This window comes from Syngnathus typhle, linkage group LG19 (genome assembly GCF_033458585.1).
Source record: "Syngnathus typhle isolate RoL2023-S1 ecotype Sweden linkage group LG19, RoL_Styp_1.0, whole genome shotgun sequence".
Lineage (NCBI taxonomy): Eukaryota > Metazoa > Chordata > Actinopteri > Syngnathiformes > Syngnathidae > Syngnathus > Syngnathus typhle.
Genome location: NC_083756.1, coordinates 7425459 through 7564692, shown reverse-complemented (window position 1 = coordinate 7564692; position 139234 = coordinate 7425459). Strand labels below are relative to the sequence as shown.

General features: G+C 42.3%; 11 protein-coding genes and 1 long non-coding RNA gene across 18 annotated transcripts in view; 7 read left to right on the top strand and 5 right to left on the bottom strand.

Annotated features, from left to right (window-relative positions):
* Positions 1 to 48414, top strand: part of sema5a (sema domain, seven thrombospondin repeats (type 1 and type 1-like), transmembrane domain (TM) and short cytoplasmic domain, (semaphorin) 5A) — a 76211-nt gene extending 27797 nt beyond the window's left edge. The window contains exons 2-22 of the mRNA XM_061265994.1: positions 507 to 711; positions 7495 to 7594; positions 8984 to 9029; positions 13985 to 14047; positions 19533 to 19631; positions 21367 to 21580; positions 22297 to 22582; positions 23166 to 23301; positions 25079 to 25283; positions 26845 to 27052; positions 27737 to 27854; positions 29625 to 29818; positions 29886 to 30029; positions 31554 to 31701; positions 36241 to 36466; positions 41445 to 41654; positions 42501 to 42671; positions 42809 to 42964; positions 43746 to 43790; positions 44480 to 44691; positions 47387 to 48414. Coding sequence (XP_061121978.1) covers positions 570 to 711; positions 7495 to 7594; positions 8984 to 9029; positions 13985 to 14047; positions 19533 to 19631; positions 21367 to 21580; positions 22297 to 22582; positions 23166 to 23301; positions 25079 to 25283; positions 26845 to 27052; positions 27737 to 27854; positions 29625 to 29818; positions 29886 to 30029; positions 31554 to 31701; positions 36241 to 36466; positions 41445 to 41654; positions 42501 to 42671; positions 42809 to 42964; positions 43746 to 43790; positions 44480 to 44691; positions 47387 to 47506 — 3243 coding nt within the window. The 5' untranslated portion in view covers positions 507 to 569 and the 3' untranslated portion in view covers positions 47507 to 48414. The remainder of the gene's footprint in view (positions 1 to 506; positions 712 to 7494; positions 7595 to 8983; positions 9030 to 13984; positions 14048 to 19532; positions 19632 to 21366; positions 21581 to 22296; positions 22583 to 23165; positions 23302 to 25078; positions 25284 to 26844; positions 27053 to 27736; positions 27855 to 29624; positions 29819 to 29885; positions 30030 to 31553; positions 31702 to 36240; positions 36467 to 41444; positions 41655 to 42500; positions 42672 to 42808; positions 42965 to 43745; positions 43791 to 44479; positions 44692 to 47386) is intronic.
* Positions 16860 to 17708, bottom strand: LOC133143989 (caldesmon-like). The gene has a single exon (XM_061266326.1). The coding sequence runs from the start codon at positions 17706 to 17708 to the stop codon at positions 16860 to 16862; it is 849 nt and encodes a 282-aa protein (XP_061122310.1).
* Positions 48415 to 60970: 12556 nt separating the features above from the next.
* mtrr (5-methyltetrahydrofolate-homocysteine methyltransferase reductase) lies at positions 60971 to 76089 on the bottom strand. 3 transcript variants are annotated; one of them, XM_061265409.1, is made up of 15 exons: positions 75990 to 76089; positions 75517 to 75608; positions 75234 to 75387; positions 75042 to 75159; positions 74565 to 74943; positions 74384 to 74497; positions 74134 to 74290; positions 73918 to 74006; positions 73567 to 73747; positions 71412 to 71454; positions 69912 to 70092; positions 69291 to 69409; positions 64903 to 64995; positions 62820 to 63011; positions 60971 to 61868 (listed from the first exon to the last, which is right to left on the bottom strand). In XM_061265409.1, the coding sequence occupies exons 1-15, from the start codon at positions 76072 to 76074 to the stop codon at positions 61724 to 61726; spliced, it is 2142 nt and encodes a 713-aa protein (XP_061121393.1). In that variant the 5' UTR covers positions 76075 to 76089; the 3' UTR covers positions 60971 to 61723. The 3 variants fall into 3 exon arrangements, with proteins under 3 accessions (XP_061121393.1, XP_061121392.1, XP_061121394.1); XM_061265408.1 differs by having other exon boundaries at positions 75517 to 75661; positions 75990 to 76088; XM_061265410.1 differs by lacking the exon at positions 75990 to 76089 and adding an exon at positions 75750 to 75916 and having other exon boundaries at positions 75517 to 75661.
* A 190-nt stretch (positions 76090 to 76279) lies between these two features.
* On the top strand, positions 76280 to 79268 carry cct5 (chaperonin containing TCP1, subunit 5 (epsilon)). The gene is made up of 11 exons (XM_061265411.1): positions 76280 to 76523; positions 76896 to 76956; positions 77060 to 77224; positions 77301 to 77499; positions 77576 to 77768; positions 77836 to 77985; positions 78063 to 78182; positions 78272 to 78457; positions 78531 to 78668; positions 78741 to 78921; positions 78996 to 79268. The coding sequence occupies exons 1-11, from the start codon at positions 76419 to 76421 to the stop codon at positions 79121 to 79123; spliced, it is 1626 nt and encodes a 541-aa protein (XP_061121395.1). The 5' UTR covers positions 76280 to 76418; the 3' UTR covers positions 79124 to 79268.
* On the bottom strand, positions 79266 to 80789 carry cmbl (carboxymethylenebutenolidase homolog (Pseudomonas)). Of its 2 annotated transcripts, none has more exons than XM_061265414.1 (6): positions 80693 to 80789; positions 80354 to 80610; positions 80095 to 80202; positions 79793 to 79935; positions 79625 to 79716; positions 79266 to 79544 (listed from the first exon to the last, which is right to left on the bottom strand). In XM_061265414.1, exons 2-6 carry the CDS (start codon positions 80566 to 80568, stop codon positions 79365 to 79367), a joined length of 738 nt encoding a protein of 245 aa, XP_061121398.1. In that variant the 5' UTR covers positions 80569 to 80610; positions 80693 to 80789; the 3' UTR covers positions 79266 to 79364. The 2 variants fall into 2 exon arrangements, with proteins under 2 accessions (XP_061121398.1, XP_061121397.1); XM_061265413.1 differs by having other exon boundaries at positions 80354 to 80568.
* Positions 80790 to 81124: 335 nt separating this feature from the next.
* Positions 81125 to 88869, top strand: LOC133143490 (E3 ubiquitin-protein ligase MARCHF6-like). Its single transcript, XM_061265407.1, has 25 exons — positions 81125 to 81469; positions 81920 to 82019; positions 82701 to 82774; positions 82855 to 82998; positions 83068 to 83140; positions 83226 to 83394; positions 83462 to 83648; positions 83726 to 83787; positions 83865 to 83897; positions 84056 to 84107; positions 84284 to 84342; positions 84426 to 84506; positions 84592 to 84660; positions 84830 to 84904; positions 85612 to 85746; positions 85837 to 86057; positions 86146 to 86283; positions 86368 to 86584; positions 86861 to 86930; positions 87125 to 87306; positions 87418 to 87552; positions 87675 to 87764; positions 87887 to 88019; positions 88136 to 88271; positions 88374 to 88869. The coding sequence occupies exons 1-25, from the start codon at positions 81451 to 81453 to the stop codon at positions 88459 to 88461; spliced, it is 2742 nt and encodes a 913-aa protein (XP_061121391.1). The 5' UTR covers positions 81125 to 81450; the 3' UTR covers positions 88462 to 88869.
* A 483-nt stretch (positions 88870 to 89352) lies between these two features.
* Positions 89353 to 93924, top strand: LOC133143819 (palmitoyltransferase ZDHHC20-B-like). The gene is made up of 13 exons (XM_061266002.1): positions 89353 to 89513; positions 89909 to 89935; positions 90206 to 90300; positions 90393 to 90513; positions 90593 to 90662; positions 90741 to 90773; positions 90851 to 90971; positions 91360 to 91498; positions 91584 to 91710; positions 91797 to 91886; positions 91949 to 92055; positions 92137 to 92184; positions 92283 to 93924. The coding sequence occupies exons 1-12, from the start codon at positions 89396 to 89398 to the stop codon at positions 92178 to 92180; spliced, it is 1092 nt and encodes a 363-aa protein (XP_061121986.1). The 5' UTR covers positions 89353 to 89395; the 3' UTR covers positions 92181 to 92184; positions 92283 to 93924.
* Positions 93925 to 95080: 1156 nt separating this feature from the next.
* On the top strand, positions 95081 to 99401 carry slc51a (solute carrier family 51 member A). Its single transcript, XM_061265461.1, has 8 exons — positions 95081 to 95310; positions 96445 to 96596; positions 96680 to 96753; positions 96818 to 96976; positions 97398 to 97509; positions 98308 to 98454; positions 98529 to 98634; positions 98784 to 99401. Exons 1-8 carry the CDS (start codon positions 95235 to 95237, stop codon positions 98939 to 98941), a joined length of 984 nt encoding a protein of 327 aa, XP_061121445.1. The 5' UTR covers positions 95081 to 95234; the 3' UTR covers positions 98942 to 99401.
* Positions 99402 to 99539: 138 nt separating this feature from the next.
* On the top strand, positions 99540 to 106368 carry pdk3a (pyruvate dehydrogenase kinase, isozyme 3a). The gene is made up of 11 exons (XM_061265457.1): positions 99540 to 100525; positions 102221 to 102362; positions 102485 to 102556; positions 103153 to 103337; positions 103402 to 103491; positions 103585 to 103662; positions 103774 to 103850; positions 103943 to 104044; positions 104117 to 104224; positions 104302 to 104415; positions 105270 to 106368. The coding sequence occupies exons 1-11, from the start codon at positions 100423 to 100425 to the stop codon at positions 105417 to 105419; spliced, it is 1221 nt and encodes a 406-aa protein (XP_061121441.1). The 5' UTR covers positions 99540 to 100422; the 3' UTR covers positions 105420 to 106368.
* Positions 106369 to 106490: 122 nt separating this feature from the next.
* Positions 106491 to 138730, top strand: pola1 (polymerase (DNA directed), alpha 1). Of its 2 annotated transcripts, XM_061265456.1 has the most exons (39): positions 106491 to 106620; positions 107273 to 107450; positions 111534 to 111629; positions 112023 to 112150; positions 112224 to 112320; positions 112388 to 112465; positions 112546 to 112661; positions 112752 to 112814; positions 112891 to 112992; positions 113064 to 113196; positions 113276 to 113414; positions 113578 to 113750; positions 113816 to 113928; positions 114020 to 114133; positions 114198 to 114272; positions 114349 to 114487; positions 114575 to 114729; positions 114812 to 114896; positions 114970 to 115031; positions 115231 to 115320; positions 115395 to 115511; positions 115584 to 115759; positions 115844 to 115973; positions 116028 to 116141; positions 116207 to 116297; positions 116373 to 116497; positions 116579 to 116728; positions 116807 to 116929; positions 122094 to 122126; positions 122396 to 122488; positions 122594 to 122799; positions 122873 to 123005; positions 123091 to 123222; positions 123314 to 123488; positions 123582 to 123763; positions 126311 to 126442; positions 130037 to 130153; positions 133711 to 133807; positions 137852 to 138730. In XM_061265456.1, exons 3-39 carry the CDS (start codon positions 111581 to 111583, stop codon positions 137986 to 137988), a joined length of 4374 nt encoding a protein of 1457 aa, XP_061121440.1. In that variant the 5' UTR covers positions 106491 to 106620; positions 107273 to 107450; positions 111534 to 111580; the 3' UTR covers positions 137989 to 138730. The 2 variants fall into 2 exon arrangements, with proteins under 2 accessions (XP_061121440.1, XP_061121439.1); XM_061265455.1 differs by lacking the exon at positions 106491 to 106620 and having other exon boundaries at positions 106701 to 107450.
* pcyt1ba (phosphate cytidylyltransferase 1B, choline a) lies at positions 107444 to 111075 on the bottom strand. 3 transcript variants are annotated; one of them, XM_061265459.1, is made up of 8 exons: positions 109554 to 111075; positions 108940 to 109039; positions 108757 to 108873; positions 108511 to 108662; positions 108356 to 108434; positions 108142 to 108284; positions 107889 to 108077; positions 107444 to 107806 (listed from the first exon to the last, which is right to left on the bottom strand). In XM_061265459.1, exons 1-8 carry the CDS (start codon positions 109590 to 109592, stop codon positions 107582 to 107584), a joined length of 1044 nt encoding a protein of 347 aa, XP_061121443.1. In that variant the 5' UTR covers positions 109593 to 111075; the 3' UTR covers positions 107444 to 107581. The 3 variants fall into 3 exon arrangements, with proteins under 3 accessions (XP_061121443.1, XP_061121444.1, XP_061121442.1); XM_061265460.1 differs by having other exon boundaries at positions 108940 to 109010; positions 109088 to 111074; XM_061265458.1 differs by having other exon boundaries at positions 108940 to 111074.
* On the bottom strand, positions 116135 to 116863 carry LOC133143518 (uncharacterized). Its single transcript, XR_009710436.1, has 3 exons — positions 116723 to 116863; positions 116361 to 116472; positions 116135 to 116288 (listed from the first exon to the last, which is right to left on the bottom strand). It is a non-coding gene; the product is annotated as an uncharacterized LOC133143518 (long non-coding RNA).
* Positions 138731 to 139234: the final 504 nt, after the last annotated feature.

Sequence of the window (139234 nt, the reverse complement as noted above, 5' to 3'; positions counted from 1 at the left end):
TTCAATTGTTCAGCTTTATAAAAGCCTTCACTAGGAACATCGGCATTTAAGATATAAACTGCCAGAAATGTAGGAAGAATCTTTTACAAAGATAATAGTGCTTAAATCTGATTCAAAGTATTAGGAATAGTGTTTAGGACTAACGGATTAAATGAAAGAAAACAAACATGCACATGAATGATCGCCTCTCATCAGATAAGGCAAAGTGTGTCAGAGATAAAACAGGCACGTGCACTTTAACATTGGGTGCTTGACGTAATGCAAACGGTGTGATTTATAAGTGTCAGAGATCACCCAGGTGTATTTCTCAGCCCAATCCCACCACTCGTGCACCTCTTTCTGCTTTTGTGAAAGGATATATTTTTGCTGCTTTTTATCTCCCAAACGGAATCCAAAGTGATAGGTAGGATTATACGTTGCTCCGGTTGGGGAACGGTGTGATCTGATTAAATGTGAAAGTAACCCTCTTTCTAACCTAAATATGTCTTTTCCTTTTTGGTCTCTAGGTGTGTCTCGCCGATGCTCTTGGCCTCTGAGGAGGAGTGAGCCTAGCCCAGCACCCCCTCCCCATGGGGCGCCCTGTTAGCCAGCATGCACTGCTGCTACTGCAGTGCATGCTGCTGCTCGGAGGCGTGGGCGGGAGGAGAGGGCCGGTGTTGCTCCCCGAGTCACCGTGTCACAAGACAGAGCACCCTATCATCCCCCACTCGGGTAAGAAAGGATCATGTGACTTGAGTCTTATAACAAAAGTTATGTGGGCTATGTGTCCAATGATGTGAATAGGCAACAATCTGTGTGTGTGTGGGGAAGAGAAATAACAATACACGCTTTTTGTTTGACTGAGCAAATTCTAACGCACAAAAATGCATTCGTGAATGTCAGTCACTGCGCCTGGGAAAAATAAGCAACCGCAAAACAATTCAATTTTATTACACAGTATGATTATGTTTGTTAAATTAATCATCATTTCAGCTACAACTATTTTTTTTTATAACTAGAAGAAATATTTTGGACATACGACCACAATAATGTGAGTGTTTTCCCTCTGCAATCTTATTATTCACCACAATATTGTTGTGAATGCTTGTCTCCCAACCGCTAATTGCAAATGTCTGACCTCTTTGGTTAATTTATCCCCTTTTGAATCCCCCCCCCCCCCCCCCCCCTTTCCCTCCATATCTCCGATGACACAGGAGATGTATTTATGCTTCTGTTTATTACTTGCCTATGCAACTTTTGGAATGCATTAAATTTCACTCTCCTTTCCCCTTCATCTTTCATTACTACGAACAACAATACTGGAGCATATCCATTCCAATCAATGCGGCACTGTCTGCAGAGCATGGAGTAGCATTGAGCTGTTTTCGCCTCCGTAAGCTTCCCAGTCAGATGATCACATTGCATTTAGTCCTGGGAGAAATGGACTGGAAGGTTCAGCAACGTGCGCAGACATCTGCATGCACGCAAGGATGCTTCTTTGAGAAGTGGCTGCCCAACACTATACGCTTTCTGCATAAAGGACAGTTAATCAACTTTGCTCAATTATAGTGCTGTGATTATTTGCATGACATTGTAGGCACATCCTCTTCTTTTTATTTGAAAGTTCCAGGGAGAACCTTCTGGCTCAATGCATGCATGTTTTTGGAAAGTGGGAGGAAGTGCTGCCTCGAAAACTATATTCTGTCTTGCAAACAAACACTTTTGGGTTTAGCAACTGTCCATTTATCTCCAGGAAGGTCTCAAGTCCCATTGGGTGACGTTCGAGACCGTGATCACTACGAACGGCATGTCCCGATGACAAAAAGTGGAGCATGTGGGGCTCTTTTAAAAAGTTACCTCCAGATTTAGATGCCACATGGGTCTCTCCCAGGCTTCTTGGAGCTTTTATTTCAAGTCTTACAAGTGTAAGATGTTGAATTGTACGACGTGCGGTTAACGTGGTATTACCAGAAATGTGTCTGAGACCAAGAGATTCGAGGCCTGTCAGATATAGTAGTTGAAGTGTTCGCTCGAGGAAATGTCATTGTATAGTCTGAAGAACATCAATCTGGTATTCTGGGAATTTAGTGGCTTCTGCTCTCCAATAAGACACTATGTACAATTTGCAGTTGGACTAAAACATACATTTTTGGCTCCACTTGAAACTTTATACAAGGTGATTTGGTTTAATTGCATAGTCGGTCCGTTGTTTATTCTTAGATCCGTATTTTTACTGAAACCTCGCGACATTGTCAACGTAAAGCCATCGAGCGTTTTTCTGGGCGGCTATTCCCACCATCGGCTCTCGTCAGAACCTTTAAAAAGAATCACTTCATTTGCCTCCCAACGATTAATCTTTGCCTTTGCTTGCGTCGTGGGCCTGATGATAGCGTTTGCTCAGTTCAAACACATCTCCCGCTTCCAAGTCGCTAAGCATACAAAGCTTTTTCAGACCAAATTACAGCCTCTGGGGAAAAAAAAGCCTCGAGTCATAACAAAATATGCAGACGGGCACGGGTGATGAGAAACTTCTCGTTAAACCTATTATGCAGCTCTTGATGTGACTTGTTGTATGTTGTTTTTTTATTAACGACCGCACTTCCAGGGTGCCAAGGCTATCCGTAGGCTGGCTGTTGAGACTATTAAATATTCCAACGTGGAACACTAAAGCACAAGGTTGATCTCTCTGGTTGTGGTTGTGATGGTGCCAGAACACACTGATTATAGGGATCTATCTGATAGTTTGGGTTCAGTCACTTTTGTGACTCTAGATAAGAAGATTAATACCATGGCTGCCTGTACCCAAGTAAATGCATTGGCACGATTTGGAAATGAGCTGGCATCGATCTGTTCAAAGGTACAAATAAAAAAAAAAGTCTGCTTTATTGTCAATTCCTTCACATGCCAAGACACACAAAGAAATCGAAATTACGTTCCCACTATCCCACGGTGACAAGACATAGTACACGATATACACACAAGTAAACAACACAGAAAAATAAAAACAAGAAGGCACAAACAATGAATAAATAAGAATGATGAATAAATAATAAAAAAAACATAACACAATAAATAAGAGGAGCCAAAATGGAGCAAGTGTGCACACAGCAGACAGTCAGAATATAGCGCAAAAGTACAGGACGCTACGCAGAAAAGTTGTCACCTCAGTATGCATTTCACTCCAATTTTGCATGCTATATTATTTTTCTTGGTGTTTTATTGGCAACGTTTACCCAAAAGAGATAAGAGAAAAAAAACTACACTGCGAGTTACAAGATGTAAATGATTTGTAGCAATAAGGCATATACGCCTCCAGTCAAAATCGATTTTTTATTTTTTTATGACAAAGCGACCTTGGTTTATGAAATTGTGTTCACACGGTACCGTTGTAACTCATGCATACTCCAAAGTGCAACGTGCACTGTAGTAGTAAAATCATACCTACAATCAAGACTTGTATGAAAAAACACTTCATGGCCAATAAAATAAAAACGATAAAATAAAAGCAGGCACAACGGGAACTAAGTGCGTCTCATTGTGTGATGTGGCAACATATGCTTGCACCGTTGTCCGAATGAGCTCATTAAATGGTAACCTCAATGTCACAATTACAGACAGTGTAAGAAAAACCCCAGAAAACTATAAAATTGAAAAACAGAAAGCACGCTGGTCAATCTTTAAACCTACTCTATGCACCGAGAGAAAAGTGGGAAATGTTTCTCTCTCTTGGAGATTGCGGGCTGGATGTGGAAGGGTGTGCCTCACATGGGTCGTAGCCTACTGGTGACCGTGGTTTTGTAAACTTGGCACAACACTTGGCTGACAGAACTGCTACTGTGGTGCAAAGATGAGAAGACTCGTCTCAGGTTTTCCCCCCCTTCTTTATGGTGGTTTTTCAAATAGAGGGTTCTGAAAAGAAAATCCACTGTACGGCTCCATTCATAACATATATAGTGTTTATACAAAAGGTGTGCTCACCCTCAATGTAGCTTCAGCTGAGGTTAAGCTTAAATGCACCATATGGCCTGTCTTTTCATTGTTCAAGGTAAGACTGGAAAAGTAGCCTTATATGTGATATTGAATTGCGGCCCAAAGCCCTTTAAGACCCGCTATATTAATAAAGTCTTTTATTTAACAAGGATTCTTCAGTGTGTGTTTGAAAGGGGTTTAAAGGTTGTAAAGTGTGTTGTAAACAAGGCCATGGTCTCTGAGGAAGAGAGTTTATAGTTATATAGCTCAGACTGAAGTTCAAATTTCATCTTCTCTTCAACTGTGAGCAAAAGCAGGAAAAGCTTGCTATTGTTCTCACATGTCCTACTTGCTGACTTATGTGTCGTGCATACCTATTTTTAACATGTTAATTGTTTTTTTTTAATTAGTTGAGACTTCACAAGGCAAGGGAAATAAATAAATATTTTTTTTAATGTATGTTAGTCACTTATTTTCTTACATTGAGTTTGAATATTTCATCATACATTACTCTATGCCTCAGGCCCGAAACGTAGCCGCGGAAATAGGAGTGTCGGGATTTTTCCTTGTAAGATTTGCTTGTTTTTCTTGTTCGAAATAATCGGAAGGAACCTCAGTAAGCTCAAGGTCTTCAACGCCCTTTACTTTTCGATTTTTATGCGAGCGAGCAGGTGTTTATTTTTTCAACTTCACGTCTGAACGGTTTCCTCCGGTGGACTTGACTGAATAGTTGCAATTCTTCTCCCGCCCATTACCACAGAGCTGTACTTAGAGTGAATTGACTCTTCGTTTCTGTGCGAGCCTGCTGCCGCACTCTATTTGAACCACTCCCAGTAAAAAAAAAACCCAAAAAAAAACATCCACGCTTCAAAATTGGTTCCACATGCTACCATTGTTGTCACCCTGGCTGCACCAGGCTGTAATGTTGAGCTCTGCCAGATTGGCGTGGCCTCTGATGCCGAGTGCAAATATTTATCCTTCCTGCTTTTTTGTCAGCCGCTTCGCGTCGGAGTCGAGGAATAACAAATGGGATGTGAGCGATGGGGTGTTCTATTTTGAGGAGGAGGAAGACATAGGTTAAGGGGGATATAACGGAAACCCGTGCGAGGGGGAACGAGGGATATGCATGTATGTACTTTGGGCTCATGTTGGCGCTGTTTTTCAAATCCTCACCCCCAGTGATGGTGTGTCTGATCCCGTCTGTGATGGTACCATCATCTCATTTGCATCTATCTCACATCTACCCATGTAACAAACTAAGAAATCTAGGAACGTTATTTTTTAACGCTATTTATTAGCTGGGGGCTCGTCTCCTCGCTCCCTTTGCTACCGAGTTAACGATAAGGTTGATTTGTTTGGCTCTGTGCGGGATCATAAAAATCTCCCCAGGGTGGCCTTATAAAAGAGCTATTTCAACCCTGAGCAAGGCACATAAATATCATAATAGCACAAATTTCCATGACTGTTGTAAAACCAAACTGGGATCGGGTGACTGGATGAGACCATCGACATCAATTAATGTTTATGGTCCTTGGCCTTATCACAAAAGGCTATAAATCCCGAGTGTTGTTCAATTAGGACCTTTTGCCCCTGTTGCATACTTCAGCAAATTCATTTTTTTTCACACACACGGACAAACACACACACTCCCGCGGGAAGTGGTGGAGATTTACGAGGTTGGGTTCGCCAAGCCTGTCGTCCCTCAGGTGGTGTCACAGAAACATTTGTATGCCAAGGAGATAGGTCAAAATAAAAAGTCAGGTTTAAGGATTGGTGCTTCTCCATCCAGATAAAAGTAAATGGCGGATGTTCGGGTAAATTAAATGTTTCGGTGAAATTGACTGTGGAAATGTATCACGACAAGTGAAGTCCATAGTGTGTGTTTTTGGAAGAAAGCAAGGGAAAGTACGAGATGGAGTTTAGTCCCAGTACATGAGCTACGACGCGCAGGTGTTGTTTGGGCCGCTCTCGTTGTCTTTGTTTGGAATCGCTCGCAACTCCAGCATTTGTCACAGGAAGGCATTTTTGTTGCTGCTGGCTTTTGGTGCTATCAAGGGAACGCATGCTTTTATTCAAAATCTTGACAGGTGCGCCCGAAGAAGCCGACAACGCATTTCCCAGTATCTGTCATTTTGCTGTGTTTTAACCTTGACGGGGGGAAAAAAAAGTCCGTCTGTATGAATTTAGATTTCTGGGAATCCAAACTTGCTCGATTTCTGGCACATAGACCAAGAGCAACTTCAGATGCACTTACTCCCACCTAAGAGGATAATTGTTGTTGAAGACTACACTTACAGAAAAGAACATATTATTTTGCCGACAGTGTTTAGAGTTTGATGGGCTTGCCACTTAGATGGTATCATCCAAGTGGTACCCTTGGCATTGAACTTTGACAGCTTGTACTGTGGAAAAGAAAGAATTATATACCTTTTTTTTTTCTTTGAGACTGCGAGCAAAGGTTGCAAAGACTTAAATGACAAGAATTATGTATGATATTTAAAAGGCCATTTAACTATTAATGTCAGGCCTAATTGCAAAACTGACCCAAAATGGAGCAACTGATTATTTCCCGTCTTGATATTTGCGTCAAATTTCACATTGTTCAACTCGACTGCTGCGACATAAATATGATCGATTTTTGTTACAGCCCTAATACAATTGCGGCATGATGAGTTACGATGCACATGGATTGAACGTGAGATGAATGAAGGATTGAGTATTCTGTTAATCCTATCAAATACCCAGACAGCAGACAGGCTCTCCTCGTGGCAAGCAAACTCCCTGGACCCGTGATTCGATTGGGGAAAGGTTAATGGCTCGGGTGCAAGGACGCCAGGTTGATGTCATTTGCCTGTCTGCGGTGATGTCTGTGTGTTTAAACATGCGGCTCACCATTTGTAAAACTGGTGCAAAAAAAAAATGCATTATTTGCAATCAACTATAAAAGTAGTGTTTCATAATGCTAGCTCTTATACAAGGTTAGCTTGAAATATTGGGCCAATTATGGGTGGGGGGGCGACTTATATTCAGGAGCGACTTATATACATATATATGTTTTTTTTCACTTTCTTGGACATTTTATGGCTGGTGCGACTTATACTCCGGTGCGACTTATAGTCCGAAAATTACGGTCAGTTTTTTTTTTTTTTTACTGGTCCGAAATAACAACCTACTATCATTTCTTATTTTGCTACGGAGAATGATTGTCTTGGATGGAGACTATTTAGTCCATTCCTGGTCCAATTCCAATTGTGTGCACTTGAATAAACAGTGTATCAGTTGTCTGTGTGCATATGGCATCTTTCAAGTCTTCTTGTTCATTGTAATGCAAAATAAATGTGCCACTGCTGTTGTAAACACTTGGAATTGCAAAACAACATCTGTGAACATAAAAGAAGATGAAATTGTAAATCAAGGGTGACCCTTCGACTTGTTCTTTTGTTTTGTGTGCGTCTAGAGAAAAGTTACAATAAGACGGCTAATACATCTGTGTCTCGCCATCTTAACTCTGATTGGTTAACTAGCGTCCTTTGTTGCCATTGGCAGGGATGGAGCCGTGGATTTTCCGGTTCAAAGCAGAGGACACGGTGGATTATTCCCAGTTGACCTTTGATCCCAGCCAGAACGAACTGATTGTGGGTGCCAGGTAACTCAGACTTTTTTTTTCCTTTAGTGTCTTTTCTGCAATGTTTCACTTCTCCTTGTCATTGTGTTGTACTTTATTGCGCTTCACTGGCGCATTGCACGACACCGGCTTTTCTTCAAAAGGCCAAGAAAAATGACTTTTGCTGGATCCTTTTCCTCAAAGGTCTTTTGAGGGCATAATAAAAAGAAAAACAAAAGTTGTAATGTTAGGAAACTAAAGGTGCACAGCCTAATCATCAAGAAATATCACTAAAGACGTTATTCCTGAGGAATTTATATAACGTAAACCTAATACCTAATTTAAGATTCCCCATCTAGGCACTTTCTATTTTAGCTAAGATTGAGCTAATCCTGCGAGTGTGTGGGAGTAGGGCCACTCAGAAAAGTGATTCAATTCAGTCTTCGATCATCGCCAACTTCGACGTCTGCTGAGAGTCTAACTGTGAAGGTGTTGTGGTTGGGTGCATAGATGGAGGCAAGCTGCGTTAGACGTGGGTGATAATGGCGGGGACGAGGGATCGATGCAAATATCAATACGGTAAAAATCAGAGGCTGCACCGAGACATGCTTGATAGCTTCTCCTCAGGAAGATTGATAGATTTCGGTTTGTGTATAACGATGTGTGTGCGTGCACGGAGGGAGTGTGACGCCGCAGTGCATGCCAAAAAGTTCCAAGTGTGATATGAATGTTGACTTGGAATTCATTTATTGACACTTTGAAATGGAATTTAAACCAATTCCTCCTGGATGATGATTTGTAGGACATGTAGAATACAGACCATTTTAAAAAGCGGCATAGAGAAAATGAAAGTAGTTCTCAAGGGTCTCCTGCTGGCTATGCAGCCATCTTGATACATTGTGGGTCAATAAAAAAATGATTTCTTGCCAGAGCGATCGCTCCTGCAAAGCGATGATTGTCAATGAAATCATTTTGCCGTTTGCCGAAGCAAAAGGCTTTAGGCAAGGTGGCGCGGGAGATCCACGACAAAGTTTCAGAGAATATTTTTCCTTTTCATACATTCACACCACCGATGAAATAAAAGATTTGCAGTCACAAACTCTTCTCATCGTTTTTATTGTGTCGGGAGACGAGAGAAATGTTAGAAGGCAACCACCTCAATTTGTGTCTGGAAATAGGTTGTCTCCATTCAACTTGCTAAACGACTTTTCCAATCGAGGTTGAAATCTTCTGTTGCTGCAGTTGTTTGAGCGACTGAAATCAATGAAAGCAAAGGCGCATTTGAAACTCCAAGTCAAGCTGCCTTTTTAAATATGTTGACACGCTCAAAATAGTTTGCTTCTGAACTTCCTGAACTAGAAATCCCCCGTGGAATACTCCTCCATTTATATCTGGAATACCATACCTCACGTCATCCTCTTTTCCTTTTAGAAATCATCTCTTCAGGCTCAATCTCGAGGACCTAACACTGATCCAGGTGAGTGCAAATATTCCTCCGCCGTCTTACCTTCTAGCCCCGCCCCCTGGCTCCCAAGCAACACTTCTCATGCAGGATGAAGTAAGCTGAAACCACCCACAATTTAAAGCTGTCACGGTAAAAAAACAGCTTTGCATCTCACACGTCACAATGTCTGCACATCCTCTGGAGTGACAGCTTGTTTGCTTGTAAGCCTCTCACAAGGAAGGAAAAGAGTTGCTCGATTTTTTTTTTCTTTTTAAAGCACAAGTTGCTAAAATACAGTCGGACTAGGAATACGGGTGCCATGCAAATAGATGTTCTCAAAATATACAGACACATCACTTGTTATTTTATGGATCCACTGCAGTAATTGTATCGACAACCCTCAAAAGATTTGAACTCCATCCTCAGAACTGAACATGCAGTTCATAACATAATGTTGTTTAATATTAGTTTGAAATATTGCCCTTCAGTAGAAGAGTAGAAATGAGAAAATGCAGCGACTCTGAAAATAATCCACGTAGGTGTTGTGGTTTAATCCCTGTTCTTTGAGTTTGGAAGATGACACCAAACCGTATTTCAAAAACTAATTTCAACTGAACTTCGTTGAGAAATGTCGCACAGGCCAGGGAAGAATTATTTTCCCGAGAGGACAAATTTCCCTTTGTTCTTAATATACAAATCGTAATGGAAAATTGTATGAAGGAGCACTTTGATGCTGATCCAACTACAGCAAGTGTGTTCCACTGGCGGAGCTAGGATTTTTCTCCTGGGGGGGGGGGGGGGGGGGGGTTGGGGCAAGGATATCTCAAAATGTTTGTACAACCCCAAATAATTTTTCAAAGATGGGGGGGGTCGGAAAATACCCAAACATATTTCAGAAGGGTGTCAGTGTCCCCGCGGCCCTGCCTCTAGCTCCGCCCCTGCTTACTCCCCCTCCCAACTACAATTACTACTTCCTACATCTATCTCTTGGGGCATAATATAAACGTGAGGGGGCTGTAAAACAGTGTCAAGCCCCCAAGCAGTCAAAGTGTTGGTGCTTTGCTTAAGGCTACCTTGAGAACTAATATTTTTTCAACAGCCAGTATTCTAAGTCTTTTTGTGGCAATGTAACTTTTTCATGCCTAATTGAGCCTTGCATGTTCTCCTGCCCCCTGCAGAGCTAAACCTTTGAGGCTCCGCACTCTTCACATACAAACATTGATACATCCGAGGTTTGTTTGTTGTCGGTAGCAGCGAGAGTTCTTTGATGGGGAGACAGCCGCTGATGTTTGCCATTTAAAATCCCACAAGAACCAGTGGAGAGATTGAGGGGGAAAAAAAAGAAGAAGAAAAAAAAAAGAAGGCAACAGGGGATTGAGAATGGCTGAATAGAACAAAGAGGGACGAGTGGCAGCCATGTAAACACAAAGCTGCCTGGAAAGCAAAATGAGAAAAATGATGAAATGACATAGGAGGCAAGGCCAATTCTGGTGGAAAGGAGGGTGGTGTGAGACGCAAGAAAAAGCTCAGGCAGTCTCGATTGGATGCTCACGCATGCTTTGTGAAGCTCAACCTCCCTTCTTTAATCCGAGATTCAATGGGGGAGATTTCCACCGATCCTATCAATTAATCCCTCATTTCCAGACCACAAGACGTTCACTAAAAGTTAAGACGCCGTCAAACGTTTGTCTATGCTGGTCACACTCTGTGATGCAAGTGAATAAAATAAAATAAAAAAAAGCAGCTAACCCTGCTTTGCATTTGACTGGAGACGATTTTTCCATGTCAGGCAGAAGGCTGAGTGCAAGTGTGGAATTTTAAAGAGCAAAGATGCTCTTTTACCGTTGACACCTTGGGAAGTATTTTCTTTCCTTTTGTGTCTTCTAAAAAAATAATACTGTGCATGCATTGGGATTTGATTACCTCACTGGTTATACATTCATATAATATACATTTGTTTTGATGTTAGCGACTGCAATATTGTTTTTCTCACATTTCAAGAGGTGTTTGTGATCCTATGCACTTTTAAAAAAAAAAAAAAAAAGAAGGATGTGGGCTTGAATAGTAAACGCATGAAATTTTTCTTGCAGCTTTGAAACCTTTTGTAACTTTATGACAAAATCTATCATATGTGTATGTTGAGTCCTTTTTCAAACTGGAATGACTTCATGGAGGATTTAAGGGATACACTTCTCTGCCTGTTACACATATCAGCGCCAGACTCAAGAGATCCACTGAAACCAGAAACCATAATTTAAGTGTCAGCTACACTCGGTGGTCAGAAAATAGAGGGAAAGAAACACAAGATCGGGGACAGATACAGAATTCTAAACTGTAATATAGTCACCACACATCACTGTCTATTCAAAACGAAAAAAAAAAAAAATGTTAGACCTTGCTCTGGGAGTTCATCTTCCCTTTTCCTTTCATGGTTGGAGTTGACATATGCTTCTTTAGATGTTTTTATTCCCACAGCCTGTAGTGGCTTTTGTCTTCCTGTCAACCTCCACCCTCGTCCTCGCTTATCAGCGGAAAAACTGTCAAGAGCAAACAGCTTGTACTTTCTCCTTGCCCTACTTTATAACACCTTCAGGCCACGATAAAAGAATCGAACCAATTTAAGAGTTTTACGAATTCCACTCATTGGTCACAAAATTTAGTTGTCTTTTGCTCAAAGTCAGCAGGGGACATGCATTGGCTCATCGACCATACTAGACAAGAACTATCGAAAACGATCGGACCGGGATGGTACATTTGACTTCCCACACCCTTGCCAGGCAATTCATCACATCTCTTTTAACAATCAGTTCCTTTCAAAGGAAAATTGCTCAAGCAGGACATTTGCCTGAAGTGAACCTTCAGGCAGCCGTGGTACGTATTTAGATAATGCGCGGTGACATCCGTGTTAACATCTGGGACAGTGATAATGGCTTCCAACACAAAGGGGGGGTTGGGTCACTGACTTTGCCGTACTGCATTGTCTCTATATCACATCAATGTAGTAATTGAGGTAGGCAACACTACAGCAGTAATTCGATACTGCAAATTACACAGCGTAGAGTTTTCCGGCAATCTTCCACTTACGTGCCACCCGCTTCCCCATTTTTGGAGCTGATCCTGTATGTTGTGAATGAAAGCAGCCCATTTTGGTCACAATTGCACCCTTGGTTTAATAACACACTTTACACCTTTTTTAATGATAGCCCTGAAAGCCATAACTGAAGGGGGCTGAAAGAATGGAGCTGAGCTTTTTGAAAAATGAAAATAAAGTCCTCAAGCTTCATATTTAATTCTTTATCCAATTGAGAAATTTTGGGCCGTTTGCTGCTACTAAAAGCATGCAACATGGGCTTTTGGGAACGTTTTAAAGAAGATTGCCAGCTTGGCGCTGTCACAGATTTGACATTAGTGAGGTCTGACATTAAAAAAAAAAAAATCTACTCTGGACAGACAATTGCCAAACTAGTTTGAGTGGCACTTCAGACCTTATGTGATGTCAGTCAACCATTTTTTTTTTCCATAAATGAGATCACTCGAGCATCAAAAAAATGTCTGGAATATTAGTTATTCACTGAATCCAACCCAAATTCGCTGTCCAGCTTTCACTCACAGTGCAGCCAGACAAGCGGCAGCATGAGTTTTCTTTGCTCATAATAATGTCCTTTTTACAATTCAGCTCCTCACTCCTTGGCTAACTATTTCACTCAGCCCACAGTCTTACCCTCTATTCATCTCCCCCGTCCGTCTCAATGAGTATCTGCACGTCACTCACGGCTTGTTTGCAATCACAACTTAGTATAAGGTCAGACGAGATGCTCCTACGTGTTGATGAATCACGTCGAAAAACTGCGTAGTAGCGGCGCTTGAGCGACGCAAATATGTTTTTATTATCACGCTCTGCCGTGAGTTCACACCTCTCCCGATGTGCAGGGAAATCCCTGCTACTTCTGAATGTTCCATTTTGATGACTAAATCAATAATAATACATTTGCAGCGTGATTAAAAAGCTTTTTGTTTAGCTGCATTGAAATAATCTCAAGTGTTGTCGTCCTTTGATAAGGCCATTTTAATTATATAATAACAAAAGACGAAAGAAATTGCAGTATAATGATGATGCTTTGCTCTGAAAGCCCGAAATCTTATTCCGCTGGGACTTGGCTGAGCTGCTACTGTATGTGGTTCACAGATAGGATATCCAGTTTACGACTGGAATTTAAATTGACTAGGTCACAGTAAGAAAAGCTAGCTGACATTAATATGCAATGGGGTCTTTAAATAGAACCAGATTCTCTCACTTTTCAACTCCATTTAAGCTTTTTCCTCATGCTGACAATATGTATATGCAATTATTCATATGTGCATGGTTTGAAAATGGATGCATTTATAAAGATAGGAAGAGCGGTTCGAAAAGAAAAAATCAATTACTACACAATCACATACTTGGGTTCATCAATCATTTTGGGCTAGATGTTAATTTCTGCAGAGACACTATTGAGGATTTCTACCACTTGTCCACTTTGGATCTCTCAGTGCCAGCCAAGTTTTCTACTGACAAGTTTCCATCTATCACATGCAGTGGCGATGCCATCCTGAGGCAAACCCTTTTTTTCATGAATTAAGAAGTCGTATCAACGACTGCCGTTGTCGGCCTCGCATGTAAATCACCTTGACGTCCTCCTCCAATTGTGTTCTGCTTTGGAATCTTTTTTTATCTTTTATTGACCCCTGCTCACACATCAATGACATTGGCATTCTGCTCTACGCACTCTAGCTTCCACTTTAATTGGATTTTGTGTCTGTATCTAACGTATGTGTGTGTTCACGCGTGGGGCTGAGGGTGATGAGAGCATAATGACAAATTCATTCACCACTGGCCTCTGCTTTAAGTCACCCCGCCCACCAATCTGCTGATGCGGGTAGCGAAACACTGACATGATTTTCCCCATCATATTTTTCTGATTTTTTTTTTCTTTTCTTTCTTTCTGCAGGAAGCTGAGTGGCACTGTGATGAATTTACGAAGGGAGCTTGCTTCAGCCGAGGAAAGTCTGAGGTATGACGTGCGCGCATTTGAAGCATCACAAAGACAGCAGTTTATAAATGGAAAATATTTATATGATATATTTAAAAATATAAATGATCACTTATGTCATTATAGAGTTTCAGAACTTCTGGAGAGGGAACAAAATGTGTTTTCAGGTCTGATTTGTGTTTTCAAAACAACTGCTTTTGTTTTAATGACTTAAAAAAATGGTTTCAACTATGCTGGTATCAAACACAAATATACACTAACACAGATAAAAACACAACCTCATCCACTTGTAGAGGTAGTTCGAAGGTCACCCAATGTCAGGGATGGTGCAGTGCAAGCTAAGCGCAATAACAAACATTGTTAAATACTACTGAGCGTGTCAAACATTATTATTATTAAGAAATCATTGTTCAACATCATTTGTAAAAACCGTTTCACACTAAAAAAATATATCAACAATTGCCATATCTCAGTCCTAACTTGCATTGCACAACTATTTTGATTTTTATTCAGATTGTTTTCTTTTCTATTTCCTTCACTTCTCTTTGGTTATGACGAAAGATGGTGGAAAGCAAAGGGTCTGGAAAAGCTAGCGGTGGCTTTCATTCCAGATCTCCTCCTTCAGGTGTGTCCTTTACAGAGATTGGCGGTAACGGCGGGAAAGGATTTAGTATATCGTCCTGCTCTGTAGGTTTTTTAGTGGAGCAGTTTGTCCATCGGAGTAATTGCTCAAAAGTATCGTGTGTGCGGTATTGGTCTCTATTAGGCGGCGTTGCGTCGTCTTTGGTCTTCCTCCTAACGTACTTGCAGTATTTCTCCGGGATCCCGCAAGCCTTGAGTTCGTTTAATCTCTCCTCCTTACATTCCTCCAGCCACTGACTCTTCTGCTGAATCTTCTCCTTCATGTTGCCAAACTCATCGAGTCGATCCCTGCGCCGAGTTAACGCCGTCTGCTCGCGTTCCCTCACCTGCTCCTTGATCCTTTCCAAATGCACGTAAGCGTCCCTTATTCGCTTTTTCTCCCGTTCCTCATCCCTGCGTATGGCCTCCTGCGTACACTTGGCCACCCGGTCAAAGTCGGCCTTCTCTTTGGAAATCTCCACGGCCTCGCAGCGCTTTTTCCAAACCAGCTGCTTGTCGCGCTCGGCCTGGATTTTACTGTTCATAACCAACCTGTCGAGCCGTTTGATTTGACTGTACTTTTCGATATCGGCTTTTTCCCTCATTTCCTGATAGCGGTCGTAGGCAAGCCTTCTGGACAGCAACTCGTTCTCTGCCTCATGCTTGATGGCGAGAAGGTCCTTTTCGATGATCTGACGCTTCCTTTGCTCGCCAGCCTTTATGTCCTCTTTCTTTTTCATCGCCGCCTTTCTTAACGCTGCCAACTCCTTGTCAAGGATACTTGGGCCTTTGGCTTTCGCGAGAATCCGCTCATGCTCGGCCTGCGAAAGGCTGATTGTCTGCACGTAGAGCTCATCGCGTGGAACTCGGACATTGTATATAAAGCCTTGGTTGCAGATAACGATAGTCTTTTTTGGCTGCATTCGTATCAAAGGAACCCTCTGGTTGGACTCAACTCCATATTTAGCTTCATCAGGTTGAGCCAGCGGGTCCTTCATGCAGTAGCGACCCTGCCTGGCCAAAGATGAAGCCGCCACACTCATGATTCCTCGTTATTTGGTCCCGATGTAAAAAAAAAAAAAAAAGAAGAAAAAATATTCATGTAAAAACTCAGATATTGTCGCATCTGTTCTTACAAATACGATGTCAAGACAAAGACCCACATGTAAAAATTTACTACTTTAAAATAGAGGGGGTTGATGACATCACAAATTGAGAACAATCGCAACATCACTATGAAGTCACAGTTGGCTTTGTCACTGAGAGACCATAACATGACATCACAAGATCTGTTGGTCTTGCTGATCAATTCCAAAAAGATACATATCACATATGTACTCATTTTATTTGGTGATCTGGTGCCAACCGATTTCAACGATGCATCGAGAGATACGCAATTCCAGACGGGAGCACTTTTTCCTCGATATTATACCTGAAAAGTTCTCTTCAAACTGGCCGGCAACTCCTTACTGGACAACATTTCTCAGCGGCTTTGGTTGATGATAGCAACTCAGCGGAACCAAATATCCCAGAAAATGGATTTCCCATGGTAAGAAAATAAGCACTTTGTCACAATTATTCTTCCCTAAAGATTTTCTTTTGATCCAACACTCCTTAAACGAGTGAGGCGGGTTAAATGACCTTTGGCTAAAACCAAACTATGGCAGGGTTTTTACTGCCTGGACCCAGATTTGACACCGCTTTGGGAGAAGAAGTGTAGAGGATAGAAAAGAGACACTGCCAAGTGTTTTAGTTTGTTTTAGTACCACAGATAAGGTTAGGCACTTTGACAACAAAAAAGCCAGGTGATTGCATACAAATGCCATGTTTACTGCATCCAAACATGGAGCATTCATATCGACCTAGCACCAGCATAAAAAACAAGCGCGGAAGGGGTTCTTGGTTCATTTCATTGACCTAGCCTATTGTGGTGAACATTTGCAGTCAATAATTGTTTTTGTCATTTCTAATGACGCTAAGATCGACACCAAAGATTTAAGATTCGTTCAACAGTTTCCTGCCGATAATAGTCAGGTGAAACAAAATGTCATCAGAATACTTGACTCGGTTCTTTGGTCTTGTCACGAAAGACTGTTGTTAGAGTCTGATCAAACTGCCATTATGATAGCCATTGTTTACAAACTTCTAGTCATCCGTCAATGTCGGAACCACGTTTGGCAGTATATCCGTTTGACTCCATGTTGGTCAAAGATCATTGTGCATGGTACTGGAATTGTTTGGATTTTGCTCCAGCTTCTGCCGACTTCTTCTCAACATACTTGTAATATTTGTCCGGCATCCCAGAAGCTTTGAGATCGCTCAGCCTCTCCTGCTTGAGCTCATCGATGCATTTATTTTTGAGCTTAACATCGTCGGTCTCGTGTTTGGCCATGTTTATCCTCTCCCGACGTACGGTGGTGGCAGCGACCTCTTTTTCCCTTATCTGTTCTTTTAGTACCTCTAAATGGAGGAGCTGCTTCTCCTTCCGCTTCTTCTCCCTCTCCTCCACCTTGTTGAGGGAGTCCTGATGATACTTGAGCATCCGCTCAAACTCGGCCTTCTCTTTGGCAAGCTCGACTGCCTCGCAGTGTTTTTTCCACTCAAATTGGGTGTCCAGATCAGACTGGATCTTACAACGCTGAATACGGGTGTCCAGTTTTTGAATCTCACTGTCCTTCTCCATTTGGGCTTTACACCGCATGTGCTGATAACGTTCAAAGCGCTGCTTCTGAGATTGTAAGTCACTTTCTGCCTCCAGAGCAGAGCGACGGTCCTTCTCAATCATCTGCCGTTTCCTTTCTTCTGCAGCTTTAATGTCATAGATTTTCTTTTGGGAAACCTTTTCCTCCGCCTGTAAAGTCTTCTCCTTGGTTCTAGCGAGGATTCGGTCGTACTCAGAAGCCGAAAGACTTAATTGTTTTGCAGGTACTTCCTCACGTGGAACTCGGAGAGTACGAAGGTCTCCTCTGTGACAAATCAGAATTTGCTTTTGCGGCTCGTTTTGACGGGGAGGAATCGAAGGTTTCTTATCTGATTTGGAAGTTTTCTTTTTGTTGCTCATCCCAAATAGACTTCCATCCAGTACCAGCTTTTTCTCCTTGATATCGAGGAGCTGGAACCCACGCGCACAAACCTGAGCGTGACATGGGTCGCAGATGGACGGTGCAAAAAACACTGAATGCGCTCAGTCATATTGGAAGATGAACCCAACCATCTGTCACCTTTTTGATATTTTTCAGAATGTAACGAGAACACAAGTTGAAGTAGCATCAAAGTAAATGCTTGACCGTTCTTTTAACTGTCAGTGACATCATAGAGTTGTCATTGTGACATCATGTGTTGGCTCTGATCAATTTCCAGACACTTTTGCATCAGCAAGGACATCTTTTTTGCGTACCAAACAGCAAACGAGAACAAAATGACACAAAAAGTTCAACAAAGCATGCTCGTGCGTGTCAACCTATAGTTAACTTGACACGGTTTCCATCTTTCACAGTCAGGCAGAGGCTATCCATCCGGCAAGGGATCGTTTCCTTGAATTACAGTCCAATCCTACCGCAGTCCTTGAGAATCAAATTGTTTTCCTCACCTCCCCTGTGAGCAAAGACTCATGTGGTTTACACTAAGAATAGCAATAAAGGGCTTCCTTCTCCTGCTACTGACAAGCATTTTGTGGCTTATCTGGCAGAATAAACCACCGGTAAGCTATTGTTAAGACATAGCGCCTATGCTTTGAGTAAATTTCAAAGCGATTGTTTTTTCTCCTCTTTCTCTAATGCCCTTATCTGTTCTTCTATTAATATTTGATTCACTTTGACTCTAAGAATTGAGGTGACACGGCTTGATTGCTTTGTCTTTTAAAACAAAACAGCCTGGGTATTACAAATACAGTCACGGAACATTAGTGGAGGCGTTTTGGTAAACAAGACTGGAAAATATGAACGACGCCATGATTTAGTGTAGGACTGAGATGTTAGAAAGACTTAGAATTACATAAGCATAATATACATAGTGGAATGCTTTTAAATTAGCACAGCTATAGCCATAAAAGTGCAGCAGCACAGTAATAGAAGTGCAAAGTAGCAACTTCTCATCAAACATTCATTTACTGTACTTAGCGCATGTAAATGAGATATTTTCAGAGTCAACTTCCATCTTGACCTGAAGGATCTGATATCATTGGTGTGGCTATTTTCCCATAAGCATTGTCTCAGGCACGAGTAGCTTTTACAAGGTTTTCGATTGCTACATCGGCTCCCTCGACAATTCAAACCTTGCCAGAATTTACGTATCTGGGGGGCGAAAAAACAATCGCTGCACTCTTGACACGTGAACCGGTCACTGTTGTTCCATTTGTCGTGGGCTTGTTGATCGCAAGTAAAACTTTGCTGAAAGCCTGACGGCAAAGTTCACACCGGCAATCAATCATTTGATAAGTCAATCACACTGTCACCTTATTTCTCGCGAGGCTCTCGCTAAGTGCTTTGCTGCAGGCCTACGCCAAAGTCTGAATGGAAAGAGAGAGTCGAGAACAGAGTGGCAGTGTGTACTTAACCGTAGTGGAGAGCAAAGTGAATTGATTCGTGTAGGGAGGCAAAAAGCTGAGAAGAAACACGATTGAGTGAAGTATATCAAGCTACACTCAAGACAATTTTCGAAACTCTTGCCTTTACTGTGTTTTGTCGTTTTGCTACCTGATCCAGATGTGCTCATGTCCACTCGAGCGGCATTAGACTTGATCATATGATCGCAAGCCTCGACCATGTTCGAGAGTGGCCCTCCCGTGGTTTCAGGTGTTTCATTTAGTCTGCTCGTCAATAGGTAGACACCGGATCGGCTTCCAGCTGCTAACTAACCATCATCGGTTTTTGCTGTGTTTCCCCAGGAGGAGTGCCAGAACTACATCAGGGTGCTGCTTGTCAATGGAAACAGGCTGTTTACCTGCGGGACCAATGCTTTCACTCCTATCTGCACCAACCGAACGGTATGAAATGATTTCACTTGGATCCTGAGATTATGACCCAAACAGCAAAAGTACAGAGCAGCATTTTAAATGCGGCGCTATCTATCAAAGTCTACATCTCACAGCGGGATGCTTTCATGATTTAATATAGCCATGACACCTCTCACAGGGGATAACGTTCAAATGTCATGACATTATTATTGCGGTATATCATCAAACGCCGTATTAACCCACTGATGGATTGTTAACGCACAGTGGACATTAAAGTCACAAACGGATGTTGGTTGTGCACAAAAAGAAAGTTATCAGAGTTGACATTCTGTTTAATAGCAATCAAACTTTGACCTTTCCACTTCTGTTGAAAGATCTATAGAGGACGCAAGTCTCTAAAATACGCTGGGTTGTCTTGGCAACCCCTAAAGAATATCAAATAATGTTCTTTCAATGGTTAATTGATACTGCAAAAAATGCTAAAAACAGGTTTTAAGTCAAAATGAGCCAAAAAGCTATTTCTGGCTTTTCGAGACTGTCCATGTTGCACAGTTGCTGGCTGCACTATCCACTATCTTTAGATTTCTTTCTTCTGGGACGCACAGCTGATCAATCATTGCTCTTCCTTTAAGTGGCCCAAAACGGACTTGACCGTCCGGCCCACAGAAGCCGTCCGCTCAATAACAGGCTTTCATCTCAACTGCTCTGTTTTGTTGTGGCTTGGGCGGAGCAGACGTGGACAGAGCGAAGGCAAACTTGCAGTGATCCGAATCGGAAATTGGCTCACGAACTTGCCTTTTTCCGCTTGTTGAATAGAGTGCAGCAAACCCATTACATCTTTACAAAAAAATATATATGTGTGAGGCCAGAGAGGGAATTGAGTTGTGAATGGGTTAAGGCGAAGAGTCGAGGCAACGCTGGAGGACTTGAGCCGCCGGTACCGAGTTATACGTGCGGAACTTTTGAGTGATAGGAAAGTAATTGCATCCAGAATGGCTCCTCCGCTTCAAGGCTAACTTAAATGAACTTGCCCTAAGCTCGTTCGTTTGTATTGTGTTTACATGAAAACTTCAATCATACGTCTTAAAGCGACGCCATTTGTAAGTGTAGGTTGTCAAAGTTAAGTCAGGGTCAAACTGGATATATTGGTACTATATATATATACTTTATATATTGGTTCAAAAAGTCTTCCAAAGATCTGGTTGTTGATTTAAACTGACAAGCAGCTGCGTCGTATCACAAAACAAACAGAAAAACATTAAGGCTAAGTAGCCTTGGAATTAGCTGGCGTCTTATCACATCTTTTATTATATAATTCCACTTGGCAGCTGCTATATTTGTGAGTTTTATGCTGCTAATTAGTCCAAAGCTGCACTGTGATTATGTTTCTTTCCGTTTGTTTGTACAGTTCTTTGTAGTCGTATTTTCTGTTTGCGCTATGTAAACCAAACATAATGTAATGATTCTATTTTGTCGGCCTCATTTGCATACTGGCAAGGGAAAATGAAACATTAGCAGAGCTCGCTGGTTTGTATTTTAATGTTGCCCTTTGATATGTTGTCCTGTAATATCCTGCCAGCTTTCTTCAATGATTACTTAGAAATAAGAAATGCATCTCATTTGCAATTACATTGTTTCCTTTCAGTTCCCTCAGGACGCCTGTGTAAAAAAATATTTTCGTTTTCGCTTTGTTGTACGAATGATCTCAATGCCCCGTTTGTCTTCCTATTTTCCACCTGCTCACTGGTCCTTTTTTTTCTTTCAGCTCACCAATCTGACGGAAATCCACGATCAGATAAGCGGAATGGCACGGTGTCCTTACAATCCCCTCCACAACTCCACGGCACTTATCACATCCAGCGGCGAGCTTTACGCAGCAACGGCGATGGACTTCTCCGGGCGTGACCCCGCCATCTACCGCAGCCTGGGCGGCCTGCCACCGCTCCGTACTGCCCAGTACAACTCCAAGTGGCTTAATGGTAAGCAGGTGTAGCTTGAGAGATTATATAAAATTCCATATATGGACATTTTAGTTGCCATAAAAACTGGACGTTTTGGGATTTTTCACTTAAAGTTGGAGGTAGCCAGACTGTTGAAATGTTTTGAGAGTAAATTTGAGAGTTTAGGGTGTCTGGCTTAGGGGGAAGAGAAGTTTTATTTGGTCAGGCGGTCTTTAAGTCGCATTCCACATCCAAGCTAAATTGGAAAACCAAATTAGAAGTCGCCATGTGCTACTACTACGCGACAACCCCTGGGAAAACGGGTGCTTAATAACTAATTTTACAGCGTGTCGATTTATTTTTTTTTCCCCCCTCTACTCCGCCCTCTAAAGGTGCCGAGGAGAAGAAGGTTGAAGTGAGAAGGGAGGGACTGCTACACTTCCATTTAAAGATGAATTAAATCACTGCCAAGGAGAATAAAGTGTGCGGTTAGGATCTAATAATGTCATACATAAAAGATGAACGGTTGCTGGGGCGGTGTTGCTGGGGTTACGTGTTTCTGACAGGGGGGGAACTATTACGTTTCACCTCTTCGAGCCGTTTTTCATCTCAACCTTTAAGGATGAAAAATGAGTTTTCCTATTGGAATGCAAAGTCATTAATAACATTGCCTGTAGTTATTAATCCCCATCACCTGCTGTTTTGCCGTGTTGCACGCTCATACACAACCAATTTTTTCTCTTGTCCCGCCACAGAACCCAACTTTGTGTCATCCTACGATATCGGCAACTTCACCTACTTCTTCTTTCGGGAGTACGCGGTGGAGCACGATTGCGGTCGCACCGTCTTCTCCCGGGCCGGCCGCGTCTGTAAGAACGACATCGGCGGCCGCTTCCTCCTGGAGGATACGTGGACGACCTTCATGAAGGCTCGACTCAACTGTTCCCGGCCCGGTGAAATTCCCTTTAACTATAACGAACTGCAGGGCACCTTCTACCTGCCCGAGCTGGAGCTGCTCTACGGCATCTTTACTACCAATGTGTGAGTTTTGATCGTGTATTTGACCCAAATAGGTATTTGTTTGTAAGCATATATCCAAAACGGCAAAATGAAAGCAGGTTGGCTTTTTTAGTTGATACGGGAGATGCTTTAAAAAGGGGTTTGTTTATTTTATATTGCAATACGCTGACTAATCTATGTTGAATGGCTCCCAATTGCCGGAATCAAAGTCGTTCCCAAGGTATCGGAAACGATCCGCCTACTTTAATAAACAACCGCGTCAGATTCTGTAATTCACATGGGCCAACTCCTGAGTGGAGAATGAAAATCTTTTCTTCCGCTGTAGCGGAACGACGTTTGGACATGCAGAAAGCGACAGCTGGAAAAGTCCAAGCTGTATTTCACCGTGAGGATGTGTGCAGTTAATCAGACAAGCCAAACAGTTTAATTCTGCCCTGTCGTCGAATTTACGAGCCAATACCCGGCCATCATTTACAATGGAGTTGACCTTAGGGGTGTGTTTCATGTGTATTACTGGCTCACAGCAATGCTAAATACAGTTTAGCCGCCTTGCATCTCGTCCATCATCCCGTCTGTCCTCTCATCCCCCTTTCCTGATTTCCAGAAACAGCATCGCTGCCTCTGCTGTGTGTGCCTTCAATCTGAGTGCCATATCGCAGGTCTTCAACGGACCCTTCAAGTACCAGGAAAATTCCCGCTCGGCCTGGCTACCATACCCTAACCCCAACCCTGACTTCAAGGTAAGATTTACCAACAATTAGACACAACCAACCATATTTTGCACCCTGCCAACCAAGTTAAAATCGTTGACGTCTATAACCGTCAACGGCACTGAATGAGTTAAAAAAAAAACATCTTCCAGTACATCCTTATTCTACACAAGCAGGCTTTTTCTCCTCAGGGATGATTACTCAGAGAGGGAGGGGGATGTTTTATTAGTAGAAGTGGCTCTTAAGGTTAGAGTTTTACTGATAATCCTCACCCGCTCTTCATGAGGGACTGCAATCACTTCAAGGCCGAGCCGTCAACCCGTGAGACGTCCCCTTCCCTGCCGCACATGTTCCGGCAAGCCTGTGCGTATTTCCAGCAAGCAGTAGCACTCAACGTGATGATGTTCTACAAGAAAAACTCTGCAAACACTCAATGACATGGAAAGCCACTCAGCCCTGTCACACTTTCTCATGTCTGCAAATAAGCTATTTGAATAAAAGTCATTTCCCTTCTAGGAACTCGATTTTCCCTTTTGCTCGTGACTCCCAACATATTCCCCCCTCTCTCTGTCGATACATCCCAGAGAGGCACTTTTAAAAACTTCTCGAGCGTCGCCATCTTCGTTTCTCCTTAAGATTGTCCACAATAGCTGATGCTCGCCACCGGGCCGACGCGCACTTTATCTTAGTTTGCGTGACATCTTCATCAATTTGTCGATGCCGCGGGATTAGATTTATGAGCAGAGAATTTACCGGCAGACCATTTTATGACTTCATCCTTTTGTAAACACGAGCAGATCTTTTTCAGATCAGATTTTCTCGTGACAGCCCCACCGATACTCAATATTTTATTTTGGATTTATTTTCACATTTTGCTGTTTTCAGTCGACAGGAATCAAAACGGCTGTCCTGACTTTTATTCTAATGTCAGAATTTTTTTCACTTTTGTCAATTCGTCACTGTTGGAGTCACAATGGGTCATTGTATAATAATAAATAATAATGAAGAGACAGACCAAAAAAAATAGACTAGTTTATTTGCGACTAATAGAATGCATCTCAAACAATCCACCCCAATTTTCACTGAAATTCAAATATTCCACCTTCTACTTGCGAAGCCGCTCGCCCTTTTGTTGCGAGGCATTTTTTCAAAACATGCAATTTCACAACCATTACTCAGAGGCTCTTGCAATCTTAGCAGAGGACAGAAGGTGAGACGGACACACTCAGCCAAACGACGCGTCTGTCCCTCAACTCAACTGGACTGAACGGCCAAAAGCACACATCCATCTTTGGTGCCACCAAATATGTTCTCATACGCATCTCCGTGTTCACAAGGCCAATCTCACCCATCACCATAGATGAGATGAGATGCTATATGATGATATATATTCATACAGTGTGTCTCTTTGCTAGGAGAGAAACAATAAGAGCAGGCATCCATAAAGCTTAGTGCTGTCCCTCACAACACATTTCCCGTCTGCTGAAGTGGTGAGGGCGATGATCCATCGCCCATCACCGGAAAAGCCTCCATGATGCTCATCTGTCAGACCGTGGAATGTAGGGAATTGATCCGTATAAAGTGGCCGTTTTGTTGTTAGGGTAGCTAGTCACTTAGAACTAATGGTTACAATGTCCAGGCCCAGTTAGGTGTAACTTGTCCAAGTATGATTTGCCCGAGGGAAACGGCAATTTATTATACGACTGCTTATTCAAGGGGAATTGCAAATATATAGCCACATTCGATTTATATCTGCCTAGCTTAGACTTGTCATAGTCCAATTAACGTTTTCCAATTTGTCCGGCAGTGCGGCACAATCGATTCGGGCTCGTACGTGAACCTGACAGAGAGGAACTTGCAAGACGCCCAGAAGTTCCTATTGATGCATGAGGTGGTCCAACCTGTGGTTCCCGTCCCCTACTTCATGGAGGATAATGTTCGCTTCAGCCACGTGGCCGTGGATGTGGTGCAAGGCAAAGACATGCTCTTTCATATCATCTATTTAGCCACCGGTGAGTGCAAGCCCATTTTTAACCAACTCATCTTTTATGGTTATCCATAAATAAAAAGCAACAAGAATTTAGTTGTCAATGTTCCATGCGATCCCACACATTTTATTGTGAGAGACAAAATAATTGAATGGTTCAAAAACAAAAAGTCATAAGTGATTATAATGACATCTCGCACAGATTCCCCGTCTTATTGTTTGTTGTCAGCGCCAATCAGCACACTGTTTGATCCCACCGGTGTGACAATAGCCTATGACAGCCTGAGTAAAGCGTGGAAAGCGTTATCAGCGGGACACCAGATACTCACCAGGCATCTGCTTTCTGTTTTCTAATCATTTGTTACACACACCGTAGCATGGGAGGGGGGGATCAAATGGAGCAAATTCAACATCACTTATGGAGATGACACTCAAGTGTTTGTTTTAACAAGACCCAGACAGACTCGCAATTGCTGCACAATCCATCTGCTCGTATTCCAAAGTCTGTTTGGCTGCTCGCGGAAATGTTTGCTAAGCTTGTTGACATGCGCTCCCCATCTATTCCATTTATTAAAAACACTTGCAAAAGCTTCATCTCATAACTGATAGCCACAAGGCCACCCTGTTGACAATTTGCATAGTCGGCATCTCATTAATTCTTTGCTCCACCCAAAGGACTGCATATGATAGATAGATGCTGGTGCTCCCAAAGGAGGAAAAAAAAACATCGCTGGGGGCTCACCTAAATGGAAAAAAAATACGTTGGGTTTCTACCACTTGATTTCATGACTCGCTGTTAGTTAAGGACACACTAGCACATTACACAGAACACTCTGGTGAAGTCTGGCGACAGGCTGAGCTTAACTCCTGATTGGATAGTGTCACAAAAAAGTCTCAAGGCTGAGCCATCTGTCCTTTGTGCTGACTACCGACAAAAGAATTTCTGATTAGGAATCTTAAACACATTCAACCTTTGTGGGTGTCAGCTCGGAGTAGGGTGGATAAAAAGAACTGATAACTACCAGCATAATGGTTAAGGGAGAATAATCAGGAGTGCCTTCAGATAAACAGGCAATTGCTGGCTTTTGACAAAAAGAGGGAATGAAGATCAGCCTATATATGCACTTTTAATTTGTTGTCTGTGGATAAAAAAACAACCTTACAATTCAAATTTCTTTGAAACCATCATGCTTCACAAAAATGTCACATTTGTAGCGCAGGTAATTACCAAAGTTTTATGTGTGTGTTTTTTTAAGAATTATTATCACTTCTTATTTAAACTTTCTCCAAATGAAAATGTTAAAAATGGGCCATTTGGTTCTTGATTAAGATTTCAAATTAATTCACTCGCAAATGTTATGTTTGATTAACAAACAGATTAACTTTTCCAAAGAAGGCCAGTCAGCCAGAATTTGAAATTTCTCATCTCTGTTCAAAAATGGTAAAACGTCCACACAGTCTCAGACAGCGCTCTCGTAAATGTCTTACGCACTGTACGTTTGGAATAGAGCATGATTTCTTGCCCTATTAAGGAACAAAAAAAGATTTCTCTTTTGAAACCAAGGCTCACTTCCTCTCTTTTGTAGATTACGGCACCATCAGAAAAGTGCTCTCGCCTTTGAATCAATCCACGGGAAGCTGCCTATTGGAAGAGATTGAGCTATTCCCAACCAGGAAGAGGCAGCCCATCCGTAGCCTGCTGATCCTGCACAGCCGAAGCGAGCTGTACGTGGGCGTCCGAGATCAGGTCATCAAGATCCCCCTGAAGAGGTGCAGCTACCACAAGGCGAGAGAGTAAGTCCATGCATAAGCAAGCACCATTTGTCAAAGCAAAGCTTTGTCTTGTGTTATCTAAGAGAGGCCAGATCGATGTTGGGAAGGGGCTTTAGCTAAGACGAAAAAAAGAAATATTCCAGAGAAGCCCTCAGATGCCCTTTTCCCCATCTTAACTGTCTTGCCTCCAAAATTGTCATGCACACTGCGTGTGGTTATCGGTCATTTTAAGTTCCTTTGTCAGCCCGGCAGTCCGTCAAGTGTAAAACCTGAGACAGAGGCCCGGGTGTAAAAAACTCAACACCAGGGTGGGATCCCATCCATCATCGCACACGCTATAAGAATCAAGACAATTCCTTGTCCAATACACAATAGCATGTTTTTTTTTTTAAATGGCAATGAGAGGTAAAGTGTGATTTGTGCTGGTCATCAAACGCAACAAAGATTTAGAACTCGGATGTCACGCGGAGCTGTTACAGCCTCAAATGTGGACCGTATTTTCATTTTTTGTGGCTAGGTGTAGGGCATTGTGTCAATATTTGTAGACCTATCTTGAATTTGAATGAGCCCATCCATAAGAACTCCCCTAAAAGGGGCATCTGATCAATGTGCGGTTAATCCCGGTGCTTGTTTAAGGATTACTTCAAAAAAAGAAATCGGAGGAATTTGTCTGTTTCTCTTAAATTCAATCTTTTCCTTTGCCAGTGCATGTGTGGGGGCCAGAGACCCTTACTGTGGTTGGGACCTCCTCCTGAAGAAATGTACCACCTTAGAAGAAAGCGCCAGAATGAGCCAATGGGAGCAGAGCATTACAAAGTGCCCTGTGAGTATCAGTCTACCTGTCCAGTCAATAAATGTCCTCAAGAATGGAATAGTCACATCCACATGAGCTATTTCTAGTAGATCCCAAAAATCAGATCCAAAAAATTTTTTTCCTTGGAACCAACAAGGAAGGTTTATGGGAGCAGCAGGTCTCCCAAGAACTCCTCCTCAATCATTCACCTCTGGCTGCTTTTTCGTTTTCCTCCAATTCTCACATACATCAGCTCAGCTCTTCTTTTTGAGAAATATCCCTCGTCATTTTTTTTTTACGAGCAGAGGAGGCTGCTCTGTGCTATGTCCCAAAGCAGCTTGTCAATCTCACAAACGTGACTTAAGGCAAGAATACATCCAGTGTGCTCACACTTGACACGACTGTCATGGCAGACAGTCTTTATTCTAATCAACAGAAGCTGCCGCGCCGACTTGAGCGGTTGTACAACAGCCGGCTCGGCTCGCCCCTTGATACTCTTCCTCACGGCCTCCCATGCATAGAAAATGAGGGTATTTTACATAAAACCTGTGGCGCTTTTTTTTTTAATCACTCAGCACCAAAATAATTCAATTGGATAAGTCTATTCCGTGTATGTTGTTTAAAATAATCAGTATTCATGCACAGATGCTGGTAATGATAAAGCTGACCTAATATGCATATATTTGTGCTTGCATAAACACATTTATCTACACGTAGGATTAATACACTGCCATGATGTATATATACAAGTTTGCTTTGGCATCCTGCAGGGAAATTTGTCACGTGAGCAGAAAATGCTTTGCGGGTAGATTTCGAATGATGGTATTTATTAAGAATCTGGGTACACTGACGTATAGTGGCAAGTGGTGCATTTGGTACCCGCTGGGATTTTAGACACCTCTTAACTATCAATGTAATATAAGCAGTTCAGGATCAATATATAATATCAGAAAGAAATAATCAATTGTGACTTGATCGATATACATTGCACAAAATGAATTATTTATGCTTTCACGCGTATTGTTTACTTGTGGTACTACATTATATACACAGTGGGCCATGAAAATATTCCGGAACATTTTTCCATCACATCTAGCACTTTTTAAGGTACTCTAAAATAATAATGACTAGTTATTCACTTTTTGTGGAGAGACCAAGATGTGCTTTCTTTGTATACACATTGCACATACCACAGATATTTAAATTATTTATTAACCTCAGTCAAGGATGCACAGTAAATATAAGCATTGCAGCTTACTGTCTTGTGACCTTGATTTGAAAATGTATTTAATGTATTCATTCATTTATTTATTTATCTATTTAGATTTCGATTACTACTACATACTATATGAATGATCAGACTTGACGCATGATGCACGCACAAAAAGCATGTTTCTGCAGTTTAATTTAAAGGTAGATGAAAAGCATCAGTACTATCAGTAAAAATCCATCATTTAAATCTTTTGCCATTTAAAATATGGATTTTTTATGTACATTCTATATCTGAGCTGTGTGTCAACATAACTCATATTAGCTTTTCCTGCCAAAGCACATAGTCATTTAGAGTTCCTCTGATAAAACAACCTTCCAGTTCAACTCAATTCTGTGTCACCTTCCTATTACGCTAGCCATTTTAATTCCTTTTCATTTTGCTGCGCTGTGTCCATCACTCGCATTTCGGAACGTCATGCTCCGAGACCATTTTCAAATTCCGCACATCTTCTGACTAATTCTAGATGCAATAGATGGTTTTGAAAATGTATTTCAAGCTTTAACGTCATGGTTTTTCATTGCAAACAGGTTCGGAATGTGACAGTTGATGGAGGTTTTGGTGCCTGGTCGGCGTGGTCCACTTGTAGCCACAACGACGGCGGTGGCGGCGGCGGTAACGCGGGCTCCTGCCTATGTCGTACACGCGCATGTGATAACCCCAGCCCTCAATGTGGTGGTCAGAGATGTCACGGGATCAGCGCTGAGGTCGCCAACTGCTCCAGGTAGGTTTTATCCGACCCGAAAAAGAGCAGCAGCATCCACAGCAACTATCTTTGTGTGTCGCCATAGAAACGGAGCGTGGACTCCTTGGACTTCTTGGTCTCCCTGCAGCACCAGCTGTGGTATTGGCTTTCAAGTTCGTCAGCGCTCTTGCAGCAACCCGACCCCTCGTCATGGCGGGCGGGTGTGTGTGGGACAGAACCGAGAGGAGAGGTACCGCCATATTTATTTTCAAACTTGAAACAAGTGGACGTGTGGCGAATTAATGACGCGACTGAGTCTTAATGACGATGTGTCATTTGATGATCCAAAATTGAAAAACTAAATGCAGCAAAATGGGACGGAATGAAGTCAATCCTAGAATAAAACGGCGCACAAGAGCTGATCCATTATATTAGGAAAACAGAATAAAATGGTTGAAGATGAGAAATGATTTCCCTCTGGTTCCTCTGAGCTCATCTTGTGCCTCCTGATGGAGCGGCCCTCTTCTGCCTTGAGCAAAACACACTGACTGACCGAAAAGCTTGCAAATTCGTGACCTAACAAAGACCGCGGGAGGCCAACGGCAGGTTCTGCCGCCCACCCGTTATTTTTTTTTTTTTTGTCTTTAAGCTTCAATGGCTTTTGTTCTCTTTTCTACTTTCCAATCAGCTGGAGCATTAACAACACTTTGAACTAGTGACTTTCCATTAATTTGCCTTGAACGTTCGTAGCAGCCGAAGAATAAAAAAGGTGAAGCAAATGTTCTGAATCCAAGCAATCATGCGGATTTGAAATCTGGCAGGTTAATAATCCCCACATTGATCAACTATTGGTTAGTTCATACCTTGGCCTACATTGGCAGCTTTATTGACTCATTAGTGGCATTTTAGATGCTTAAATGGGATGGGATTTGAAGAACTTAATCTGCTCAAGATGTTTATTATCGGTGCAAAAGCTGTTTTGGGGGTGACTCGTTTCGCTTGTGATTGATGGTAAACCTCCTAATCCATGCAGCATGCACACGATTGTTGTGATTCAGTCTCTCCTTCCCACTTTTCGTTGTCCCGCTCCCAAGTCGCACCATTCTGTCCAACTTTAAGCAAGCAGATTAGTCAACATCAAAAAGAGAACTGCTCCAAGGATTATGTTCTCCAATCACAATATTCAAGAGTATAGCTTTTGATTGTCCACGAAGAGCGGCTTATTTGAGAAGAGGACAATGGATAAGACCCCATTTAAGCATGGAAAGCTACTTCAGCACTTTTCTCAGAAGACAGTCAAGTCCAAACACTACTAAACAGTAAATAAAGCGTTTTATTAGCGTATCAAAAAGTTGGCAATTATAATGACTAATAAGTCTGACAATGTTATTATAAAGTAAGTGCTATCATGTCTGGTATTTTTTTAGTTATAGTAATAGTATATATTATATATTTTAGTTTTTTAGTTTATATGCCTTTCGAGACATTCCCGCCTTGCACTATGAACTTTTGCAGTTTGTTGCCGAGGCAATCGGTGCGTAGGCGTCTTTTGAGTATTCAAGGGACACTTTCCTCGTGTTTTGAAGTCAAGTATTTTAATTTATGCACGATCGTTTTGCATTTTTTTTGCACTGTCAAAAGCGGGATATTGTTTCGACATGAACTTTTTTCTATTTCTACTTGCTGAATGGTTGCCTTGTCTCGATATGTCAAGTTGTTTTTTTGGTTCTTGCCTAACTCCCAGATGGTGATGTCACTTGTTTTTCTCGGGCAGGTATTGTAATGAACACTTGCCCTGCCCTCCACACGTCTACTGGTCGGCCTGGTCGGCATGGGAACGGTGCAATGCGCCTTGCGGCGGCGGCATCCAGTCGCGGCGGAGAATATGTGAGAATGGCAACGACTGTCCCGGGTGTGGCCAGGTACGTCATGCAAAAACATTTTTAAAGCATCAACTATATTGCTGGGAACCATTTTACACCACAAATGCAATTTGAAGAGGTTTTGTGTGTTCATAAAGAAAAGCACAAAGCAAAAGTCAGGCTGAACAATTGACGGGGTGATCACATCATCTCTGCTGCTTTTATCTTAGATATGAAATCGAGATATGTGGATGTCCTTTCCCTCTTGTCCTTCAGTGTTTTGTGTTAGACGATTCTTTAGCTTCATTTCAACTTTCTTAACTTGCTCATCCGGAAATTAGATTCCCAGCATTTGTCCATATTTATTTTGACAGACTCTTGAATAGTAGCCAAGGGTGGATAGAGAAATATATTTATGACATGCCCGCCTTCCCAACCACAAGAGACACTGTGGTCGACTAAATTAACATTTGTGGAAAAAGTACGCAATAAGCATTATCTAATGGAGCATTTGATAAAATTGAGGAAAAAGTCAGCACTGTATTATGAAGCCTCCCACACAGTAGCCTCATTCTCGCGTACTGATAATTGACCATAACGTGTAAATTGTTACACAACATCACACCAATGGAAAAAGCATTTCGACTTTCATTGAATAGTCACCTGATAGTGCCCCTTCTCCGCGGGATACATCGACCATGTCAAAATAGCCGCATCGATGCATCCATCGGCCATGATGCCCTGATGTATTCTGGGAACGGAGTGATACTGAACAGTACAATATACAAATGGGATTTGAGAGAAGCTCTCGTTGCAGTAGAAAGTCCGGACTGATTGGAACTAATGCATTTTCCACAGTTGAGTGAGTGATCTTATCTTTCAATGCATTATATTCTGCAGACTAAAATGGGCTTCCCCAAACTCCTCGAAAAATCTGAAAGCATGAAAATGTCTGCAAGCAGCAAACACGTTGAAGCTATTTTGCCCTCTATGCCACAATGAACTTTTTATAATTACGAACAATCGAAATGTTTCATAATAGAATGTGAATGTCAGTCGGATCTTTGCGCGATTCAACCCTGTAATTACATCTAACTTGCGTTGCAAATCATGCATGGCTGATTGTGGAAAGGTTCCGCTAATGAAGGTCACGCAAACAGCCAAACAAGGAGGGAGGGATGTCAATTCACATTTTAATTATTCACAACTTGGCTCAAGATTGGCTTCTCACTGCTCCTAAAATCAAACAGCTTGCCCGACTGACAAAGCTGTCAAGGGAAGCCAGAAGACTGAAACTGACGTCTTAACTGCGACATCTACGACAATTTATGTTTTACCTTTCAACTCATTCGTTGGATCTTTAACATCTATAGCCGTCAACGGCAGTGAATGGGTTAAATAACGGAAGTGAAAACGAGAAGAATTTTGCACAGTTGGAATACCACAGAATCCAACTTGGGATATGGAATAAGGAATATGACCGCAATTGAGGACTCAAATATAATCATCTCAATTTCTATAAGCACTAGATTCCAGTAGAACATTGCTTTTTCAGAAGAACCCATTTGTCTTATAAGGTCAAGTGCTTATTTTCAAGGACATTTTTAATGTTCCCCCTCGTAAATGTCTTGACTAGTGGTTTTGTAATACCATTTTGCATACCAACTCTCCCTTGCCTAGCTACATGTAATCAAGGTCCAGGCGGGCGATCACTGTTGCAAGAATTATGGACCTCATGAACCCCTGGAGATGTGGCGGAAGCAATTTTTCCATCCACACTACCGTCTGGCATCAAGATTTGAAAATATGAAATTCTGGAGGTCTTTCGCAAACATTTTTGAGTTTATGTCCACTACCTGAGACCTCAACGTAATTGTTTTTAGGCCACGTGTGTATTTTTACGCGAGCAAGTCATCTGGATAACAGCATCTTCCTATGAAGTCACACATGGTGAAGTCTGCGTTTGACAAAGTACGCTGCAGTAGACACTGCTAATTAAACCTGACACGTCATGGAGATGTGAGGTGATGAACGCCCGGTCGCCATGGACACGATGGTGTTAGATAAAGCCTCTAAAGAGGATTAGTCACACTAATATTTCACATCTGGATGTTTGTCTTAAATGTCAGGGAGCTAGAGTGTGTGCCGATTATATTCACCAACATAACCTCTGCATCCAACAACAACAACGAGGCACACCAATAAGAAGCATAATTAGAGCCATCATGGTGGGAGGTTTGAAAGGGGAGTCTCGTTATTATTCACCTCTAACGTGCTGAGAACAACAAGAGTACCACAGCCACAAAAACACACTTAATGAGAAGTCATTACACGACGCACACATGCCTGCCAATGAATATTTCCTTCTTTCTCGAGGTTCTTTATGTCTATTTCTGAAGAAAATGTTCCTCACACCCTCCCGATACACTTTTGATTCACGCCATGAAACAGAACATTATGTCTTGCAGTGCTCTCGCAATATACCGTATTTTCTGGACTATAAACCGAGGATATGTTTTGGTCATACAGGTGATAGCACTTTCAATTTAAATCACCTGCAGCTTATAGTCCGGCGCAATTTATATATAAACAAAAGAGTTTCCACAAATTTTAGCTGGTGCGGCTTATATTCAGGTGCAGCTTGTAGTCCAGAAAGTACGGTTGTCTGACTGACCTCAAATGGACATTGAAAAGTCATTTGTAGCCCTTTAAGATTTATATTTGATTCTCAGTTGTCAGGTATTCATTTCCAACCTCTTACTAAGCCATAGAGCTAGTCATTAAGATATCTTTTGTTAGGTATACATTGACCATCTTGCTATAAAATATATACAAGCAGTACTTAAGAGAGAGTCTTGAGGCAGGTTTAAGATTAGTAATGATCCCTAGACCTCTGGATTGACATGAATCCTTTGAGAGCATTGGTGACAAAAGCAGACCGGAGCGGTTGCATTAAATATTTACTATGTTGGCCAACCATTAACAAGTCACAACAGCCACAGATCACTTATCTTTATCTCGCTTTTGTTAGCGTTTTATTTTTGTAGTTGGCCAGAAAGACATGAAGGTTGTCTCTACCCCGTTGTTGTGTCTGATGATCACAGACCGCCGGCGGCTTATACGGAACAATGTTAAATATTAATGTGTGGTGGCGATTAGGGTGCTAGATGGAAAGAGGCAGGAAGTGCAGTGGACCCGACGCGCCCGTTCATCACGGACACGGACAGAATTTCAATCCCACCAGTGTTTTTTTTTAACCTTTAAAAGAGAGATGGAACAAAAGTTGGATGATGAGTTAGCAACTGTAAAAGATGCAATGCAGAAATGGATGGAATGAGACCAAGAGGCTACTTCATTAATAGGCTGCTACATTTGAGAAGATCGTGTATTTGTCTCCGGGAATGTGGTCCGGGGGAAATGTACACGACTTGTTCCAAGTAACTAAAACAAGTGGAAGTTCAGGAGAACAAGGCAGCTCCTTAAGTAGAAATGTGACAGGAGCTTCTTGTTCATTAAAGGCCCCGCTCTTGGTATCTTGCCCAACGCGGCCTGGTCTGACTGCGAGAATATCAACCACGTTTATTGTTGAAGTTTTGGAAAGTAAATCATTTGTCATAGATTGGCATGGTTGGGGAGCAACTGCATGGAAGCAGATAGGAGACACCGGAGTGCAATCCAAGTGATTTAATAGAAAGGAATTTGCCAAGGTAAACAAGATACTCATGTGAATCGATAAAGAAATTCGAAACAACAGGAATCAAAGTAACAAAACAAACATCTCAGACAGCTGAAAAACAAATTGAAGACTTCAAGAGGAAAAAAGTCAGATCCTCACTTGGAATGTCAAAAGGGTTTTGTAGAAGACGGTTGAAATGTCTCTTGAAGTATTTAAGGTTGTCAACCCTAATAGAGAAGTGCAGTGCAGGGACATGTAAACATTGTGGACTTGAAAAATGTTTTCACACAACTTTTCAATCTCATTTGATTGTGTAGGTGTACCTAATGGCGTGACCTGTCACGCTACTCGAGCCGCCGGAGCGCTTATCTTATTTTTCAAGGTCTGGCAGTCACTCAAGTCATATTCAGCATAAATAAACAAGACTGCAAAATAGTAGTCGCTCTTCTACTTCCTCTGGCATAGAAATGCCGTGATTATCTTCTTATCACATATAGCAGCACAAATGTTATATTCTGACCATTTGTCCTAATGGAAGGAAATTTAAGGCCATGTGACTCACATCCTGAGCTTCACTGATGTGTTTTTCATATTTATAGCTCAATGCAGACAGGGGAAAGAGCCTCATTTCCACCTCCTTGCTTCCTCTTTCCAGCCTTCCTTTCTTTTCCACTTGCCTCTGAACTCCATCAATGACCTTTACTGCCTGCTTTGTTTGCGTCTCGCCATCGTTCAGTGAAATGGTCCAAAGGGGAATGTAGCCACCGCTGGCCTCGGCCACATAAACCAACCAGAACCAGAATCAGTTGGCTTTATAGGATGAGCAGCAATGAAATATGAAATAAAAGGCTGTCAATATTAAGCTTGAGAAAGACGGCAATCATTTGTCTGAACTTTTCATGCTTAACATTTTGTCCCTGCAGGAATACCAGTCATGCAACTCCCAGCCTTGTCCAGACCTGAAGAAGACCACGCCCTGGACCCCGTGGACACCGGTGAACATTTCCGACAACGGAGGGCATTACGAGCAGCGTTTCCGTTACACGTGCAAGGCTCGCATCCCGGATGCCAGCTTGCTGGAGGTGGGCAGGCAGAGGATTGAGATGCGCTACTGCTCTAGCGACGGTTCCACCGGCTGCTCCACTGATGGTGAGAAGCTAGATGTTTCTACCAATATTCTTTGCGTTCAAACGCCATGACCCGAAACAAAAAAACACTCATATTTCAGCGTCTGTCATTTATCAACACACCAAAGCATCAGACATGTTAATTAAGTTCCAATCCAAAAGCCAATCTTTAGATTATAACCACATCAATCTCTGCCATGATATATAATTCAACCAAAGGTATTGAGAGCAACTTAATTAGTAGTTAGGCTAGAATTATTAATTTTTCGACATGGTCGATCCGTCCAACTACTGAACCAAACGCCCCCACCCCCCCTGTTTTACACTGTATGGTTCGTACTTAACTTTAACAATTATTATTGTTCCACCGGATAAATGACAGCTACTAAACCAGAAACTGGGCAACAAAACCACATCCAGACTTATTTGATACGCTGCTAAAATAATGGCAAACACACAAGCTAATTCTTGCCCTTCGTTTCTATGGACACTAATAATATTATAAAAGTGGTTCTCACTGACTTCTATGTCTCATTCCAGGTGTAATATCTAATAATAGTTCCGTCTAGTTTTTTTTTGCAGCTATTCCCATTTGGACTTTCAGAAACAAGTACTTCTCAGCGTGCGTACAAAGAGGCAGCTAATTGGCATGTTAAGTGCAAGTTTTAAGATAGAGGGTGTAAAAAAATAAATAAAAAATCACGCTGCAGTAGGGGAAAAAAAGTGTTGGTGGGAAAACAAGGGCTTATCATAATGGCTTGTTGAGTCTGGGTGGTCCCACGTGTCACTAGGATGTTTCTTCTCCCTGCTTCGTTATTCCAGTCTAGTCTAATGTTGTCGCGGGTGCATATTGTTGAAGCTGACACTTTTAAATACACCTCGAGGGGTTTGCACTGAGCACCAACGGGCATGTGAGGGAAGAAAAAAAACTGGACGTCAGAGACACCAGGGAGCTTTAACCGATTTGCCTTGTTCCTCATTATCAGGAGAATGTGCGTGCATGCCCACCGACGTATGTGTTTCATTAGAAAATGTCACTAGGTAGAAGCCTGACATCCCATCACGTGCATTAATCACAGCAAGTGGCAAAAAAGGGGGGTAATGACAAGCCTCTCAAGCGAGGATGCCAACCAGGGCGAGCCCCTCTCAGAAAACCTTTTGAGAACCCCAAAATAATAAAATAAATGAAAATAATGTTTTTTTTTTCTTTTGGCGGATGGCAATGTAGCCTGAGGGCAAATCCCTTCAGGGATGTTCATTTTTTTATTTAAAAGGGGAAAAATGTGAATGAATTTATTAAGGGACATCATTTAATAAAGGCTGTCTTAATTGAAACTTAAGATTTTTTTTTTTAGCAGACATTCCCCTATTGTGTGTACTCAAGTGGAAAAACAAGGTGTGAATCTTTTCCAAAATTTTACTGTTCATATTTAGCGATGTAGCACTGAGTAGCGCCTAAAACAAATCAGGTCGTTTCCTCCCGTCTCGCAAATCAGGCAGGGAAAATAAAATATACGTGCTCGTATGCAAATGAAAATAGATGTTTATGAGCCAATTGCATTCACGGTCAGTAGCGTTTCAAGTTTATGGCCTTCATTTTGGTTTCCCATTTGAACCCGTTTCATTACGAGCTGTCTCTTTAACGCACTGGCTGCTGGCTGCTCCAATAATCTCCCAACATCTTTGGGAACTCATCTGCCTCATTTCTCCATCATCATCACGTAACGTGCGCATGACAATGCACGAAAAGCCATCATTGCTTTTAACTCGTGCATATCTGTTTTTATTACAGGGAAGTTTTAAAAACGGCTAACCGTCGATTGTGCTGATTCACATGAATGATCTTAGCTTAATGATCACGATAACTTTATTAGTAAGAACCTGTTATGGCTTCAAGCACAAATGTCGGAATGGAAGCTCGGGATCCATTTCATGCTTCATGTTTGGCATAAAAGACTCTTTCATTTAAGTATGCTCAGCAAGCATTAATATCATTTTTAAGAGATGAGGTCTTTGCAATTAAACTTCAGGTAATTTTAATCACAAGATACTTAGTTACTCACATAATCATTTCATATGAGAAACGTTGGCACTTGATTAGACTCACCTGCTCAGAATAATTATACGAGAACCGTGTCAAAAACGCATAAAAATAGTCGGTATATTTTCCTTTAAAGAGACACTTGATGTTTTATTATCTTTGTCGAAGTACCATTTTTTTGAGACCCTTCTGAAATCTATTAGTTTACACAAATAAATAAATATATATCTTTTTAAATATTTATATAATATTAATATATTAATAATATTGAATAACTATATTAAATAACACATTTTAACACCTCACTGTTTGAATCCAACAACCTGTCTGTCTCAGGCGGGCCTCAAACGTATAAAAGCTTTTGTCGTAAGTCATTCCGGGTCACCCCTAGTATAAATGACTATAAAAACTAATATGCTTGTCTCGTTCAATCAATGGAAAGAAATTAACGATCTAGTTTCACTAGTCATATATAGTAAGGAGCACTACCATTAATGTGTCTGAATTAAACGGCGGTATTTTTTTTGACTTGTATTCATAAAGGCCAACCAAGGTAGAAAGCAAAGCCATCACTTTGGGAAGAGTTTATTCTTTGGTCAGCTTGCTTTAGTGAGCGATGGCTTCATTGTTTCCCCTGGAGAATGTGCGGCATGTCAGCACAGCGGCAGGCTTGATGCCTTTCACTTGAGCTGATGCGTTAGAAGGGCCAAGACCCTCTTGTGGGCAACAGATTACTTTTCTCCAAGACTTGTTGGACGTACGCCAGGGCTGACTGATGATAAGCGCTGCGCTATCCTTATTGTCTCTGCTTTGTTTTCGTCTTCTCAGCCGCCACGCTTGGCTTTTGAAGTACGACAAACTGCACGGGGTTAAGATAAGCGTGCGCTTGAGGTTATGTTTTGTATTTAATATTTGATGTATGACATTTGCTTGGTGGAACAGATTTGGCGAGTCCGATTTCTTTTTTTTAATCAGTGTTTTTTGTTTCGGCCAACCCTTCTTTGTCAGTTTGATTTTTGGTGAACATTTTCCACACTCCATTTGTCACATTAAGTGATATGAAGGAGAAAAAATATTCGTCCTCCAATATTTTCTGCTTTGTTTGCAATGAAATGATGCCTTTGACTTGAAAAATTGCCTGTCAGGAAGTTTGGACTGTGCCCTTTACTGAGAGCGAGAGAGAAAAAGATTTGATCCTGACCTTTAAACCAAGGCGGAGACTTGTAGCTTGTTTTCTCGCTTTGTTACTTTTTCACACTGGATGCTTCCTTGGGTGCCATTGGTGACTCCATTTACCTGGAGAGAAGAAAAGCTTGTTACTTGACAAAGAAAACGCTTTTTTTCCTCACTCATTTTTATTCTTTTCATGTTGTTTTATATTCAAAAGCATCAAATGGAGGCTCACATCTGCATTGGGCACTCCAACTCAGACAATAACCTGGACTTTTCAAAAGAATACCTTTTGCCTTTTCCCATGAGCATCTGTTTTCAGATTAACATCAAATACCGTAACGGTGTCAGCGTTGAGTTACTGTGGAAGTTCAAGTTGAAAAAATTGCGTTGGAAGGCCGACCGTCTGTCAGAAGCTTAGATCTTAGAGTCTTACCAGGTACCATATAAACAATAAGCCAGCATATGGAGAAGGATTGCTGAGTTGGCATTCTGATTTAACAAAGGCAGACGTTGGCTTTGATGGAACCCATATGTGATATGAACCCGAAAAAAGTCGAGAAGTCCAACAGACAGGATCGCCGTTCTAATGTGACTACCGCCACCTGTCATGTTGTTGCTTCATTCTTTGAAGAGCAAAGACGTGCTCGGAATGAAGCCACCTTGTTTATTTCCATATTTCCAGGTGTCCCGTTACTTTTGTACGCATACATTTCATTTGTGAGTCTGGTCTGTTCATAACACCCCTGTGCCCTTTCAAGAGTTTTAATTGCTTTCTCTTTCTATGGCTCCTCCGCAAAAAAAAAAAAAAAAGAAAACTTCCCTTGAGGAAGCTGCCGGCTGACCGATTTTAGGTCAGCGCGGAAATTTCCGTAGTTACGTGGTTGCACTGTGAGCGACCATAACAACACAAACAGGAATTATTTTTGCATCGACGTGATACGTAAATGGTCATGTTATACGGTTTTGTTTAAAGGTCATATAGGTCAATCAATTCTGACTAACGACAATTCTTCCTTTTGCATTATTTCCATGACAATAAGATAATTAATGAGATGAAACCTGATGAAGCTGCCCAACCTAATCATGACGGGCAGCCGTTCAATACATGGGCCTCGAGTAAGTCTGGATGAAGAGTATCAGGTCACAGCCGCAGGGAGGTCAGACCGTGGTACTGCGCGCTTAGGATCGATAAAGAGCACACGCTTGGACGGTCCACACGGCAGCTTGCGAGGTGATGAGGCGGTAAGCCGCCAACGTCAACCGTATTTACGAAGAGCTTGAGGTAAACACTCCGTCTCGCCGAATGGTAATGAGATTCATTTAAAAAGACCAAAAAGAAAGATGGTCGAAAAATCAAAAGCCTTGAAGAAGAGTGGATGAAGAATGACATCAAAGTAAAGCAGCAAGCTGGCTTTTAAGAGCTGGAGCTCCATTATCGTCTGTAAAAGCAGACAGCGGCCAAGGAAAAAATGACTCATCCGACCTGGACAGTCATTGTAATTTCATCTCAGGTGATTATCGTTCACTCACTCAGACAGGCCAGATGATTCTTCCTTCCCTCTAGTGCTCCATGCCTCTCACCGGCTGCAACAGTTCCACAACGTTGACTAATGCACGAGATGATTATAGTTTAATAAAACGTTCGCTTTTGGATTCTGTAATTCATTCCACATGAGAGCACTAATGATGAAAACTGATGTTGTTTGATGAACACGAGGCGCTGCACTTTGCTTACTAAATCCATCTTCAGAAACCAGAAATGAATTAAAGCAATTTTCTTTTGCAGGTGAGGTTCTTCATCTGGGGAAGATCTCCGCCCGCACCGTGAATGGTGGCTGGTCCTCGTGGTCTTCTTGGACCCAGTGCAGCAGAGACTGCAGTCGTGGAATTCGCAGCAGGAAACGGGCTTGCAGCAATCCGGAACCAAAGCACGGCGGTCAGACCTGCATGGGGGCTGCCCAGGAGTACCAGGAGTGCAACAGTACTCCTTGTCCTGGTAAGGGATGTCCACTCACCAAATGGAGAAGATCAAGACATCTATTAACGGATAAAGAATCGTGGCGCCAAATCTTCAGGAATCACAAAGTCACAATGGTCCATCTGAAATCCAGACGCCATTTTAGCCATCTCAGCAAATGGCGAGAGACCAGCTGTGATCCTTTGTAGTCCCATCTGATTCGTTTTAATTGAACTCTCGAAAGGAGGAAAACGGATGCCGTTCCGACCTATCCGTCTGGTTTCGAAACAAATGAATCAAGATGAGACGATCCGTCATGAAGGGCCAGGAATCGACTTGCGCACTTTGAGATCGAGAAATTACAACAAACGACAACTGCCAAGCAACAATGGCTTTTCAAAAGCTGTAAGTCGTAATGAAATAGAAAGTCAAATTTCACCAAACTAATAAGTAACATAAGTGGTTTAAGAAAAGTAATAAAACCGATGCTGCGATCAGTAACTCATTTATCTCAATTAAAAAAAGAGAAATGGATGAGTTCAGGGATATCTGGATTTATTTGGAACAGCTGTAGGACGCATACTTTCTGTCATGTCAAAACACACGCAATTTTTCATCATTTCTTTTTCGTCTAAAAAAAAAAAAAAAAGCTTGCAGCAGCTCCTTTTGAACCGCAACATAAATCAGCCATGAGTTTGTGTTCCCGAAAAATCTGATTTGGCAGCTCCTTCTATCTTATTGTTTTGCTTTCTTGAAAGCAAAATTCACTACCTGCCCTGAATCCTAATCCATTTGTCTGGGGTTGGAAAATTAAAGCGGAGCTTCCTCATATAGTTGGACTACTGTCTCAAGGTGATACAGCTTTTTTTTTTTCTGCTGCTTAAGTGGATGGAAGCTGGTCCTGTTGGTCTTCATGGTCTAAGTGTTCTGTGACATGCGGAGGTGGACATTACATGAGGACGCGAACTTGCAGTAACCCCCCGCCTGCTTATGGAGGAGACATCTGCCTTGGCCTGCACACTGAGGAGGCACTATGCAACACTCAAGCCTGTCCAGGTACACACACAGGTTCCATTGCTTCTTCTTTTCAGCCACTCTAGACCCTGTGGAGGCTAGCCACGCATGACTAATACATAAGCAAGGGCCCACACAAACACTACACAGCTGTGGGATTTACTCATTTCTGTTTGCAGAGAGCTGGTCCAGCTGGTCCCAGTGGTCCCTGTGCGACTCCAGAGGGGCCCAGTTACGCGTCCGTCATTGCGATGTCCTGTTTCCGACTGGAAATCAGTGCTCAGGAAACAGCAGTGAGAACAGGCCCTGCTCTCCAGACTCCAACCTTATACCAGGTACTCATTCATACACTCCAATACATTGAAGATCCATCCTTGCTACCTAGGCCCGAGGCAGTCGTTTAAATTATGGAATGAAAAAAAAATAGATTATTTATCTGGCTCTGGGCACTTGTATTAAGTGAGATAGATAAATAGAAGAAATGGCAGCTTTGTCAAAGTCAAATGTATACACATTGTTTTTCCTTAGCCAATAATATTGACACCTGCTTAGGCAGCCATATCGCTATCGACAGAAAGTAACACGGAAAGCTGATTGGCGTTGAATTCTTCCACATTAACGCAAGATGAAACATAAATATCCACGACAACAATTTTAATGGCAAAATGTTACGTTGCAATATTCATGGGACCCATGCTATTACTTCCATTCATCACAAGCGTGAACAATTAGCTGAATCAAAGGCTTTGAATCATTCAGCATTCATTAGCAAGGGATATAATACTTAGCAAAAATGGGAGAGAATTACCCCTTTTGGTCTATCATCAATCGCCTTTAATGTGAAGGCTTGTCAATTACGGCGCATTGGGAATGTTTTGTGCTTCATTTTCTCTAATGAGGACCTCTACTTTTCATAAAGCACTCCAGGTGCTGCCACGCACGGCCATGATTATAGCTTGCAGACTTTCTCCTGTTATCTTTATCATATTGAAAGCAGCTTTCATCTCAGCATTCGCCAACGGAGGTGTAATTTGTCACGCGAGCAGGGGTGTGTTTGCGCCCGTTCCAGGCCCAATTCTAATACTTTTTGCGATTTTTTTTCCTCCTTCTCTTCAGAAGTCTCCATTGCACGCTCCAGTCAGGAGGAGAGACACTGTGGAGGTAAGAAATGTGTACTTGGATGTGTGAGAGAGAGAGAGAGGTGTGCAGCAGTCATTTGCATTTCTATTTAAATTACGATTAATCCCTCTGTAAAAGAAGAATGGAAGGGAAATGCTGATCTGATAATATCTTCGGCGCAAAAATTACATGCTAATCCACGCCCACACGCCCTCCAGTAATGCACTACACTTAAAATTCAGATTCAGAAATGTACCTTAGCTACACAGTTACACTTTGAGGAGCTCAAAAAAATCTCTTTTAACCCTGTTTACTTGTGCAACAGCTGCAGGAATGCTGATGAAAGTGCTCAGAGTTCATAAGGAACGCTGGCGTGTGTTGGGAAATAACTGGCAGCTGGCATGCACGGAATCTTAGCTCACAGCCAAACACCCAAATTGTCACTTATTCCGTGTTTGTTTATATAAAAAAAGATATATTTTAAAGTACCGTATTTTCCGGACTATAAGGCGCACTTTCAATGAATGGCCCCTTTTAAAACTTTGTCCATATATAAGGCGCACCGAATTATAAGGGGCACTGTCAGCTTTTGAGAAGATTGGAGGTATTTAGGTGCGCCTTATAGTGCGGAAAATACGGTATTGTATGTCGTATTACATAAGTACTATATCAGTGTGATTTGCAGCTCCAGCTATCAACCCCTCCTTTCCATCTTCTTCATCTCCATTCAGACTTCAACCTATTCCACATGATTGCCGTGGGCCTCAGCAGCTCCATCCTGGGATGCTTGGTCACCCTGCTGGTGTATTCGTACTGCCAACACTACCAACAGCAATCGCACGACGCCACCGTCATCCACCCCATCTCGGCCGCGCCGCTCAACACCAGCATCACCAACCACATCAACAAACTGGACAAATACGACACGGTGGAAGCCATTAAGGTGTGTACGGGATATTTTGGCTGGGATGAAATTCACTTCCAGCTGCATGACCCGACTGTCACGCAGAGTGCCGACATCCTCGATCTAGCCTCGTTAACAGATTGACAAGTGTTGCCTGCATTTCTTTTCATGTGCTCTTCTGGCGTCTCACCGTGTCACTTTGTTCTATGTCGGAGTCGAACTTCTGCTCCCTCATAATATAGTCATACACCTCGGGGTCGTCAAGGAACACTCGCACTGCGTCTTGGAGATCTCCCACTTCTTAGTTGTAGTTCAAGTGTCGGTGATAGCGAAGAAGTTATACCTGAGGTGTCAAATCTCAGTCCAGAAAGTACAACTAGACCTTTCTAGGTAGTTTAATCTCATAAACCTTCTCTATAAATTGTTACCTTGCTCCATTCATCTGCGGCGATGACCTGGAAAAATTGCACATAATTACATGAGATGTGTTTTATAAACAAAGAGTGACTACCCAAGGGGCTTTGTTAGGCAAAAGATAATTTGGCTCAGCACAAACATGTCCAAGTCTAATTTCATCAAGGCATGAAGGTGTCAGGAGCGTTCATCTGTCATGCAATTAGAGTCAGGAGCCTAATTTGCCCTGTTCATTTGCAGACGGGGGCGGATATTAATACAGACGGTTCACATCATATGACAAAAAGAAAGAAATTGAACAGAATGAACACTATTTTTCCTCAGGCATATCGTGACTGTCTTTCTAAATAGGTTCAATTAAGACTAGGCCTCCTTTTGAGTTTTTGCAAGAGCTCACATTTGAATAATAATTCTCCAAGCATCCTCATTATCATCATCCAGAGCAAAAAGAAGCAGCGCATATGGTCACATGGTGTCCATTGAAGAATAATGAAGCAAAAGGTTTGCTTTTGTTTCCTTCCTCTCCTTGCAGCCAGACGTTTCGGTTCTCTTGCCCTTGGACGAGCCCGCCATGCACCACCAGCCTGTCTCTGCTAACATGGGGGTGTCTGTGCGGGGCCTGGAGATATTCTACTAACCACTGACCTCGCTACTACATCCCACCTCTCGACCCCGCCCGCCCCCCCCTTCCTCCCGACAAATTCTCTGAATCTTCCTCTTCCACCCCTCACCGTGTCCCTTCCACTTCCTGTGGCACTTCCTGTGCGCGACAGGTTGGAGTACAGCCTTTAGTCCATCATGCTCAGACCCCTAATCCAAACACCCACCCACCCTTTCCCCGAGCATCATGAAGAAGTCGCACTCCTTTCCTCTCCCCTGCACAGCTTGTGAGATGATATTTCTCTTTGCGATTGCCACTATTTGCATGTTTGTCTCTCGTTTGTGTTTAATTTGATGTATCGATGCGTTGTTGTTGTTTTTAAATGCTCCTCTGTTCATCACTAACACCAGAACAGCTTGAAGCCATATTTGAACTAAATGGAAGACATTAAATGGAATGTGACATATTATAATAGTTAAACTAACTAAGAAAGACTTTGCAGTATTTTGAGTATGCCCAAAAAGTTGGTCGACTTTTTTGATACCACATGCAGTGTTTGCAAAATTTGTTATCAGACTAAGTGCTAATCTATGGCCACTAAAACGAATAGCCAGTACTTCTGTTGAGCTATTTAAATCGTCCTAATCTTTTTTTTTTTTTAACGCAATCCAATTTGATATTAGTTTCCCCAAATAATGCATTGAGCAAAAGAGTTGATAATCTTCAGTCTCCATCCAAACAGGTTCTCGATTACATTATTGACACGGTACATTTTCCAACACATTACTTTAAGCGTTCGATTCTTCGGAATCCGACAATCTTTCAGTCGGCGCTTTTTAGGTGCAAAAAAGTGCTCATTAGCACTCGAGCACAGCTGCGAAGGAGTCGCCAAGGGGCCTCTTTCCCACAGATGCAGTCCAAGTGTCCCTATGGGCCTACAACGTGTTGATTACAATTCTTTGCGTGCAAATCAAGGCAAATAAATGCCACGATAGCGCCTTCCTTCCCTGACGATGTCTCTATGTGCAGTATCTTCAGATGTTCAATTACACAAATTGATCACATAGAGCTTATCAAATTGCTGATGTTGCGCTGAGCTCCAAAGCGGAGTCGATTTAGCATTCTTTTATTCTCATGATAGTACCAGAATGTTACAGAAATGGCTGATGCTGGTTGTTAGAGATGACAGAGGCCAAAGTAAACAGTTTTAACCAAGTGGTGGACGTTCCTTTCAACCTTCTTCCCAATGCCCGAGTATTGCTTCTTTTTTTTTTCTTAAATATATATATATAATGGATGTTTCATTTCATGCCTTTCAGTTGCTTGACTTTATTTTGTAGGGCCACACTGAAAAGAATAGGGACAAGATTAAAGTTGACACAATTAAAAAATGTGGTTATGAGGACAAAGTTTTGTTACACATGTTAAAAAAAGGAAAATAAGAAAAAAGCAGTAAGTGTACAACATTGAAATTACAATAAATACATTTCATTATCTTTGGTTTTTATAAAACAAATATATTGAATATATATTTTAATGTGAAAATCTTTCATAAAATCCTAATTCAAGGAGAAAAAAATATGTTTTTGCTTACAATTTGTGTCTTTTCAGTGCAGCCCCTAATACACTTTCCCATTTTTGAGCTGAATAATTATTTAATCGGTATTGAGGAAAAAACGAGAGCAGACTAATTGGTCCTTTTCTCGTTTCCTCATGCAGGCCTTCAACAAAAACAATCTGATTCTGGAGGAACGGCAAAAGTACTTCAACCCACAGCGCACCGGGAAGACCTACACCAACGCATACTTCACCGACCTCAACACCTACGATGACTATTAATGAGGAAGATGCTAACCCCCCCCCCCCCCCCCCCCAATTAAATTGTTGCATATATATTGAGATTCATAAAACCACGCGTCGGGCAGCTCCATCCACTCTGAGACTCTGGCAGCGAAAACATGAACACGTTGCCATGCCAACAGGGGGAGCGGCCCACTCTCAGGTGCCTTGCGGTAGGTACGTTTGGAAAGCTCACTTCCCTTTCTGGGAAATGGACGACTGGGTCTCCCACCGACCGACAGCTCGACAAACACGAAAGGGGAATCGATTTTAATTTTCCTGTGACTCTGTGAACAGTGCTGCAATTCTAATGAGGCACATCAAATCTGCTTTGCATGACTCATCTGACGTTTCAGTTTGCATGACAGCATTCCATTTTTTTTTTCTTTTCTTATGAAGATAACTCGCAAGAATCCGGCTGTAGATATTTGAAGTCAAGCTACTTTTTTTTGTCTGTTAGACTCACGCAACAAGTGATTGATACAATTTAGTTTTGTAATTATTTTTTTTATATATTTGTCTTAAATATTCAAAAGAAAATTCTTTGTGTATTCTGAAATGTAACTGGCAGTATTCCCATTAGCCTGCACCAGTTCAGTCGCAGTACTTTTTGTATTTTTTGTAAGAAAAAAAAAAGTTAAGATAAGAGTGTTTGCTATTTCTTTTTTTTCTGTTTTTGTATTTGTGGGAGCAGGATGTTTATGGTATTTACTGTACAGTGTAGCAAACACTATCCTTGCCAACTGGAGAGCTACCCGTGTATACTGCAAAAGAAAAGTTGAGTCATCCGAAAGAGACATTATTTGTTCATAAGCAAATATTGGGTTATTCAGTGGTTCAGTTGCAACTAACTCTTTACATGTCTGCTTGTGTTGCTGTGCATAAATTAAAAGCTCATTCAGACACGATATACTTGTTGAGTGTACTTTGAGTTCCACTTACTGCGTTTGTCAGCGGCAGGCGAGGGCAAGATGAAAAACAAAAACGGAATGAAAACAAATTCAAACAAAAGAGGCAAGCAACTTGTGCATGATCAGAATTCCAAAAAAAGGAAGCAAGCAAATATGCCAGAAACTTGTCTTGAAAAATAAACGGACATCAGCTACATGTGGCATGGACAACGAACAAACAGAAGAGAACGAAAGCAGGAAACTAAATACAAATTGACAAGGTAGCAAGGAACAGCTGAACAAGAAACAAAGAAGCCGATTGGCTGACACAATGGAGCAGGTTAATGAGCACAGGTAGACACAATAACCAGACAAAGGATTACAAGGAAAAGATACAACTACATAATCCGTATATATATATATATTTATAACATTTTCATATTATTGGTATTTTTTTTTATTTGATGGTAAGAACTAGACTACCTCAAAAGTAGTTTGATATGATTTCATGAATCTGATTATTTAAATTTGATATTATTATTATTATTATTATATTATTTTTATTTTATTTATTTTTTATTAGTATTGCAGATGTAGGTATTGTTATCTTTTGGGAGAATGTGCAAAATCCAGTCAACCCTAACCCAATTGGCCCGAAACTTCAGCAATAACGTCTTGCGACGCCACCGCAGCGACAAATCATAGTTGTGGAAGGAAACCTGAAGGATATAAATACGGTGTGGCAGCAGGAAAAAAATAAAAGGAGAGAAAACGGGAGGTGGGCGCTGTGTGAGGTTGAAACCCTAATGTGTATGATGGTGCGTAATACCACACACTGTGATGTTTTCCATCAACCTTCAACCTGACGTCCCGTCTCTGCTCAGAGGGTAATGGAAGGGGTGTCATTAATCACCCTACTGTTTGGCTGACTGCTGGGGGGACAATGGGGGGAAGGTGAGGGGGTGCTGATCCAGCCCGATGTACAACCCATCTCCATCCAGCTCCGCAGAATCAATCTCTTCTTTACCTTGACTTCATTGTGGTTGCCTGAGAAAGCAATATAGGCAGCAGTCAGTGTGTGTTGGAGCTTTTTTCAATTGGTGTTACTCGGCCAAATGACATTTTCCACTTTTACCTCCGCACTGACACTTTGATGAATCATTAATGGAAAATGCATTTTCACAACATTCACTCACACTCTGTCTTTTGGCATCTTCCAACGTATTAGCAACCGACAAGGGATATGACTTTCTTCAAGGAGACACATTTGGGACGAGTAAAGGTCAGTCATAGCGCCCGTGTGTGTATCGCCGTGTTTCTCTAAAGGTTTCTGGGGAGGTGCCATTAAATGATCAGACCTGGCTTTAATTTCTGCCATTTTTTTCCACAGATTAAATATGAGAATCGACCATCTCCGTGCACACATTTCTATTCTTGTCACACAGTGTGCAGCTGGCAAGTACTTTGACTTGCTGTTTACCCGGCATGACTCCAAAGATAGCCTGTAGTGAAACGAGTAATACTTTTCATATTGTGGGGGGGGGGGGGCATTTTGCTGGAGATACATTGTCAAACATATGGCCCGTGGGCCAAAAGAGGCCTGCTAAGGAATTCAAGCTGTTAGAAAACAGCTGAAGTTAGGCCTTGGATGTGACAATTTGACTGGAGGATGGTCCATCATTCATCTGCTTGAATTGACTTAGTGGGAATGAGCTGGGACAAGTGATGGATGCAGCTGCTGATTAAACAAGGCAAAGTCATATGTGTGTCAAGCACCTCCTTCAAGATCATTTCAAATCAAGAGAGCTCTTTAATTGACAGGTTTGGCACCAAACCGAAAATTCCACGCAAAGTAGTTAGTAAGTTGTGAAAAGGAATAAACATTAGCACAGCTACGAAGAATGTCCTCCTCACAATTCTTAGATTCAGCTATCCATATTCGTATTATTGTTGTATTTTTGGCTTGCCCTTCCCAAAAATCACCCACCTGCCCCTGCTTTGTCCAGAAGGGCTCGCTCTAACTGATATATGCAGGTCGATAGGAAGTTGGCACGACATTGCGGGCTCAGCCGTGCCAGGCTGAAGAATGATGAATGTCACCCTGAGCTCTAATGTCACTTGAGAGATGCCACCGCCGATTCCACCTCGAGACATCTGGAATCCCAGGTGCTGGTCTGGCATTGCAGGTCGCAGCTGCAAAAAGCCAAAAGGAACAGCGGCCAAAACCCCACAGAAGCTTATCGGTACCCCCGTAATGCTTTATGGGCCCATTCACCGCAATCAAAGCGGCTATTCAGGTGACAAGCCAAGATGGCGGATACCGGCACGTTCCGATTAGCCTCGGTTTCCCGCCAGGTTCCTCACAGGCCTCTCGATTCTTCTCATCAGGCTCAGCTGCTTTGGCTCGGCTCTCGCTCGGTGCTTTCAGAGCACGGGGAGAACAGAAACGCTTTGTGGGGATGGCCCACAAAGACCACCAAAGTGGCCCGTTCAGGTGCTGCAGTCTCTTTCAGTGCTGCTATGTTCATCCAACAGAGCTGGAGCACTTATTCATTAAAACGTGGGAGTTCTTGGAAAACAAGATCGTTATTCAAATAAAAAATTGACACTGGCATTTCAAAGAAGAATGAGAGAAATGTTGCATTCATTGTCCTTCCAACTCATCAAGAGAAAAGAATGCACCTAAACTGTCCTAAGAATGTGCAAGTAGAATTCTCGTCGTATCAATGGGCGCTCACTTATGATGATGCGCAATAAAGCATTCTCTGATGGAGAAATAAAAAATGCATTATTCAAGTGATGGGCAATATGAACAAAAGAGAAAATTACAGCTAAAATGAAGCCGAAAGTTTTATCCAGGAGCAACTACTGGATAGATGGATGTTTATGGAAATGGAATGGCCTCTATCTAATTTGCATTGATGTAAGACCACTTTGATCAATTAGCCAGCAAAATGTATTCCATCCAGTTTGGTGCACACCAACGACCAACCTTGTCACTAAGTGATTGTCTTTTATTACTTTTGGTAAAAAGCCTATTTGATGGAATAGCGCGTCACTTCACGGTCCCCCTTGGATTAATTGAAATTGTCCCCCACATAGCAGCACCAGTAGGTCGCATATTCCAATTTGACCTGAGGAATATCAACATCTACAAGACTGATTGCTTCGGTATTACATCGGTGTCCCGGGATGATCCCGGATAATCAGTGAGGCAGCTGAGCAGTCGCTACTGATATGCAAATTTTAAATAACATTTAGCTCATCGCGTGGGGGGGGGGGGGTTGGAAATCACTTTGATGTATTGTTTTCTTTACAAATTCCCACTCATAATAATCCGGTATTGTGTTCAAATGAGTGTATCCTTTATTAATATTTATTTATTCAAAACTAATGAGCAGTGTAGAAAATTGATGGGTGGAAAGGAGGTAGATGAAAAGATTTGACAAATGAAATTTGGCATTTAGGGATATGACAATGGGAGGGGTGGAATTTGGAGAAATATTTCCAGATTTTGCGAATCGGCGTTGGTTCTGTCTCATTAGCGGAAGAGCGGAGGTCAGAGTGACTGTTTCTCCTCACCTGCCGGATGACAAATGAGCTTTTCACGAACCACCGCATGAGTAAAATTGAAGTGGTCGGATATTGGAAAACAAAAGGAACTTCTTTGCTATCTTTTCCTGTTTTACACGCCGCCTTTCTTTGTCTCACTTGTGCAATTGAATATCCCTCTAGGGTGTAGTTTGTGATTAATGGAAGCACTTTGGCATACTTTAGGCGGTGAACACGCACGGGACTTGAGCGTGTAAGAAAATTGATTATCTTTAACTAGAAAACAATGCAAAATGAGGAAATGTCATGACTGGATACATGTTGAACGCCGCCGCATTCATTACGCATTCCGAGATTGCAATCAATTTGTCTGCGCTAAAATGCGGCTGCTTGTTTTAGCGAGTAAAAGAAAAAATGGTCTAAGATCAAATATAAATGTTTTTCAAACATTTCTTAAAAAGACCCAACAAGGTAATATTGACACAAAATTTCAGATAACATGAAACAAACCCAAATTGGAGGAAAAGGATACAAGCAAGGATATAAAACAATATTTACTTGGTTGTTTCATTTCACACTTGATGGGTGGGCAAGCTCTCCACAGAAAAGCAATTATTACGTTCAGACAGAATTCAACAACTATTTCACGTATATACACAAGACTGTATCAAAATCAACAAAATGAAAGTAGTTTTCTTTCGATGTGAAAATGGACATTACGTTATCTAAGGTGATTTAATCCAAAAATAACAAATAATCCATCTACTTGTTTAGAGTTAACTATTAGGGCGCATGCTTTACTGGCCCTCTTTAACCAACTCCTCATTTCCTTACATCATTAAATCCATCTTGTCTACTAATGAGCCTTGTGATGAGCTATTGATCTATGGCAAGAAGATACAAGTAGTAAATGGACGAAAATAAAAGATGTGGTAGTGGGAAGTAAAGTACAAATGCTTCATCGCCGTTCGGTGTTTTTTTGTTTTTTATTATTAAATGAATCGGTATTTGTAGCATGTGTGTCGCATGTGCTGTCAAAATACGCTCATTATATTTGACCTCAAGAAACAAAAATCACCAAGAATCATCTTACTTGGCAAAACTTCTCCTTGGCAGTTTGATTTGTTATTAATGATGACGTTTTTTCGTTTCCAGATGAGGTTGGGATAAATTATGAGTACGGGTGAGTAATGAGGGTAATTAGGGTGGAGGTTGTCCTATCGTAACCTCTGCACTACCACTTTAAGGACTTTGGACTTTGACTTTGGCGAATGGAAGGCAAATGAATGAAAGATTAATAACATCCATCCGTAGTTTGTGATGAAGCTATGATCATTAGTGAAGCTTCCCACTTGGCTGGACTGTCATCCGAAAGGATGTCATTTATTCATGTCGCTATGTGTCAAGAAAGCAAAATAATAAAGAACGATGACAAGCAACCTGAGCAAAGACAATCAGTTCAAACTATATTATATTATATTTATTATATGATATGATATGATATGATATGATATGATATGATATGATATGATATGATATGATATGATATTATATTATAACTTCATGTATTGATTGATGTATTTTATTTAAAAGCTGTCATATTAGATTAATCTGTTGATTATTTTGACGATTATACGATGAATCCGATTTTAAAAAATGTCGTTTCCATCCTTTTATTCTAAAACATTATTTTAAATTCCCGCTACAGAAAAGGCATTATTAATTTGAATATATCTTGATTTGACCAGGTCTTGACACCGATGAGTTGTCAATTAATTGATGAATCAATATCCTTCTAGTGCATTCTTAACTTCGTAAATACAAAAATCTCGTCTTCTCTTGTGCATGCAGGGGTGCCTCGTGCAGTTCGTGTCCGGATGTGTCCTGCTCCGTAAGATTTGCAAGGTGTTTGAATTTGATCCCTCCCGGAACAAATCGAGACGCAGCACACCTGCAGTGCTCAGCAGTCCAGGAGCTCAGTGAGGCTGCATTGTGCTGACCAGAGCTCTCACACACACCTACACAATGGACCTTTATTCCCAGGTGCTGCAGAGCACAGAGTCATCATGCATTCCCTACATGTAGATATGTATCAAAATATATTTTTGTCCATGCAAAAATTTGTTCTGTGTCGGCAACGAGAGTCCAGGATGATGCAGTATGGGTTCAGGACCAATGAACACCTCTGGGAGCTAACCTGGGGGCTTTAAGTTCCTCGGCTTGATGTTGCAAATCCCCTTGACACACACACACACGCAAAGCTTGTTTTCGGCCACCATTGCTTTCACCTTGTTTCATGATTAAATTGACTTTACGTCAGGAGCTGCAGCTCAAGGCAAAAGAACTCACTATGAAGAGAAATTGCCTTTAACCAGTGATGACGGTCATCTCGGCCAAAGTGGTAAGTTTCACTTGGAGCACGTGTTCGTTCCAGTCTCTTTAATTCGTTTCTTAAAGTCGCCTCTCCGATCTACTTTTGATACAGCTGTGACATTGCGGCGTCCTCGAAGTCTCGGCGTAATGGGCATCATAATGAGCAATGGACGCACTTGCAAAACCAACACAAGTACTACATCAGCAGATTTGTGCTCGGAGCTGACTCGCATTACACACGCTTCGACCATTTATTCTTCACCCCCTCGGCTGCTTTCAATGCGATTTGTATCAATTTGTCCTCATTTGGACTCATCCTGTTTTAGTGGCGTGAAAGCAGAGATGCCGACCAGTGCGGGCGGGAGAGAGGAAGGAGAAGGTGAAAGGTTTCTTTCCGTGTCGCGGGAAGGAAAGATTGCGGCCTGCAAAACGAAATGCCAAGCAAATGAGGACGGATCAAGGGCCGGAGAATTAGCCACCCCGAGCCGCCATTACAAAGACGGAACGGACTGCTCATCGTGCAAACACCTTCATGAATACACACTCAAGGTCACATACCGTAATTTTCGGACTATAAGTCGCGTTTTTTTTCAAAGTTTGGGTGGGGGGGCGACTTATACTCAGGAGCGACTTATATACATATGTTTTATTTTTTCACTTTTTTGGGCATTTCATGGCTGGTGCGACTTATACTCTGGTGCGACTTATAGTCCGAAAATTACGGTACATGGATTAGTTAGGATGCTGGCCTTTTGAGAAATAGGGACATTGAATGGATAGAGAGCCTCGAGAGAAGAATCGATTCAGTATAAAACCTAAATCTGAATGAAACAAAAGTTGAATTTGAGCTGACAGGTGTACCTAATGTAGAGTCCCTAGTGTGTGGCTTCCGTGCAGTCTATGCCAACGATAGATCAAACACATATTCCGTTTTATTTCCCCCCCCACGGCTCTTTCAATCACCACAAAGTAGTGTGTGACTAGAATACATTCCAGTAATGTTGACTACAAACCAGAAGAGGATTAAAGGAGCAGACTCACGCAGCTCGCCGAGTGATACATTTACAGTATGGAATAACGCAAGTGGTTGGTCGGCCAACAGCGTGGTAGTTATCAAGCCTTTCATTACAATCACAAGACATCAAGCAGGAGGTCGTGTTATGATGGAACCCCGCCGAGGGGAAATGGAGGAGCAACAGGGATCACCTTATTGGGTAAGTATAATGGTTGTTGTAGCAGAGAACTGCAGACCTGATATTACGGCTTGAACAAAGGAGGTCATCATTAGTATGGATGCATGCATGTGTACTGTCAACATTTAGGAATGTCCACAGTGCAAGTCTCACAATCAATCTGTTCCCAGGAGGACGGCTTCATATTTCAATTAATTTCTAATCAAGCCGGGAGCAGCAAACGTGAGGTGATTTGGCCTTCATGGACGCTCTTATCCCTTCCACATCCAAGTAGCATTTGGAGGGAGGCCAAGATGAAAGCAAGCCTTTTTTTGGTTTTAGAGGTCAGCCGTTTGAGGTGTTAACACCCACAGCGACGCACTCGGCCAACTGTCACCTCACAAAGTAAAGCCATGTTAAGGTCACGCAGAACACTGGGAATGATCCTCGAGTCCTAATGCTCCAATCACGGGAGTTGTGATTTTTTTCCTAATATTATTCACACCCTTTCTGAATACCCAATGCTATTAAAAGGCTAAATATTCTGCTTGAAATGAATTTGTATATCATGTGCTCGCACAAAAATGACATCAAGGACGTCATATAAATATGTATACCGTAATTTTCGGACTATAAGTCGCACCGGAGTATAAGTCGCACCAGCCATAAAATGCCCAAAAAAGTGAAAAAATAAAACATATATATGTATATAAGTCGCTCCTGAGTATAAGTCGCCCCCCCACCCAAACTATGAAAAAAAAAACGCAACATAGTCCGAAAATTACGGTATACACTTTTGAGAAGCCTACTAATAAAATGATTAATAATATGAATTCATACGGTGACATTTTCCATTCCTGCCGCTATTGCCATTGCTACATCTCATCGGGGACATTAGTCATTCCCCTCACAGTAGGACAAGAGAAGAAACAACATCCTGAGGCCACAACTTCTGCAGCAATAAAGGACAACAAGCAGCTGCAAAGCGCCGGGAGAGCACTTTACATCAATCCATTAGGAAGCCCAGACGCAGTAAGGGTGAATAAATGTGCACAGTGTACACAGAAAGGTGGAGCACAAGACGCGAATTAAGGCAAAATGGAAAAGTCATACAGGAGGGTTGAAGCAATGAACAACACAAGCCCATGAGGCCAATGCTGGGAAGCAGCGGGACTTAATTAGGAGAAGTAATTCGGCCTGTTAAGAAAAAAAACGCACTTTGCGACACATTTTTACAGTAAACAATGACCAAGAGGTGCAAAAGCTGAAATGATCATTAATTGTGACTGTAATTAAATGACAACATCATGGCTACAATATTTGTGGTAGAGACAATGTTTCAAGGTACAATGAACACTACTATTGATTTATATTGGCCTAATTGTTGGACTCAAATCAGATATTTACTAGAACTACTTTTTCCAGAGCTAAAATGAGCCAGGGATGTTCCTTGTTAAGGTTTCAAAACAAGGTAGCACCAAAAGCGACAAGCCACTTATGCCCCGGTAAGGCACAATTGTGTCACATATAGTACTCAATGTGCCACTTTTTGAAAGTTCCCAAAATTGGAAAGAGAAAATAAATGCCTGCGACATTTATTTCCGATCCAACAATGGCTTCTTCTTAATATGGATAAGAATCAGACAATTGCGTGACAGATCGCTTGCAACCCATCATTGCAAACAAGATGAGTCTGCAGAAAGAAAAATAACATGGTACGCATTTCTAAAAATAAAACAATTTATAATATAATCTATAATGAAAGCAGGTAGAAAGAAGTATGTTTTTGGCTTTTGGGTTTCAGATGATCAATACTGGGCTCCAGAATAGAGAAAAAACATTTAAATAGACTGTGACTCCAAAAAAAACACCTAAATTGTCATTGGTAACTTGGATACGCAATTTTATTCAGTGTAATTGTACTACAATGTATTTTTTACTGCTGGCACAATTCTATTCCGGTGCAGCCGGCTTTGCGGTTTTCCTCTCATCTTCTCGGTAAGTAGCTGGGAAGAATTCACAGTTACTGTAAAGACACTAACAAATGGCACCCATAACATTTACTGCTTCACGTTCGGCTTGACTTCAAGTGCAGCAATCAAAGATGCCCTGTTTCTTTCAAGTGGTCAGGAAAACAAACTCAGACCACGCCAGGAAAGTCAGCCCCTCATTTATTAAACCCCGGTGGGCCAACCAACGGTGGGTAGGCACCACCATCAGAAAGGCCAATTAGCAAGAAAGCCATTGTAAGCACATAGAAGAGGCTAAATGTTAAAAGAAAGAAAGTTGCAGGGTTGAACACGGCAACATCAAAACAAGACTGGAGATTTCAATCCAAGTTTACCTGTGAGGATTTCTCAGTGATAATAAAAACAAGATGCTGCTAGCAGGGTGTTTTGTTCCTTCATGCTGAACATCTCCGCATGTCATCAAGCCCACAAAAGGAGAAAGGTTGAGATGCCCTGTTGTGAATGATCAATAAAGCGCAAAGATGGCTTGATGTGGGCGGCATGTTTTCTTGTTTTTTACAATATCCCCTTTCATAGATAGACAATATAGTCCAGGCCAATAAAAAGTTTACTAACATTATGAGATTATCTGAGATACATATAGCCATTCATCCATATTTTATAATGTCTTATGTTTATTTCCATTCAGTGACAGAATCGGCCTTCAAAACAGAAGAGAAAACATTAGCCAAGCTATTGACTCGCTATTGAAGAGGAGCGTCATTTATGAATCAAAAGAGAGCAACCTTGGTGATGACTGAATTGCTAAAAAACATTTAATTACAAGAGTTGGAAAGTCAAATATCAGCTTTATGAGTTTTATAGAGGAGAGAGGATTCGGATTTTTTTTGGTCATAAGAGCAAAATAAAGTTTGGAAAAAGAACTCTTCAGTGAGTCAAATAAATATAAAATAAAATAAAATCTATCACTCCAGTAATTTGACTGGTGACCCTGATGTCACGGTTCTTTTGAGACTTTTTTGTTTACTATGTGACTTGTGTCTCAATAAATCAGATACCGTAATTTTCGGACTATAAGTCGCACCGGAGTATAAGTCGCACCAGCCATAAAATGCCCAAAAAAGTGAAAAGAAAAACATATATATGTATATAAGTCGCTTCTGAGTATAAGTCGCCCCCCCACCCAAACTATGAAAAAAAAACGCGACGTATAGTCCGAAAATTACGGTACTTATCTTCCCTGGCATCCTCTTAAAAAACAAAAATGTCATTCATCCGTTTGCATTTAATTCCCCATTTGTTCAGTGCTTGTCTTTGTGCTGAGCATCAAGTGTGATTGACACTTTGTTCAGCATTGAAATGGAATTTCATTGTACATTCTGTCCTGTACAATAGGAAGACAAATACGTCCTTGCCGGCTTCGTCCTTCACTCCGCATAATTGCTTTTGTTCGCAATTTAGCATTTCAATGCATACGTGTACAACGTGTAAGGAAAATTAGGCAGCACTTGATGTCGAGCTTGCATGTTTTGCCCTCCCCTCGAGACAAGGAGCGATTAAGAGACTTTGTAGAGCTTAGTGGTCGTTTTACACGGTGATCCTGACATACTCCTGTTAAGAACTCGTCTTATTATACCACCATGGCTTGTTTGCATTTAACCTACCAAGCATAATGTTGCAGCTTGACACAAATAAAATTAGGTTACCCGCTGTTTTTGCTATCGTTAAAAAAAAAAAAAGACCTGCATATTTTTGAGAGCCTGAGCAGCTTAGAATGAAATAGTGTGACAACTGTATGTACCTGATACCTTGTGTAAGTACAAATATTTGTTGCAGACCTTGAGGAAAATGGATTAAAAGTGTGCAGGCCGGGGTGACCTTTACACAAACCATCTTGCAACATCTGAAGCCAAAGAGAGGATGATTGACACAAGACAAGATTGGCAGAAAAGTTCACGTGTCAACTTTAGCTGGACTATTTATGTGTCCGTGAAGAGAGCATTTTCAAGTTTTATGTTTGCCACTTTGTTTTCATGGTTTATCAACGATGCTGCGTCTGCTTGGAATTGATCTAATTGGATTGTCGAGGGGAACAAAATGGCCGCCTAATGTATATCAAAAGTTTGAGGTCACTTCAAAATATCCTTAGCCATGGTCCATAGTGTATCATCTCATTTACCTGTTTGGGGGATTTGGGTTCCTTATCTGTAATGTAATATAAAAAGTATTTTCTCATTTCCTTTCGCTCGCATTTGAGGGCAATGAGGATCCTCCTGAAGGTGAACGTACGCTTTAACTGTCTCGAACCGACACCGATGCCGCCATTCATTATGCAAGAAAATGTAATGACATTTTCTCCCCAAAAAATAATTACTTTTACCGTCGGAATATCCTCACACTACATATTTAACGACCGAGGTAAATATTTGATGATAGGAATCAAGAGTAAATCGACAAAGCAGTTCTATATGGACTCACCTTCTTGGTGTGGCTTTTCTGTATTGCTAAATTATTGAGAAGGTGTAAATAGATTGCTGGAAAGAAAAAATGGATGAATTTTGCCTCTTGCTGAAAAGTACACTGCAGTTAGTCCCTGAAAGCAAAAGCAAATGATGTGTCACCAAGCTGATTAGACTCCTAACCTCATCACGACGTGGAGTACTTGAGGCACCACGGCGGTGAAGTGCACCTCTTCGCGAGTCTCGTTCAACACTTTCATAATAAGAGTCATTAACGCGAGCACACATCTTTCTGCTTCATTTAGCCATTTTTAACAAGGGGCATCTATCACTGGGGTGTTACCGCTCTCCGGTCGCACTGACCTCTAACATGCTCTGATTTATTCCAAACTGTTGCCTTCTTTTCGCTGCAGGACAATATCAACACCGTGGAGTTTTTTAATTATGAAGCCATAACTTTAAACTGGCCTCGGACCTCAGGGGTCGCAGGATTGGGTGACATGAATTGTGCAAGGGAGAACATTTGTAGTCACGTTCTGGAGATAATTCAGTGAAGGTAAAGTAGCGACAATGATTGCAGCTTTTTTGTTTTTCCCTGTTTGACAAGTTGGTATTAAACCAATTAGTCACAGTCAGGGGTGGGTTTTCTAGGACGGTGACGGTTTTGTTTACCCGCCTTGAGAGCAAATTAAATGGTGTGTCATCAACGGTGCAAGCAGTGGAAGATTGTAAACATGTTTTTTCCCCTCTACCCTCGCTTCAAAACGAGAAATAAAACGACCGCTGTTAGAAGATTTAATTCTGAGGAAGCCTCTCTCTGGGGCTCTGCGGCACGCAAAGAACCAGCACCACAAAAAGACTTCAATTAGCAGATGCTTTCATTCGCTAACCAAAGGCACCTTCAAGTTTGTGAGTTTGAAAAAAAAAATCAAATACAAATATCATTGTTTTTCATTATAGCTGCTTGAATAGAAGTTCAGAAAATCAAGTCGTTTGCATCTGAAGACATTAGATTGGAGAAACAAAGGCTAAAAGAGGAGATCATGGGTTGAAGTTTATTCGAATTATTTTATTTCCATACCACACAATATGACAGGCAGTGTGTGCATGAGTGTGTGTTTGAGATGGTAGCTCAGCTGGGGAAATGTTTGAAGGAGTCCAAAATAACATTGTGCATGCGGGCAGACCCAGACAAAGTCAAGTCGGGGGGATTATTCTCAGAGCTGAGAGCTTTATGATGGATATTTGTGCCCTCTATGCTCACTCTGAACTTCACAGTACACTTTCTCATGATGAATAATAAAAAGAAATACACCTTGTATTGTTCCGGTAATGTATTTGTATTTCATGTATTTTCATTAAAATTCCATTTTCAAAAAAATGATTTGAGTTTTTGGGTGTGTGTGGCCTTCACAAGTTCATTTTCAAATGCGGTTTATTAAGTTGGCAGTGAGTTTTGCACGTAAAAAAAAAACCCCAAAAAACTTCTAAACCCTGCAAAATCCTTTTTATATTTGCATGTAAATGACTTTTGTTTATCTAGGGAGGAACCGAATGCCAGTTTCAGTCTCATTGAAATCCCTCCATCAAATCTGACTTAAATACTTTTACTGGCAGGATAAACATGGAGTGCTTGTCAAGCCTAAAAGCATCTTCACACCGTAAGAACAAATAAGCAGCAATATTGGACTGGCCAAGGTCACTTTTGCTCGACCTTGCAGTTAGCTCAGAAGGCTACAGCTTAGTGTGTTGAGTTTTGGATCATATTTTTTTTTAAAAACAAAAAAAGAGAAGACCTCTTTTATCCCCAGATGTCCTGCAAGTAGCGTTTCTCCTCCCTCAGGCTAGCCAGTTGCTTCATGGCCTCCAGTTGGTCCACCTGGAGCTCACTCATGATCATCTCCACCAGGGTGTCGTTTACATCTCGAGCCATGTTCTTTGCATCTCTGGAAGAGGAGAATATCAATTTTGCTGTCCCACCACATTGCCCGAAGAAGATTGCACTTTATTTTGTGGCTAGACCTCACAATCTAGAACTTTTAAATGATCATCATTACACCTGAAAAATTCCATCCCCGAAATGACAATGGTCATAAATCAAAAATTCTGACAAAGCCCCTATTTTTGCAATTGCGGCATTTTGGGAGGGATTCATCATTCTGTTGACGTAGAGGTGGGATTTATTTTAATTAATTTAGTCCGGATGTTTCAAAGATCATTTAGATGAAGCAGGTAGCTCCGCGGTGATAAAAAGTGAGACCCTCTCGATAAATCATGGGACTCTGAGCTATAAAACTGTTGGCGTGGCTCATTTTTATGCATCATTCATTGTCTTGCACTGAGAGAAATGAATATATGGGAAGTGTATGTATGCAGGAAATCATATTTTGCTTGGTTCACAACAACGTGCATTTGCCTTCTTAGCAAAAGATTTATCAAGCAGTTCATTTATCATGCATGTTCACCGCCCTCATCTTAATCATCCCGCGATGGATAAAAAAAATATTTCTACTCTAATCAAAACTAATTTAGACTCCTGTAGTAAATGGTTTCTACCAAAATGATTCAAAACAATTTTAAATCTCCTTTTCTCTTAATATCTTGAAATATTTGCATAATCTTACCAAGCCGTTCATTATAAAGTAAGAGCTGTTTATTCAGTCGTGTAGAGAATAAAATTTCGTGTCAAGTAGGAGCTCAATCTTGAATATGTTGCTGACATCGTGGATTGATCATTTATTCATGATTATAATTTAAAACAAGTGAGGTTATATTGACCACGGACGAAGTATTGATGCAGACTTCTTAATAAAGTAATCAATACATATCCTTCGCTCTGAATCTCAACTCAACATACAGAGTCCCAAGATAAAAAAATAAAAAAAAGAAAGTCTTACCCACAAACATAGAGGCAACCGTTTTGTCTGATCAAAATGTTGATGATTTTGTGGCTGTGGCGCAACATGTTGTGTTGGACATATTTGGGAGGTCTCTCTGAAACAACGGCCTCCTCCTTCTGGTTATCTCTGGAGAAACACACCATGAGGTGGTCCAAGGTGCCACTGGATACAAAGCCCTCCAGCTCCTCCCTGGAGAGAGGAAAAAAGAAAATCAGGTGGTTTGGTTCAGTCAAAGGTGTATCAGAGACTTTCTGTCATTTGGGTGAGGCAAAAAAAAATAAAAAACTGTTATTGGTGAATACAGCAAACGCCTGTAATGTCACGACCTGTATTCTTTTTCCAAGATCCTTCCGGCAAAACTGAACAGAGACTAAATCTGGATATGCGGAGCCATGGCCTTGTGACCTAACACACCAACACATCCAACATCCCCTTAAGACATTTCAGTGTGGATTTCCTCAACCAACATTTGCAAAGAACAAAACCAACCATGAGGCTCAATAGAAAAAACAACACGGATGAGCCAAAAGGTCCAAGAAAAGCTGTGCCAGACAGCTAATTTATTTTGCTTAACAAGAAAAGCAGAAAGGTCGAAGCAGTGTTGTAAAGGCGTTTTTCTAATCAATCCTGCTGTTGGGTGTACCCTTGCCTCCCTATCGAGTGAGGTGAGCTTGCCAACTTCTTCTCTCCTCTGCCTTGCTATCTACAGAGCCTGAGGAGGAAGAAGGTTGGAGCAACACCACTCACCGAAGAAACTATGGCTCTGACGTGGTGAGTCAAGCTGTGTGCCTCAGGTAAACCAATGACTTATTTAAAATGGGAGGACAATCTGAATCTTGTGTTGTATAATGTTCACCGCTCCCAAACATAATTCTGACCACGAAAAGTGAATTATTCAGACCTATCAAATACAACTAAAACAAAGTTAAACTATTCAGCTACTTAGGATGCGATAATAGAGAGGGACTCCAAGGATTTCTGTTGTTATGAAACACAGAATTTTTTTTTTCAAATCTATGCAGTTTGACTTAATGCGACTGGGGCGACGGGGAGATGATTATAATTTTTTTACGAATCAATAACACGGGGAAGAAATAGTTTTTAATCTATGAAATGTTCACATCGCTAATACTTAAACAATTATCATTTGTATTTAACTGGAACTCTTATTTTGGACACTTTAGCATCGGCGATTTCTTTAATAGCACCTGACAGGCGGCTAATGCATTTTTTTTAAACGGCATTGAGTGCGATCCGAGATTCATTTGACTCCCACGGTGAGGAAGATTTCAAAATAATAGGCATGCAACCCTGAATTTATTCAGATAAAACACACAGTCACGATCATAAATATTGGGACAGCTCGCTTCGAATTCTCATCTTTTTGGCTCTTAATAAATTGATTCAAAATAAAAAACTGCCAGCTTTATTTTCTACATTCAAATCAGGTGAGCAGTGTGGAATCATTTGTTCATGTGCTTCTTGTTAGGTCCAAAAAGTCGACAATTGACAGGACAATTGGCCGCTAAGCTGTTATTCCGTCATTATCCCGTTTACAAGGAGCTGACAAAAGGTTGAGCGTTCATTTCAAGTGAGTTATTTGCATTTGGAATGTGTTGCGGTCAACTCTCGATACGAGAGCCAAAGTGCTGTCACTATCAGTGAAGCAAGCCATTATTAAGCTGAAAACCAAAACAAACAAACCCCAGGGAGATGATAGTGGAGCAAAAACATTGGCTTTGCCAAATCAACAGGATGGAACATTCTTAAAAAGAAAGAAAGAAAGAAAAAAGGCATATAAAAAAATCTTCCTACACCATTCACCTCATTTAAATGTAAAAATACCTTAAATCCATTGTGATTGAAATTCACACAAGCCCGAGTCAAGATTCAAACTTCTTGAGTATGCAAATATCGACTCCACCAAACTGCCGTATATTCATTCCCTCATTTACATAATGCTAGAATAGCAGAATTTCTTAAGCATTTAAAGCTATTAAAAATAATGGAATACTTTGAGTGTCCTTATGTCAAGGTGAAAAGTATGCAAAGCATACGGGACAATTAACGGAGAGCTTACCTGAACAGGTAGTCTCGGTCTCTGTAGCGACAACCGAAAAACAACCAGGTCTCACCGAACACGGCATCGGGATTCTCCTGCCTCTCCTTTTCTCTGAAAGTCAAACAGTTATCGGTCAATCTTCATTCACAAAGAAAAAAAAAAAAACAGATGGACGAGAGAAAATCTATTCTCAGAGGTTAAAGAAGAGCGGTTAAGCAAAATCTGCAGTGGCAGCGATTGCCTTATGCACAGAATGAGTTGATGATGATGAGAGAGGGAAGAGAACAATATACAACAATAAAAATCAAACGGCGTGTGTCCGACGAGTGCACAAAAAGTGAAACTTTTCAGGGAGGCCGGAAATGTCATGTTTAGTAGGTGTGGCGAGAAGAATCTCTGTCAGTGTCCTTGCTCCTTCATCCCACACCTTGTGGTAGAGAATAAATGCTAACCCCCTTAACCTTTTGCCAGCAGCAGAATCTCAAAAGCATTATCTGTTCCTGACATCTGCTAGGATGACTGGCGAGAGCGGCCACAAACCTAAAATGGATTCTGATCATGTCTGCTGTGGGTCTGATTAATTTTGCACCAGCCATCACTGTGCACCCAGGGCGGGCTGAAATTAACAAATAATTGGACAGCTATTATGATATACTTTGTGATAGATATCACGTGACAGCAAAAAAAAAAAAAGAAAATACTACAATCGAATTCTCATACTTTCTAAATATCATGAGCACAATGCAATTGTTGCTAATAAACTCATTTATTTTTCTATTAACTGACTCCCCATCTTCAATCACTGAAGCAAGTCATCTGTTAACGCGTGCAAAATTGTACGAAATTGATTTTGCCACCGTTTTACACTTTTTTTTCCCCCCAATTAAAGCAGTTTTGTTCTACTTTATGAAACAAACTCTTCCCATGGGTTATTATTGTAACCATTGCGGCTATAAACCTCACTAACTAAATTGACTGGTTCATTCAAGACATGATTTTTATCTGTTTGTGCCTTGTGACTGACTAGCAACCTTACAAATGACGACAAAGCTGACAGAAAATGGCCAGAAGGTTAGAAAGCACCCAATCAAGTACAGCTAATTGACCACAAAGGTTTCCTTCATTTATAGAAAATGAGTTCAAAATAAAACCAGTGCGTTATCCGATCTTGCTATCTCCTTCGAGTCTAAAGATAAAAATAAGACATCAAAAGCGAAACAATTAAACTGAGCTCTTTATAGCATCTCTTTTGGGAAATGCTGGGTATCCTTGGGTGTCCTTTCCTATTTAGCAAGATTGAATCGTCCTCTGCGTGTGCAATCTAAAGAATTAAGCAGCCGATTTAAATGGTCTGCCGCGCAATGCATATCAATGAATGCTATCATTTAGTCGCTGATCAACCAATTAGAGGTGTTTGAATGACTGAGAACACCTCAAGCAATGCTTTTCAAATGTCTTCATCAGAGGAAGTCATTTTCAGATCAAGAAAAAAGATGTCATATGCTCTCCCTTGCATGCAAGTCCATGATCATATTAAACTCATGTCGAATCATCTTAAATCCACTTTTGCTGGATTGCTTGAATGGACAGAAAGAAATTCATTTAGGAACAGCAAACAAACGAGATTGCTTTTACATTTGTTGAAGGGTTCTGGTGAGAATTTCTCCCCTGACAACATGATGAAACTCACAAAGAAGAGACAGGCAAGAAAACGGAAGGAGCTGTCTGTCTATCAAGCATCCCGGTCGGTGCCGGAAATAAAGAAAGTCGGAAGCGGAATCTCTCCCTCTCTCAAGCTCCTTGTCATGAAGTTTAACTTCCGCTATTCAATTGTTTTGAAAGCCAAACAGAACAAATATTATGAATAGTCTTGCCGCAAACAGTCGATCGCACCTCTGAGCATTTTTGGCACATTTCAATTTAAAATCAAGAAACAAATTTCAGGAAAGGGATAACCAAATGATTTTAAAAAAGAAAACAAGCAAGCCTTTCATTTTGGTGTCAATCATCAACAAAAGCATCATTCCAATTCCTTTCATTTTGCATCCTGGCCATTCTGATCTGCAAAAACAACTCATTTTAGTGTGCCGCCTGCCCTGAAGGAATCAATACTAATATGAAAAAAAGCTGGCTTCTATTCTGAACAGGCAACGCAGGCGCCTTTCCCTGAATACAAATGATATCATTGCATCGGCAGACTCTTAACAGCGTGCAACACGATCCCATGAGGAGAGCACTCCATTTTGCTCCGTACCACAAACGCGCCATATAGTGAGGAAGAGGAGGGTTAGGACTCGGTCAACATCCTGATTATCTTGTAAGGTACATTTCATTAGGTCACTGATGGGGTAATGGTTTACTCTCCTAACTTCCGAGCAAGCGGGGTGGATTTCTTTCGTGACAGCGTCAATGTGTCTGGTTCCGCATTTCAAACACAGAAGATAATAAAACGCCTCCGTAAACGTGTCAAAACTGTGAATCGCTATCATGAAAAAAAAAAAAAAGATTAAATTATTTAATAATTTCTCTCTTGTATTAGATTGTCCAGGTTAGCAAACGTTTTGCCTGGTTGTCATCCTTGTCAAGTTTAGCCTCCGGCATCAATTTTCTCTTTAACGGCATAAAAGATATGACAGGTGACAGCTCAATGATATTTATTTTACTGCTGTCACCGCTGTGAAGAAAAAAAAAAAAAAACAGCAGACATCACATGATTTTGCATAGAATCAATAACAAACAACCTGAGTTGGAGAGCTTCTTTAAAAAAAAGAATCATTTGACACCACCTAGTGAGTCTGTGACCTTTTATTGAGGCTTCTTTCGGTCGCAATCTGAATTCAAAAATGTATTTTTACAAAACAAAATTGATTAGCATGAAGGGTCTCAGCGTGATTGGACTGTTAACATACTGTTATCGCAAACCACACGTCAATCGACGCAATCGTATTTGGAACAATGCAGCGGGATGGGATGCAAAACGCAAATGTTATCAGCTGAACTCTGCATATGTGAGTTTAAACTCCGACAATGGAGGGAAAACAAAGAAAACATTTATGCCAGAACAAAAGCAATGCGAGGTGGAATTTGCTTCGGGGTTCCGGTGTCTGTAGTAAGAAAAAACAAAACCTGAAGTCATGATTTGAATACTGCTGGTGGCCCAACCGATTTACATAAATAAAATGTTAAAATGGTAATGTTGATATTTCAAATTGTTTTGCAATGTTGACATACCCTTGTTTTGTTCCTCTACTCTATTTAGCTCATGAATAAGAGGTGGCTGCCAAATAGTAAAATATAAATCATGTAAATAAATTTGATAGGTAAGATTATGTGGAATTAAATCAAGATGAAGTTTGCTTGCCACGAGACCTAAAAGAATTTATTGTCCATTGAGTTTTCCCTCTAAACGAGTTGCCATAGAAATCGAAATGGCATTGGGAAGAAAACCAAAAGTTTTTCTGAAAATACATGCACGACATCGACTGGTGGCTAGCAAAGTTAAAATGTCAATACATTTGCATTTCAAATTCAATGCCAGCTGCTGGACTTAAGCTGTGCAAAGTCCATTTCCTGCCTGATTACGAGTCAAATCGACAGCGGGGTGCAAAACAATTGACAGCGCTTAACTGCTTGTAAAAATGTCAAATGAATTTTTTGCCGTGTCGAAAGTTTGCTCACCCCAGTTGAAGCTGATTCAATCTCCAGGTCATTTTTCGGTGCTTTTTTTTTCCCCAACAGCCAATAAATATTTTTCACCATTTATATTTTGAGAAGAGAAAAAACGATCACCCCCACCCTCCAAAGCTTGTCATCTGTCCAGGTGAGTTGGAGACAATTGGAGCTGACTGGGCCGCGACCTCATCCGCGCAAGGTCGCCCGTGACTTAAACGTGTCAGTCACACTAAAAAGGTTTGCGCTGCTTCCTGACAAGTCCAGGGAGACTTGGGCTCGCTTCAACGCGCAGCTATCAGCCCGAGTGAGAGAAGCTTCAAACGGTCACATTAACTCTTCATGACAGTTCATCTTGCAATTGTGGCCTACCCGTCAATTCAGAACCTCCCCAAATTTTTGATGTCACATCCAAATATTCCCGACAAGTCGAATTTAAGAAGCTGCACATTGCAGACTAAATGATGGGAATGAATATATTGTAAAGGAGCTCATTTATTCCTCATTAGCTGGATAAAACAACGGCTGACTGTCATTAAATTTAGGATTACGCCTCATGCGATGACGTCAAGCTTGAGGTCGGCCTCATTCGACTGTCAGAGCAGATTAGCTGGAAATGTGCAGTGGATACATAAACGGAGACATTTGTGAATCTCCATGACTAGGTCCGGAAAGGTCAGAGCAACAATCTGCACAGAACCAGTGGAAAAACAATGCATGAATATACATTGGTTCACCTTTGCTGGAGGAAGCCGATGAAGGGCGCGACACCCGTACCAGGTCCGACCATTACGACAGGCACTGAGGTGTCAGGTGGAAGTCGAAAGGAGCGGTTGGGTCTCAAACTCACATGAATCTGTGGTGTGAGGGTCACAGAACATTAGTCTGCATTCTAAATAATGGAAGTAATTAGAAGAGTGCTGAGGAGCCACTGTGGGCCTTCCAATCTATTAATTGATCTACTTAACATTCTAAGACAGGCTAATGAGAAAACTTATGAGCTCCAACTCAACTCCACAGGGTGTGATAGAGAAGATTTAGTTGCTTTCATTCAAATTATATTTGATTTTAATCGACCCCACGTAACAGGTCCAAACTCGGGCGATGAGTGGAATCTCAAAGAAGGAAAGCCAAATGGAGTCGTTTTCAAATACCTCCGCCAAGGCCAACATCTTACGTTGCTATCTCCTTTTCTTCTTTTGCGCTTTAAGGAGTGCTCCAACCAGTTACAGCAATTTATTATAATGGCATAATAGTGTGCTGTATATCATTTTTTTTTTGTTTTTTTTAACTTTTCATGTGAAGTTAACTCGATCTACTACAAATATTTCAATTTTCCTTTTATCGTGTCTACTCACCAGCGGTACGGACCCGCAATGCTGCAATTCATCCTTCCCTTGGTGAACCAGGCGAGGGGAGACGAGGTCAAAGAGCCAACCAGTACATAAGCCCTGCCTCCCCACAGGACGACCTGAGCGTGCTGGGAACTCGATAACGCTAAAAACGAAATTCAGCTTGCCCGGATGCTGAAGGCAGGAGCTGCGAGTTTGAGAGACCACAGACAAAAAAAAAGTTATACAGGCAGACAATGATGGGGAGATCTCGAGAAAACGAGAGGAAGAACAGATAAAGAACAGAGTGGTACAGAAAAGCATGATGGAATCCATTCAGACAAAAAAATAACCCATTTGGACAGCAGCTGATCAAAGTACCAGAGATGAAAAGGCTCTTAATGTGATGTGAGGAAAGAAAATGAGGGTGCTCCACCTATAGGTCTCCTTAGGCTCTCCAAACCTTTTTCCACTGATAGCTTAGGGAAATTCAAAAGTATTCAGGATCCATTTTGTATGCTGCCTCTTTTCCTGAACTCATCAAAAAACTATTTCAGATTCTATACGTTGATTGCCAGGGAGTTGGAAAAAATCCCTCAGAGCACCTGTCCGTACTTCTCCTCCCTACTTCCTGTTTGCCGTGGAAGACCTCTATTGACTCTAACATCAATAATGCAAGCCTCTAATGTCTCAAGTCTGCACTATCCAATAAACTACAGTGGCCATCTCTCTCGGAGCAGTCTCTCGTTCTCTCTCTGGCGTGCGCTATTTTCACAATCAAGGAAGCGGCAAAGCAAGTCGGAGAGTAGCCGAGAAGTTCTGACCTTGTCTTAGACGATCATGTTCCTTGTGAGCTTTAAAGCAGAGCCTAATGGGTACTAGCTTAACAGGAAGCGCAAATCAATGACTAGCTAAGTGAGGCAAAAAAGATGGAAGGTTGATTTAAATAAAAGTCTGGCTGGCCATTTTGTTTTGCTCCAAGTTCTCTCATCACGGAGTTTATTCGGGAATCACATCTACACACGGATAAAGTGCACTTTACATGGACTAGGTCACCCAGGCTTTTTTTTCTTTCAGGTAAAAAATGAGAAATTCTTTTATTATTAATTGGGAAAATTATACACTTTTTACCTAAAGCATAATAAGAATTGTTTGAATTCATATCGCCATCCAACTAAATGAGTTCAATGATGCGCAAAGGTGATGTAGCAACTATCCCCGAGGCAAACCATTCATTTATTTAATCATGACTCAAATAAAAGTGCACTTTTCTTCATTGCTTTGTGTCATTTCTCTGTTCAAACACCGCTAATAGTCAGTGTCGAGACGCATTCGCCATTCTCTTCCTTATGATTACCTATTGCTGTTCTGAAATTATTTTTAGGTGTCATTGTGGAGAAAGAAAATGAGAGTTGGAATATTAGGGTTGGAATACGACAGACATTTATCATTGTGAAGCCATGTTAACGCTAACAAATGATGTCATAGCTGTGGAAGGAATGATTTTTTTTTTTCCAGTCTTCTTACCTGGCCACTGAATAAGGCCTTGGCTGCAGCTTGGGGAGATGTTCTGAAAAAAATAAAATACAAATATAAGCACAGCTGTCAATCATCCTGTTGTCTTCCAAATATGTTATTAACCATGATGGATGGATGGAAAATGATGATGATCGAAACCATATTTATTTTCAGTAAACGTCGCTCAAATGAATGTCTGCTTTTCAGGACATACTGCTGCTATATTTATTAAAATCACAAAGTCAGGCTGTTTGAATCCCAAGTGGCCAGATGTGAAGCCAGTGGGATACAGATTGCTTCTGCAAACGCTATTGCAAAGTCAGCCGTGAAGGTGCCCTCCTTTTTTTATAACAAGGAGCGCACGGTGCGTTAGCAAAGGTGGGTCGCTGGAATGGAGAAAAGTCAACGTAGAAGGAGCAACGCAACAGGACCAGCCTTTCCGATGTGATGTGGGTCCAAAAGAAGCGAGTTGGATGTGAATAATAGATGAATCTGAAAGAGTAATAGCGACGCATATGAGGCACTGTAAAAACACATCATTCAGCTAAATCGCTTGGAAAGATCAACAGCTGGACAAAATCTGCTCACGCTGTTAGCCCGACACCTGCTAACGGGAAGGAAGCTCAGCAGGTTGATGTCAGAGTCCTTTAAAACGGACAAAAGTTTATTAAAGGACCGATGAGATCGATCAAATGAAGTCGTATCAAATGAAGTTGTAATGTAAGGCTTTCATTTTGAAGGCCAAGTGTGACGATCTTAAAGACGTGGCGATTAAATATCAGAAGCAGAACTCGCAAAACAGGCTCCCTCCTCTTCTTTGTTATGATCAATAAGATTATATTGAAAGTTAAAATCCACCGGGACTCAATTACAAATAAAAGTTTAAAGAAGGCTCAACCTTGGAAAAATAACTTTTTCACTATTTCTTTAAACAAAAACAAGGTGGCAGATGTATTTCTTCACCGAAAAAATTAAAAAGATAGAAAACTAGGGGCAAATATTAATGTATGAATAAACCTCACATACAGAGAAATAGCAAGGTTGAATACCCATTTCAAGGAAATGTCGTTTTTTATTTTATTTTTTTAATACTACACACATATTGCTTTTTAGTTCATTTTGTATGCGAGGCCTTGCGAAGTCATAGACTTTCACAAAGCAGCTCTTCAAATGCTTTTTCGTCTTACTGTCGATGAATAACAAGCAAGTGAGTGACAATGGGGGGGAAGAAACTTCATTCTCAATGTTCATCTTTTTGTGGATTGAGGGACGAATTCGAGGCTGCGTGGAAATAATTTGTCTCCAACTTGCTACAACTATATTTGAGCTCTGTGGTAAATTATAAATTAAATTGCTTACAGTCTGCTATGACCTATTCACATATGGGAGGGGGGGGGGCAATAGGATCATCTAAAAATAGATGAAGTGCACAAGTAGTCTAACGTGCACTTGGATGCTGTCCTCATTATTTGCAGTTACCGTCAAAGTATAAACCCAGATCGAGCAGTCGAGTGAACATAACACTGTGTCCTTGACCCGCAGAGTAAGACTTCACTATTAACCTCTGCTCCGAGATCACCTCTGCAAACCTCGGACCCTCTGTTCAACCTAACATCTGTTGCTTTGAGCAGCTTCCAGCGCCACACATAATGATGGCTGACTTCTGCATCAGAGAAGAAAAGGCAGTGGCAGAAAGACTGGCATGAAGGGCAAAATTAACTGACGTCAGTGTAAAAAAGGGAAAGGGCTGTGACAGAGGTGTTTTAGAGGACAACTTCAATGTAAAGCTGCTGCCAAGTCATTTCTCTGTCAGCTAAAATTGGCTCTACTGAAGAGCTAATAAATGAGGAGAAGTATTTGCTTGACAGAATGGAATGGAAGTGACATTTATCAAATTCAATATTGAGGGAAAATAAAAAATATATATTATCTTGCTTTGCAAAAGAAACAAACGTGAGGAGATGTGTAAAAATTATTTCCTGCAAAAAAAAACATTTATAAAGCTTGCTTTATTAGGGCAACGGCGCCCCTTTATGGTTAAAAGTCGTATTGCCCCTGCCACACTAAAACCTGCACATATAAATAAGCCTCATAAATGTTAGCAAATTAAATAAATGGAAGAACTCCTGCTTGCTAAATGATGAAGACAAAAAAATGATCTGACCTATAAAGAGGCTCAGGGGAGGCAAGCAGGATGGGAAAGTGTCCAGAAGGTCCAAAACACAGAGGCTTGTCTCTCTCACAAACTGGTTGTAGTCTGCGGTGCCTTGTTTGCTACAAAGTTCTTGCAGTCTTCTTTTTTGCACGCCGTCTGCTGTATGCTCAGCCAGCGCTCGCAAGAAGGCCTGAAAGAAGGAAACATTTGTCGGATATCAAATGATCTTTTTTTTTACTTTACAGAGTAAAAATCCTGAAGAGGCTTTATTAGAACACCTCGTTTTACACGGATGGAAATATAAAATAAAACATTCATTGTGTTTTCATGAGGTTTAACATTTTTTTGGTCGCCACTGACCTTCTTAGGAACACTTCTAATCTCCAGACACCATGTGAACAGGTACAGTAGAGAAATGTTCTGAGGGATGTATGAAGGAACCTGAGCACCTGAAACCCAGCAGGACAAAAAAACAACAACATTACATTACAGCAGGCAGGAAATTAATACCACAGTAAAAATATTACTTTTGCTGCATGTTTTTGTTTGGAATGCATGCTACAGTAGCATGCTAACCTTTTTTCTTTGTGTTTTTCAGTAAAGAAACTTGGACTAGATGATTCTTCTTATCCTCGAGACCCAATCTTTGAAGCAATTGCTTGACCTCAGATGCCCTATTTGGGCAAAAAACATCAAACGAGTCCCCGGGCTGATAAGTCAACATTGGGTGAGTCTTGAGAGGAAAAAAACATATTGATAAACCAGTTAGTATGGAATTACATATGGATCTCTCTGTGGACTAAAGAGAATATTCGATCAAACTTACAGTGATGTCAAGCTCAAGAAGGATGGCAGTCTTGACTGACTCGCCCGTTGTTAAACAAACGGCACGGGATATAGGGACCAAATTGAGAGTTTCGCTGTTTAACGGTCCAGAAATCTGAAAAAACAAAATCATTTAAATGATCACAAGAAGGGGATTCGGGAGAGATAAAAAGAATTCTCACCTCATCTACCATGTCTAACTCCTGAAGAGACACGTGTAGAAAAGGTGGAGGTAGACTAGGAACATTTAGAGACAAATCGGACAGTGGAGGCACTGAGTGTGACAGTGAAGGTGCATCGGACAATCCAGCATCCGTGTTTTGCGTTTCCGCTGGGGGTGCCGTTAACCGGACTTCTTCAACAGAAGCTGAACCCGGGGATGCACATTTGAGGTCTAAGTTGGGAGACTGGTCAGTGAGGCTTAGGCGGTTTAGTTCAACATGTGGTATTGATGAATCTGGAATTGTCTTGTCCATACTCCAATCAGAAGCCATATTTGTTAAAGCGGCTTTGACAGCTTTCCACAGTCCTTCAAGCCAAGGGTCTACAACCAACTCCAACCTTGGGAAAAAGAGAAGGGAGGAAAGATTTAGATATATTTTTTTAAAGTTACAAGGATGTCCAGTGACTACATTGACGTATTCCTTTGCAGAACTTACCCTGTACCGTCATCTGCATATCCTGTTGCATAGAATTGTTGGGCTCCAAGCTCCTGTAGACGGCGCTCAATTGTCTTGCCACAGTTGCAAAAGTTTTCGTAATTGGTGTCTCCTAAAGCTAGAGCAGATAGAGAGAGCCAATAAAAAAATAATACAGAGTACTTTTAAGTAATTAAATTAAGGTTAATTTACCTAAAAGTGCATAGTGGAGATGTTTATAGTGTTCAGAGGAGAGTGTCTTCTTCTTGATGTGCTTCACAAATTCCAAGGCATTGTCTGGTGGCTCCCCATCTCCAGTAGTAGACACAATAAAGACAACAGGGGAATTTTCCTTCTCCAAATTGTACTGAAATAATAAACCAGACATAAGTGCATCTATCAGGAAGAAGCAATCACATTCTAGATGACCACATTCAAGCCTTATGGCGTGTCAGCAGCATGATCTATGAAAACAAATCCCACATGCTCTTTCTACCTTCTCTTTCTGATTCAAACAGCTGAGCTCAGCAAGTAGTCCATGCTCCTCTGCCTCTTCAGCTATCCCTTCTGCAATGGACTGGGCTTGACCTTTTTGAGAGCCATAGAGAACCACAATTCGAGACTTGACTTCAATGGGCATTCTGCAGGAAAACACAAAAGGGAAACACTTTTCTACCTTGGGGGGGAAAAAAGAACCAGCTTGGAAAAAGTGCTTTCCTCTAAGTTTACCTTCAAGACATGAGACAAATAAAGTCGGCTCTCCGAAACAATTTCCTAACCTTAAACTCAGAAAACGTAAACAATCCCTAGCCGGATGTGACGTCATACTTGACATTTTAACACGTGGAATCTAGAAGTAGGCTTCAAAATGAAAAACATGTGTAGTAATAGGCGACTGCTGAAATGAAATGGACCCGATAGCATGGTAACTGGATTATAGAATGCTAATGTTTAATAAATGCATGATACCTTTCCAAATCTGCAACGGGAACCATCCAACGGGTTGTGTCACACCCTTTATGTCTACCCATCGGTTTAAGTCACGCGAGAACATCCTTCTCGTGGTGCGAGATACAACGTGATCGGAAGAGTCCACCACAAAAACACACGTTTTTTTATTTTAACTATTTTTTCGTGCGATTTTAAACGACTTTTAAAATTTTTGAATATTCAACAGTATTTGTAGAGTTTTGTCGTCTAAAAGTGTGAAGTTACATGCATTTGTTTGTAAAAGTAAAATATTTCTGCTTGGTACCGCCCTTCCCGCCCGTGGAGTCTTCCAGAAGTCACCGGCAGATCCGTGCGGCTTGATATTCCCGCACGCTCCAGAATTTCATCTCTCAAATTCATCATTTCATTTTCAACAAGGCAAATTAGTACCCTAAATCAAAAATCAACATGTCATCGTTGGGCACGCTTGCCTTCGATGAATATGGAAGGCCATTCATCATCATCAAAGACCAGGATACGAAGACAAGGCTAACGGGCATTGATGCACTGAAGGTACAATGAGCTAGCTAGCGGGGCTTGGTCATGCACGTTGATTAGCAAATGCGCGACCATGTTCATTAGATCAACTTGACATTCTGTAGCTATCAGCGAATTGCTCTGAATCGTAACAACCCACGTAAGGTTAACGCGATCACAACGTGACCGCATTTGAGGAAGAAACTAGCAGGTCCGTTTTTGAGCCACCATGCTAACACGAGGCCCATGTGCATGCGCAAGGCGTTCGATTGGTGGGTGTTTCTGGATAGGGCTGTGGCCCTTGCCTTGTTAAGATGCTCATTATTTCCGAATTCCATCCAAGATTGCCAATAAACCTTGGCAAACATGCTGAGTCTTAATTTAGCGATCATCTGCTTATGTTTGCAGTCTCACATTATGGCAGCCAAGGCAGTTGCGTCCACGCTGAAGACATCATTGGGACCCAATGGTTAGTATAATAAACTAAGATTATTTAAATACACGAGTGATTTTTGGGACACAGTTGATTAGAATTCCCCTCATCAAATCTAATCAATTATTTTTGTGACAAGGACTGGACAAGATGATGGTTGACAGAGATGGAGAAGTGACTGTCACTAATGATGGAGCCACTATTCTCAGCATGATGGATGTCGACCATCAGATTGCAAAACTTATGGTGGAGCTGTCCAAGTCCCAAGATGATGAAATTGGCGATGGAACCACTGGAGTTGTTGGTACGTGAAAGCAAAATTGGAACAAAGGTAAATATTGCAAGAAATTCATCTAGTAAACATCGTCTTGTCTTCTCAGTTCTGGCCGGGGCTCTGCTTGAGCAAGCAGAGCAGCTCCTGGACCGCGGGATCCACCCCATCAGGGTCTCAGACGGTTATGATCAGGCCGCATGTATTGCGATTGAGGAGTTGGACAAAATTGCAGAAACCTTCCCCTTCGATCCTAAAAACAGAGAACCCCTCATTCAAACGGCCATGACCACACTGGGGTCTAAAGTGTGAGTACATGCAAAGCAGTTATGAAATAATCATTTGTGGAGTACTAGTCTAAGCTTTTTTATTTTTATATTTCAGCATCAACCGGTGCCACAGGCAAATGGCGGAGATTGCAGTGAATGCCATTCTCACCGTGGCTGACATGGAGAGAAAGGACGTTGACTTTGAGCTGGTCAAGATGGAGGGTAAGGTGGGAGGCAAGTTAGAGGACACGCAGCTCATCAAAGGCGTCATTGTCGACAAAGAGTTCAGTCACCCTCAAATGCCAAAGGTACAATTGTCACAATTGGGTCAGGTAAGACAATGCGGCGAATTCTGACCTGATTCTCGCTATTCAGGTTCTGAAAGATGTTAAAATTGCCATCCTCACCTGCCCATTTGAGCCCCCGAAGCCCAAGACCAAGCATAAGTTGGACGTCACCTCTGTTGAGGACTACAAAGCTCTTCAGAAATACGAAAAGGAGAAATTCGAGGAGATGATCGAACAGGTTACTTTCCCAAACGATATAGTTGATATTGGGTGTTGTCTAAGCCCAAATGTAAATATACCTCCTTGTTGATTTAGATCAAAAGCGTCGGTGCAAACTTGGCCATCTGCCAGTGGGGCTTTGACGATGAAGCCAACCATCTTCTCCTGCAGAGCAAGTTACCTGCTGTCCGCTGGGTCGGAGGGCCTGAGATTGAGGTTACAGACGCAATTCCTTTTTTTCTTTTTTTTCCCCCCAACTGACATACTCACAATGGATTTAATAGTCACTCGTTTTTCCTTTGTAGTTGATTGCCATCGCCACCGGCGGCCGCATCGTGCCGAGGTTCTCCGAGCTGACTCCAGAGAAGCTCGGAACGGCAGGCTTGGTGAAGGAGATCTCCTTCGGCACCACAAAGGATCACATGCTTGTGATCCAGGAATGCAAAAACACCCGGGCTGTGACCATTTTCATCCGCGGAGGCAACAAGATGGTATACGGCCGCGATTGAAGGGCGACATCTTCCTAGTTGAATGCGACATCATCTCTTCCATCTGTCTCGTTAGATTATCGAAGAGGCCAAGCGTGCACTCCACGATGCTCTTTGCGTCATCCGTAACCTGGTCAGAGACAACCGCGTTGTTTATGGAGGAGGAGCTTCAGAGATTGCTTGCGCTCTGGCAGTCAACCAGGCTGCTGACAAGGTAGTTGCACGCCAAAGAAAATGATCCAGCCGCTTTTATCGATCCTAACTTTTTGTCTTTCCTCACTTCAAGTGCCCATCATTGGAACAGTATGCCATGAGGGCATTTGCAGATGCTTTAGAGGTCATCCCAATGGCCTTGGCTGAGAACAGCGGCCAAAACCCCATCCAGACCATGGCAGAGGTCAGAGCCAGACAGGTCAGAGACAAAAACCCCTGCCTGGGCATCGACTGTCTGCATAAGAACACCAACGGTGAGCAGCCACGTGGAATTGTGACTCAATTGCAACACGCTGTTATTTAACGTCTTTCTTCTGCTGCAACGCAGACATGAAGCAGCAGCATGTGATCGAGACCCTCATTGGCAAAAAACAGCAGATCTTACTGGCCACTCAAGTGGTCAAGATGATCCTCAAGATCGACGACATCCGAAACCCCGGAGAGATCGAAGACTGAAGCGGAACACAGTATGAGTAGTTCTTAAGATTGGAAGCACTTCCATAGCACTGCATCCAAACCACACTGCTTACTGCTATTTATCATTTGATACAATTCGCCATTCTGGTATCAAAATTGTCATTAAAATGTTGGTCTGTAGAAATGTGTAAATTGTAATATTTTATTCCATGACATCATTTTGCATGCAGGAGGTTTAATAAGCAATGCTCCTCCCGCTTATACTTGACTTTGCAAAGATTTAAATGTACTTGTTCAGCCAATTGATCATATCAGCTCTGGCCTCCAGAATTTTGGGCTCGTCTGTTGGGCTGATATCTTCTCTCTTTCGGTGGGCAAACCCATGATCCTGCCCAGGGAAGATCTTCACCTGGTAATCCACTGTGCATTTCTCCTTCAGCTTTGCTTCAAGAGCACTCACCTGAAGAGCACAAGTGCAGTCTTAGTATGTACACGTGATCAATTAAGCTAGGAGAATACCTCATGAAAATCAATACTTACTTGATCCAGTGGTATTAAATTGTCATTCTCCCCAAAGATAAAAAGGGTTGGGCTCTTGAGATCATACCTGTCCTTTTCGAGTTTGACGATACCTATACATGAGCTTTATTATTCCGTGTAAACCTCAGTGCTAACCTGCTCAAAGTCACAGTTGTGTACGCGACGCACCGTAAAATGACACTCCGGCTTTAACCTCGGGGTTGCGAAAGGCCAGATAATGTGTGGCGATTCCTCCCCAACAGAAGCCCACCACTCCGATGCGTTTTACCCCATATTGCTCCTTCAAGAACCTCAGCAGGAGATTCACCTCGCTGAAAGGCAAATTGATCGTTAGACCGAACTTCAACTGTCGAAATGCTAATCTGCTTATTGACTAATGATGTGCCCTTGAGGAAGACAGAACAGCCGCAGCATTATTTGCACACTCTTGTTAGTCTGATCTAAAACATAGAGCAGAGCGTTGTTCTTACTTGTCGATGTTGGTCGGCTTTTTATCTTCGAGCCATTCCGTAAACGAGGACCAGTCACGCGATGAGTTCCACGGCTCCTTTCCGAGGAAGAAATCTGGGCAAATAGCCCTGCAGAGAAAATGATACACGTGTTAAGCAATGCCAACCAGTATTTTAATTTTAAAATGTTCCAATGTATAAGCTCCCATCAGTTATTACATTTCTATTGCATTATTGTGCATTCAGTTAGTTAATAATAATAAACATGCATCCAACACACAAGTATCCATTGGCAGCAAGCATGTCAGCCATGTATCTGGTGTTTGGAAGCTGCCATCCAAATATGTCTTGGATGACAATGATGGCCTTGTCAGATGCTTCTGGTGGCTTCACTAAATATGCTTTAAAGTGCTCGATCTGGACCTCCTGACCAAGGCCCCCATATTCCATTCGATCCCCAATATCACAAGGACAAGGTCTCGCCTCGTTTGCCATCTGTGTGGACACGCAGGTGAGCACACGCACAGGTGAGATGGACTGTTTCAAAAAAGTAACGGAACACGCTGTTTTTGCATTAAACGTCATTGCAAGTATCACATGAGGCATGTTTCAGACGTACCGTGCTGTTCTCCAACTTGGAAGCAAAGGAACTGAAAGTGTCGCAGCTTGTCACGTGAAGAGGAGTTTGGTTTATGATCTGAACACGATCGCTGTTTCTGTCAGAAGTTTCAAAATAAAAGCTTGCCATTACTGTTCTTTGTGGAAGGCACAACCAACAGAACAAGGCACTTCATAAGTTATGTAACATAAGTGATACGTAATTCGTATGTGCTCCGTTTTTAAGAGTGGTGCCATTTCTTTTTTTTTTTTTACAATATCTATTCAGTTTATGATTTTTAGAATTTGTTTACAAATACGTCATTATGAAGGGCAAGACGCAAGTTATAGCTATACTCCCCCAATACACTAGACGGCGGTATAGCAGCATTTCGCTTTGAAGTGACTTGTTTTGAAGAAGAAAAGGGGCGAGAAACTCTACGGCGCATGCGTCAGGCTTCAGTTAGCCATTTGTCTTTTTGCCTTTAACAACTGTCAGTACAGCGGATGCGGTGTTTATCGTAATAACTAGGGGGAAAACGTGAAATTAGCAAACATTCTTTAGATATTAAAACTGGTGACACGGCGAAGAAGAAAGCACCGGGATTTTCCGACTGTTGAGAAACCATTTTGTGATTGCCGATGCATTCTGGTCCATAACGTTGTACTCGTTTCGCTAGCTTAAGTTGGCAAGCTAAGCTAGCTATATCGCCTGTCGTTGATGGGTTCGCAGAGCGAGCAACACCTGGAAGAAACAGCGACTGTTGCTTTGTAAACAACATGGACACGACCGAAGAAGGTAAACGGATGTCTCGTCTTAGTAAGCGTTATTTAGCAATTGGTCAAAGTGATCGTAAACGCATCATTTGAAACCAAGCTGAGCTGGCCTGCTCGTGCTTTACCAGCTACCATTCGACCTTACCGACGTTATATTGCATATGTAATAAAGAGTGCAATTCCGTGTACTGAATAAATGTTACAAAATGATAGCGTGAATTAAGTGGACTTGAATCAAGAAGAACGTACTGACATCTAGTAGTGATGTCATCAGCAGTCCATAGCCTATTCAGTGGTGGTCACTTCATTAGGAACACATCTCAATTATGCAATACTATGAGCACAGTAGACACACCCACTGATGTCAAGATATTACTTTCTTTCTTTTTTTTTTCAATATAAATTTATTTAATTGTTTTGAGCTCTAATATTGAAAGTAACAATTGTGTTTTGCCTTTTTGTGTGCTCTCAGCGGATATTTGTCGTGTCTGCCGCTCTGAGGGGACCCCAGACAAACCTCTGTATCATCCTTGCGTATGCACCGGCAGCATAAAATTCATTCACCAGGAATGGTAAGTGAAAATGATCAATACTCCGCAAGATTATGCCAAATCAATTTTAAAAAAAAGATTAAGAACAGGCACAATGCAATTCAGTGACACTATGAATTTGGGTGCACTAGGACGAGGGTAACTGTTTGATAATAGCTCACTTGGGCTATTTTTAGTGCCATTAGCTAAAGATTTGTGTTTCCCCGAGATGATTAAAGCCGTTAGGTAATGACCAAATCAGGTTTATGGTCAGATTACTCCACAACAGTAGAGTGTAAATTCCAACAGGATTTTGTGTTTTTGTAACGGACTTTGAATTTTGTTATGTCAGACCGACCTAAGGAACACCTTGGAGGAAAATTGTAGATTTTATTATCATTATTTGTCGCAGAAAACAAAATAATAATCAAAGCATATGTTTTCCCTATATCTCCTGCTGGTCAGATGCCTTTGACGTTACAAACTTGAGGTGTGGAGTTGCCAACAGACCAAATATAATGTGTTGCATTGTCATTGTGTCCTGTTCATCACCGGTAAAAGGGTGTGGCTGTGGATAGGCCCTGTATAGAGGAAAAAAGCCTGGATGATTCTGGGCAGTTATTGAATCCCCACCATGAATGCATGTGACTTTAAAGTCACCCCACGAGAAGAACTATAAGCAGATCCGTATTATTTTCTGATTTGAAAACGTTTGCTTTTCAGTCTGGTCCAGTGGCTGAAACACAGCAGGAAGGAGTATTGTGAATTATGCAAGCACAGGTTTGCATTCACACCAAGTAAGTGCTTAATGGTCATTGGAGCTCATAGATTGTTTATAAAAAATCAAATTGTAATAATAGTTGTGGACCTTTTCCAGTCTACTCCCCAGACATGCCGTCACGTTTGCCCATTCAGGACATTTGTGCCGGCCTGCTGACTAGCGTGGGCACAGCCATTCGCTACTGGTTCCATTACACACTGGTGGCATTCGCTTGGCTTGGCGTGGTTCCTCTCACTGCATGTGAGTAAAGTGTCGAATGTGCATCCGCAACGCCACGTGCCACGTTAATCTTTTCCCCGATTGTTTCAGGTCGCATCTACAAGTGTCTTTTTACCGGCTCCGTGAGCTCCCTTCTGACACTGCCGTTGGACATGCTCTCCACGTGAGTGATAATCACGATCACAGCATTTGGAGGCGGTTAACATGCCAGTATGTAATCGGTTCTTTTTTTTTTCCCCCTCCTGTAGAGAAAATCTGCTTGCTGACTGTCTGCAGGGGTGTTTTGTGGTCACATGCACCCTATGTGCGTTTATTAGCCTGGTGTGGCTCCGAGAGCAGATTGTCCACGGCGGCGCTCCGCAGTGGTTAGAACAGCACCTGCCTCCGCCACCCAATGCGGCCGGACAAGCCAACGAGGTGCTTTCCTTAACCGGTCTTTCAATTGGGTTTGATATTTATTTTGGTACCCGTATCGACCCTTAAGGCGCAAGCGGCAGGCCCTGGAGCAGCAGATGAAGCCCCCGCCGGCCAAGCAGCCCCTGCAGAGCCTCCAGCCCAGAATGACGCCGAGCCAGAGCCCCCTGATCCGCCAGAGCAGGGCGATGACCCCGAGCTGGAGGAAGAGGAAGGAGTGGCTGCTGAAGACGCCGACCCAAATAATGGCGCGCAAGGTCAGACTGCGAGTTTATTTCCTGACCCGTTTTGACTTTTCAGTCCATGATACTAAATATTGAAATATATCCTACAGATGACATGAACTGGAACGCTTTGGAGTGGGACAGAGCGGCCGAGGAACTCACCTGGGAAAGGGTAAATGCAGTATATAACTGCACTTTTGACTAAATTGTATTCGTTAAAAGGCACTCAGATTCTGTTCTTTTTTTCAGATGCTCGGCTTGGATGGATCGCTGGTTTTTCTTGTAAGTTTTATTCCTATTCCAGTCATTCCCAACTAGCAACTATAAGAACCCACCACGTAGGCGGAGACAAATTATGAATTTATGAAAACATTGCCCTGAATGAAAGTAGTTGGAACATTTTGAACCTTCCTTTTTCATGACGTCCGTTTGTCCTGTAGGAGCATGTATTTTGGGTGGTGTCTCTCAACACGCTCTTCATCCTGGTGTTCGGTAAGTGCGCTGGTCAATCACTCATTAACTGCAACTTAATAACTTGATATAATGGATATTTTGGGAGGAATGCGGAAGTCTGAAAGGCACCTCATTGCCGATATTGATTCATTCATTAAACTCTCATCAAAATATGACACTCTTTGTCTTTAATATTAGCATTTCTCTCCAAACAGCATTTTGTCCCTACCACATTGGACATTTCTCGGTTGTGGGTCTTGGTTTCGAGGACTATGTAAGACACCACTTTTTAATAATGATACCTTGCTTTTATGAATGGAGTGCTCATGTTTTGGTCTTCTATTTGTTTTGTTTCAGGTTCAAGCTTCTCATTTTGAAGGTTTAATCACAACCATTGTTGGCTACATCCTGCTGGCCATGACGCTTATACTGTGTCACGTATCCTTCCACGGCACAGGCACGATGCATGTGAAAGATTTTTTTTATGACATTCTGGTGGTGATCCTTAACGAGGATGTTGTAGGGATTGGCTGCTGTGGTCCGGTTTCAGCGCTCCCGCCGTCTCCTTGGAGTCTGTTATATCGTTGTCAAGGTAACTTGGTCAGCATACGGTATGCCTTTGCTGTTATGCAGTAACTGTGATTCAATATTTGAATATACATCAGGATATGACACAACAAAAAGTTTTGGCATAATGATCAGATCGTTCTTATTCTAATCCTGATTTTATTTCAATGTTGACACTTGACTGTTTGTTCTAGGTCTCTCTGCTAGTTGTTGTGGAGATTGGTGTTTTTCCACTGATATGTGGCTGGTGGCTTGACATCTGCTCTCTAGTAAGAGTTTGTTTGTTTTGTTTTTTTGTACGGCTCATTCAGTGTTAATTTTTGTTTCCAGCTGTGTGGGAAATCTTGTGGTAACCTGCAAGGAAGTTTGCATAAGAAGCCCAACCGCCATTTTTTATTCTTGGGCTTGTGGATTTGTTTATTTTAAGGGCAACCTAATTGTAAATATTGACCTTGTTTTTCTTCGTGACCAAAACAGCCTTTGTCGTTTGCATTGTAGCCCTGCCAGCTCTCTTTGTATGCTCAAGGAAAAACTCCAAAATCAAATGTGACCCAATTCTAATCGATGTCCTGAAGTGAACTCGTGATAAAATAAATGTCTGATCCCTCACGTTAGTACAAATGCGCCAAGGCCGTGTGTAATCGGATGCCTTTTATCTTCATCACTCTGTCATAAATAGAACGTGGTGTCTCGCCTTTGTAATGCAGAGCAGCACTGTACAGCAATGTCCAAAATAGACATTCTTCTTTGAGATAAATGAGCAGCACATTGGCAAGAAAATACTGACACGTCCTAAATGAGATATTTTAGCGTCTTGAGTTTGTTCAGTATTTCTGAATCCATACAACAGTGTTTATTCAACCAAACCACATGTTTTACACAAGCAAAATGTGACAGCACAGGCCAACTATAAAGTAAAATGTTGGTGACTCCAGTTTAAATCATTGTTAACCTTTAATCAACCTTGAACTTGCAGGAGATGTTTGACGCCTCTCTGAAAGATCGAGAAATGAGTTTCAAATCGGCACCTGGCACCACCATGTTCCTTCATTGGCTTGTTGGGATGGTCTACGTCTTTTACTTTGCTTCCTTCATTCTACTTTTAAGAGAGGTAAGCCCATTTGCAGCAGGTTGTTCTTGGCCTGGGAAAGAGTAACATTTGTTTACTTCCCCCCCCCCCCCTTGTTTATTTATTCATCAGGTGCTGAGGCCTGGGGTCCTGTGGTTTCTGAGAAACCTCAACGATCCAGATTTTAACCCAGTGCAGGAGATGATTCATCTTCCCATCTACAGACACCTGCGGCGCTTCATTCTGTCGGTGGTGGTGTTTGGTTCCATTGTGTTGTTAATGCTCTGGCTTCCCATCAGATTGATTAAACTACTGATGCCCACCTTCCTGCCATATAACGTCATGCTCTACAGGTAAGTAGTTTTGTTGTGTTGTTTTGGGCTTTCTATATGCACCTCCATACTCTGTTGACATGACCTTTTCTTAACCTATTTCCCAAAGCGATGCCCCAGTCAGCGAGCTGTCTTTGGAGCTATTATTACTTCAGGTCGTGCTGCCAGCTTTATTGGAGCAAGGACATACCCGCCAGTGGCTCAAAGGCTTAGTTCGGGCCTGGACAGTCAGTGCTGGATATTTATTGTAAGTTCCTAAGCCAGTGTTCCGCTTCCATGCACTCGGCATCTTTTCATTTCCATGTTGATTTGCTCATCTGTGCCATGGCAGAGATCTCCACTCGTACCTCCTTGGGGAGCAAGAGGACGTCGATCCTAACCAGCCGGTGAACAACAACAACAACAATCCTCCCCCGGGACAACATAATAATAACAACCCGCCGCCAGCTGTTGGCGAGGGGCTGCACGCAGCCCACCAGGCCATCTTGCAGCAGGGTGGACCTGTGGGCTTCCAGCCCTACCACAGACCTCTCCGCTTCCCATTCAGAGTAAAATGATCCCACTTTTCCCGTCTTTTTTTTTTTAATGTGCTGCTCCAGAGTTGCGCCCCTATAATTAAATAGAACCTCAACTAAAGTTTTGCTTGGGAAGACGAAAACTCCCTCATTGGTTTCCTTCAAATTTACAAGGGCGTGACTCCCAGTGGAGAAGCTTGTGATGTTATTTTGGTTTGGTTTGGTTTGGTTTGGTTTGGTTTGGTTTGAGTTGGTGTAGTTGCTCTGTACTTGAGGGACTGACACAAACTGTGTTCATCTTTTGTCTAGATTGTGCTACTGATTGCATTTATGTGCATCACCCTGCTGGTGGCTAGTCTTGTGTGCCTGACACTACCAGGTGAGCAATATAGCACAGATGACATATTTGTTTCTCTATTTCACTCATCCGTACCCACTAAAACACATTTGAACGTTCTATTTATAAGACTTGTCAGATGTTTGTGCAGCACTATCTTTAGCTCAAATCACGACGACAGGCCCACTTTGAAGTTGATATAATTAGGAGATATTTATTTTTATCTTCCCCCCCAGTGTTCACTGGACGCTGGCTAATGTCCTTCTGGACTGGAAGCTCCAAAATTCACGAGCTGTACACTGCAGCTTGCGGCCTGTATGTATGCTGGTTGTCCATCCGTGGAGTCACTGTACTGCTGGCTTGGATGCCCCAGGGACGCACCGTTATTGTGCACAAAGTTCAGGAATGGACGTTCATGGTGGGTGTCACACCAGAATCAACAGCTTCAGCATTTAAATTAGAAAAAAAAAAAGAAGCAATTGTCACTGCTCTGTTTGCTCATCCATCGTGAAATGACGTGTTTGTGTAGATCCTTAAAACCTTGGTTGTTGCTCTGCTGGTTGCTGGAGTCATCCCACTGTTGTTGGGTCTGCTGTTTGAGCTGGTCATTGTAGCTCCGCTCAGAGTACCTCTGGATCAAACGCCCCTCTTCTACCCCTGGCAGGTAATTGCCCTCGCAGGATTAAAAGATGTTTGTTTATGATTTGGTGATGTCAGTGGTGTTGTTTTTTCATCTTTTGGCATCATGAGTATCTTCTGAATCATTGAAGCTCTTCTCGTTTGCAGGATTGGGCTCTTGGAGTGCTTCATGCCAAAATCATTGCGGCAATTACCTTGATGGGTCCTCATTGGTGGCTGAAAACTGTTATTGAACAGGTAAAAACAGTTGGAGAATCTTTTTTTTTTTTTTGATTATTAGTCTTGTGTTTCAAAGCAAGATATTTATTTATTTTTTACTGACAATATTTAGATTTCCCCCCCCCCCCCCCCCCCCCCAGGTGTACGCCAATGGAATTCGCAACATTGATCTTCATTTCATTATTCGTAAACTGGCAGCCCCAGTCATCTCAGTGCTGCTGCTGTCTCTGTGTGTGCCCTACGTCATTGCGGCTGGGGTAGTGCCTGCTGTCGGTGAGTGTGTGAACACTTTGAAATCTTTTGGCCACATATTCTTTATTTTCAACTATTTAACTCTTTTTTTTTTTTTTTTTTTTGTTACATGTTAAACAATAATTTTGTTGCCATAGGGGTGACCCCAGAGATGGAGATTCTAATGCAGAGGAGAATATACCCCTTCCTCCTGATGGTGGTCTCACTTATTGGCATCCTTTCCTTCCAAATTCGACAGTTTAAGCGCCTGTATGAGCACATCAAGAATGACAAGTAAGAATGTTTTTAGGTGTAGTAAGAGGTATTTGTTTTATGTATTATCCTGTTCCTAAATTTGAACGGTAAATCCAATCACATCTCTTTTTTTGTTGCCAGGTACCTGGTTGGCCAAAGGCTTGTCAACTATGAAAGGAAAGCAGGAAGAGCAAGCTCAGTCCCCCCCTCCAACCCTATCATAGAATAGATTTTCACTGCATACACACCCTTCTCGCCTTATGATTTGATCAGTCACTGAACTGTAGTCCTTTTAGAATCTCTTGGTGGATTTCATGGATGTTATTCAGTCCCCTGATTCCCCTTTCATGCCCATTACACTTGGGAAGGGAAACATGTATTATAATCAAGGGACAGCAAAGTAATATCCTCCAACAGAGCGAGGGCGAGAGAGGGAGAGGGTTTTGATTAGAGTTTTTGTCTTTCATACTCGCCTTGCTTTGTAAAGTGCTGCCTGATAATTGTACATGTGTAAATACTTTGAATGCAGATTTTGTCTTAAAAAAAAAAAAAGAAGACATGACGCGATGACCATTGTACATCTTAAAAGTGTATGTATAATTTATTAAATCAAGCCAGCAATTTCTGTTTGTTTTCATGACAGACTTCACGTGAGTGTCATTTGATTTTACATCATGTGCTGAATGGTGTGACAACTGAAACCAGCAATTGATTTAAGATAGAATAATTATCAATACACAGTTGGCAGTTTCAAAGTTCAAACTGTTCCCCTGGCAGCAACTCTGCTAATATTACATTTCAGCCAAGTTCAACAGAAAAAGTTCCACCATTATAAATTGAAATCAGTCATTGAGTTTGATATGACACATTCTTTAATCCGGTCTACGAATCTTTTACACGACATGATTAAGAGTCCTGTAATATTTATTGCAAGAATTTAAGTTGCATTAATTATAAATTATTTAATATAATTATATATATAAATATATATAATATAATTTAAGATTTTCTCAAAATAATTTTAATCACAATGCGCCTGCGTATAACTTAACCCCCCCGGTGGGTTTTGTTTACATTCGCCAAAGCAATTATTTCCGGGTTACGTGGTTTGGCTTCGATGACGTCACACACAGACGCTCCCTTTCCACAGTAGATGGAGAAAGATGGCGCCCATGCACGTACTGAGATGCTGTCAACGGGGATTAGCATGGATACCTGTGATTTTCATCGCTTTGGTCGTCTGCTGGTCCTATTATGCCTACGTGGTGGAGCTTTGCATATGTAAGTAGACTCCTCGCCGCCCTGTTGTGCTTCGTTGAAGCCTTTTTACTACCGCTGTTTCCATTGTACTCGACACACAGCCGCTTTTTTGGCCAGTAGGAAGTAAATGGACTGCAGCCCAATAATAAAACTGGCAAAATTCTCTTGATACAACCAATTAAAAAGCCGACAGCTGTCATTGTTTTTGAATCTAAGTGATGAACGTGCTTTGGACCGAGACAAACTTTCCCTGTGCCTTGCTAACAGTTTTAGGTTGAAGCTCAGTGGGGAAGTCGGCATCCTTCCTTTTTTTTTTTTTAGTGTTCATTTGGTTGCCTTGTCATTGCAAGCACTTGCAAAAAAAAAACGGTTTTTGTTTTTGTATGTTTCACTAATACGTTGTTTGTCTCTCACAGTCACCATCACTAATATAGGAAAGCAGGGTAAGCATTTTTTTATATATATAATAATAAGTGTCTCCTAAGTCTTATTAGTTTGCTAGCTCACCTTTCTCTCAAAGTAGTGATAGGAAACTAAAGCTTCATTTTTGCTTCATGAACCAGTTTTTTTTCATCCTCTAGATGGCACTGTTGGTTTATAGAAAGGGGTTTAAGGAATGACAGCTCAATAAACACAACTGGTTCATGAACCTGAAAGCTTTGTTTTCCCATCACTCCCTCAAGGCTAACATTTTTCATATTTGTTCCCCCCAGTTGTATACCTCATCTTCTTCCATTTCTCCTTCATCATGTTTGTGTGGTCGTACTGGAAGACCATCTTCACAAAACCTGCCAACCCTTCCAAAGAGGTAAGCGTGTGATCCAGATCCAGAGTGACCCCCACGGTGCTACTCGGGTCAACAGTCTAAAATATCATGGTTTTGTTTTACGCTCCCTCCAGTTCTGCTTGGCCAAGGCGGAGAAGGAGCGCTACGAGAAGGAAGAGCGGCCAGAATCCCAGCAGGAGATTCTGTGTCGAGCCGCTGCCAGTTTGCCACTTTATACCCGCACCGGAGCAAGAGGTACTTATGCGCTGTTGTTTTGATGCTGCAACAATACAATGCTGACGTCAGTTCTGACCCACTTCTGATTTTGCTGCAGCAATTCGTTACTGCGACCGCTGTCAAGTTATCAAGCCCGACCGTTGTCACCACTGCTCCGCGTGCGACATGTACGTTTTGAATCACTCCAACGCAACATTTGTTGGCTCTTTTTAGTCATGTTTCATCTGCCTCCATCTTTTTTGTAGGTGTGTGCTAAAGATGGACCACCATTGTCCCTGGTACAAGATCCGATCCACAGAGCTAATGAAACAGCAAATAAGGTCCAGTCTAACCTCAGTCTTTTGTCTTCCTCCAGGGTGAACAACTGTGTGGGCTTCTCCAATTACAAGTTCTTCATCCTCTTCTTGGCCTACTCGCTTCTTTACTGCTTGTTCATCGCAGCCACCGTGCTGCAGTATTTCATCAAGTTCTGGACCGTGAGTAATAACACACCCGGGCACAGTCTTGATCTGTTGAAAGGAGGAGTCGCACCCCCCTCCATCCCCATGTGTCCTCTGTCCTTCTTTCGCGCTGTGACCTTCCGTATGTGTTCACACCCCTTTCCTGCTCCCCCCCCCCCCCCCCCGATTTTCCTAACGAGTCTCGTTTCTGTTCGTACTAAAGCTTTGCCGGAGAAAATCGGCTGAGAACTGTCCAAAGGTAACACAGCCACCCCAACCACCGCATTGGTGATGCTGTCTCCATCCCTCCCTGTTTCCAATCCCACTGCCAATCATCCCCCCCCCCCCCCCCCCCCCCACACACACACACTTGGATGTGTTATTGATGCTTCTCTCGCTTCCCTTTTGTCATGTCTCTCCTCAGAATGACCTGCAGGAAACTCACTCACACGCCAAATTCCATGTCTTGTTTCTCTTTTTTGTGGCGGCCATGTTCTGCATCAGTATCCTCTCCCTCTTCAGCTACCACCTGTGGCTCGTCGGAAAGAACCGCTCCACCATCGGTTGAGTCTTCAATTCACCTATTACCTGGTAATGGATTTTTGAAATGATTTCCATTGTGACCTGATTTTATTGATTATGTCTCAGAGGCGTTCAGAGCGCCCGTCTTTAGGACCGGGTCCGACAAGAATGGCTTTTCGTTGGGGTTCGGGAAAAATATTGCTCAGGTGTTTGGAGACCAGAAGAAGTACTGGCTATTACCAGTCTTCACCAGGTACTAAAAGTTGTCTTTACTGTTGTTAGCTGTAATTATTTCCACTTGGATGTTACTTGGGCTGACTTAGTTTTCGTTCACCACAGTCAAGGAGACGGTCTGACGTTCCCCACTCGGCTCGTCAACGCCGACATCGAGCAGCCGACAGCCGTCTCGCACCCGGAGCCTAATAAAAGGTGATCAATCAGAAGTGAAAGGATGTGATTGATTATGATTATATTTGTTATTTCGGTTGCAGCGAAGTGATAGTGGGCCCACTCAGCGAGTCGCACAACCGCCTCCTGAACAATGAGCAGCACACTAACAGCACGGTACAACACGTGGCGAGTGATCCCATCACGTCAGGTGAGGTTTAGCAGAATGGAAAAAACTTTAAAAATTGGATTTTTACAAATGCTCGGTCTTTGTCGCTGTTTGCTTCCACAGCCCCAAATGACACCATCGCCATCTCCATGGAGAGTGAGTCCTAACCAGGTGATTTGCTGCTTCTATGAATAATTGCGCGGCGGAGTTAAAGCTAGCGATAGAAATCCACCTGATTGGCTATTGTGTTCCCTCCCCCCTTGCCACAGGAGCCACTCCTCAATCATCCAGTCCGATGCCTTAAGCTGTGCGACCCTTTCGCTCATCGCCATGGTGACGGCCCCTCCGTGCAACCTCAGAGTAACGATGGCAATGCATTCCTTTTGCCTGTAACAGCACAGAGCTGCGTCCATGGCGTTGGTGTTTTTCCGCATGCAGCAGCAGCAGCAACAGCAGCACACATTTATTTCATTGTATCTGTATCGGACTTTTTCGGTTTCGTATCTAATCCTATGCGCGAATCACAAGCTGCTTTTTTTAAAAAATGGTCTTTTTATTTTTTTTTTGTGCCAAAGCTACCTGGATCCACATTAAGAGGCACAAAGCTGCAGTCAGAAATGGAAGAAAAGCTGGATCGTTGCCATTTTTGTTTTCTACGAAGAATCCACTGATGGGACTATTGTTTTTCTTCTTTTGAACTGTATTCTTGAAGGACATTGAATATTTCCCAGCACAGATGTCCCCAGATGCCTGGGTCAGTGAGCGTTTTTTTTTCTATGAGCACAAGACGATGCATAGTATTGCTGTATACATCAAACAGTGCTGCTCGTTTGCAGGTCGGCAAAGCATCACAAGTTGAATGATTTGCGCGTGCGTGTGTGTGTGTCTTTACGTTTTTACGCGTTTGCTCGTCCAAAAGTCGTCCCTTTCCGTTTGGTTACGTCTGCAGTGCTCGACAAATTCAACATTTCTTGCCAAAATAAGGGCTGCACCAGCAGGAGCTCAGACTCCTGAACTACAAGTGTTTACAGCATCCTTAGCTTTACCTTAACCTCTGTGGGCCAAACAACATTTAAGAGGCATGGCACTTGTTGTTTTCACACCGTGTTGTCTCATTCTAACCAGCAGATGGCGACAAAACGCTTTACCTGCTGCACACAAACATGATCTCAAATACAGTCATATTTTTTGGATCATGACAAAAAATAGTTTTGAAGACTTGAGACCATCAAATTTGGCCTTTTTTTTTTTTTTGCTTATTCCGAGCATTAGCATGTGTTTTTGAGTGGATTGTCTTGTGTCCTTGACAACGCAGGGATTATCATCGATCTCACAGTATCTCAACCGTTTTTTTGTACAGACTTTTTATTTGTAGGATGACCAAACGACTAAGTGAGGAAATCTGGTCCACATATGCAACTTACCCGTTCCTCATGCACTTATGTAATATTGGTGTGTCCGATCGCATCCTCATGAGAGTTGAGCCTCCTGCAAATCACATCCCACGCTGTACACGTTTACAGCCCTTTATGTATTGTACAGAGTGACCTGTGGTGTTGTACAATGTTTTCTACCATAGCTGTGCTCCATGTAAGCTGTCAAATGGGCTTCGCGTGCCATCTAATTATAACAAATCCAAATGATTTGACAGAACTCAAAAGCAAGCAGAAGTTATATAACCTTTTGACTCGTTTCCATTTATTCACAATATTTGGACCTATCAATCTTTCATTTTCTATAAATGCCCTCTAATCTTTTCTCTGGGCCTCGACGCGCGCGTGTGTATTTTTGCACTGTGTTGTTTTGTAATATTATCGTCTTTGAGAGAAATGCTTCAGTGCAGCAACCTGTTTTTTACATATGTTGTACCTACCGGTGTGCATAACACCAGAATAAAGCCCCTCAGCATGACGCCTCGCTGTCAGAAGATATGATTTGAGCCTTGTGTCAATGTGGTTGAAACTGAAACTGAAGGTGAATCATGTTTGAAAGCAGCTTTACTCTGCTGTGTCCTAATAAATGAAGCCATAAAACCGACAAATGTGCATTTGTCATTTGAGCATAGTTCCGTGAGATTTGTCCTATTATAGGCAAAAGTCCAGAAATGCCAATTCAGCCCTTCAGTCTAAAATTATCCTGCACACACATTAAAAGTGGAGTCTTGTGTGCACAAGTGTACCTAATGTTGTGTCTGGTTAGAGTGCATGATAACAGTATTTGAATTAAGCCAGCTTTGGAGTTGAACTTCTGGCTATCTGTAACACACAGGCCCTTGACTCCGCTTGGAAGGTTGTCAAATGAATACAAATGACATTTCAACTCCAATGCACTTGATTCCAAAATTCTTTCATGTGTCCAGATGTATTTCATGCAAATATGAGGGTGAGATTGCAAAGTAGCTCACTTGCTGAGATTCTAAAATACTTTTTTTTTTTACTTGTTCAGCATGCAATCCTTGGCTCCCAAGGCAATGGCCTCCATGTCAGTTTGTGTTAACGTGTTGAAAAGCAAACACGTCACAAGGCCAAAGCAGCCTTGCTTTCACTGAACAACTTTGGATGGCTCATCCATTACAGATAACACAAAATACACTATTAAATGGTGATCTTGACATTACTAGGGTTACGCCTAAATAGACTATTGGAATGCAAATTTGTATTTTTGTTATGTTCCCAAATGGATGTCCAAAATTATAAAATGGACAAAGTACTCTGAAATTGGATACATTTCCCAGTTAAGGGTTTCATGTTGCCATTTTTGAACGACTTTATTTACTATTTGAATAAAAACCATCTGAGGTCGATTTTAACTTGATTGATTCTCCTCATTAAAAAAATAAAAAATAAAAACTCAATAATCATTAATATTACAAAAAACATATTTTTAAAAAAATGAAAATACACATTATTATATTAAATTATGTTCCCAAATATGTATTTCCTTCAATAAAAGCACAAAATATTAAAGGTAAATGTAGCATTTTCAGCAAATCTCCATTGGGAGGAGTGCGTCATGTGCAGGAGTGGGCGGGTCCAACGGGGTGCGGGGGTGCCCCACTCCCCCTGATGCGTTTATGACAGCACCGCCAAGCAGCAACACGCTCTTTTTACTTGGGAATCACAACACCGCGACTTCCAAGTTCCGCGCGTGTCCGTGGATGCCAACACGGGACGAGCACACGACGCCAAAGTTCCACGCTGAAAGTTTCGGGCACCTCCAACATGAACGAATCCATCATCCCCACAATGGACCCTCGGTGCAAGGGAAAGCCTCCCCTGGCTATGGACATCATCCTCCGTGAGTAGAGTGTTTTTCGAGACGGGCTTCAGGTGTCATGATGATATCACCCTCTAAAAAGTTTTATTGGGCGATTCACGTTTCACCATTTTGTTTTCACAGCATCCAGTTTAGTGAGAAACATTTGTTTCAATGCATCAATTTATAAGAGGGGAAATAAAACCTAATCCAAAGCACATGGGAGATGTTGGAAGGAAACAAACACACGTTGAGCAGGGGCTGAACGTGTGAGTTGCAGAAAATCTTCAATTTAATCAGAAAATCGTTTCGGATGATTTTTTTTTTTATTATCTTGTTCAGTTGTACACTAATTACGTGACTAACTGCAATTTAAAATTCAGGGCGTCAAGCAAAAATGTGACCTTTATGTTGAGATTATTTGTCATTTGTTTCTGACGAACTCTGTGAATTCAGGCAGTATGCATCATTGCAGAGTGTGTTAGGAAACACTTCCTGAATGTTCTGAACTTTTGTTTCCAAGTCTCCAAATAGTTTCCATAGTTAATAAAATCAGTTCATCTAAGATAATATTTCACACTAAATAATTCTTTGACCACCCATGGGGAATTAAGGCGTAAAGGATTGTGACCAAATAATCCAATAATACTATATTCCTCAAAACCAGCTGTGTCCTAATCCTTAAATCCCTATGTAGAACTCAAACTGGATTACCCCGGTTTCAACACAGGATGCAGGGAGAAAATCCCCTTAAAGATGCCATGGTTGTCATGATATGAAACTATGCGTGCAATATAATCAATCAAAAATGAAAAGTGCACTAAATGACTTTGATTACCAGAAACCCAGTGACCACTACAAATGACGCTCAGTTACGGGCAACCAAATAAAATCACCAACTCACGCTAGCTTTCTTTCTTTCTTTTTTTTCCTTCTTTTTTTCCAGCTTAAATAACATGTGTACCATCTTTTAAATGAACAGCAGATGTTTGTTCTTTCACATGGAAGTTGTATACACCACTGCTGACACACAATGAGAAAGCTAGCTCCCTGTTTTTACTTTTGTTTCTTTTCCACATTTCTTATTTACTTGAACCGTGTTAATGTTGCAACAGTCCAGATGTTACCTTTATATCTTTTTTAAGATTTTCCCTCATGTGACTTGTTTCTCCACAGAGTTGGACCTCTTTGGCATCATCTTATATTCTGTCCTCACCTTCATGGCAGCCACGTCCATGTTGCTGTTCCTTGAGGAGTGTGTTTATATTTATAAAAAAGTGCCAGCCCATAAAAAGAGCACTATCATATGGGTGAACGGTGCAGCACCGGTAAGAATGATTTGTTGTGAAGAAATGCTTGTTACCATTTTTGACGATCCCTAATATGTGTGTGATTTTTTTTTTTTGTCAAGGTCATCGCCACCATGTCCTGTTTGGGAATGTGGATCCCCCGAGCCACCATGTTTACCGATATGACTTCAGCTTGGTGAGTGTGCCGTCTTCTGCTCATTCAAAATCAACTCTCGCCATCATCCTCTCGCTCATTGCAGCTACTTTGCCATCGTGGTGTTCAAGTTCCTCATCATGATGATAGAGGAGGTGGGCGGCGACGAGGCGTTCCTGCGGAGGGCGCCGAAACATAAACTGAGGATCAGCACGGGGCCGTGCTGCTGCTGTTGTCCTTGCTTGCCGTTCGTAGCCATCACGCGGTAAATACTTCACTGACGGGATGCAGTTTCTCGGATTTTTGGAACATTGCTTCACACTCTTGTGCTTTATCATATATGGAAACCTCATGTCGTTAATGAAGCACACATCCTGCCGACCTCCACAAGTGTGCACGTGTGAGACATTATGGAGGATTTTTTTTTGTGTGTGTGTGGGGGAATAGTTTGAAAGTTACGTAAAATGAGGAGATCCTCTGCACATGTTGTACTTGGAAGGCAGGTTGAACACACTCTTGGCCATTCAACTTTTATTGGTAAAGGCAGCACACGGTTAAAAGTTCATACACCATTTTTTCCATGCACACACATGGAGGGAATATTAAGAGAAGTGGCTCCTGATGCATCTTATTACTTGTGCTCCGAAGTGGTGGAAAAAAATCACAAATGTTCCCCTCTCTTGCAGGCGTTCTCTTTTCCTTCTCAAACTTGGTTCCTTCCAGTTTGCTGTGCTCAAAGTCGCCTTTACTGTCCTCTCCATTGTCCTGTGGACCAACGGAACCTTTGACTTGGCGGATGTGAGTTAATCGCCTTGGTACCCGTATCGGTTGCTGACATCGTAAATGGTGAAAGATTGGATCGTTTGTTGCATATTACATTTTCCTCTATCATTAATAATAATTCAAAGCTCCCATGTCAAACGTGTATATATATATATTATATTAAATGATATATTAAATTTTATGATATTAGATTCTATGATATATGACAATATGTTATTATATTACATTGGATAAATAATATATAAATATAAGATTATTTAAAAATAAATATAAAATCATTTTTCATTATTATTATTTTAATATATTTTATATTTAATATTACAATTTTATCACAACTACTATATTTATTAGTATACATACATTCATTCTATATGGCTATTACTGGTTTGTTTCAAACCTTTACCACGAGGGGGCGACAGAGCAATTCAAAACCGCCGCCAAGCCTCAAATTGGAGGGTTTCGGTTCAGAGGATTACGTGGTTGTGTAGTTTTGCCCCGCAGCATGGCTAGATTATATTTTATGATATTAGATTATATGATGATATATATTATTTTATATTGGATAAATATAAAAATGAAAAATAAATATAAAATTATTATTTTTCATTATTATGATTACTATATTTAATGTTCCACTTTTGTCACAAATATATATTTATTACAAGTTCAAATTCCTACACTATCCTAACGTTTTTGTCCTCTGTGACTTTGTTTGGAAACTTTTCAATGGAATTTTGTGTTGCTCATTATATTCCCTGTCTGTTGTGTCCTGTCTTGTATTTGCGGGCACTCCCTCGTGTTGGACTGATTCAGCTGAGCATCACCGGCTCTGCAATCTGGATCAACCCCTTTGTGGGCATCTTGACAATCATCGCCCTGTGGCCTGTGGCCATCACGTTCATGCACCTCAGGATCACTTTACGCACCCTAAAGATCATCCCCAAGTACGCCATGTACCAGGTAGGACTCAAGAGCCGCACCTCATGACATCAGCATGGGATTGTCAGCTCCAACAAGTGTTTACATGTTGCCAGCTCGTGCTGATCCTTAGCCAGCTTCAGTCTGCCATCATCAACATCTTGGCTTTGAACGGAACCATCGCCTGCGCACCGCCATTCTCTTCCGCCGCCAGAGGATACAGTGAGTCACCATCCATCATCTCGCCCTCACCTTTTCTTGCTTCATCAGCAATGACTGTGGTTTTCTGTTGTTGTTGCCCCACCTGGACTTTTAATCATCCGTCGATTAAAACACGTTGCTCCTCATGTCGTTCATGTGCATCTCCACAGTGATGAGTCAGCAACTGCTGATCCTGGAGATGTTTATCATCACGCTGGTAACACGTCTGCTGTATCGCCGCCTCTATGACCCGCTGCCCGAGGAGGAGGAGGAAGAGTGCGATGACAACGAGAACACCAAAATGGTTACTTTGCAGAAAGCTGCGTGAGTCTGTCTTCAACATTTGTGTGTTTTATGCTCATATTAAGTGTGGAGATGTTCAATTGACTGAGCAGACTTCTTGGTTGCAGAAACTTTAAGAACTTTTGCTGCCGATTCGTCTCTGTTTTTTACCATTGTGAAACCCTGAGAAGTTATACAAGAGACTTTTGGAATGTAAGAGACTGTTTGTTCTCAAATTTCCAACTTTGTAGAGGGAATTCATATTTAAATATTTGTTCATGATGATGAATCTGCAAAACATGCTGGACTTGACACAAACTGGCAAATGACGTCAATATTTTAAAACGATCAATTCAGGTTAACCTCGTGTTGCCTGGAAAAATATGACATCATTTTCAGTGACCAACCTGTAACAGTGCAGGTTTCATATCAGTGCCTTCATAGGAATGTACAGGAAACAGATTTTATTTACATTAAATGTCTTTTAGGAGATGCTATTGCATTAATGATCAACTGTTTGTTTTTTTGTTAGTTGCTGAAGCTTTACTGTCACTTTTGTCATGTGCAAGACGAGTACAGTTGACATTCCAAAGACCTCTGCTTCTGCCTGCTGTTCCCCCCCCCCTCCGTTAGGTGGCAGCAAAATACTAATTCTGACGTTTAATATTAAGTGGCATTATTCAAGTGAGGACAAAAACAGAGAATAACTGGGGATGAATTAATAAAAATATGAATGGACAAGGTTAAAAATTAATCAAGTTGTAAAATGTTCAAATTTTGCATAGAATGTTATATGTTGTGATTGATAGTACTGTTGTCCAATAGTATTGCTACTAGTTCGCTACGTCATTTACTTTTAGCCAATCATTTGTCGCGTACTGGCAGCAAGGTTGACTCGTGACGAGGTCGACTAGACCGGAAACAAGCACGCGTTTCACAAAAATAAAATTGAACATTTGGTTCCACTGGAAAAAGAAAAAAGTATTTACATATTTGCTAGTAGAATGTTAAAACAGTCGTGTGAGCTCATCTCTATTAATTTATGGTCGATTTTTTTTCATGGTTTTCCTTTGGATGATTATTTGCAATAAATTATGATATATGGCATATAGTTGCTAATTTGCTGACCATACATACTTGGAGGTGTTTAAGAACATCAGTGTCACAAGAACATTACTTTTTAAAACAATGAACGTTTATCTTTTATCAGACGAGCACTTCCGCAAGCGACCATTATTTTGAAACGTCTAGACAGAAGTTGCAATCGAAGACATAAACTTGACTCGCAGGTCTGAATTGATAAACAATGTAGACACAGGGAAGACCAATTGGAGGATTATTGCTTCAATATCAGCCATAAAGCCGTATGGACAACAAGCGTTCATCTCGCTCCGTGTCCTGCGGGCGCAGACCGGTGACTTCACCGCCTCGACTCAACCGTCAACACCAAGCGTTCGCTTGTCAACATTACAGGCAATGAACGGTAGTGCGTCTCGGTATTCGTGAAGGTCCAATTAAGGCATCAAAATGAGGTTGTTGATGTCTCTACTGAAGAACACCAATCCCAAAGTGGAATATTACTCCAGGTTCTCACCGTCTCCGCTCTCCATCAAACAGTTTTTGGATTTCGGTAAGTGGAAGCATCAGTTGTCAGGTGGCTGTCAATGTTCATTTCCGGTTTGGTTAATGACACGATGATGATGATGATGTAGTGGTTACTCTTCCAGTTTTGACAAGCTACACTAAATATTATGATTGTCCAAGTGTCCTACAGATGTTCCTTGGTTCTGCATAACAGCGCCTGTTTCTTATGTAAACATACAAGTCTTGTAACTCTACTGTCATATTCATACAAGTTATTAAATGCGGTTCATTTGAATCATTTATTTAAAGTACTGTACATGACACAAAGGCACCACTATCATAACAATATATTGGATCTTATTTGAGCTACAGGTAGGTCAGCCTCTGTTCAGGAAGTGCATATAATATTTTTAAATGTCTATTCCAAACTTAACTGTGGTCAAATTCCTTAGAATTCTACAAATATTTACATGGACGTAAAATTGTTCTTAGTGGAGCCTTAATAAATGTGTAATTAAAATGAGAATTTTTGATAGTGGATTAATATAAATGCACAGGAATAGTTGATGTGCAAGTGTGTCTCATACGTGAATATTATTTTATAATGTGAAGGATGCAGCTTGTCAAATTGTTTTCTTTTCAGTGACCACATACATGTTTTTTCCCCCCCCACAAAGGCTGAGTCTGTTACCGTTTAGAAATACTTGAGGCTTGAAATTCGAGCAAGCCGTTGTTAACTGTAAGCTTTTCCTTAATCCATGTGTGATTAAAAGCGGCCGTTGAGATGGTCGACATTGGTGCAACGTTCTTCTCAGCAAGCCGAGTAGGGGTCAAGATACACAGCGTTTGATGTTTTCCGGTCATTTCCATCATTCAGCTGAATCAGAGGAAGCTGACTTGTTCTGTGACGTCATTTGTTTTTTCAAGGCAAAGCACGTTTTTATTGGTTCACAAATTGCATCACGGGAAAAACAATGTTTACGTGATATTGTCGTACAGCGAGGAATTTGGCAGAGATGGATTTCTTCCTGCATTTTGCGAAAACAATCTTCCCATGTCTCCCCTCACTGTGAAGACTTTTTGAAGTGAATCCAAGTGTGATCTTCCTCTGTGACCTTTTGATTGGGTAAATAATTGATGGTTGATTAAAGATAAAACACTCAAGGGTTAAAAACAACTGTTTAATCAGTGCCTGATAAGCAAAATGTCGCTGCAGTGGTGCTCCACACATACTTAGAATGTCTCGCATATAGTACATAGCATTTATAAAATGGATTAAAAACATAAGGATGGACTCCACTATAAAGTCAAGCGTGATCGAAAACAAAACGATGTATAAATGAACAGATGAGCACAGAATGCATTTTGAAGGGAAGGATCTTGCTTGCAAATATCATTTTCCCCTCAGGTGACCACATTTCTAAATAAACAATTACAGTAAGTCAGATGATGTGTGGAGGTAGTCATGTTAGTCATTGCTGAGTGTGCAGTTCAAACAGAGATCATGACAGTTTGCCAATGACGTCAAGTTCAGATTTTAATCTCTTTTGTCCCTTTAAAGGCCACCATACATAGAAAGCTTGTCATTTCGATTACTTGTTAGCTCATGTTTCCAAAATATTGATAGCACACCATTGACTTGTGTCATATTACATCTTGACTGCTATAAAGTGAAACCAATTTCAGGATTGCTCTCCAATATTCTCAATATGTTCACCTCATTGATCGGGTTTTGTTCCAGGCAGGGAGAATGCATGTGAGAAAACATCGTACATGTTCCTGCGTAAGGAGCTGCCGGTGCGTCTGGCCAACACCATGCGAGAGGTCAACCTGCTGCCCGATAAGCTACTCAGCCAGCCGTCCATCCGTCTGGTCCAAAAATGGTGAAATCATTTGATTTGTAAAGAATTTGCAATGAAGGTGGAATTATTTGAAGTGAAATTATATATGGCAGTCTTTTGATAAGATGTCTGATAACAGATGCCCTTTGCTTTTTTTTTATTAGGTACATGCAAAGCTTTGTGGAGCTGCTGGATTATGAGAACCGGAAGCCTGAGAATCCTCATGCGCTGAACGAGTGAGTGATATGTGGAGGCGTTCATAAATGCACACATTGTTTCCTGCGCCTTTATTGCTTTATGACATGGTGTAGTTTGTTAGCGCGTGCACACTTTATGGACAAAAGTATTGGGACATTAGTGAAGAAAATGTGGACGGATGTTGGACCCGCTCTCATTCGTACCAGCGGCGTAGAAAACAATTTCTCAGTGAGGGGGGGGGGCAATGTGTTTATTTCATGAAAGAATTAAAAAAAAATATATCAATCCAAGAATAGGCTATTGCACCCATATGAAGATGGCAGGAAAATCACAGATATGAAAATTTGATCAGGAGGGTGGCCACAGAGTGACAAGGGGCAGTTTTGCCCACCCTATAGCTCCGCCCCTGGCTCATACCAAAGTTGTTTGAGGGTTAGAAAATGAAGGAATGGATGGATGGAGCTGTGTCCCAAGGGTTTTGTCCACAATGTCGTGCAAATATTGTGTACACTCATAACAATGGCAATGTGATAAACATCCATGGCTGATAGCAGCACAGAAGAATTTGAAGCCCGTTTGCAACAGCGCTTTGTGAGAATTGCTCCACTAACCTCTGTCCTTGTTGACCCGTCAGCTTCCTGGAGCTTCTGATCGAGATCCGGAACCGTCACAACGATGTGATTCCGACCATGGCGCAAGGCGTCATCGAGTACAAGGAAAAGTTTGGCTTCGACCCCTTCATCAGCAGCAACATCCAATACTTCCTCGATCGCTTCTACACCAATCGCATCTCCTTCCGCATGCTCATCAATCAGCATAGTGAGTCTTAGTTTGGATGATGTTAGCTTGTTCGCGCGCGGCTAACCCAGGGGGACCTTTCCAGCGCTCCTGTTCGGTAACGACACCAACCCGGCTCATCCCAAACACATCGGCAGTATTGATCCCACCTGCTGCGTGGCTGAAGTTGTCAGCGGTGAGTTTCCAGACACATTAGGAGGAGGAGCAGAGAAGCCAAACACTTTTATTTTGTTTCTTCTACTTACTCATGTGGTCTTTGTTCCATCAGATGCTTACGACACTGCCAAAATGCTTTGTGAGAAGTACTACTCGGCTGCTCCCGAGCTCCACATTGAAGAGTTTAACAGTACGACTTTTTGTTATTATTTTCTCAGCCCACCTTGCGAGTTTTGACGTACTTCCAAAATAACTAGAAACATGACGCCGAATGGAGCCTTTCTGTTTTTCCCATCATTAGCGAAGAGCCCCAAAAGGTCCATCCAGGTCGTCTATATTCCCTCTCATCTATTCCACATGCTCTTTGAACTCTTCAAGGTTTGTAACTTCCTACGTTCCTAAATCTAATTACACTGCATGTGACTAACTCGAGAGTGGGCATATTTAATTAACTCACGCTTTATGTCCAGAACTCAATGAGAGCCACAGTGGAGCTTCATGAGAACAGCACAAAGGGATTACCCCCCGTGAAGGCAAAAGTCACTCTTGGTAACGAGGATCTGTCCATAAAGGTGACTCCGACCCCCTCCAACCCTCCATCCCGTGTGGTGTTCTTATCTCCGCGTCTTTTGTGCATTTCCTAGATCAGTGACAGAGGTGGAGGAGTTCCTCTCAGGAAGATCGACCGCCTTTTCCACTACATGTACTCCACCGCCCCGACGCCCAGCCTGGAGCCAGGCGCCGTCCCGCTGGTCCACTTCTCAAATTAACATTTTTATTCGCACGTCGTGCGCGTCGTGAAATAACCCGCTCTCATTTGTGCTCTCAGGCCGGTTTTGGCTACGGTTTACCCATTTCTCGGCTCTACGCCCGATACTTCCAAGGTGATCTGAAGCTCTACTCTATGGAGGGCGTGGGCACGGATGCCGTCATCTATTTGAAGGTAAACAATGGAGTGTAAGGCGGTCTCTGTAATGATATCTTTAACGTGCTCTGCGTTGCTAAAAACAAAACACATATCCAATATCACTATGGTTCCATTTTCTAAACACCTGAACCAACCCACTTTTCTAAACTGCTCCGAAACAAGTCTCGAAGCATCATGATAAGCTTTGCAGTTATTGACCATATTTAGACGATAGGATTATGTGTGCACAAGATTATTTCTACTGTTCAGGTCGATACACACTCATTTGATGACATCAGCCTCACATTGATAGTCTGTTGACATCGTTGTCACATTGACAGCGATGAGATTCATAGCAGCTTTTTATCCATATTTGGAAGTGGCCCAATCACAATTTGGGGGTATAACAAAAGAGAAGGAGCCCCAAAAAGAAATCTTTATTTTTGTTTAAAAGCCAGCGTGAAAACCGGAAGCAGTAGGAAACAGCTGTTAGCTCTTGGCTAAAGTAAAAAAAAATATATAAAACTAATAATTACTGGTTGTAGCGTGTGTGTGTGTGTGTGTGTGTGTGTGTGTGGTGGGGGGTCACATGGTACTATTTGTAGAACAAAGACTTCCTGGAGTGTTCCTTGGTTGCTCCCAAAGGGCAATCAGACAGCTGTATTTTCCTTTTGTTGTTAGTCAGCAGGGTAACAGAACATAATAGCGATCCTTCCGGTCTGAAATTGGGACAGCATAATAGTGTGCACTTTCGAAAACAGCTCATCATTGAAAATCCAAATTGCAGCGAGTGCAAAATTGAATCGACCGGTTTTTCCCCCCCATCATATAACGTGACCTAAAAAAATATATATATTTTAAACGTCCCACCATTCCTCATTTGTCGGTAGGCTCTGTCGAGCGAGTCCTTTGAGCGTCTTCCCGTCTTCAACAAGTCAGCGTGGCGACATTACACCACCAGCCCCGAAGCGGACGACTGGAGCAACCCCAGCAAGGAACCGCGCGACGCCAGCAAGTCCAAATACAAAACCAACAGATAACTCGGCACTCCCCTTTGCCATCGAAATATCCGTCATGGTGTAGATGTCATCCAGCAGGTGTCGTTTCAATAAGAACGAAGAATATCCTTTCACGTTTGGTGTGCTGCTTGGCCTATCTTAGCTTGGCATAGTGAGTCTTCATCAGCCAAAGGTCATTTTGGCTTCTCCCCTCACACCCTGGCTTCGGGTTTCTTCGAGAGGTACCTTTGACCGGACGCACAAGAAGGCCAGTGTGGTAGGAGCAGTTGTATTTGGGAGTCTTGTTTCTGTCAAGATGGGATTCTGCAATTCAGATAAAGCCTTACTATTGATTATTATGCTTTAAGTTTAGAACAGCATTTTTTTTTTTATCTCATGAGCAAACACATTTATCAGCTTTTTCCACTGGATTGCGTTTCTTTTACTGTAATTATTTTGACTTAAAAAAAAAAAGTCATTCCTTTTAATCAAGCAGCACATAAATGTTCTGAAGGCTGCAAAATCAAATACTGCTGAATTGAACAGTACAAAACAGTGCACTTTACTCCTATTACACTGAATATATACATTTAATTGTACTTCAATTCGACGAAATCAATTGTAAAGATTTTTTTAATACGTCTTTGAATTTCTCTCATAATAATGAAAGATTGAAAGCGGTGAAAATAAGTTTGTCTTATGACGGATGGCCTGTTTAAGCCTTATTTGCATTTGTTCTTTATATATATTGAAGAACTCCAGTCTGTACATCTAACTATAAATAATATATTTGTTGCATATGTATGCAGCTAGCCAGCTACCCATCTCACAGCTTCAAATGATGTATTAATATGCATGAACTGTGACGGTGACCATATGCAATCATCGACCAAAAAGCCAGCGAGAGCAAAGATTTAATTCACCTTTGGTCATACATGACAAGAAAAAAAAAAAAAAGATGCCGTGCGTGATGTGTGTAAGGACAAAAATCGTGTTGACTTTTTATTTCCATACCAAGCTGTTTTAAGAATAAAAAAAAAAAAACATACATTCCCAAAGCGTGTATTAGATCTTGTAATGTTTTGGTAGGTGAGTTTTATTTGATAGTAATCATCATTTTGAGTTAAGTTGCAATTCCACCATGAAGACCAACAGTAAAAACATTTTGAAAATGGTCAAGTTTGAAGTCTTTTCTAGGGTGTAACGTGTGAACGGTGTCAAGACAAGATGAACGTGACCACAGGTGAGCTATTTTGAATTCTTCAAACTTTCCGTGTTTGGGTTTAACAGTCATCATGTCACAGTGGATGCACCAAAACAGTATTGCTTTTATTATGAGTTCATTGCACTTTGCTTAAAACTACGTATGCACATTAGGGTTAGCCGATATTTCACCTTAGCTTTGTGGAATAAAAAAAACAATTTATGAAGATGAAGTCAGCAAATTGTCATCACTTTAAATTTAGTTAGGAGCATCGTTTACGCAATTTCCCCTCATTTCCGTCTTCTCCTTTAAAGTTCCTGTTTATGTTGCACTTTCAAAACCACTTTTAAATCTTGCGTATATAAAATGTGTGGAACAGCATTTTAGAAGAATTGATGGCTATTGTTTGCTAAAGCTAAAGCCGATGTTTACAAACATGGTTCAACACAAAACATTATGCTATGATGAAGCACTGGAGAAAATAGAAATTTATTACTATTGAGATCCTAAAATGAGTCGATTTGGACCATATTTGGATAAAAATGTCCCGATTGTGATTATTTTGATCATCCTTTTTTTATCGATTAATTTCGACACCTCGAGCGGTGTTTTTACGGAACTAAAATGGCGTCTTGTGCAAGCTTGCAGTGTCCCTTTAGATTCGACCGTTTTCTGGGGATTTCTTTTGCAGGCGCAGTCAGTTGACACGGAGGACGGCCCTGAATGTCACACACAAGAGGAGAAACAAAAACAAGGAGGAGGCTTCACAAAGCTGCGGGAACATTAACAGCGGCGATTCCATTCGTCTTGATCTTCTGTCATCTTCCACCCCGGTGATGGCTTCCACGGACTTCCATCCCACAGCTTGGGTATGCTTTGCTATTTTCCTTGAGGTAAAGTGTTTTTGCTAGTGTTTGTGTGAGAATCGTACGTGGGCGCACGTGTGACAAGTTCACAGGCAGTGTTCGACGAACGCGCGTCGGAGCGTCCGCCGTTTTGTCTACTTCTCGTCCTCGTCGCCTTCGCTCATGCTGCTGATGGAGGCCGAAGCTCCTTTAGGGGAGGTTGGAGGCGAGGGCCGTGCGTTGTGCCAGCGGGCGGGTGGAGACGGCGGCGACGGCGAGCGCAGGGGGGAAAGTTCACGTGGGGGGCTGTTGCAGGGGGACTCTCTGGGAGACAGAGCGTAGGAGAGCATTCGTCCGCTGCGCTCCTGAAACACTTGCTTCTGCTCAAAGCGCAGGAAAGGAGGGGTCAAAGGTCAAGCCATTAACCAAATTCCTCCCACTGAACTTAAATAATATGCTTACCCAAGTACCATCAGGTCCGAATAATTCCAGGAAGTTGCCGATAAACTCCCTGGATTTTTCTTCCCACTTCTGAATGAGGTCATGACTCTTCTCTTCCACACGGTAGACAAAATGTTTACTTTTCTCCTCAACATTGCGGACCTTCTCTTTCATCCGGTCCACTTGGTTTTGAAGCCGGTACTTCTTCTCCTGTCAGAGATCACATCCACCAGTATTTGGATTTGTTCTAAGACCCAACAGCGTCAGATCTTACATTAATGTAGCTGACGTTGAGCTCCTTGGCCGTGTAGCCACGTTGGAGGTTGCGACGGGCGTAGACGTCGTAGTCCCGGACGATCCTGGTGATTATATCCGATGTGGAGATTCCTTCGGTGCGTTGAGTAGGCACGAACATTCCTAGATTGCTCACGCGACAAAACCTTTCCTTTAATACACCAACGTTTCTCGCGTGGCACAAACAAACCAACCTGCTTCCTTGATGTGTTTGTAGACATCCTCGGTCCCTGCCGAGGAGTACGGAATATCATCATGAGCCACAAAATCGATCTGAGGAGCAATCACATGACCTTGTCTTCCATGGAATCACCTCGCACAATCTGGCCCCGAGTGTTTGAACACGTACCTTGTGCTGCTCTAAGAATTTCGGCGTGAGCGTCCAGGGAGCATCCCTGAGCACCTCATCGACGTAGCGGCAATGTCTGAGCGCTTCGTATCGTTCCGTCTCGGTCATGACTGTGAAGCCTTTGTACTTATGGGTCAGCTCATCGCTGCACACTGTCATTAAAAAACACGTACAGCTTACAACGGGGTTGAGCTAGATTCTTATCGACTTGACTGGCGGCTTTTTTTTTTTTGGGTTGTCTCTCACCTCCCACGATGAGGTACGTGTTGGGGAAAAGGTTCTTAGCCTGCATGAGAGCACGGGCATGGCCCGAGTGAAACATGTCGAAAATGCCGTCGGCGTAGACTCTCACCGGACGGTCCGCTGTAAACGCACGTTCCGAGCGGTTATCCTCACGAGGTCACCTTGTTGAGCGCGAGGAGTTCTTACCCGGGGTGCCTCTGCGGGCTTGAGCGATGGTGAGCTTTTCATGAGGGGCGCGGCAATCGCAGCTGGTCTCCCTGACAAAGATAGCGGGCTCAGTCAGCATCTGAGGAAAACAACAACAATCATTAAAGTAATGATGTCGGATGCATACATTAGCTGAAGTTCTAGGTGTAGCAGTAGCACCAAAACAATGATGCAGAATATCGGTCGGTGATGTTTGTGCACGTTTGAAATGCAACATTTTGATTTCTTTGTTCAAACAGGAAGAGTGTTTACGCTGCAGCCACAATACCCATAATTCCTTGGGTGAAGTGTAAAGCAGGAGGGGGGGGGGGGGGGTAGCTAACAAATATTCAGCACAGGACAGATGGTAAAGCTTAGGACTGTCTGTGAGCACAGCGGCCTATCAGGATGAGCAATCGGCACAGGTCAAGAATATCTGCCATGAGAAGGATTAAAGCGAAAAGAAAGGACGTGAATGGAAGGATGGAGTGCAAAATGAAAACAGAGCAACAGACAGTCGGTGCACCTCTTTGTCCTCACTGCGGTAATAGCTTCATCCTACCCACTCACTGTTCAGCATCTCCCACGCCACACCAAAAAAAACAACATCTTACCGTCCGAGGATGGGGACAAGTGTGTTCCAACTCCTCCATTGTTTTCAAACTCTCATGGGATGTCGCTGCGGTGGCGCGTTATGTGACTCAGCATCAATGAAATGATGCCTCTCTCCTCACCACTATGTGCTTCTTCCACCCTCGCCTCGCCTCGCCTCGCCTCGCTCGCATCCCTCCTCCCAATCGCCCAGTCTCTCTGATGCTCTCTGCCCTCCCCTCCCATCCACTCTCATCTCATGGCTGCAGAGAGGAGCTGCCTGTAAAGAGAAGCCACTCTGCAAAGCCGGCCGGCCATGCACCGCTGCTAGTCACAAAAAAAAAAGGATCAGCAGTAGTCACGTATTCCTTTTAGGGAGAGGGGCACTTCTCTGTGAGAGAAAAAAAAATAGAAAGATATCTGCTCCTCTATCACCATATTTACGTTTGGGCGCGAGTTGCTCGTCGCTTACGAGAGGATCTTGGATGGTTCGCTGATCATCGGCAGAGATCGCTCACCCAATCACAGTGGTGAAAAGGACTGTAAAGGAGGACTGTACATATTGAAAACACAGCACTGTTACATTGTGACTTGTATTTTATAGTCTTCTCAGAAGCCATCGGACAAGCTGCTTCAGCATTTTTTATTTAAAAAAAATAATTATTTCTCTGCCACCCCTATGTATAAGCCAAGTCCCCCCTTTTTCCCCGGGAGGAAAAAAAATCCTGGCGCCGCCCCTGTTTATAATCAGTTTTACGACAATTTGCAGGTACCGTCATATCCCAACTCTGTTGTACATGTTTGCAGATTAATATGAAATTAAAATTGTAAATTGTGTAAGTACAGTACGGTGTATAAGTGCCTATAAATAAATTGCAATAGAGCTAAGAAAGTAAGATTTACAAAATAGTTAGAGCATGAGTTTGTTTGTCAATGCGAACTTTACCTTCTCGGGTTCTCTTCTGCGCCGATGACGTGTTGCATATGGGCAAAAAGGGCGTGCTCGGGTGCGTCGCTCTTTCGCCATAGCGTCCAAAAAGCATATGCATTACGCCACTATCGATTGATAAGTGTTTCTCCTCCAAGTACTTATTCTCTAGTGGTAACACTCACTACTATCTTGATCATACGTGATGATGGGATGATGATCAGTCAAGTGTGCTGACCTTATATGGCAGATTGTTTACCACGACCATATGGTCAGTGTCTACATGGATTAATTCAGACGGCTACATCTAAAAAAAAATATATATATTAGTCGTCCAGTGAAAAGATGGCAACATTTTGTGTAGTTTAACTGTAAAAAGCCACAATGGACAGTTGGGACGAGGAACAAACAGCCATTGTGTTTTTATTGTAGACAGTGGCAGAGCTGTGGCCTCAATCTAGGGCACCAATCTATTGTGCCCTCCTAAATTCCGCCTCATTACCATGGAAACGAGTTTAGATGGGATGCACGCACTGTATTGGTGCACAACAATGACCCTAATCGTATGATTAAACATTCATTTAGACGTCATATTATTTCTTCACACAGCTACAGATCATCATACACCCTTCCTCCAATTGAAATGGCTGGAAATCATCTTTTTTCTTATATATATATAATATATATATGTATATATATAAATTTATATATATAAATACATTTTATATATATATATATATATATATATATATATATATATATATATATATATATATATATATATATATATATATATATATATATATATATATATATATATATATATATATTTATATATTTTTTTTTTATTGTATTGCAGCGGCTTGGAAGATGCTTTTATTATGGCTTTTATTATGGCTTCTGCCTGTGACGTCATGGTAAAAGAAATATTCTTTATACAACACTCCCACCATGTGGAACGTTAATGCAACAGCAAGTTGTCGCCATTGTGATGTCATTTCCGGCACATGACTTTTCCCCGGGAAAAAGACTCGTCGCGGGCTTTCTTAACTCTTGTTATTGTGTCGGGTCTTAGGTCTTCGTTCGGGAGCTGTCAGCGAGTGCCCAAATACGACTAAATTCATGACTCCGGTGTCAAACCCTGACAAAGACATGGACGCACCGGACGGAGGTGAGTGCATATTGTTTTAATACTTGAAGTGAGTTATCTCGGTTGTTAGCTTACCTATCACGAATGCTACTGTGTCTTGAGTATAAAGATAATAATAACATTGATTCAATGATTAGGTTTTACAAAATGTGTTTGGCAATTAACTAGGGAAAGATAAAATGTATCATCGATATTGCCTCCTAGTGTTGAATATATTAAAAAATTAAAATTAATTGATGCGGAATAGCCTAGTTGAAGCACTTGTTCAGAAGAATGTCATTAAAAAAAAAAAAAGGTCAATTATGTGTACGTTGAATGCATTTTGAAAATGTCAAGATTTTTGGGGTTAAAAGGACATTTTGAATATTTCTACCGCTGTCAAATCTGATGCGATTTCTTTGCTTTCTTTGCCAGATGATGTGGGGGATACCTGTGGTCTGGCCAAGTCTCGCTCCAGACGGGAGAAGAGGGAAAAAGTAGGGAGGAAGTCAGCTCTGGAGCAACTGAAAAAGGCCAAGCAAGGGGAGAAGATCAAATATAAGGTAAGTCATACATAATGTGCAAGAATATGTTTGCCTTAATCATAGTTTGAGTATTAATTGGTATACTTTGCAGGTGGAGGAGTTTAGCAGCGTGTACGAGGAGGTGGATGAGGCACAGTACTCCAAGATGGTCCGGGACAGACAAGAGGATGATTGGATTGTTGATGATGGTTAGTAACTTTTAAGAAATATTGATTGATTGAAATATTCTTCTCATGTCTTTCTTTAATCGCTCAGATGGAGTAGGTTACGTGGAGGACGGCAGAGAGATCTTTGATGACGATTTGGAGGATGATGTGGTGGAACAGAAACATGGTATAATCATTATGACATCATACATTCACAGATTTCTTTGGTGCAGTTTGTTAATTCCTTGATTTTATTTGCTTTGGCAGGAAATTCCAGCGGCAAAGGAGCCGCAGCCAAGAAACAAATGAAAAAAACCACAGTGGCAAAGCCCAACAGCATTAAAAGCCTTTTCATGAACAGTAATGTCAAGAAGCCAGCAGAGGTGTGTTATACTTTTCATTCTGTGTAGAAAGTTTTATTCAAAAACACACTATTTTGCTGATCCATTAATCCAAATCGTGACCTCTTGCAGAAAGACGTGGACTTGTCCAAGGATGATCTTTTGGGAGACATTCTACAAGACCTGCACTCAGAGGTTGGTAGTTTGTCAACAAATGCTTTCGACTCAAATTCCCTCCGCAAATATGGCTTGCTTTTGCCCACCCACCCAGAAAAGCACCATCTTGGCTCCGTCACCTGTGGTGACACTGAAGAAAAAGAAATCCCTTGGATCACCCATGAATCCATTCTCTGTCAAGCCGCAGATGTCCAGAGTAAATATTTGAGTTGTTTGAATCTTAGCTGTGATTCGTGAGGATGATGTTTGTCACGTCTGTGATATCAGGAGCCAGCCATGGCCAAAGCCATCCGTCCACCACCTTCTGACACCCCAAGGCCATCACCCGCTTTGTCTCTTTCCTCGAAAAGGCCTCCAGTAGTGGAGAAAGACACAAAACCAGTTGAGAAGGAGGCGGAAGGTGATAAAAGTTGTCCCTATAAACAGATTCATTTTCTCATGCCTCTTGGACTAACTTGAGTGATCATGTTTTCCCGTAGTGGCCGATGAGCTGGTGTTCGACTCTATGGACTTTGATGAGCCGATGGAGGTCGACCCTCTAGAGCCTGAAGTCAGAGAAGAATCTAAAACGGCCCTCTTGGCTCCTGTCAAAGAGGAGCCACAGAACCGCACTCTCCTGTAAGTTTTGGTCAAAAGACAATTTGTAGCACATTTTCAAGAGAGGCCTTACTATTATTTTTTTTTTTTAAAGTGTAAGAAAAAAATTAACATGAGGTACAGATTGCTCCCATCATTTTGCATAGGATGGTGTGATTAACCACCGTTCTAATTGTGGATGCAGCAAGACCTCAGGAGGCTCATGGGGGCTTGATGATGAAGAGGGTCCAGTCAATGAGGCGCCTGCAGAGGTGGAGGTGGACTCCAGCAAGTTGCCGTTGGTGGAGGGTCCCGATGGCGAGCAGCTTTTCAGATTCTATTGGCTGGATGCTTTCGAAGACCCTTACACTCAACCAGGTTTGGCACCGTAGCTCCTCTGACTGATCAGTTGTATGCAAGCTCACCCTGTTGTTGTCACGCAGGCGTGGTGTACCTGTTCGGAAAGGTGTGGATCGAATCGGCCCGGGCTCATACAAGCTGCTGCGTCTGTATCAGGAACATCGAACGCACTATGTACATCCTGCCGCGCGAATACGTAGGTTGCAAATTCCAACCATCGTAATCAATACGTTGCGTTAATGGGAGAAGTCAAAAAAGTATTCAGTGCTTGCGTTTCCACTCCACAGAAAGTAAACCCCAAGACGGGCGAGGTGTCCGATACGCGTGTTGAAATGATGGACGTCTACCAGGAGTTCAGTGAGCTTTCCGACAAGTTCAAGATCATGAAGTTCAAGTCCAAGGTACTCCTCGCCCATCACCTTGCAGCGCACAACGTGTGTATTGAAATGTCTCTCTTGGCTTCAGAAAGTGGAGAAGAACTATGCTTTTGAAATTCCTGACGTATCCACGCAAAGCGAATACCTGGAAATCCGCTATTCAGTGAGTGAACGCACAACTGCTTGGATTCTTGTTGCTTTTTGAAAATAAAAAATGAAAACTTTGCTCGTCCTTTAAGGCCGACTTCCCTGCTCTGCCGCCTGACCTTAAGGGGGCGACATTTTCCCACATTTTCGGAACCAACACTTCCAGTTTGGAACATTTCCTTCTCAGTAGGAAGATAAAAGGTCCATGTTGGCTGGACATCAAGACACCACGTGAGAATAAATATTTTTTGTTTTCCAGGAAATCAAGTTATCAATGACGTATATAAAACAAGAAATATTTCCGTTTGTGTGCGATAGAGCTGATCCATCAGGCCGTCAGCTGGTGCAAAGTTGAGGCTCTTGTCCCGAGGATGGATCTGGTCACTGTGGTCAAAGACTTGGCGCCGCCACCCGTCACGGTCATGTCTATCAGCGTCAAGACCATCCAGAACCCCAAAACTCATCACAATGAGGTCAGAACTGATTGATTGATACTCCTCATTTGTAATGGATGAGTGTGTGATGTTTTTTTTTTTTTTTTCCCCTGGTGTGCAGATTGTGTCCCTGGCAGCACTTGTCCACCATAGCTTCCATATGGACAAAGCTCCACCTCGACCGCCTTATCAGACTCATTTTTGTGGTGAGCTCCTGCTTCTGGAATTCTTCTGGCAAGATGTTGAAGCGGGGATTATGAAATCGATTTTGTCTTTCAGTGGTGACGAAACCTACCGATTGCATCTTCCCTTATGACTTCAGGGATGCGCTCAAGAAGAAGGTGAGCTGGCACTGAATGTTCATTTGACATGCCGGAGGAAAATGTGAGTCGTTTAGATTAGACCAAAATATTGTTATGAGAAATTCTAAACGTGGATTATTTTAAATTTAAAAAATTGTATCTAAACGATTAACCAATTATCAAACATAATAATTATTTAATTTGATCATCATGAATTATTCATATTTTTTTCTCTTAGAATGCTAAAGTGGAGATAGCCACCACAGAAAGAACGCTGCTTGGATTCTTCCTGGCCAAAATGCATAAAATCGACCCTGATGTTCTTGTGGTAAGCACTCAATTGAGATTTTTTTGTTTGTTTGTTTATTTGTTTGATTCAATTTTCTGCCTTTTTCTTTTAAGGGTCATGACATTTTTGGCTTTGACCTTGAAGTGCTACTTCAGCGAATCAACTACTGCAAAGTTCCTCACTGGTCCAAAATAGGACGCCTCAGGAGAGCCAACATGCCCAAACTCGGAGTGAGGATGAAAAGCCCAACGGACGTTCATCTCATTTTGTGTCGGAACTAACGGTGGGTGGTTTGCTTGCAGGGCCGCAGCGCCTTTGCAGAGAAGAATGCCACCTGCGGGCGCCTCGTGTGTGACACGGAGATCTCGGCCAAAGAGCTGATTCGCTGCAAGAGTTACCATCTGACTGAGTTGACTGCGCAGGTGCTCAAGATGGAGCGAGCCACCATCCCACAGGAGAACATCAGGAATCTTTACAGGTGTCGCACGTATCATGAATTCTTTTTTTTTTTTTTTTCTTCAAGACGTGTTTACAAATGACACATCTTAAATTTGCACGGCAGTGATTCCCCTCATCTGCTCCACCTGTTGGAGCTGACATGGACCGACGCCAAGCTGATCCTCCAACTAATGTGCGAACTCAACGTGCTACCGCTGGCCCTGCAGATCACCAACATTGCCGGCAACGTCATGGTAAGGCGTCATTTTGCTGCACGTTTCATCTTCTAACGACCTCATCCCCCACAGTCCCGTACTCTGATGGGCGGACGGTCGGAAAGAAACGAGTACCTGTTGCTTCACGCCTTCCATGACAAGAACTACATCGTTCCTGACAAACCGTATTTTAGGAAAATGCAGACGGTACGGCATCTTTTATTTATTTTTTTTACTTATCAGCATAAAAGACTATTTTCGATATGTTCCAGTATGAAGGAGAAGAAGATGTTGATACTGGGAAAGGGAAGCAAAAGAAGAAGGCCGCCTATGCTGGCGGGCTGGTGCTGGATCCTAAAGTTGGTGCGTATGGATTGAATGATCATCTTTTTTTCTTTATATATTGAGTTAATTTAAAATCCTTACTTTGGTCTCCAGGTTTCTACGACAAGTTTGTGCTTCTGCTCGACTTCAACAGCCTGTACCCGTCCATCATCCAAGAGTTTAACATCTGCTTCACCACCGTGCAGCGGGAGGCCTACAGCAAGAAAAAAAAGACTCAGGTGCGTGCTGACTTCATATTCACTCTTCCGTTATGGAAAGCACGTCGGTGTAAAAACGACGTGTTGTTTCTATGGCAACAGAACGATGAGGCAGAAGACATCCCGGAGATTCCAGATTGTAACCTGGAAATGGGAATCCTGCCCAAGGAGATCAGGAAGCTGGTGGAACGGCGCAAACACGTCAAACAGCTCATGAAAGCGCCGGACATCAACTTGGACCTTTACCTGCAGGTACGCCCAAAGTCAAACGGATCACCGAATGCTTCTCCAAGTTGAAATCTGGTTTGTCTGTCTGTCTGTCTGTCTCAGTATGACATCCGCCAGAAGGCGTTGAAGCTGACGGCGAACAGCATGTACGGCTGCTTGGGATTTAGCTTCAGTCGCTTCTACGCCAAACCGCTGGCTGCCCTGGTCACGCTCAAGGGCAGGGAGGTAGGTGCAGCACACCCACCATGTGCCCGATATTCAGTACACATTATAAATATCATCCACAAGAGGGCGCTGCTACTTCATATTCCTTTTTCCACCACCTCTGCCGCCTTCCCAAATGTTCCGTTCGCACCTCTTTAACTTGAGCGTTTCGAATGCGATTCCCAAGATAAATATTTGCCTTCTCTAATTTAATGTAAGTATTGTCTAACACCCGCGGCACCAAAATATCCACGTCGAGTCTGATCTAATGACTTCTTTCGACACTCGCTGATGGAGCAACATGGGTACGCGCGCGCTCGGTAAATAGGTGTGAAGAGATGTGTCCCGCGTGACTTGGACGGCTAAATGCGGAAGCGTAATTGAACACTGGGCACACACTTGCCACATCAGTTGCGTTCATTCATTGCGCTCTAATAGTGAACGTCGTTGGTGGAGGGGGTCGGGTGATGCCTCATTAAGTTCTCGTGATGTGCATAATATTTGTTGTTTTGTCCGTTTATTTGCGCCTCCAGTCACAGAGTCCCCTTGTCGAGTTCATAGGCGGCCGACAATAACTTTTATTGCATTTCAAATGTTCTCGCTTCATTTAGTCGGGAAGCCTCGCCGCAGTTTCCGTTCAAATTCATATTTTCCGTTTTCAACGTGAAATATGTCTTTTGGCGGAAACACTCCTTTATTGTCATTGTGGGAAGGATTTGCTTTATTTGCCTGAATGGTAGCCAGACTTTGTTTTTGTAAATATTCTTGATGACATGGCAACGGCGGGATATGTACGCTTGTGCAGTAATATAAGGAAGGGCAAAATGAAACCAATTTTTTTTTTTTTACCGCATTGATAGGTGAATGGTGATATCAAAAAAAAAATCCACTTGACCTCCAATGCAGTGTTGCCTTCTTTTTCCTAAACAAAAACAAATAAGAAAATGAGTAGAATGCAGACTGGAAGTGTGTTTGATCCAATCGAAGTGATTTTAATTGAGTTTTCTCGGAGCCCTGACATCATATAGCTGTCAGCCAAGCACTTCTCAGTAGTTTCCGACTGCAGCGAGACAGAACGGCCAGCTGGCATTTATAAGCGGCATCCTGATGTATTTGTGGCTATTGCCGTTTGCACCCCCCCCCCCCCCCCCCGTTTTAATCGTCACATTTGCACTCTCGTCTGCTACCGTGATTTAGGAGGCTTTTTATTTTTGTAATTGTAACACGCACGTACGCACCTCCATCAAAGTGCAAATGGAAGCCACTCGCCTCTCCCCTGCGGTACGTTTTGGCGGGGAACGCGTTCCGTGTGTTCATTGATTAGCGCTTGTCTTTCACGCTCTCCTTTTTTAAATGAGGTTTGATGTGACGGGACGAGTCAGGTTGCAGGTCGGTCGAAAAGGAACGACATGCTTTTCGGCCGCCCTTGTCAGGATCAAAACATTTTGGTATGTTTGCATCCGTGCGTGTGTATTTGGGTTTAGTGTCTTTTCTGAGTGTGTAAGCGCTACCGCCCGAACTCTGCCCTTTGTCGGCGGACCATTTGTTGTGGGCCAACTCTGTCCTGGTATGTGCGGGTATTAAGGGGTGAGGGGGGGGCAATGGTATTAAGAGGAAGGTGAAGGTTTAGGATTACACGACGGTGGTTCTGTCGCAGATTGATGTCCCGCTCAACTATTTTGGGTCCTTTTGTACGCTTGCCAAAGAAGTGTCGACCACAGAGGAAGAGTTATATGAAACGCGGACAACAAGCGGTTATAATTGGCCGCTAAATGCATTTGTCACACCAGGAAAGACATTTATTGTCCACTGAGTACTGATCTCATGCTTGAAATATGGAGTCAAAATTAGATGGATGACATGTATTTAGAAAAAAATAAAATGGTAGACTCCATGGTATCAGTTTACAGTTGTTAATGTAATTTGTAGCGTTAATGTTGTGACTAGCTGTAAATTGAGTGTCTGTTATGGGCATCACAAAACAAAGCTTCACTGGATTTTATTTTGCCGTTCATTAGCCTTTTTTTTTTTTTTTGGGAGCAGCTTTGGCCTACTGATTATAAAAAGTGCGCCGTCCTAATCAAGTGATGTAAACAACGCGGCCCGCTGGCAGCCGCTGATTGGTTTGGAATGCATATTGGTTTGACCTTTGACATCTTGCCAGCCAATCTGACAACCCTTAGCAGGTGTTTGTGTGAATCTCTATGCGTTGGCTGCAGGATGACTCCCTAAAAGCCGTGTAATTGAGTCTCTGTCCTTGTGTTTAAAAACGGAGCGACAGGAGCTCGTAGTTGACATTATTGGCCATCCGACCCGAGGGTGCCGAGAGGTCAGAGTGCCGTCAAGGTTAAACCCACCCCCCCGTGTGAATGTGTGTGCTTGTAATCAGGTCAAGGTAAATATTACCGCCCCCGCTGTCTTTCCTTCAAGTTTCGGATGGTTCCTCTCGTCTGGCGAATGGCAAATCATTTCCCCGAATTAGCCACGGCGATCCCGCGAGCGTCTGATCGTGTGTGCGTTTGCGAGCGCGTGCGTCTAAATGGTGTCGGCCTCGATCCTATAACTGCTACTGTCTCCGAATCAAAGAGGTCATTTTCACATCTCCTCGTGTTAGAGAGGGTCGTTACAAGTGTGTGTGTTTGCGTGTTGGTGTGGTAACGAGGGCTGCAATGTTTCCATGGCCGACTTGTCCCCCCCCCCCTCCCCTCCACGCTCCCTTAAAGAGGTGGCTTTACTCCGGACTTAACAAATAGTCACATGGGAGCGCCGCTGCTATTTTGGCTCCATTAGCTGGCCGCGGTGGCAGACGGTCGAGCGGGACGAGATTTCCACATCCCAACTGTCACTTTGGTAACATTTGATAATGAGGCGACGTGAGACCAGACTGATGGCTGGGCTTGTACTTTACAGTGTGTTCATTTAATGAAGGTCTCTTTGAGATGGGAATGAAAGAATGACGAGGAAATTGTCAATTGAAAAAATGAATTATCGAGCGTTTCATCTTATTGGCTGCAAGAACCTGAAAGAAGTCGTTTTGCTAATTGCTAGCGTATAAGTCAATGGTCTAATTTGAGTTCTTGAGCTGCTTTTAAATGACAAATGAATCATTTTCATCCGAGGCCGCTTCACTGTCAATTGGCAGTTCCGACATGAAACACGGCGTATTTGCTCGCCGTCACACCATCGGCTTCGTCGGCGGCAACGCGGCAACGCCGGAATGTGTCCTTTCCGTCTGTTCACGCCGTATTTTCGAATTGAGCGGACCGCAGGCGCATTGTTGTCATTGTGCGGTTATTTACAACGAACGCCAGCATTTGTGATCTCAGCCGGCGCTATTAAATCAGACACGGCCGTGTGACAAAGTGACCCGCCCAGCAGCGGGCATGACAACACCGCTATGGCATCTTCTTAGACAGGTGTGTGTTTTTGGAGTGAAGCCTCGGGTACTTTGGGGGTGCATAAATCCTCACATTAAGAAGCAATAAATTTGTCCAGCTCTCATGGGCGGAGCCTACGTTGTATGCAAATGAATACGTAACAGGAGATCGTTATGAGGTATCCCGCAAGTCGGGCCGATCCTTCAAATGGCTAATGCTCTTGCGAAAGATTCAAATGAGACGTTGATGATTCATAGTGTGTATCTTGGTGTTTTGTGTCAAGATGAGTGCTCGCACCATCCGTTGCCCAAATTCCAGCGTCATGGTCAAACGACTTGTCTTACACACGCAGCCCAGCCCGTTCCTTTGAACGGCTCGCCCCGTCCCGTCCCGGCCCGCCCTGCTGGAAGTGACAGCATATGGAAAATGTGTCTAAATGAGTCCCACGCATTATTTACATCAACGCAGTCTCACTTTGCTTTGCCTCACATTGTTGTCGTCCCGTTCAGTGACCTCAGTCTTCAATGAGGATAGCAAAATATTGGAGACACCACTCCACTTTCAAATTAGAACGACTTCAAATCAGAATATTCATTCATTTGCAGAACCGCTAGAAGAAAAAAAAAAATCTTCATTTTGTTACTGTCAAATAAATCACACAATAGCATGCTGTGATGACCCCCTGATGAGGACAAACCAAAAGTAGCTCCAACTTTACCTCTTTCTCCTCCTTTTGCACCTCCTCTTTTCTTTTTTCCTCCCCTGCACTCTGGACAGTTTAGGTCGTTTTGACATACTTTGAAAGTTCTCTGGGGTCACATAAATAAATTGTTGAGTACTCATGTGCCACTTAACAGTAAAAAAAAAAGGTAGCGTGGGCAGATTAAATAGTTGAATCGTGGTGATATATTCTAGAAGTCAGAGGGATGAATTAGAAACCAAAGTCAAATGATTTCATTGGATGTTTTACCGTCTTTCGTCATTGCTCCACCAGTCAAATTCTATGAATGGTTCGCTTCCTTTTTCCTCCTTATCAGCATGTCGTAGAGTTGTTTAGTCTGCGAAAAGCTAGCACAGACGCTAGCGTATGTGTCGAGACTTTGACCTTGTTGTGCGGCCTCTAACGGATGGGGGAGGCTGTTCTGTGAGTGTCTCAAACGCCCGCCTCTGTCCAGTGGCATGTGTCACCCCATAAAACATGCTTAAGTCCCACTCTGGTTTCAGGGAGTGGATGTACCCCAAGCCGGCCCCTTTCTTTCTCTGAATTAGCCCCCTCGTCCTTGTCCGTCCGTCCCCACGCACCGCTCGCTGTCGTGGTGCGTATGCGCCGGAGTTGATTGCGGTGACGATTCCCAGTGAGGGATCACGCCGACTTCTGTCCGGCCTTCTGACCCCTCCTCCTCTCGGGTTAAAGACTCTGAGCCCACACCTGTTAGGATCACTTTGCTCCTTTGGATCTCACACAGTGGACAGCCCCGGTTAACAGTCTTTGTCCTTCAGTCACTCCTCGGGTGATTAAGGCCATTACAAGTCATTAGGAAGAAGTGTGTGTGATTGTGTGTTTTTGCCAGCGTAGATGTGTGTGGGTTGAAAAGATGCCTGTCACAGCACGCGCTCATAATTGCCCCCTTAGCCAATTAGCCCCCGTTTAAAAGAAAATCACCTGCTCTGCTTTTGTGTCCACACTCACAGTAACTAATGTAGGAAATTCGATTTAGTCATTCTATTGTATGACCCTGTTGTTTTAAATGTCTGGCGTGACTCATTTTGCTCTAATCATCTTTTTGTCTGCATCTGCTCTCATTCAGATTCTGATGCACACCAAAGACTTGGTCCAAAAGGTTGGTGTACCCCCTCCAACCATCCATCCATCCATCCATCCCTCCATTCATTTTAATGGCACTCTAGCATTTGAATAATTCAACAGTAATTGGGCTCATACTGTGAACCATCTCGGAAATCATAGAGCAAAAATTAGAAACACCTCTCAAGTGTAATGCAGAAAATATAATGCATAAAATATTATAATAAAATAAAAGAAAATTAGATTTAAATGTAGCTTTTAGATTGCATTGTGTGTGTATTAACTTTGAATTATTGTTCTACTTAGATGAACCTGGAGGTCATCTATGGAGATACGGACTCCATTATGATTAACACCAACAGCCAGTGTATGGAGGAAGTCATGAAGCTGGGCAACAAGGTGGCTGTTGAACCAAAAACGAAGAAAAAAAAGAACCCAATCAATACGCAGGATTCCTTTTCCAATGTATTATTACATTTTTCTCGTGTGTTATTTTTCCCTCAGGTGAAAGCAGAAGTGAACAAGCTGTACAAACTGCTGGAGATCGACATTGATGGAGTGTTTAAGTCACTTCTGCTCCTGAAGAAGAAAAAATACGCAGCTCTGGTGGTGGAGCAGATTGGCGACGGACGCTACAGCGTCAAGCAGGAGCTCAAAGGCCTGGACATAGTTCGGCGAGATTGGTGTGACCTGGCCAAGGAATGTGGCAAGTACGTTCAAGTCAAATCCAACAAAAGCACCATTTGAGTTGGCGGTACAAGTATTTCTCTTCTCCCGCTGCAGCTACGTGATTGGTCAGATCCTTTCAGACCAGAACCGTGACATCATTGTGGAGAACATCCAGAAACACCTGGTGGAGGTGGGAGAGAAGGTCGCCAATGGAGACATACCTTTACAACAATACGAGATCAACAAGGTAATCAACATTTGGTAGGCTGAATAAAATTCCATTTTTCATTACCTTCCTTATATTTTCACCTCCACTTTGATGTGCTCCTCAGGCACTGACCAAAGATCCTCAGGACTACCCAGATAAGAAGAGTCTCCCCCATGTCCATGTGGCTCTGTGGATTAACTCCCAGGGTGGACGCAGGGTCAAAGCTGGTGACACAGTCTCTTATATCATTTGCAAGGTGTGTTTTTTAAAATTTTTAATTTAAGGCTCCCACTGATTGTTTTTTTTCAGTCAAATGTAATGATCATTTTTATTTTTTTTATCCGCAGGATGGCTCCACATTGGCAGCCAGTCAAAGAGCGTACGCTTTAGAACAACTCCAGAAGCAAGATGGTCTCAGTCTGGACACACAGTACTATCTGGCCAATCAAATCCACCCGGTGGTGTCCCGAATCTGCGAACCTATCGAGGGAATCGACGGCGTGCTCATAGCCACGTGGCTGGGTAAAATAGATCTTCATCACGTCGCGATGATTCCGCTGCTTAGCCTCCAAAAGGTTTCCGTGTGAGTTAACGAGTACTTATTGGTGACTTCAGGTCTGGACCCGAGTCAGTTCCGATCTCATCAGCAGCACCAAAGAGAGCAGGAGGAGGACTCCACTCTAGGAGGGCCCATCCGACTGACCGACGAGGAGCGCTACAAAGACTGCGAGAGGTTTACGTTCACCTGCCCTCAGTGCGAGAAGGAGAACATTTACGAGAGCGTGTTTGAAGGAGCCGTGAGTTGTTTTTCTTCATTTCTTTTATGCTACGTTTCCCTCGTCGTCAAAGTACCGCGTTCAAATTGTTTAGGCCTGAAATATTTTAGCGAGTTGTAGCTAAGTTTCGTTTTAATAGCAAAGCACATACATTTGATTCCATGCGACGCAATTGTTGTATGAAAAAATAGTTTAGTTTCAAAGCACATTCTCAGTGAGCTATTAATTGAACATTCTTTATTAATATGTGCGACACGCCGTCACACTGAGTTGTGTAGTATTTTGGTAAGCTAATTTAGCTACATGAATGAGATATTTAAAGAATTCCCTTATCACTTCAAAAACATGGTGAATTCGAAACTAACCCACCTCAACGGTGATACTTGAGTCAAGACAATCCTAAACCTAATCTGGATGAAAGCCAAGCCAAAGAGATGGGTAAAATATTCTTTTGAAGAGTGACACACTCTCATGTCCTGTGATGAGAGTTCCAAGTGGCTAAAAGCAGCCTCGTTGTGATACTTGGACCAGACCTTTGGATTGAGCAACACCTAAAGGATACCGAGGATGCATTCCATCAATAAATGTCAAGCAGATGGTCAAGACCTTGTCGAGATTGGTGGCTAATAAAAAACAAACTCTTGAAATCATTTCTGAAAATAGCCGGTATCCATTGCAGACCGTTTCATCGCTCTTTAGTCCTGGCTAACGCGGACACCGATGTAGCGGCCTGCTGTGCAAACACAACTTGTGCTGTGTGTGTGTGTACAGCTTGGGCACACGAAGCGTGTTCAATTGAAATGCTAAAGACATGATTGTTTTTTTTAATCATTAGTGAGGATTTGGACGTGTGAAATTGACTCCGAAGCAGCTCAGTGGTGATTCATGGTGCAGTCACCCTCTATATTGTGTCTCCGCCTGTATTTTTAGACAGCTGCCTGGCTCCAATGCCGACTCTGTTTTCATTGGCATAGTTTGGACACCGCAACTTGAAAAGCTTCTCCTCAACCCCTGACGCTCTGTAGACACACATGTGCACAGATCCACCATTTGTCAGGCCAAGGTTATGTGCGTGCTATCAGCTTTTAATGAGGAGGAGGGCACACAGCCTTTTCTTGTCTTCCACTTCTCTAATAAACCTGACGTCCCCCGTATCCTCTGGCGGCGTAAACAAATTAAATCCATATTTGGAAAATACACAACATTAATAAATAGCCAAGTCTTCTTTCATGTTCAACAATAAACATACAAGTTACAATTATAGGATTTAATTATCCACGATATGTCATATTGCTTGTTCATGTGAGTCACTGATAAGATGGTAAGTTAATTAGGGTGGCGAACATGGTCTATCTAACAGCTCAGCGAGAGGGGAGGACAGATGGGCCTTGACACATCGCCAGGGATCCGAGGAGGAGGCGGTGACAGATGATGGAGGACAGACAGGGGAGGAGAGTTGTTTGATGAAGGTGGATGGGACGGCAGGGATTTCCCCCGGGTTCACTTTTAGCGGCGCGGCCAGTTAAATCAACATGCACATTATCATGCCGCGGATGAATAACGGTCATCTGACATAGTTAACCGTTTTAAAAGGTTGACGGGCGCTAACGTGTGCTTTTAAAGGCAGAAGGAGGCTCGGGTGTCAAAGATATGTTCTTTGGGTCACGTTGTAACACCAGATTAATTGCAACTCCTCTGCAAGCCTGACATCAAGACGAGCGTTTCATCGTTTTATTTAATTGCGCCGTCATTAAAGAGCTGGCAAGTAAAGGAAGGAGGTGCATAATTTTGTTTGGGGGGTGGATGTCTGTTATCGGAATGAAGCGAGCGAGTTAAAAAAGTAGCAGGGGAAGAGGTCATGTCGAGAGGAGAAAGAAAGAAACAAAGATGGAGAGACTTAATTCATTGAACCGCATTTAGGGGAGTCAGGCGGTTGACACAAAAGTATAAAAGTCATTTAAAAAAAAAAAAAAAAAAAAAAAAAAGGCCTGATGTAGGCTGAGTGGGGGGGTGTCAGCCTGCATGTGACTGTCTTTGAAAGCTTTTCTTTGCTGCTGTCAGTTAAATTGAGTTTGAAATTTAAATGGGTGTTTCAATCCGTTCTATTTTGTCTAATTGTTAGGCAGCGTGTGGAGTTGACTCGCGTAAGCCTCAGGAGTCCACCACCTATTTAAATTTATTAAATTAATAATAAGTCACGCTGCTGTACTATTCCTTTATTCTTAAAAGGGAAGCCAACCCGAAAATATTCATTACAATAATATGTTGTTTGCGCCTCCACTAGTCTAAACACGGCATTCAAATTAAGCAGCAAAAATTCACGGGGCCGGCCATTTTGCAACTTGCTGTTATCTATTAAAAATGACACAATCAATCACGTCTCATCTGTTTTGTTTTTGGAGCTGAGCCGTGATTGGTTGTCACCAGAGACCTGTGTGATGTCATTTTTAGTAGACAACAGCGAGTGGCAAAATGGCCGCTACTTTTTTAAGACTTTTTTTTAATTCACGTTGTTTTTATCTTTTTTTAAAAAAAAAATTAATTGAAGCGATGTCTATTGTCTTTCAGGGATCCAAGTTGGAACCCAGCTTTTTGCGATGCTCTCACGTGCCTTGTGGCGGCCGCCCGATCGACTACGCGTTCAACATCAGCAACAAACTGCTTCTCGACATTCGACGCCACATCAAGAAATACTACTCTGTGAGTATTTCTGTTTGCGGTCCAGTCCACCCGTTGTACCCTTGCCAATGATATGAATCTGCATTGTATTTTTCCCGTGAATTATTCCTCACATGTGAAAATTGAGGCAGCCCATGCAGTCATGGTAAGGGAAGCAATCAAAAAAAAAAAAAAAAAAGAACTATCGGACAAAAGAGAAGCGAATCCCAGCGGGGGCACTGCGTTGACATTTTCCACAAAAGAGCACATTATGCTTGCAAAAATAAGAGAGCTCCAGGTATATTTGTTTGGATCAGGAGCCATGAAAATACTCAAATGCCAATTTATAACTTTTGAATACCAAAAGCGTCCCTTACCTCACCAATGTGTAATTTTAACAGTATATCCGTTAGCATTGGTTAATGGAAAATCAGCAGTGACAAATAATAATACTTTTACAATGATGTGACATTTAATCCAAATTTTAACCCAATTATTTAAAAAAATCAAAAAAATCTGCATGGCTTATATTTGCGAACTTCTTTGACTAAAAACATGAATAGCTGCTATACTCACTTGGTGACTTAATGAATTAAATGTCACAACTAAATAGCGCCAAGTAGCAATAAAAGACCTCACAGTTTCCTTGTACTTTTAATGATGATCAAGTGTGTTTATACAGAAACTCCGTTTATGAGGCAAAAGTGTTGCAGACAACTTGTATAATATGCCTGCACACACTCTTCTTTCTTTCTCTCCGGAATCTCTGGCAACTTCTGGACCCGAGAGATCGGAATGTCTGTAAAAGTGCGTGCGTGTATGCGTTACTCTCCCACAGTGCTGAACAGAAATCAATTATTGGGGTGAATGTGTGTCCCTCTCAACTCCTTTGTCAGCATGTGTGAAACAGCTGCTACCGCTGAATACTTACACTTCACGCAGCAACACATACACAGAGCAGTGATGGCTGAACTGCAGTGGACACAGCGCACACACAGCGGGGCAATGAAGAGGGGTAATATTGTGTAATTAAGGATTCCATTCAGACCGAGGGAGAGTTCAAATAGAGCTGTTTGTCTGGCCAGAGAGGCAAAGCTTCGCACTTGTTTTTTTTTTGCGTGTCTGGGGTCACTAGGAACTCGTCTACCTTTGTGTTGGCATCCTCAACCGCAGGGACATTAATCATTAGTGAATCCCCCCCCCCCCCCCCCACACCTACTCCCCGATCATTATTAATAAACCTGTACCCTGAGAATAGGCAAACCGTTTTTTCCTTCTGCTGTCTTTTCAAAATAAGAGATTCATTGAACCACCTTTCATCTCCTTCTTTAACCCCTCCCGTCAAAGCACCGTTGCCATGGCATTTAAGAAATTATTGCAATTACCCTCAAAGTGCGGGTCGCCCCTGGAAACCGGCTGAGGGGCAAGACAAGAAGTGGGGAAGAGAGAGAGGAGAGGAGAAAGGGTGAATGAAGACAGGAGAAGGTGATAATCCTGTTTCCAACAAAAGGTCAAAGTGTTGAATTGAGAAGCTTTGATTAAGCGGGGTGGGTACAAAGTGGAAGCGTTTGAGCTCCATTCAATGTGCTTGTGTGAGCTTAACTTTGTGTGGGGCTGCATGTGTTTGGAAAGTAGATCGATTTTTAGGTCTGCCAATTTTGCCAGCCGGGTGTTTGTGCTTTTGTGCAAGTGGGAATCCACCGGTAGAGAAATCACGCTGGCTTCATGTTAATAATAATTTTTTTTTTTTTTACCTGTCTACCCATAGGAGGCAAAGCACACATTGCACACGTGAAAACTCGGGTAGGGAATCATAAATAGAAAATGTTTTGACGTGCCTTAACTATGTTAAATTTAAAACAAATTTGAAAAGTATTGATTTTTATGATCGAACTTTGCTAAAACGCCAGAAGCCATTCAGGAATACAAAACTGAAATTTATTTTGTTCTTCTTCTTGAAAATTCTTGAAAAGGCGTTTGCTGCGATACACAATGTCAATTTAAGAAAGAAAAACAGTCGATTAAAAAAACAAAGTCAACTAACTTTACATTCGTCATATGTCGTATCTTTTATTGTTTGCTTCAGGTAGTACAATTTTGTTCTGTTTGCGTGATCCTCTGGCACATCTAAAGAAGGAAAGGATTTTGATTTTGATGACCAGCTATTTCCGAGGACCCTGCCGAGTCCTGTTCTTTCCTTGTTTAGTTAAATTATGTAGAAGTCATTTTGCCGTCTGCATGCAGTATGTCATGCATCCGCTCGTGTAATTATGCAATTATGGGCCTTTATGTCGCCGCCCACGTCAGACTGTACACCTCCACTCCCAACTCTGGCAAAATACCTTGATTAGATGGCACCTCTTTGCTTCTCTCATCGATTCAATTGAACTTTACTTTTGAGATCGTTTCCTTCAACAAATTTCATCATCATTTTAACTTGAGGCTTATTTTTTCGAAGCTTTGGGAGGAGTGTTGAAGCTGCAGGTGCCGAAGGGGTTTATTTGGAGTTAGTGCATTGAGGGAAGGAAGTCCGGGCATTGATGACTGTGGTTCTTACGCTCTGTCATTAGTTGGGCATTAACACCCCCCTCCCTCCCTTCCCCATTTAGTAATAACAGGGCATAAGAAGCTAATGGGGGTGGGTGGGCTGCTTGTAGGAGTACAGGCCTATTGAAACGGGCAGACCACAGCACCTGTCCAGGGTTACTAACTCAACCCAGTTCGGACCCCCCCCCAGCTGTGGAGCTGCCTGTCTGACAAGTGCACAAGGAAAACATACATTGTTTCCATTTTCTTCTGTACCGCTTGTTCTCATCATTTGGGGTCATTTCAACCCCTAATAGTCTGAAGATTTTGAACAAATCATATTCTAAACTGAATTATGATTGCCCTTGTAGCATTATTGGAGGCAGCAGGACTTTTTTATTTTATAATTCTTAACTGTGGATGTCTGCTGTGTCCAGCAGGCGTTTGGCAGACAGCAGGACAATTCTCGTAAGAATTCCAATAATAACTCTTCTTGTATCTTGACATTGGTTTTATCGAATCGTCCAATCAATCTCAAATTCCACCTCCTGTTGTAACAGCTGTGCTCGGTTTAACTTTGTTTTTTTTAAGTGAGCTGCTTATATTTCGGAGATCTATAACTTGTTTCTGCAGGAAGCGTCGCGTTTATTTTCGGCACTTCAGACTCACGACTATTTTGAGAAAAAAACACACACGTCCCCTTTCATGCACTTAAACTATTAAATTGTGTAGCAGATCTATAAGCATTCTTCTCGCACAATAAAGAAAACCACTCAAATCCAACAAGTACTCTACCAGGCAACACAGCAAACAAACCAAAAAAAAGTACTGGATAAAGGAAAATGGCGTTGGACAATCTCAAGACAAGCTAAACGTCAAGAGCATCAAGCTGCAGTATTTTTAGAAGTTCAGCTCAGATCAACGCACGCCCGACTGAAATGAATCTACTGCCTGATTGCCCAGGTTTGATTTATTTTATCACATTGATGGGTCTCCTCATTCAACCTATTTGTCCTGCCACTTATTGAACAGAATACTTGCCCCCTGAGAATTGTGAAAATCACTGAAACAAATGTTAATTATAAATTGATGTACGTTTGACCATTTAAGGGCTGGTTGGTGTGTGAGGACCAGGCTTGTCAAAACCGGATCAGGCGCTTGCCCATTGCTTTCTCCCGCTATGGACCCATCTGCCCAAGCTGCAGCAGAGCGACCCTCAGGCCCGAGGTAACGCACAAGCACCTCGTCACTGAATTTGACATATATATCCAGACACACGAAGACACTGTAATTACTGGTGGATTCATCCAGATGGTGGTGCTGTGGAGCTGAAAAGTCTCCACGTGAAGGGTACAAATATCTATTGATCAGTGTTCTATTTCACTATAATAAGACGTAATACAAAAATGGTGCCAGTATGTTGTCAGTGTGGTTCAAATTATTAGGCGTATGCTGGTTTGCCTCGTTTTTCGAAATAGTCAAAAGGGTTTGATCCTCAACAGTTTTTTTTGTTTCCATCAAATTCTGGATTCATTGAAAGCAAAAATGACGGCTCGAGATGTGCGTGTTGTCATTCTAGCACACCTCTACGGGTTTCTATATTCTACTTGGTGCTTTGGAACTTCATGTTAGCCACCGTCTGAATACTTTGACCACTGGATGTAACAACACTCTCGCTCTTAACTTGAGAGTGACTGTCCAGTCTGTCCCATTTTTCTTTTTAACCATTCCCCCCCCCCCAACTCTCCTGTCAGTTTTTTTTTTTTCCCTCATTTTTTTTTTTTTTAATCCACTGCGCTCAATGCTTATCTGTCTGTGACTCTGTGGCGACAGATTGTAACCCACAAGCCCAATTTCTGCTGTCACCGTAGCCACTTAGGAGGCTGTTGGTGTACCTGTGGCACTTTAAACTGTAGGCTGAATAAAAACTCTCCCCGCGCTCACTCATCCATCGTCTCCACCACGAACGAGTGTTGCAGACTCTACGTTTTACCGTCTCCCGAGCGCCACACTTTGTCATTCCATATTACTCAGAAGGCTAAAGAAGACGGTCAGCTGCAGTATATCCACAGTTGACAGGAACTTTAAGAAGACAATCACTTTCCACAGTAGGTAATAGCGTTATTAATACAATTGATGAGCCAGAAACACAATCATTTTTTTTTTTTTGTTGCTGCATCCCCCACTGGAATGTAAATACACTTGTTGTTGGCTCCTTTTTTTTTTCTTTCATGGTACATTTGTCTTCCATCCATCTCACTTTGCCTTTTCCTCCTCCACCATAACTGGCTGGACACAGATTGAGAGTGTGATCTGATCTCCATGTAATGGGAGAGTAATAGGCACTCTGCCTTGATTGGTTGGTAATTTGCAGGAGTTATGCACAGGTGCAATTTGTAATATTTTCAGTAGATTTAATTTCTTTCTCTTCTTTCTATCGCCCCCATCGTCGGCTACCACCCACATACCCGCGCGGCGCTTAACTCAAATAGCCTCTTTTTTTTTTTTTTCCCCTCCCTCCACACCCTGTTTCAAACCTCTCCTGACTTTGCCTTTCTTTTCCCTTTTATTCACCGCTTTCTTGCCCCTGCTCTTTTCTTTTCACTTTCTTTCCCTCCCCTCCCTCGTTAGCTCTCCCACTTATTCTCGCCTCCTCCTCCGCCACCAATCCCCCCTCGCTTTATTGATGTACGCTCAGGCGCCCATTAGAGCTCCCTTTTTCCCCTCTAGTGGAAATTGCACCGTGTTAATTTTCACACAAATTACGGCAATAGCAGGTATCTCTATTTGATACATTATAGCGGGAGCAATCAGAGATAATTGAGTGCCTTTCAGAGGGAGACGGCTGCATTCAGCGCCGCCTCAAAGCTGCTCCATTATCGCCTAATCGCTCTTTAAACACTGAATTTTGCCGAACAAAAATTCGTGTCATAATTTTGCTTAAGTGTATTTGGAAATCACAGTCCTTTTGAGCGAGGATAATTGAAATCAAATCCCTTTCACTGGAGCTGACATTTCTACATTTCTCCCCAATTGAAATTAATTTCAAAAATTGGGCATGAATATCTTCAAATAGCAGGCAATTATGCCTTTCAATATAGAGACATTACCGGTGCTGAATGGTTGGAGGCTTGCCGGCGAGAGCACCAGTTAAACGCTTTTGTTTCCCGTCGTGTTTGCCTAGTAAAGATTTACATATATTGACTCGTTACGGTGTCTTGTGAAGCTGATCAGCGCGACTAGCTCATGAACGCTCATTGCATCGCTAAAAAAAATAAATAAATACTTTTAAAGCCCACCCGAGTCACAGCCGAGGGAAAAATGTATGTTCGCCGTCATCCAGGCGTCCTCGCTTGCCGCTCGCTCGCAGCTGTACTCGCGAGGCGTCGTGGTTTGAATAGAATGTTCGTCGGGAAATAAAATGCGCTGACGCGGCCTTCGTGTCCACTCTCGATGTGCTTTTTGGCCCCCGCAATCATGCTGTCGGTTTTCATTAATTGATTTAAGTAAGACGCATGGGATTTTTTTTTTTTTGTTCTGTGAGCAACTCGAGAGGAGTTTGAAACGATTCCATTTATGAATCCTATTTTTCCTTATGACATTCCTTTTTTCTTTAACTGTTGTTTGCGCATGCATTTGCGGTTGGGGTGGGGGGGCGTAGACGAGCAAGGGTATGGCGAGGAGCGGGTGGGGGGGTCCTGCGCTCCCGGGAGAGAGGCAATTTCACAGCTGGTTTGCTCCTTAGGCAGTCGGGCTGAAAATGCTGCAAATTTGTGGAGCAAATTGAAATGGTGTCAGAGCGGGAACAAAGCGGCGAGCCCAATGACGAGGCGGCCGCGTGTACGCTAAAGAAAGGTGGGCTTGAGGTGCTCCAAATTCAATAACAACCCTGTAATGTTTTAGCCACGCCTTTCTGACACCTGTCAGTCAATCAGAAAGGCGCAATCGGCTCACCTATAATCAGCATTATATTGTTTGGATGTGTGTGCGTCTGTTCTTGCTTTACCTCCAACTTAGTGCATGTTTTTTTTTTCTTTCCACCGGTGTGTGTGACTCGGCTTGCACAACCTTGGCAACCGGTAGCGACGCTCCATTATCGGTCCCGCATGGTTGGGTTGTTGGCGAAGCAGCGCATCAGTGGTCAACAGCTGTGCGTTCCCTTGACGGCCATTAAACACCTCCGTTCCCTTTACACACACACACATACATCTTGCCACTTGATTATGCCGCTGCAGTAAAAACCGAAATTACAATTACGCCGGTGGTCGATTGGCAGCTATAATGGGTACACGCTCGCTCCGACGGTGACACGCAGGAATTGCCGGGGGATTCGTCTTCCCGGCGGTAATAATAAAGCACTCCGCGCACACCTGACGTCGGCGTGGGGTCGGGGCTTAGCGCGCCCTCTCCAGCGTAGCGGGGAAATGCCGATCCAATAACCGCAATTAAACATGCCGTATAATGGCTAATCAAATTGACAGCCTCGGCGCTTGGCGTTCTTGGCTCACAATGGCGTATCACAACAAACTATTATGAGGGAGGGTGCTTGGGGCCTGATCCTTTCTTCTCATTGTGTTTACCGCATTCTTTCTATTTTTACCCTTTCTTTCCTTGGTTTACACAGCTCACCCGACGCCGTTTGTCAGTTAATTGCAGTAAAGAAACAAATTTGTTTTCTCGCTTCGCACAGGAACCGCAAGATGTTCCACTGGTTTCGCCTTCCTCAGCGTTTCCCTCATCAATCCTACAAACTTTTAATGTTTTTTGTCGGCATCTCTTTGCAGTACTCGGAGAAGGCCCTGTACAACCAGATCTGCTTCTACAGGTTCATCTTGGACTGGGATTACGCAGTGGCCAAGTTACTACAGGGAGAAGAGAAATGTGAGTACACACACGTGCAAAGAAACACCATGGATGCTACCATTGTACATCCAAGTGCCATCTCATTCATTGTGACAAAGTAAACAAATATACATCATTGAACGTAGCCATGGTGGTAGCACCCATTGCTCTGACATCTCGTTCCTTTTTTGCTGTTTGTGTTCGGGTTCTGCTTTGAGAATTGAAATCAAAGCAGCGAAAGTGCAGTTTGAATTTTGATGCCCCCCATCAGCGCTCGCTCACAAATGTTGTAAATGTAACATGGCATTAACAATCAATGGCTCCGAGTAAGCCTGTTACTCAGGCTGCACTTAAAATATTCATCATCGGTGCCCCGTGCGCACACACCCGAGTATGGGCATTGTACATGGGAGGGGGGGGGGGGGGGGGTTAAGGACATTCATCTCCTCGAGTCAACAGCCCTAATTTAGGAGACGGATTCAATCACACACACGTACAGAATGCAAAATGCTCCAATCACGGCGGAAAGAGCCCTCCATCTCTCCGGCTCCCCCAGCCAGCCCTTCCCTCGGTGTCCACCTTTCCCGCTCGCTCTCGCTCTCTCGCTCTCTTCGACAGGCACTCGTTTGGCTGTGTTGATTGAAAACAGGTTTTAGATTTGGAGAAATGATAGGGGAAGTAATGGGCGCGCTGAAGAAAGGATAGCCCTTCTCCTGTAATGGGACATGGAGCGTATATTTCCCCCCTTTGGTCTCAAATAGATGCTACTCCAGTCGCCGGGCGCGCTCGGGAGGCGGAAGCCGCGAGGCCTCTTTACCCGTGCCTCTCCCTGATGGATGTCTCTTGATTAGGAAGGACCGCTCCACCGAGTGATTTATTTATTTGATTAAATATTTATGTATGCCTGAATGCTTGGGCAGGAGTGAGACAACAGAGGTAAATAGAACTTGTAATCAGCAGATGACCACTCGGATGATGGAAGGCGCTAAAATAAAGGGATTGGACCAGTGCGGGGCTACTAACGTGATTATAGCGCCCCACTTTTGCTTTCTTATTATATTTCTGTTCGAGCCGAGATGCAGGCAATCATTGCCAATCACTTCTTGACTCGCCTCCCTTTTATTTTGCCGCCACTTATTCTTCCGCCGTTCGCTCTCGTATTGTACCTCCCGACGCAGCATAATAGAAGAGCTTCTGTAAGAAGCCAGCTTTTGACCGTTTTACAATCGCAAAGCCAACTTGATGTCAAATGAGACGTCAAATCATATTTCAGGAATTCAGATCCTCCAAACGGAGGGGTCACCCACCAGGTAGCCCCCCACATTCACAACCACTTGGGCCAGCTCACCTGTGATGGGACATTGTGATTTCCCATGAATATTGTAGAATTAATGTCTTTGTGATATTGAACTGTCAGTCTTTTTCCAAGAAATGTTTTTTTTTTTGGTTTATGAACACACAAGTATTCATGCTGATCAAAAAGTATAGGTTTAAGATGTTATCCTCTGTCCTGTGGCCATAATACTACATATTACTGCATTACTCACCCAGGGGCCACATTGCTGAGATTACAGGGATGACACATGCAATTCTGTATACTGTCTAACATGCTTTTTATCGAAGAATAGGAAGTTGGCCAAAAACACCCCCAAAAGGATTTCGTTCCTTTTTGTGCTCAGATTTTGGTTTTAAAGGCCTTCGTTTAAATTGCGTGGCCATTTCTGTATTTTTCTTTCTTCTTAAGTTCCTAGCTTCATTCAAATGTATCTGGATTTGTTTGTACGTACGCTCAGCAAGCACAATAAAGCGCATTGTCGTCGAAAAGCCGCCGATAGAACACGGAACGAGCGACGTCTTATCTTCGCGCGCGTGTCGTTGTTGTGCCTGATTGCTGCGGTTGAGTAAAACATGGAGGTAATTTCATCCGCGGCAGGAGAGCTCCTAATAGATTATGCACACACCACCGGCGCCCGCTCGTAAAAACACGACGCCCGTCTGTCAGCATCTCGTAGCTACGATTCCCAATCATTTCTTGGCATCTTTGCATCTTTGAGTGTGGGCAGCCCATAATGTAATTTGGACGCATTGATGAAACCAAATTGTCTTTGAGCCGCACGATCTGCATTTGGTTCAACCCTCTCCCCCCTTCTCCTCCTTCCCCTCTCCCTTCTCTCCAACTCCTTGTCTTTCCTCATCCTCCCTTTCCTTTCCACGTCCGTGGGTGCGATTGTCGAATCAATTATTCATTCTGTGCAATTACACTCACACAAAGAAGTTTCCCCCGTGCTCCGAGTGGTGATTAAATTAACTGCTATTCCAGCTGCCCGCCACCACCACCACCAGCCTAATAGAATATTCATGTAGGCGGCCGACACGATGGCCGATCTCCATTAACTTCATCATGTTCACTTAATTACAGGCTTGTTATTGTATTTACACCTAGTTAGAGCGTGCAGAGCCCCGACGTCCTCGCGCCCACCGCTGCTAAAGCTGTGTGGCGACACCTTAGTTAAAGCCAAGATAACCTCTGATATGCTCACTTTGCGCGCCCGTGTGTGTGTGTGTGGATATTTTTGTAAGAAAAAATTCTGTGTTTTTGAATAAGCAAGTGTGACAATCCTGTTTTGGTGGTTTAACCATTCTAACAATTATTATTATTATCATACAGACGGGCTTAATAATTGATTTGTTGATCCGTAAGAATGCGGTTTCTATTTAAAAAAAAAATCACATTATTCTCTAACGTTTGATGACTACACCGATTTGTCCATCAACCAATTACTGTTCCGTAGATTGTCACTCCACCCAAGCCCAAAAAGCAACTTGGCCATTAAATTCTTCTCACTAGTAGATCACCGCCACTATTTATGGCGAGTTCATCTCCACTTTCCCGACTTATCTGTTATTTGCCTGAACTCCTCCTAAACTTGTTCTCCGTTCTATTTTTATTCCTCTTTTAAATCCTTTATCTCTTCACCAATGGTGATTGAGGCATCAGTGAGAAAGGAGGGAGAGCAATGGTGGATGATTTTCTAGCTTTTTAGAAATGATGACATGATTGCTTTGGCTTGATCATGCATCATCACCCCCACCCCCTTCTATTACCCAGCTCGTTTGTGTCTTCCTTCTCTTCCGACCATCCATGTCCCTGTTAGTATGTTCTCGTGATACCTGCCGACGCCGTTGAAGTCAAGCGCGTCAGGTGCGTGCGTTTCTGTGTATCTAACCTTTGTTCTCCCTGGCCACTCGGTAGGCTTCTATTTATACAGCACAGCACCCACTAATGTAGCAGGAAGAAGGAAGAACAAGACAGGAGATATGGGCCATATGGACAATTTGGACACGTGTGTTTACACTGCAGGCTTCTCGAAATCCATTACCTCCTTAAGGGTCTCGTATTTACGGTACCTTTCTGGGTTAATGTGTTTAACACGCGCTATTCGTTACCACTACCTCGAAAACCATTTGAAACTAGCTGTTTGCGATTTTAATGAAGTTAAAAAAAACAAGTTTGTTCTTGGCAACAGGTGGGAAAGTGGAGAAGACTATAAATCATATTATAAATTTCAATCAGAAAAGAACGGAGCAATATGAGATTTTCGACTTCCACGTGAGAACGGTGTAATCAGATGAGCCTCGGACTCGACATGTTCTTGATTGCCTTCCCTTCTGCTGCGCCATTGGACTTCTTAGGTCAGTGTGCCATGACAGTTTTACGACACTTGATGCACACTCCTCACTTTAGCGCAAAAATGTAGCCAATGGCGGCCATCCTGTCTGCGACGCGATCAGTCATCTCACAGTGGCCCACCTGAGGGGATAACACGCGAGGTATCGACTTAACGCTCTCACCGGACTATATCGATCTCTTGTTCCTCTGCGCTCGCGCCGCCATCGAACGCTCGGTCCAATTGTGTGATCTCCATCCCGACCCGCAAAGTGATAGCATTACAGGGAGATAGCAAAGCATCTCCAGGTAAATACCAACTCTCTAGGTTTATTATTCACCACAGTTTTATGTTTGTCATGATAATTGAATGTAACAGACATCTTTTTTTTTTTATTTCTTCTTCCCCATTTTAGCTCGCGCCGGCTGGTATAACAAAGAAAAGGATGTGTACCGGACGCTGAAGGAAGTGCCGGAGAAAGCGCTCACCGCCAGCGGCTACTCGGAAATTAACCTGGCCAAACTCTTCCAAGCCTTCTCCTCCCTTAAGTAAAAATGCCACGTCGTATTATATTCCTTTGTTCGTCTAATGGTTCTGGTCCACATTTGAAAGCCAAATCAATCAGGCCTTTCATGTATTGACTCGCATCAGCCAGAGGAAAAAAGGCGAGTAATGACATCTAAATGACAGACTACTACTGTGTGTGTACAAAAATGACTTCTCTCCAGAGAAACTCCGTATTGTCCAAAAGCCCCTAATTAGATAATAATAGCGACCTCGGCCACTCCGACGACTGGATGCCTGAAACCAATGAACACTTGTTCTGATTACCTCCATTCATCCTACTTGTGAGTGTCACAAGGTAGGATGATAAAGGATCCAGGAGTAGACTTAAGTGAGGGGGGGGGGGCACACGTGTTGCGGCGCCATCACTCTTTTGTCTCGATATCGAACAGCAAATTTTCTCCTGCGCCGCTTCCGTTAAACTGTTTTCACGCCGCCCGCAACTGTTTTTAACGCTCGCCATTTGATGCCTGGTGTCGTAATTACTCGACTCCTTCGTATTGTCGTTTTGATATTGTTGAGAGGCTCTTTGATAATGAAATAATAAAAAGATTCTTAGAAATGTGTTTATTTTGCTAATTGTGTTGCTAGCCGCTGCCTCGGTTTGACATGCGCTCTGCCTCATGCGGCTTTGTTTTGAGTGACACAAAAGACATTGACGAAAATTGTTTATGGGAGTTGTAACACTGCTTTGTGACCACTGCAATAATAATGACCAATACTCAATTAATACTCGTTTGGTATTGTCAAGGTAAAATATTTTTATTACGATTGCAGATGCAGCAAAATTCACCCGTTTTTATCAATCTCAGGCGGCGGCCATTTTGTCGACCGCTGTCGACTGAAAACATCATCACGTGCTCTGATGTCATTTTCAATCGACAGCGGGTGACAAAATGGCCACGCCCTGAAATGAATTAAAACACTGAAATGATGTCACTTAGCTTGTGAACGCCACGAGCCGTCATTGTTTGGTACTTGAGCTCATGTGTTGTGAAAGATAAAGTGATCAAATTCATCCTAAACCAAATATTGCCTTTTTACTGCTGAAAATGGCTAAATAAGTCAAGTATCTCTTTAATGGTGACGTACATGTGGTTATTCTGCACCATCAGTTAAATTTCCTATGCTGAGAAGTTCAGTCCATTAAGTGTTGTACCATTTGCCACCAAGTATTCATTGTTAATGCATTCAATTGAATTCCTGTTCGTGTCCTGCTGTTTACATTTCCATA

What these genes read in the sequence shown, in the direction of transcription:
- slc51a (XM_061265461.1), top strand. Translation starts at nt 95,235, where the DNA reads ATGAACGAATCCATCATCCCCACAATGGACCCTCGGTGCAAGGGAAAG. An exon ending in GGCTATGGACATCATCCTCC is followed by an intron (nt 95,311 to 96,444) that starts GTGAGTAGAGTG and finishes GTTTCTCCACAG; the next exon opens with AGTTGGACCTCTTTGGCATC. An exon ending in ACCGATATGACTTCAGCTTG is followed by an intron (nt 96,754 to 96,817) that starts GTGAGTGTGCCG and finishes CGCTCATTGCAG; the next exon opens with CTACTTTGCCATCGTGGTGT.
- pola1 (XM_061265456.1), top strand. Translation starts at nt 111,581, where the DNA reads ATGACTCCGGTGTCAAACCCTGACAAAGACATGGACGCACCGGACGGA. An exon ending in AGACCCTTACACTCAACCAG is followed by an intron (nt 113,751 to 113,815) that starts GTTTGGCACCGT and finishes GTTGTCACGCAG; the next exon opens with GCGTGGTGTACCTGTTCGGA. An exon ending in ACTTGGACCTTTACCTGCAG is followed by an intron (nt 116,729 to 116,806) that starts GTACGCCCAAAG and finishes TGTCTGTCTCAG; the next exon opens with TATGACATCCGCCAGAAGGC.
- mtrr (XM_061265408.1), bottom strand. Translation starts at nt 76,051, where the DNA reads ATGGGTAGACATAAAGGGTGTGACACAACCCGTTGGATGGTTCCCGTT. An exon ending in TTCTTGAGCTTGACATCACT is followed by an intron (nt 74,291 to 74,383) that starts GTAAGTTTGATC and finishes TTTCCTCTCAAG; the next exon opens with ACTCACCCAATGTTGACTTA. An exon ending in TTAGAAGTGTTCCTAAGAAG is followed by an intron (nt 73,748 to 73,917) that starts GTCAGTGGCGAC and finishes TCCTTCTTTCAG; the next exon opens with GCCTTCTTGCGAGCGCTGGC.
- LOC133143989 (XM_061266326.1), bottom strand. Translation starts at nt 17,708, where the DNA reads ATGAGCAACAAAAAGAAAACTTCCAAATCAGATAAGAAACCTTCGATT.
- pcyt1ba (XM_061265458.1), bottom strand. Translation starts at nt 109,177, where the DNA reads ATGTTGCATTTCAAACGTGCACAAACATCACCGACCGATATTCTGCAT. An exon ending in AATTCTTAGAGCAGCACAAG is followed by an intron (nt 108,435 to 108,510) that starts GTACGTGTTCAA and finishes ATTGCTCCTCAG; the next exon opens with ATCGATTTTGTGGCTCATGA. An exon ending in TCGGACCTGATGGTACTTGG is followed by an intron (nt 107,807 to 107,888) that starts GTAAGCATATTA and finishes CGCTTTGAGCAG; the next exon opens with AAGCAAGTGTTTCAGGAGCG.
- LOC133143490 (XM_061265407.1), top strand. An exon ending in CCCAAATAATGGCGCGCAAG is followed by an intron (nt 83,649 to 83,725) that starts GTCAGACTGCGA and finishes TATATCCTACAG; the next exon opens with ATGACATGAACTGGAACGCT. An exon ending in TGACGCTTATACTGTGTCAC is followed by an intron (nt 84,507 to 84,591) that starts GTATCCTTCCAC and finishes AGGATGTTGTAG; the next exon opens with GGATTGGCTGCTGTGGTCCG.
- LOC133143819 (XM_061266002.1), top strand. Translation starts at nt 89,396, where the DNA reads ATGGCGCCCATGCACGTACTGAGATGCTGTCAACGGGGATTAGCATGG. An exon ending in ATTTCATCAAGTTCTGGACC is followed by an intron (nt 90,972 to 91,359) that starts GTGAGTAATAAC and finishes GTCTCTCCTCAG; the next exon opens with AATGACCTGCAGGAAACTCA. An exon ending in CACCCGGAGCCTAATAAAAG is followed by an intron (nt 91,887 to 91,948) that starts GTGATCAATCAG and finishes TTTCGGTTGCAG; the next exon opens with CGAAGTGATAGTGGGCCCAC.
- cmbl (XM_061265414.1), bottom strand. Translation starts at nt 80,568, where the DNA reads ATGGCAAACGAGGCGAGACCTTGTCCTTGTGATATTGGGGATCGAATG. An exon ending in CTTGCTGCCAATGGATACTT is followed by an intron (nt 80,203 to 80,353) that starts GTGTGTTGGATG and finishes TTTTCTCTGCAG; the next exon opens with GGCTATTTGCCCAGATTTCT. An exon ending in ATTTAATACCACTGGATCAA is followed by an intron (nt 79,545 to 79,624) that starts GTAAGTATTGAT and finishes TGTGCTCTTCAG; the next exon opens with GTGAGTGCTCTTGAAGCAAA.
- pdk3a (XM_061265457.1), top strand. Translation starts at nt 100,423, where the DNA reads ATGAGGTTGTTGATGTCTCTACTGAAGAACACCAATCCCAAAGTGGAA. An exon ending in CCACATTGAAGAGTTTAACA is followed by an intron (nt 103,663 to 103,773) that starts GTACGACTTTTT and finishes TCCCATCATTAG; the next exon opens with CGAAGAGCCCCAAAAGGTCC. An exon ending in TGCTCTTTGAACTCTTCAAG is followed by an intron (nt 103,851 to 103,942) that starts GTTTGTAACTTC and finishes CTTTATGTCCAG; the next exon opens with AACTCAATGAGAGCCACAGT.
- cct5 (XM_061265411.1), top strand. Translation starts at nt 76,419, where the DNA reads ATGTCATCGTTGGGCACGCTTGCCTTCGATGAATATGGAAGGCCATTC. An exon ending in GACATCATTGGGACCCAATG is followed by an intron (nt 76,957 to 77,059) that starts GTTAGTATAATA and finishes TTTTGTGACAAG; the next exon opens with GACTGGACAAGATGATGGTT. An exon ending in TCAACCAGGCTGCTGACAAG is followed by an intron (nt 78,669 to 78,740) that starts GTAGTTGCACGC and finishes CCTCACTTCAAG; the next exon opens with TGCCCATCATTGGAACAGTA.